We start from the raw sequence: 122,940 nt of genomic DNA on the forward strand, positions 1-122,940 counted from the left end.
ACAAACCAAAACAAAATAGATGTCGTCGATTTTTTTTCAATAGGAAGAGAACTGAAGGTAAAGTCACAGCTCTTGAGAAAGGCTGTGTTGCTGAATGACGCTCGGGTTGTTGTTGACGGGGGGGAGATAGTGGTGAGGAGCAGGGAGAGAGTGAGCGACTCCAGGGTTTTGACGATTGACAGTGAAACCATCCAATCCCGGTGCGGCTGGAGGAGGCGAGTGATCCGTGCGCTTCATGTGGGCGACGTGAGAGGAGGACACGGATCAAAACCGGCTGGTGCGCGTCCCCGACGGGCCAGTGCGCGCCCCCGACGGGCCAGTGCGCGTCCCCGACGGGCCAGTGCGCGTACCCGACGGGCCAACAGCCAGTGCGCGCGGCCGACGGGCCAACCGCCAGTGCGCGCGGCCGACGGGCCAACCGCCAGTGCGCGCGGCCGACGAGCTAACAGTGCGCGCGGCCGACGCCAGCCCCACACAAGAGACAACAAATTGGTGTCAGAAACGGTGCGCGTCACTCTCGAGGTCGCGGGGATTCATCTCAACGGGGAGAGGCGGGAACGGGAGAGGAGAGAGCGAGCGATGGATCGAGCGCGAAGGGCCTTCAGTGGCACGGGGCGCCGCTGACCGACCGAGCCAACGCACAGCTGTGCTTCCCTCCACCCCCTCGACCAGCCCGAGGAAAAGTACATTTTTTTCCTCTGCCCTCTGGCCAAATCAAAACGGATAATCCCATTGAACAAGATAAAATGCGGCGAAGCTGAAAGTTGTGCTGGCATTTAAAATACCGGTGGAAGGGGAGTCGGTCAGCGCTGCGATTGTGTGGTGGAAGATGATGCAGAAGCAGCTGCAACGGGATGAGGTTTACCGTTGGTTCGGCGAGTTAAATTCCTCACAGAGAGTGGATTTCATTTGCGGGTTGCTCGACCTCTGTATCCCTCTGGAGTTGCGTTTTTTGGGCTCCTGTCTGGAGGACTTGGCCAAGAAGGACTACCATTCTCTCAGGGATTCCGAGATTAAAGCGAACAACGTGGCTGACCTAGCCAGCTTGACCAACATGACAGATGAAGTGGTTCGCAGTAAACTCATCGTCTCCTTGGCCTTACTCTGCTCCGATAACAGGGAGGCATCTGGGGTCTTGTACCGCACCCTTACTCACATCGATTCCATCATTAACAACTATGGCCTTCAGCTTCACGACAGGACTGGCGACGAATTCTTGCTCTTGTTTACCATGGCTTCCAACCATCCTTCCTTCACCTTCCATCAGAAGCAGATCTTGAGGCAGGAGCTGTTGGAAATCCAGAGGATTATTGATAGCACTTCCAATAAAGATGCTGTCCCTGTCGCGGCCACATCGATCACTGCAGCCAACTGGGATAGTACTTCAGCAGTCTGCAAGGTGGGTTGCTACACACATACACGCACGGTAATACGTGGTAGAAAAATCTTCATTTCTTCATAAAACTCAATTTCTAATCGCATTGGGACGCCCCAGAGCCTTTATCTCTATCTGCTGAAATTATTTTATAGTTCCAGTAAGATTTACTGTTTTCAGTTGCATACAAGGCAAATAATTTGTAGGCTAACTTATTATTCTTTTTTATATTACTTAAAAAATGCATTATTGTCTTTTTTGGGGGGAATATGCTTTAAAACTTTATTCTCATTTTGGTAAAACTAAATTGTTTGATGAGAGTTTTATTGTCACCTGTCCCAAAACAGAACAATGAAATTCTTACTTGCAGCAGCCTCACAGAGATGTCAACATAGTAGTCTGTAAACACCATAATAAACAACAAAAAAGTTCCATATATATGAAAAAACAAACAAACAATAATAGTGCAGACAAGCAATAATAATGCAAAACAAATAATAACTTTGAAGTGGTTTTCAATAGTTTAATCTTTTCATTGAGATGACATTTGTAAATCGGTATCAGTATCACAGTTTAAAACAATTTTCTATTCAGATGTTGCACCAAGATTCAATTGATGCCACTGTATCTTTTTGATCTACTTCTTGAAGATATCATCCAAAGACATTATGTTTCAATAGTCTTATCACTTTCAACCTCATTACCACCTCTCTTCACTATTGTTGCTGATGTGGTTTGACTACTTGGTAGATATCTGTGCTTGGACAAGCCAAAGCTTTTCCAAGTTAAAGATTGACAATTCAAAATCATTGACTTTAATCTCCACAACACACTTAATTAGCCATTGGTGCCTTTTGGTTCCCTGATTACTGCTTTGGAGCATTTACAAATCTGTATTCCAAATTTGACCACGAACTGAGGTTCTGAATTAATATCCTCACAACGATAACAAACACAATATCACCTCTTTCTACTTCCATTCAGCGAATTTGATGTGGAATATTCATTGCCAATCATGTTATGTCCAGACTTGAGTACCTTGGCCTACACAAATTTGAATTATCCAAAACATTGGGGCCTGCAGTCTCAGTCATGTTTCATCTTGTTCATTTTGTGTTGAATCTTGATTTACCAATAGTTTGTTTTTAACATTTTCCTTGTCATCTTGAGATCGCTGAGTGACCTCGCCCTTTTTCAACTCTGTAACTTTCTCCACTTTGACAACTGTCAAGAACATAGACCCTCTCCCCTTCTCGCCATGATTGGTGATTATGCGTTTAAATTGTCTAAGGTCTGAATTTCCCTCTGTAAATTCCTTCTCTTTTCTACTTCGTTATCATTTAACTTTAATCTTCCTCCTTCCTGATATAGCGTGCCCTTCTTTGTTTTGAGTTACCAGTTTTGTGTCCTATTACATTCCTTTAGTCAGCTTTGGGTTGTTTTGCTGTGTTAAAGAAACTTTACAAATGCAATTACTGTTTACTTTCTTTCAGAATCGTATAGATCATTTTACTCTGGATATTAATTTTATTATCATGTGCAGTGTGGGATAGAATCTTAGTTGTGCTATTCTTTGGACTAAAATTATCCGTTGAGACAAAAAAGAAAAAATGGTTTTACCATGTCATGATTAGATTGACATCATTAATGTGCTTTTATTTAAATTTCTAGTGAATTTAAAGACTAATTTTGAAATCAGAATGGGTGTAAATTAGGCTTGTTTAACACAAATATTATTGGCATTAGTATATGTATTTGGATGTTGTAATATCATTACAATATTCTGACCATTGCAATTCCAGAAATGATTTTGAATGTTGTTTTGTCCGTACTATAGTAGGCAACATTACTTTGTTTAGGAAGGAACTGCAGATACTGATTTACACCAAAGATAGATACAAAAACCGGGAGTAACTCAGCAGGTCAGGCGGCATGGTATCTCTGGAGAAAAGGAATATGTGACGTTACAGGTCGATATCCTTCTTCAGACTGAAGTTACTCCAGTTTTTGTGTCTTACATTACTTTGTTTCTTGCATTTCTGTAGTATAATTTAAAAATTTGCTGCCTTAGTATAGTGCTTATATAGTTAATTTAAGAAAAATCGCGGTTTGAAGAAATAAAATGTAAATGATTGAATCCATGTATCATACAAATATGGTATCCATTTGTATTAAATAAGATCTATAATTAGGTTGTGGCTGTAGATTTTGGCATTGTTGGACTGTCAGAAAATTATCATCTAAATCTGTGAGGAGGCTGAGTCACTTAAAAATAATTTTTAGTTTCCTACTAACAGATCTCTAAACTAAAGTAAAGATCTTGAATAATACAAAATAATAGAATATTCAACACACTACATTGAATGGATTGTATATGTTAATTCTTTACTTATTGTTACACGAGAAAGCCCATTTGGTCCTCTATCCTGATTTCCCCAGTAGCCCTGTACGTTATTCTGTCAATGCTTCCTACAAAAAAGAAGAAGGGTCCTGACCAGAACCGTCACCCATCTATATCCTCCAGGGATGCTGCCTGACCCATTGAGTTACTCCAGCACTTTATATTGTACGCAAGGTTCCAGCATCTGCAGTTCACATGTCAAAACGTTTCCCCTCCATCTTGTTTTGCACCTGCGTACAAGTTTTTTGTGGGATTTAAAAAAAAATTGAAAAGGGCATCAAAAGGAACACTTACAATGCAATTAAATGAAATCTTTTAAAATAAAAATGGTAGGAAATCAATTATTTTGCACAATAGAACAAGGTTGCGGATACCTTGGAGTGGGTGCAGAAAGGTTTATCATTGTGCTGCCAGGATTAGACGATATTTATGTATAATTTATGTTTTGTGTGTCGTGTGAGTCTATAGAAACATAGAAATTAGGTGCAGGAGTAGGCCATTCGGCCCTTCGAGCCTGCACCGCCATTCAATATGATCATGGCTGATCATCCAACTCAGTATCTCGTACCTGCCTTCTCTCCATACCCTCTGATCCCCTTAGCCCCAAGGGCCACATCAAGGGCCACATCTAGAGGAGTTGCTTTACTAATTTGGGAGAATTTCACAGTGGTACTCGGAGAGGATATACTGGAGGGTACATATGCCTTGAGGGTACATATTATGGGCTGAGCTAAAAAATAAAAAAGGAGCAATTGCTCTAATGGGATTACATTATAGACCACCCCATAGTGGGCTTGTAAAAGCAAGATTTCAATTGTACCTGTACATCAACGGTGGTAATCTCTGGATTTCTACCTCTGCCACATGCTAGTGAATGTAGCATCAGGGGGATGGGAAGATGAAGGTGTGGCTGAGGAGTTGGGGCAGGGATTCAGATTTTTGGACCATTGAGATCTCTTCTAGGGCAGAGGTGACCTGTGCAAGAGGGACAAATGGTATCTAAACTGGAGAGACACCAACATCCTTGCATGTAGGTTTGCTGGTGCTATTCAGGAGGGTTTAAACTAGGGAAGTAGGAGGGTGGGAACCAGAGCAGCAGGTCAGCACATGGAAAGATTGATGAGAAAGTGGAGCTTATGACAAGTTAATCTCAAATGAAAGGACAGGTAAAGATAAGTTTGTAAATATGGGGATATTGAAGGACTGGTGTGTGTTTACTTCAATGCAAGGAGTACTGTGGATAAAACTGATGAACGTAGAGCTGGGATCAGTGCTTGGAATTATAATGTTATGACTAGTATGGAAATTTAGTTGCAATAAATGACTAGCAGCTCTGACATGCCTGAATTTTGATGTTTCAGACAAGATGGAGAAAGGGGGTAAAAGAGGTGGAGGAGTTGCTTTACTAATCTGGGAGAATTTCACAGTGGTACTCGGAGAGGATATACTGGAGGGTACATATGCCTTGAGGGTACATATTATGGGCTGAGCTAAAAAATAAAAAAGGAGCAATCGTTCTAATGGGATTACATTCTAGACCACCCCATAGCCAGCAGGATCAGATATGTAGGCAGGTTACAGAGGAATGCAAGAACTAAAGGTTTGTTGTGGTGGGTGACTTTAATTTCCCCCAATCTTAACCATTATGGTTTCCTTAAAAAGTATGTGGATTGTCCAACTCGAGGAGGGACTATACAAAGTATTGAGGAACTAGTCCTGCTAGGTGAGTGGTGTTATGATGGAAGAACATTTTGCAGATAGTGATCACCACTCCTTAGGTTTTAAGATTGGTTTTGAATAGGGACAAAAATTTACTTAATTGGGGTAAGATATTTTACAATGCAATTAGGCAGGAACTAAGGAGGGTAGATTGGGAGAAGTTGTTATTAGGTAAATCCATAGGTGACATGTGGGAGTTATTTAAAGGTCAGCTGATAAAAGTGCAGCATCAGCACGTTCCAGTAAGGAGGGATAAGAACAGCAAGGTAAGGGAACCATGGATGTTGTAAACTTGGTCAGGAAGAAAAAGGAAGCATATGTCAGGTTTAAGAAGGTGGCATCAGATGGGGCTTATGACAAATATAAAGCGAGTAGGAAAGAATGCAAGCAGGCGATTAGAAGGGCCAAAAGAGGCCATGAAATGTTATTGGCGAGTTGGATTAAGGAAAATAGCTAGGCATTCCATATACGTTAAAACCGGAAAGTGATCAAGGAGAAGGTAGAGGATAAAGATAAAGGATAGAGAGAATCTACGTTGCGAGTTGGAAGATGTAGGTGAGGTATTGAATGAATACTTTGCATCTGTATTCACCGAGGAGAGGGACATGGTACAGTGAGATCAGTGTGGAGAATACAAATAAGCTAGGGTGGTTTGAGATCCAAAAGGAAATGATGCTGAGACTCTTGAAGAGCATTAAGGTGGATACGTTCCCAGCGCCTGATGGGATCAATCCCAGGTTGTTGACGGAGGCAAGAGAAGAGATTGTGGGGGCCTTGGCGAGTATCTTTGTTTCTTCTCTTGCCAAGTTCAAGTTCAAGTGAGTTTATTGTCATGTGTTCCTGTATAGGACAATGAAATTCTTGCTTTGCTTAAGCACACAGAAAATAGTAGGCATTTACTACAAAACAGATAAATGTGTCCATATACCATGATATAAATATATACACACATGAATAAATAAATTGATAATGTGCAAATAGCAGAAAGTGGTTATTAATAATCAGAGTTTTGTCCGAGCCAGGTTTAATAGCCTGATGGCTGTGGGGAAGTAGCTATTCCTGAACCTGGTTGTTGCAGTCTTCAGGCTCCTGTACCTTCTACCTGAAGGTAGCAGGGAGATGAGTGTGTGGCCAGGATGGTGTGGGTCTTTGATGATACTGCCAGCCTTTTTGAGGCAGCGACTGCGATAAATCCCCTCGATGGAAGGAAGGTCAGAGCCGATGATGGACTGGACAGTGTTTACTACTTTTTGTAGTCTTTTCCTCTCCAGGGCGCTCAAATTGCGCTCAAATTGCCGAACCAAGCCACGATGCAACCGGTCAGCATGCTCTCTATTGTGCACCTGTAGAAGTTAGAGAGAGTCTTCCTTGACAAACCGACTCTCCGTAATCTTCTCAGGAAGTAGAGGCGCTGAAGAGCTTTTTTGATAATTGCGTTAGTGTTCTTGGACCAGGAAAGATCTTCAGAGATGTGCACGCCCAGGAATTTGAAGTTCTTGACCCTTTCAACCATCGACCCGTTGATATCAATGGGGCTGTGGGTCCCCCTCCTACTCCTTCCAAAGTCCACAATCAGTTCCTTGGTTTTGCTGGTGTTGAGGGCCAGGTTATTGTGCTGGCACCATATGGACAGTTGCTCGATCTCCCTTCTATATTCTGACTCATCCCCATCAGTGATACGCCCCACAATAGTGGTGTCGTCAGCGAACTTGATGATGGAGTTCGCACTGTGGTTGGCTACGCAGTCATGGGTATAGAGTGAGTACAGCAGGGGGCTGAGCACGCAGCCTTGAAGTGCTCCCGTGCTGATTGTTATTGAGGCTGACACATTTCCACCAATACGAACAGACTGTGGTCTGTGGATGAGGAAGTCGAGGATCCAGTTGCAGAGGGATGCGCAGAGACCCAGTTCTGCGAGTTTGGTAACCAGTTTGGAGGGGATGATTGTGTTGAATGCCGAGCTGTAATCGATGAATAACAGCCTGACATATGAGTTTTTGTTGTCCAAGTGGTCCAGTGCGGAGTGGAGGGCCAGCGAGATCGCATCCACCGTTGATCTGTTGTGGTGGTAAGCGAACTGCAGTGGGTCCAGGTTTTTGTCGAGGTAGGATGATTGGAGGAATAGAATAGAATGCCTTTTATTGTCATTCAAACGGCTTGGTTTGAATGAAATTGCATTTCTACAGTCTTAACATTAAAAAAAAAAACCAAGACCCACACTTAACACAATTTACACAAACATCCATCACAGTGAATCTCCAACACCTCCTCACTGTGATGGAAGGCAAAAGTCTTATCTCTTCCCATTGTTCTCCCGCGGTCCAGCAATCCAACTGAAACGTCGAGGTGACTGGGGCTCCCGATGTTAAAGCCCCCGGCGGGCGATGTTAAGTCCCGCAGCCGTTTAACCCGTGCCCGGTGATGTTAGACCCCGCTCCGAGTCCTTTAAACCCCACGATTCCAGCGGGAGAAGTTGCCGTTGTGGGAGCTCCGAACAGCGGTCTCCCACCAGGGACCTGCGAGTTCCCGATGTTCCTCTCCACCGGGCCTGCGGCCAGAGCCTCCGAAGCTCCGGTCGAGTCGCAGCCACGCGCCACCACAGCTCTCCCCGCTTTGGAGTTGGCCAGCTCTGCGATGGCGAGTCTGCAGGCTCCGCGACTGGAGCCCTCAGGTTGGTTCCGCCAGAGGTCGTTGCCGGCTCCACGATGTTAGGCCTAACGACATCGCAAATCGGACAGGGAAACAGTCGTACAGGGAAGAGATTAAACGGTCCCCCCCCCTCCCCCCATGCCCCACATATACACAGCTAAAAAATAATAAAAACTAGAATCAAAAACATAAATTTGACGAGACAAAAATTAAAAAAAAGACAGACTGACTGCAGTCGAGCCGCCGCCGTTAGGCGCCGCCACTGACCACTGGAGGGTGGCTAATGTTCCTTTGTTTAAGAAAGGAAGTAGAGAGAATCCAGGAAACTATAGGCTGGTGAGCCTTGCGTCAGTAGCAGGAAAGCTATTGGAGAGAATTCTTTGAGGTAGGATTTACTCCCATTTGGAAGAGAATGGGCTAGTAAGGGATAGCCAGCACGGCTTTGTACACGGCAGGTCGTGTCTTACTAACTTGATTGAGTTTTAGAGGATGAAGGAGATTGATGATATTGTATGCATGGATTTTAATAAGGCTTTTGATAAGGTCTCTCGTGCTACGCTGATCCAGAAGATTAGGATGTACAAGATTCACAATGACTAGTTTGTATGGATTCAGAACTGTCTTATTCATAGAAGACAGGGGGTTATGGTGGAAGATAAATTTTCTGGCTGGAGATCTGTGTCCAGTGGAGTTCCGGAGGGATTGTATTGGGACCGCTGCTGTTTGTGATATTTATATATGACAAGGATGTAAATGTACATGGGTTGGTGAGCACAGAGAAGAAGGTTGTCAGAAGAAACAGTGGAATATAGACCAGATGCAGAAATAGGTGGAGAAATGGCAAGTGAAATTTAACCTTAGTATGAATGTTGCACGTTGGGAGGTTGTATGTAAGGAGAAAGTATACAGCAAGACCCTTAACAGCATTGATGTGCAGAGGAATCTTAGTGTCCAAGTTCATAGCTTACTAAAGGTGACAGCGCAAGTAGATCGGGTGGTAAAGAACGCAGATGGAGTGCTTGATTATTGAATTTAACAATTTCAAACAATCAGCTTTTCCATCCTTGATTGGAAATGACCATTATTCGTGTAAGATCATCCAGTTTTTCTCTCCACAAATTCTGTTTGAACTACTGGTACTCTCTTTTGTTTCATATTTTTAGCAACTGTGATATTCTACCTCCCACAATGCTCTTCTAATTTTTATTTCCTCACTAATTGCCTTGTTCAACTATTCAATACACAGCTCCAAAAGCATTGTCACCAGTCCTACCATGTATAGTTAAATGAGATGAGTATAAATGTGCAGGAAGGAACTACAGCTGCTGGTTTAAACATGATGATAGACACAAAATGCTGGAGTAACTCAGCGGGACAGGCGGCATCTCTGGAGAGAAGGAATGGGTGATGTTTTGGGCCGAGATCCTACTTCAGACTGCGACGTTTCGGGTGGCAGACTGAAGAAGGGTCGAGACCCGAAACATCACCCATTCATTCTCTCCTTAAAATGGTAAAGCAATACATATTGAGACATTTCAGGAGTATTCATCAGTCTGAAGAAGGGTCTGGACCCGAAATGTCACCCATTCCTTCCATCCAGAGATGCTGCCTGTCCTGCTGAGCTACACCAGCATTTTGAGTCTATCTTTGAGATGTCTAACTTGGTATCATGTTCGGGACAAACATTGTAGGCTGAAGGGCCCTTTCCTGTGCTGTACTGTTCTACATTCTATGTAGGTTAACATTTAACGTTAATGACCCTTCATCATAACTAGTACTACCAGTTTCCAGTACTTGGTCTTCATCCTCTCACAGACAATTTATTTGTTCTCGCTAAGCCTCCCCCCGCCCCCTCTACCCCCCTTGCAATTTAAAACATGCCTTGTTTCTTATTTCACTAGTTCACTAGTTCTGTGGAAGCGTTATTGACTTTAAATGTTAACATCTAGCATGTACAGCACAGGAATGGGCCCTTTGGCCCACAATGTTTGTGCCGAACATGACGTCTAGTGAGACTTATCTCATCTACCTATACATGATCCATATCCCTCTATTCCCTGGTCTTCCATGTGCCCATCTTAAAGCCTCCGAAACGCCACTGTCGTATGCCTCCACTTCCACCCCTGGCGGTACATTCCAGCTCCCACAAATCTGTGTAAAAAAACAAACTTGCTTGCACATTTCCACTAAACGTTCCCCTCTCACATTGTAGTTATGCCCTCTAATGTTGGACTAGTGTTGTAACAGAAACCCTCTAATCCAGGCATCATTCTGATAAACCTCTTCTGCACCCATTCTAAATCCGCCTTCTCATAATGGGGCGACCAGAACCTCATGCAATACTGCTAGCAATGAAGGCAAGCATACCATACGTCTTCATTCACACCCTATCTACTTGTTGTCACTTTTAGTGAGCTATGAACTTGGATTTCAAGATCCGTCTGCACATTAATACTGTCTTGCCTTAAACTATGTACCCTATCCATACATTCAACCTCCGAAAGTGCAACACCACCTGCCATTCTCCGCCCATTACTGCCTGCTGTATCTTCTGACAGCATTTTTCACTGTCTGCAACTCCTCCAATTTTGGTATCATTAGCAATCTTACTCTAGGTCATTTAGAGTCCCTGAGACCCCATGCTATGGTGCATCAGCAAAAAAATGATGCCCAAAGAAAATAAGCCATTAGCAAGGCCAGTGCATGATGGAGATGTAATGACTAAATTAGCAAACTGGTAATCCATAGTCTTCGATTACAATCTTGAAACCTGAGTTCATATTCTATCATGGTAGCTGTGATAAGTAAATTCAGATTAATAAAAATGGAATTTCAATTAAAAAAACAAGATTTTCGATCGTGAATTCACCCCATTGCTGTTAAAACCCACCATTTCTCTAATGTGCTTTATTGAAAGTAAATCTGCTATCCTTTCTCAGTCTGTCCTATAAGTGACCCAGATATATAACAACGTGGTTGACTCTGAAATGGCCCAGCAAGCCAGAGGCAATTAGGAATGGGCACTAAATAATAGTTTAATCATGTTGCCCACCCCTGGTTCTGGACTCTCCCAATATCTGGAACATTTTTCCTGCATCTAGCTTGTCCATTCCCTTAATAATTGTATATGTTTCCATAAGATCTCCTCTCATCCTTCTAAATTCCAGTGAATACAAGCCCAGTCAACCCATTTTTTTCATCGTATGTCAGTCCTGCCATCCTGGGAATTAACATGGTGCACCTAAACTGCGCTCCCTCAATAGCAAGAATGTCCTTCCGCAAATTACGAGACCGAAACTGCGCACAATACTCCAGGTGTGGTCTCACCAGGGCCCTGTACAACTGCAGTAGGACCTCCTTTCTCCTATAATCAAATCCTCTCACAATGATGGCCAAATTACCATTAGCTGTCATGTTTACTTTCAGTGACTGATATACAAGGACACCCAGGTCTTGTTGCACCTCCCCTTCTCCTAATCTGACACCATTCAGATAATAATCTGCCTTGTTCTTGCCACCAAAAGTGGATAACCTCACATTTATCCACATTATACTGTACCTGCCCACTCACCCAACCTATCCGTCACCTTGCAGCCTCATAGCATCCTCCTCGCAGCTCACACTGCCACCCAGCTTTGTGTCATTCGCAAACTTGGAGATGTTACATTTTATTACCTCGACTAAATTGTTAATATATATTGTAAATAGCTGGGGTCCCAGCACTGAGCCTTGCAGCACCCCACTAGTCACTGCCTGCCATTCTGAAAAGGACCCGTTAATTCCTACTCTTTCCTTCCTGTCTGCCAACCAGTTTTCTATCCATGTCAGTACCCTACCCCCAATACCATTTACTGTAATTTTGCAAACTAATCTCTTGTGTGGGACCTTGTCAAAGGCTTTTTGTAAGTCCAGATACACCACATCCACTGGCTCTCCCTTATCCATTCTACTTGTTACATCCTCAAAAAATTCCAGAAGATTAGTCAAGCATGATTTCCCTTTCATAAATCCATACTGACTTTGACCGATCCTGTCACTGCTTTCCAAATGCGCTGCTATTACATCTCTAACAATCAACTCGACCATCTTCCCCACTACTGATGTAAGACTAACTGGTCTATAATTCCCCTTTTTCTCTCTCCCTCCTTTCTTAAAAAGTGTGGTTACATTGGCTACCCTTCAGTCCACAGGAACTGATCCAGAGTCTATGGAACATTGGAAAATGATCACCAATGCATCTACAATTTCTAAGGCCACCTCCTTGAGTACTCTGGAATGCAGACCATCGGGCCCTAGGGATGTATCTGCATTCAGTCACAACAGTTTAACTAACACAATTTCCTGACTAGTGTGGATTCCCTTCAGTTCCTCCCTCCCACTAGATCCTCAGTTCCCTAGTATTTCCAGGAGATTGTTTGTGTCTTCCTTAGTGAAGACAGAACCAAAGTACTTCCATTTCCTCGTTTCCCATTATAAATTCATCTGTTTCTGACTAATCTTTTCCTCTTCACATATCTAAAGAAGCTTTTAAAGTCAATCTTTATATTCCCCGTAAGCTTTCTTTCATGCTCTATTTTTCCCCCTCTTAAGTAACCCCTTTGTCCTCCTCTGAGTTCTAAATTTCTCCCAGTCCTCTGGTTTGCTGCTTCCTCTGGCCTATTTATATTCCTCCGTCCTTGGATTTAACAATATCCATAATTTTCCTCGTTAGCCATGGTTGAGCCGCCTTCCCCATTTTTCTTTTTACGCCAGACATCTTTGCCATTGCATCTCCACCGTCAGCCCTTTAATTATCATTTGCCAGTCTATCCTAGCCAGTTCCAGTCTCATACCATCAAAGTCTCCTTTCTTTAAGTTCAGAACCCTAGTCTCTGAATGAACCGTGTCCATCTTAATGCAGAACGTGTCGCTCTCCATCTTAATGCAAGTAAGATCCTTAACTAATTAAAAAACATCCTCCCATTTGTCTGGCAAATGGGTATAATAAATAACTTTTCTTAGGCAATGGAGGGATATGGATCATGTTGTAGAGAATCCAAACGTCGTGTACAAACGTGGTTTTTATTAAGACATTCTAGGTTTGGTATACACGTGAGTTTGGTACACTCTAACATAAAGTCATTGTTGCTGCTGTTGAGCGAGATTGTTGACACGTGATCTCGAGCTAAGTTTCTGCTGTTGTTGTAGGACATACCCCTAAACCGATGACGTTCTCTTCCTGCCAAACGCAGTCACGTGTACGGGCACCGCATGGCTGCGCGCGGGGCCGGTCCCACTTATTTGGGACTTATAAGCGCAGAGAGGTATGGAGTTGTGCGGGGCCGGTCCAGACATCGCGCGGGGCTCCGAAATTCTTGCAGTGAACGAAATCTTCGCGCACCAACGGCCTGTCACGGAACTGACGGCCAAAGTGGGACAGGCCCAAGACCCTGGCGCGACACTACGTCTCGCCTTCAACAGCTGCAGAAGCAGGCAAACGATTGCTGAACTCTGCCTGGGGCTCACGGCCGTTGCGGTCCGGATCCGCCCCCGCTTCTATTCCCAGAGCGGGGCCAAGACAATTGAAGATGGACACAAAATGCTGGAGTAACTCAGCGGGACTGGCAGCATCTCTGGAGAGAAGCAATGGGTGACGTTTCGGTTCAAGACCCCTCTTTTCTGACTGAAGAAGAGTCTCGACACGAAACATCACCCATTCCCTCTCTCCAGAGATGCTGCCGGTCCCGCTGAGTTACTCCAGCTTTGTATGCATCTTCAAATGACGTCACGCGCTCCAGACGACCGTTTCGGCTCAACGCGACCATGAGGTCGCGTAATTTGCGTGCCAAGGACACGTAAGTGGGACAGGTCCTTAAGAGTGATAAAATATGTCCCTTTTCCAAATAATTATTCAATAGTCCATTTTTGTATGCAGAGTGGACAAGGATATTGTCTAGCTTAAATTGGTCGACTTCATGGTCAGATAGCAACATAACACTCATTATCCGGGATTATAAAAAGGCTACCACTGAAATGTAATCTTTCCTAAAATGTTTATAACATTATCTGCACTTTCTCAAAGGTATTTCTGCCTTTTCAATAATAATTTACAGTGGTGATCCTGGTTAGGCTTATTTTTTCCTCTAAATATGTAAACTAATATAATGGATTATGGAAGGACAATAGTAAAACAATGCTTGGTCTCAGGTGTACCATAGCTATAGATGGTATAATAAACCACAATGATAATGCGGACATTACCCATAAAGTCTTTATTATTTCCTACACATAGGAAAGAGCCAGGCTCTTCAGTTAAATAGAATAATGATTCTTCAATAAGATATGCAGATATATAGTAGGAAGTATAAAACACAAAAGTATAAACTGACTATAAATTATGTAGAATGAGCAGACTAAAGAATGGGAGGGAAGGATAGAATTAAGGAAGAGATATATAAAAATTAAAATAGGAAGTAACTTTGCTCGCTTCCACCCACCACCCCTCTGGCACTACATTTCACTCCCCACCATTCTTCCATATGCTATTCCACCATCTGCACTTTTTTTCTTCATTGTGTATCACTTTTAGCCTTGGGACTATCTCCACTCATCTATCCCCCACCTGACATCTGCCAATGAATGCCTCATCATCTGAATCCACCTATCACTTGCTAGCTCTTGCCCTACCTTGCCTCTACCAGAGGGGAGCTACCTTTCTATTCCTTCACTCTGAAAAAAGATCCCAATCCCAAACAGTGCCTTCCTTTTCCCGTGACAGATGCTACATAACCTGCTGAGTTTCTCCAGCAGTTTACATTTTTGCTCAATATTCCAGCATCTGCAGTCGCTTATGTCTCCTGTCCAGTGGGGTACTTTGGGGATCAGTTTACATTAATGACCCAGAGGACAGAACTGTGTGTAGGGTTTGTAAGTTTGTCAACAATACAGAAATAGTGGAAGGGCATGTTGCGATAAGGAAACTGCAATATAGACAGATTGAGTGACTGGTCAAAAAAACGGGCAAATCGAGTTGAATGTGGAAAAATGGGCAGTCATGCACTTTGGTAAGAGAAATCTGCAAATAGTTGAAGTACAGAGGAGTCTAATGGGCCTGTCCCACTTAGGCGACTGCCAGGGACTAATTTTAATGGAATTCACCTACGACAACCTTCGTCGGCACCAACGCCAACCTAAAAACAGCAAAAATTGTCGCCACTGTTGGCGAAAAATTTTCAGCATGTTGAAACTTTTGCGGAGGTCGCCTGTAGTCGCCCAAAAAATCGCCTAAGTGGGACAGGCACATAAGTGCTGTGGTGCATGAACAACAAGTATTTAAAAAGGCAAACAGCATTTTGACTTTCATGCAATAGTATAGGGTGTGGGTGCTGCATTATATAGTAACATTTGGATGCAGTAACATTGGATGCAGTCCAAGGAAGATTCACCAGACTCATTCCTGGGATAAGAGGGTTATCCTACCAAATCAAACCAAATCAACCTTTATTGTCATCTTGCAAAGCAGCAGTTGTACAGTGCAAAATGAGAAGACATTTCCCAGGGAATACCAGTGCATCACACATAAAACTTAAACATTTCACACATAAATAAAAACAATTCAGTCCCTGATAAAAACACTAGGAATAGTTAAAGCCCTGTCTCACGGTACGAGTTCATTCCAAGAGCTCTCCAGAGTTTGCCCTGATTCGAACTCGCAGATTTACGGTAATTGCCACTCGTCGGTACTCGGGGCTCTCGTGGACATTTTTCAACATGTCCACGAGACATTTTTCAACATTTTCCTTATGGAGAAACCTTACTAAAGTCCATGTTGACAATATCCACTGCCCTGCCGCCAATCAATTCTCTTTGTCGCCTTTTCAAAAAAAAAGATCAGTTACATTCGTTGAATGCGATTTCCTATGCAGAAATCCATGCTGAATGCCACTAATCCATGCTGAATGCCTTGCCTTTTCTAATGCTTAGATCACTCAAAATATTTAAAGTGTAGGTGGATAAATATTTGACAGCTTGAGTAATAAAGGGTATGGTGAAAAGGCACAGAAAAGGATTTGAGGTAGCATTTGTCAGGATCATATTAATTGCAGACCAGGCTTGAAGGACCTACGACCTACTTCTGCTCTCATTTTCTTGTGTTCTTCTGAAATCGTAATCATTATTTGTTTTTGTTCAATTATACATGTTGTGCTTTTTCTTATAACTTTCTGTAGATTTTGTTTTGAAGACATGAAATCTTAATTCCATTTTTCAATATGATTATGTGATCAGAAAATGTTTCTTCAGGTTTTAAGGAAACATAATTGTTTTTCTTTTTAAAGACAGTACACAGAGCTGAAAGTGGTGTGCACTGTTTACAGAATGCATTGCAGAGATCAGCACATTCCTGTGACGAATCCTCCCCAAAACGGTCTTCAGTCAAGCATTCAAAATGTAAGTTGCAATGTGCTAAAATCTTACCTGTGCCAGTTGGAATCCTAATCTAGATAATTGATATATATTAGACAGAAATGTATGTAAATTAAAAATTTTCAAACGGATTAATGGAATTAAGGTATCAAAAAAGAAAATTAATGTGCTGCTTGACCTGCCCGGTAGCGTAATCAGTTTTTTGCTCCATATATCAGCATCTGCACTCTCTTGTGTCGCCAAGGAACATTGCAAAGTGCATTCTCCTGATCTACTCAGTAAAATATGATGTAAATGTTGTTCTAAGTGATGTGGTAATGAAGAATTAATTTGCACATCTTCCATATCCAAATAATAAATATCATCCATACAACTGGCAAAAATAGAATGACAATTAAGTGGCATTTCTGCCCCTTTGTACAGAGCATTTTGAGAACCTGAGGGGGGGGGGGGGGGGGGGGGGGGGGGGGGGGGGGGGGGGCGTTAGGGCGGGGCGCGGAGTCCAGCTGCGGGAGACGTGGCACAAGCGTACTTTGGCTGGGCGCGGGCTTTTAGTCCGCAGCGGCGGGGGGGGACGGGGGGGGCAGGGGCGGCGCCTGGAGGCACGTGGGCCTCGATTGGTGGGAATATGGGCATTGTGACGTCAGCAGCTCAAGCAGCGATTATATTTTTTTAAACAGTGAGTTTTGTGATCAATTTTATTCAAAATCTGGGCAAAGAATTGACTAAGGAGTGGATTTCTGAACTCATAAGATAAATCCCTACTGAAATTGTAAAAATCTCCGCGTTTTTGCGTCTGGTTTTCGAGGAGATGCGTTGCAAAGACAAAATGCCGCGCGCGTGCGTGCGCACGCACACACGCACACACACTCTCTCTTTCTCTCTCAAAATGCCACTACATCTGTAAGATGATGATGTAATTCTGTAAGAATGTAAATGATAGATGTCAGATATCTACTTCTTCCAAAGAACATTGATCTTCTGTTTACTTGAAAACAAAACAAAGAAACTCTTATAGAGAAGCTCAGTTGACTTTTTTCTTTTTTAATTTGATCTTAAATTTGTCCAAAGCTGCTGTAGTACTGAAATGGTCAGCTTGTTATTAGTTCTTGCTGCAGGCCTTGACTTGTTTATATAAGGCTATTTATTAAGTTATAGATGTGAAGTGATTGTTATAATATTTTTGAAAGTACACTCATCTTCATGTGTACTGTTTGTGAATTGGAAGTAATTCATTCATTTCTTTGTATACAAGCCGTTATTTTGGAATATGAGAACTTGCTTTGTGTTAGGTTTGAGAAATGTATCAATGGCCAAAATATTAACAATAACTACCCTGTTTTTTTTTATATCTCGAGTTGCCCTGAGCTTGCCTTCTCACTGATGGGCTTAATTCCAAAGTTTTCTCCTATATATTCTCCTGCTACCCTCAGACCTCTCCAGTATCACTCTCCTCTTCTTAGGCAGTCGTTCGGGCTTGAGCATGACTCACTTCCACTGGTTTTATTCAATTCAATAGTACTTTATTATCACATATACCTAGGTACAGTGAAATTAGCACACATTTTAGTAAAAATATCCCACTATGTAGAGGCAAAATCATACTTAAGTACAAGAATAGGTATAGTAGATTACACTGAGACATTAGTTTAGTTTAGTTTACAGATATGTCATGCAAACAGTCCATTCGGCCCACCGAGTCCCCATTAACCAGAGATTACCTGCACACCAGGGAAGGTTTTTGCAGAAGCATATTAACCTACAAACCTGCACATAGACGTAGACATAGACATACATCTTTGTAATGTGGGAGGAAACCAGAGCACCAGGAAAAAGCCCACACGGTCACAGGGAGAACGTACAAACTCTGTAGAGACAGCACCCAGCATCAGGATCAACCCTGGTGCTCCAAGGCAGCAACTCTACCACTGCGTCACTGTACCGCCCTAAAGTAGTACGCTAGAATAGCTACATTTCTGGCACCAAGTTGTGATATTGCAAGTCAAAGTTGGTAAATATGTAATTTGTAGTTTTTGAGATGGCATTGAGATGGCACAGTTCTGCTCATTCAGCTATATTTCGCACAGTTCTGGATGCTCCGATATATTGTGTGGTGTTTTAGGAAAGGTTTAGAGGGATATCTACCAATCACAGGCAGGCGGGACTATTGTTGATGGGGCATTATGGTCAGCACAGGCAGGTTGGACTGAAGAGTCTGTTTCAGTGCTGTATGACTCCAAGCACTGGAATTGCCCAGATTTATAAGGCTGTGGACCAAGTGCTGGTAAATGGGATATATGTGGGTGGGTACACAAATAACTAAATGCTGCAATCCTGAGCATAAAAAAAAGTGCATGAGCAATTCTGTGGGTCAGGCAGCATCTGTACAGGGAATGGGCAGAGAATATTTCGGGTCATGGCCCTAACTGATTGCAGTTGGCGAGAAAAAGTTGGAAAAGATGGGTGAGGGTGGGACAAAAACTGGAAAGTGATAGGTGGATACAGGTGATGGGAGGGGTGTGCGATTAGCAGATGGGTAGATTAAGTGACAAAGGCTCGAGGTGATAGGACAATAGGGCAAGGAGAGGAAATAAGGCGTGAAGAGATGGTGAAATGTAAACACAATGCTGGAGTAACTCAGCGGGACAGGCAGAGAGAAGGAATGGGTGACATTTCGGGTCGAGACCCTTCTTCCGACTGATGTCAGGGGAGGGGGCAGGACAGAGATAGAATATAGTTGGAGACAGTGAGACTGGTGGGAGAACTGGGTAGGGGGAGGGGGTGGAGAGAGAGGGAAAGCAAGGGCTATTTGAGGTTCGAGAAGCCAATGTTCATATCGCTGGGGTGTAAGCTACCCAAGCGAAATATGAGGCACTGTTCTTCCAATTTGCGCTGGGCCTCACTGACAATGGCGGAGGCCCTGGACAGAAAGGGGAAATGTAAAGTTGGAGGGAAGGATATGAGTGGGAGGGGGTGGGAGAGGCAGGGAATAAAAGGGAAATGTAGGATTCGGGGACAGAACATGAGCAAACAAAGGAGGGATAAATAGGAATGTTACAACATTTTGAGATTTAAAAAATCAAGTCTGTAATTTATCCCATCAGATAAAGCATAAAAATAATTTTAATTTGATACCTAATTCACTTTCATATCTTCAGTATTTAAAAGGTTATGGTCATTTACATACTTGGAAATTAGCATCTTGTTCCCTATTGCTTTTCCAATGACTTAACACAAAAGCGGTGACAGTCAAAAGCCCATAACTTTCTTAAAAATCAAGAGAACTGAATGAAATTTTCAGTTATTATATATTGAAACATTCTGAAACCAATATGAAACATCTTACTTGGATGACCTTAAATTAAAGCATATAATTAGTTAGTTAATCAAAAAGGCTGGCAGCATCATCAAGGACCCTGTACACACATCTCTACAAAGCTGAGGCCACGCGCCAACTCTCGGACACCTCCTCCTACTTACCCTTGGACCATAACCCCACCGACGAGCACCAGGCCACCATATCTAGCACCATCACCGACTTCATCAATTCCCATGCCCTGCCCGACCAAGCTTCCAACCTTCCATCGTTCCCCAGCCCCGCACGGCCCGTTTTTACCTTCTCCCCAAAATCCACAAACCCGGCTCTCCCGGCAGACCCATTGTCTCTGCTTGTTCGTACCCCACCAAACTCATCTCCACATACCTTGATTCCATACTATCCCCCTTGGTCAAATCCCTTCCCTCCTCTTGAACATCAAAAAAAACGAAGGCGCTGATCATGGATTTTAGGAGGGCACATCATCCAAGGACGTACACATCATTGAGGATAAATGGGGATCCTGTGGATAGGGTGAGCTGTTTTAAATATCTGGGAGTCCACATCTCTGAGGATATGACATGGACATCACACGCCGCAGCACTCGTGAGTAAGGCAAGGCAGCGCCTTTACCACCTCAGGCAATTGAGGAAATTCAGAGTGTCTCCGAGGATCCTCCAGTGCTTCTACGCAGCGGCTGTGGAAAGCATCTTGTCCGGAAATATTACCATCTGGTTTGGGAATTGCTCTGCCCAGGACAAGAAGACTGCAGAGAGTAGTGCGTTCGGCCGAACGCACTATGGGAACTTCACGCCCCCCTGCAGGAACTATACATCAGGAGGTGCAACTCCAGAGCCAATAAAATCATGGGAGACCCCTTCCACCCATGCAACGGACTGTTCCAGCTGCTACGGTCAGGCAAACGCCTCCGTTGCCATGCTGTGAGAACGGAGAGGTTGAGAAGGAGTTTCTTCCCAGAGGCCATTCGGACTGTAAATCTCACCAGGGACTAACTTCACTGAACGTTTTTCCTTCCAATATTTAATACATAAAAGAATATGTGTGTGTTTATGATTGTGTTTATAGTTTGTTTGGTTGTTTGTTTGTTTGTCTTTTTACACAAAGTCCGCGAGCATTGCCACTTTTCATTTCACTGCACATCTCGTATGTGACGAATGAATAAACTTGACTTGACTTGAACCACACCATCCTGGCCACACACTCATCTCCCCACTATCTTCAGGTAGAAGGTACAGGAGCCTGAAAACTGCAACGTCCAGGTTCAGGAATAGCTGCCTCCCCACAGCCATCAGGCTATTAAACTCAACTCAAACAAAACTCTGAACATTAATAGCCCATTATCTGTTTATTTGCACTTTATCTGTTTATTTATTCATGTGTGTATATATTTATATAATGGTATATTGGACACATTGATCTGCTCTGTATTCATGCCGACGATATTCTGTTGTGCTGAAGCAAAGTAAGAATTTCATTGTCCTATCTGGGACACATGACAATAAATTCTCTTGAAATGTAGCTAATTACAAAATTGACCGTTGTGACGGAAATAGTAATAAACACTGAGTGCCTTTAACATTCAATAGTGTGATATTCTCAAGATTAGAACTTTAATATTATTATATTATATGCTGTATCTTCTAATCCAATGAAATCGGTGTTTGCCGTGATCGAGAGTGTTGACAACTCGCATGGGGCAGGAGACATGCAGGTGGTATTTGTGAAGTACATTTCAGAATCTTGCTTGATTGAAGTCATTACAGTGGTGAACAGGGAGTCTCAATAGAGTTGATGATTGAGTATACTTCATCCAGTGCCGCCTTGCAGTTGGTTTGAGGTGGTTTATACATTGTTGATAAGAAGGTAGAAGTGAATTCCCTTGGTAGATAAAAGGGATAGCTTTTTATGAACAGGTATTGCAGGTCGGGAGAACAGAATTGAAATAAGATCATCAGATCAGTAGATCAGTGTGCCATGAAACATTGACTTAAAATAGTAAGATTAAACGAGAACTTACCAGTTTGAAGTTTGATCTGTATTTTATGAGGAGTTACGATGAGGGATTACGTGAAGAAGCCTGCCCCAGGACGCATTGCGGCATAACTTCAAAGCAGCGGTGTGGAATCACAGACAGACACGTATTTGAAGTAACATAGTAAAGAATAAAGAGACATCAATTATCAGTTTGATCCATGTAATGAGGGTGGGAGCGGAGGGCACGTAATCCCTCATCGTAACTCCTCATAAAATACAGATCAAACTTCAAACTGGTAAGTTCTCGTTTAATCTTACTATTTTACTTCGGAGTCACGTGAGTGACTTCGTGAAGATTTCAAAGCTCTGTGATTTCAAACCGTGTAATGGCTTATATCACTCGCTGCCGAAGCCTTTGAGGGAGGAAGCGTGTTATCATAATCAACCAATGATTCTGTTTATAGAAAAAACCAATGGTATTTTTACAATAACACTGAAGAATTTTAAATGCTCCCCTTGGCTAATTTGAATATTTGCAGATTGGAATCTTCCTGCAAATAAAAACAGGTTTTGTCAACAGTTTATAATTATTTATTTCTCTGAACGTTTTACCCCCACTATTCTGCTGTAGCCAGGATGTGGTTTACAGGCACGTCCATTCTTTTGCCGTTGACGTGGAAGCTTCTCCTGTGGGATGACAACTTTATACATGTTAGTTTATCCCAGGAGCTTTAACCTGCTTGAGCCATTTCAAAAAAGGCTTGTTACCCGACCACAAGGTGTTTTGTGACCAACCCACAAGGCTTTTCATCTCCCTCGCATAATTAGGTTGTGTCTATGTAAGGTAATAGGGTCTTGGCACATACCGTGTTTTCTGGCGGGTAGCCCGGTTTTATGACTGGATAAGGTGTTCCTGGTCTGGTTTGACCATTCCCTGAACAAATGATAGAGATCTGGTCTGAAGCTGTGAGCATGGTGTCCAGTTGAAAATAGGAGTAGTGACTGGACACTCTGTGCTGCTCCATGTGCCTTTAACATATGTTTTAGTGCATAGAAGGTTCAGGTTTAGGACTCTGGCTGGTGGGATCCCCTGAAGTGTGGTTAACCACTGTGACATCCCATATATAGGTGTACCTAGTCTAGGGGTTTAGAGGTTTAATACCCTTCAAATTTACCACCAGCCAGTGACCCCATGGCCTGTTGTCCTGTAGCTGTTTTGAAAAAGAACAGGCAGGGCAATTCTAGCTGTGTTGATGGCACTGTAGCCGAATCCTTCATCATGATGAAGGTTCTCCAGGAATTCCAGTTCGTAGTACCTGTATCGGATGAGTAGGTTCTCCCTGTATCCTTGCAGTACTTCTCTTGATGCTGGACAAGTGTTGTAGTCCAGTGGATGTTCAAAAGGATGCTGACATGGTGTCGATTATTCAGTATAACAATCCCAGTCCCAGAGGCTTGCGCAGAATCTGCAGCTCAGGAGCTTATTTCTCATGGCACAGTTGATTTGTGCCCGGCTCCGATATTAATAATTCTGGGTACTGGAAAAACACCATCCAAGTTTCAACAGCCATGTCATGGCGTGAAGTGAAACAAGGGCTGCGTAAGTCCGTCAGGTACTATCAAATACCTGAAGCAGAATCCTTTTGTACTGTGCGTTGTTCTCGATTGGTGAGGCAGAAGGGAAAAATACATAAAATTAATTTCACCAATGCAGCGTGAACGCATTTGTCTATCAATATTATAAATACATTCTTGAATGACAACATGACCTATAGGTCAGAAAAGTTAATATATATAGCTGACGATCTTTCTGCTGGAACTATCTGTCCCAGAGAAAATTTTTTAATGAGGATTCCACTGGCCCAGGGTCTGGTTTCCCCCCGCGACATACATAGGACATCCCCGAACACCTGGTGATATAGCGTTAATGCAAATAATCGATATCAGTTTCACATTCCATTTTAATTGTCATTGTCAGTGTACAGTACAGCGACAATGAAATGCATTAATATCTGTTGCATCATATAGCTTAATAGTTTTGTTAACTTTATATGAAAACATCTAATTGATGTAGTCCTTAATATTATGTGACCTGATGTCTGTCACTGTATTTTCCTTACCGCCCAGGTAAGTTGTTGATAGTCAAATACATCTATGGATATACCATTGCCAAATTGGTTTGACCAACTTCTCATATGATACCGACTTTATGCTGCCATATGGTTAATATAGGCCACCTCCATAGTGTAGTCTATTTATACCCATACATGCAAGTGCTTTAAAAACTCATAAAATTCACCCGAACATTTTTTAGATAATTAATGCCCAGTATAAGTGGTAACCCCACCACTGTCTTTCTGATATTACTTCAGTGGGTAACTTCATGAGATGCTCAATGACAACCTATATGTTGTTTTTGATACTAACATCTGAATGATGTAGACAGAAATGGTACCATTTTTTCCCAATTACTCTGTTATTTGTCGAGTAGTTGGTAGTTTGACCATTACTTTGTGCTTGTTTGTGCCAATTCAACTATGTTGTCTCTTGGCATCCTTATAGTTACGTGGACTGAATTAATATGAAAGCCAAGATAGTCCAAGAAAGCGCTCTATATGCTGGTAGGAACCAGACCCACCTACCTCCATGGTTATTGGCGGTTTTGTGTTTTCTGTTTTCTGAGTGCTTTTGTTCTGAGGATGTGCTGGCGACGTTGGGGGGGGCGCATTTTCCAGGGGGTCAGCGGCGGGCCCTGATCTAAAAGATCTTTGGGGATAGTGCGGCCCCAAGCTTTCACCAGTCCCATATTCTAGACATAGACTGGTGGATGCCGTGAGGTGCTGCTGTTAGGGTATCGAAAGTCGTGGTTTGCTCGTCCCTTGGCCTGCCCTCATGATGCCGAAGGTTTTTGATACCTCTTCGATCTCCTTGAGCTTTTTGTTCAGATCTCTCCCAAATAGCAGTGTGTCTGCCTCCGCTGCTGGGCTTTGCTCAAGCCTGCATCTTTGAGATTGAGGGCAGGTGTTGTATTTCCCTTCAGAGATTATTTAGTTCGAATCGTGGTACACCTTAATACCAGCACTTTCTGGTGGCATGTGTTGATCTCGTTATCTCCACAGAACAAGCATAGGCTGTGATAGCTGACATCAGGAGCCTTCGGATCCGCTGTAGCTTGAGTTTTTATGCCCGCATAAGGGCCCCCACAACTTCCAGATTTTGCTGTTTTAGGCTTATTCCCCTTAAGGCCTCATAGTTCTCTGGTGCTGTATATTCTTGTTGGCTGCCATTGTTTTGGCTCCGGCGGTGCTCCAGCCCGTGGGGTTGCTACGAAGCGGTCCATGACACCCAACAGCTGTTCCTGATCCTGCACCTCATGCATACTCCCGATTTTGTCCGCCTGCCCCATTTGCAGACCAGCCCTGCCCTGGTCACCAATGCTAGCCTCCTGCTCCAGCCCGTGGTATGAGGGTAGCAAAGGGCAGTGCCTGAACGACACTATGGAGGAGGTGCCTGTCCTGTCTCGCCGGGAGCGCTGCTGTTCCCGGTGGACCTTCTCCTCCAGGTGCTGCTAAGTGCAGCTCAGGCGGCTGTCTCTCTCTGCTTTGGTAGAGACATGTCCCCCTCCGACGAATCGGAGACGACCGGCCGTTTGGCTTCCTGTCCGCTTTCCCAGTCCGCCGTGTAGGCTCTGGCGAGACTGGCTTGGCTCGGTCTCAGGGATAGCGAAAAACGCTCTGCGAGCGACGCTGCCGCCGGTTGCTGCCCCGCTGGTAGAGTTGGAGCGGGGCAGTTTCTCTTTGTGAGTTTTTTGCGTTGAGTTCCTGAAATCTGTAAAAAAACACAACTGCAAACTCACCTTTCCAATGCCCAAGAGCCGCTCCTGCAGCTCAGGCGGCTGTCTCTCCCCCTCCTGGGTGGAGAGACGTCCCAGTCCGATGTCAGCTCCACCGCCGGGTTTTACACACATCCAGCCCGCTGCTCAGGTGCTAGCGGGCTGGCTCGGTCGCGGTGTCGGGTTTGTGGACCGCCCGCTAAGCGGTCCTACCGCCTGTTGCTGCCCAACGACGTCCTTTCGTCGAGCGGGCAGGTGCAGCATTTCCCCCCGCAAGCCCGCAGCTGATGCTGACGGCTTGGTGCAGAGTCGGGAGCGGGCCGCTGATTAGCGGTCCTTGCTCTCTCTCTCTCTCTGCACTCGGGCTGCTGCTCACCTGCACTCGGGCTGCAGCGCACTCCACGCCAGCACTGCACAGTGGGTCCCCTTACCGGCTCCGCAAATGTCGGAAGCCTCCTCCCGCCCGCCTGCCTGCCTCACCTGGACAGTACTCGAGGGCGAGCGAGGACTGAGGGGAACCCCAACGCAGTGCCAGCGCCGTCTTCCTGCGCTCTCTGGATGTCGCCCCTGTGGAGTGTTACCGGCACCGGCACAGCTCCCATCCATGGTCCGCCGGTGAGTGCGGTCCTTGTTGCATCTTTCCTCCCCTCCCGCGAACGGAAAAAACTCCTCCCGGAGTCCAAGGGGGCCGCTTGCACGCCCTGCGGGGAACAAGCAGACGCAAAGGGGCTGTAACAGTAAAGGTAAGTACTTACCTAAACTTAGATTTTTTCTCGTTTCTTCGGGAGCCCTGACTCCCGGCTGCCGCTTTGCATGCTGAAACGTAATGCCGCAATGCGTCCTGGGGCGGGCTTCTTCACGAAGTCACTCACGTGACTCCGAAGTAAAATCAGATGCCACCACTGTTCCCCTTATCTGAGCAGTCTGCACAGTCCATTAATCATGTGCCAAACATGATGCCTAGTTAAACTAAACTCACCTGCCTGCACATGATCCATATTCCTCTATTCCATGCACTTCCATGCGTCTTAAAGTCACTTAAATGCCACTATCGTATCTGCCTCCTCCACCACCCCGGCAATGCCATTCTAGCCCCTGCTACCCTCTGAGTTAAAAAAAAAATCTTGCCCCGCAAATCTCCTTTAAACTTCCCTCTCTCACCTTGTAGCTATGTGTCTAGTGTTGGACATTTCCTGGGGAAAAAATTCTGACTGTCGATCCTATCTATGCCTCTCTTTTTTTACCCTATCAACTCTCCCCTCAATGTCCAACACCGCCAGAGAAAATAATCAGTCCATCCATCGTCTCCCTGTAGCTAATACCCTCTTAGGGGAGATTATGTGTTCGGCACGGACTAGAAGGGTCGAGATGGCCTGTTTCCGTGCTGTAATTGTTATATGGTTATTATATGGTTATTTCTGCAGCTGGTCTATATCCCACAGTATCTTCTAACAGCCTTCCTCACTGTCTGCAACTCCTCCAATTTTGGTGTCGTCAGCAAACATATTCACTATAGTGACATTTTTATTGCCACTCCATCTTTATTGCCACTGCCATCCATGCTAGTATCTGCCCTCTGATACCATGGGCTCTCATCTTCCTTTGCAACCTTTGCTGCAGCTTATCAAAGGCTTTTTGAAATGTCTGATGTCAAAAAACATACTCAATTCATATGCTATTTCTTTATTTTCTCCATTGTCACTTCTCCATATTGGATATGCATTTGGTGGGGCAGAGCAGACAAAAAACAATGAGTCTGCCAGTGCAGTCCTGCTTGTGGATTTTGGGAAGGAGATGGAAATGGGCAGTAAGGGTAGGGAACCTATAACTTTTGTGGCTGTGGAGGGGAGATTGCCAAAGCTGATGAGATTAGTGATGGTCTGGGAGATGGTGGTCTGGTGTTTGTCAATGGGGTCATGGCCAAGAGGTAGGTATAAGAACGGAGGGCAGCACAATCAGAGGGGGTGAGATTGGAGTGGATAAGGTCAGTGGAAAATTCAAGACGGTTGATGTCTTGACCTGCACTCCACTGAAAATAAAAATGTCCAGAGAGGGTCGAAGGCCAGCAGGGGGAGTACATGAGGAGGGGGAATGTTGGAGATGGGATAAGGTGTAGTCACTCGGAGATGAGGACTCCTTGCCAGGGGAATAAACCCAGAGGCAGAGGTGAAGGAAGAAGATCTCAACATCATGATGGGCTTGAATCTCCTTGAGGTGTGGGTGTTGGGATAAAACCTTAGCCCTCAACCGAGAACAGTACATTTGGCATGGGAGAGGGGGTGGTCGGAGGGGATGGTGAAAACCCGACAGGGTTTGGTTCTTGGGTTAGCCCCAGAGTCTGGGGGAGTGGCGAGGGGTACCATGAAGGCAGGATGGGGGCTCAAGGGGAGGTGGGTATTCAGGGTGGTGTTATACATAGAACATATAACATAGAACAATACAACACAGGTACAGGTCCTTTAACCCACAATGTTTGTGCTGAACATGATGCCAAGTTAAACTGATCTCCTGCTGTACATCTGCCTGCTGTACATGATCATATCCCTCTAGCTCCTGCAATTCCATGTGCCTATCTAAAAGCTTCTTGAACACCACTGTCGGGCCTGACTCCGGTGGTGGGGATAGGGTAGTAGGTCCTGGTGGTGTTGGTAATATGGTACGTATGTGGAAGCACCGGGGTGTGTAGCAGGACCCGAGAGAGTCACTCAAGACACAACAGTTGGAGCTAGCAGCGTCAGTCCCGGCGGCCTGCAAGTGGTCAGGGATGAACTTGCTTGCAGGAGTGATATATTTCTGGTACCAGATGTACCCATAAACAAAGGTTCTCTCATTCACTGCCTTCTTTATGACCTGCAAAGTGAAAATTAGTAACATGTTCCATACTTTGTCAACAATTGGTTATTCACTAGCCAGCCATATTTTCTCCCTGTAAAATACAGAGGCTATCTGAATATTCCCCCGGCTCATACCTAATTACTAATCAAGTGAGACCGCTGTTACATTAGAAACTTGTTACAATGGATGCATGCCTGATGCTCTCTCTGGTTTTATTGGAAAGCTTAGACCTGATGCTCAGACACCAGAAGGGGTGGATGTGTTTTGGAGACCCTGAAGGAAAAGAAAATATACATTTTCTGTCCAGTTCTCACTTACAAATGCTTGGAATTTCAGCAGGGGTTGTTCAGCAAAACATTGTGGTCAATGGCAAGAAGAAATCCAGCTTTCCACTAAATTAACTTTAGCAATCAAAATGCTATGATTTCACTTGTATTTTGTTTTTTTAATTTATCCTGAACTCTCATCCCTTCCCTTAAATATACAATCTCTGGTTTTAGATATCTCCTTTATAAGGAAAAGTTTTGCAATATCCATCCTATCATGCCCCTCCTATCATGCCCCTCTATCTTAGCCTCTGCCTCTCCAAAGGAAACAAACCAACTTATTCAGTGCCTCCTTATAACTGAAATGTCCCATCCCTGATAACCTCCTAGTAAATCTAGAGAAACAAGGAACTGCAGATGCTGGTTTAAAAACAGACACAAAGTGTTGAAGTAACTCAGTGGGTCAGGCAGCATCTCTGGAGAACATAAAACAGACCAGTAAGTACAGGAATGGTCCCTTTGACCCACATTGTTTTCCGCCCCTCTCTCTGTTCCCTACTTCTTACCATACCTCCCTCTGGTTCTGCATTTCATTCTCCCTTTTCTTTCTTATCAGATTCCACAATTTGCTCCCTTTTGGCTTCTCCCCTTACAACATCCAGACTCGGTTGCTATCTCCACCCTACCTCCCTACCTGATTCATCTGTCAATTAATCCCTCTTTATCTAGATTCACCTGTCTCTTGCCAACTCCTGCCACACCCCTTCCCTTCACTTTCTACCTGTTATTTCTCCACTACACTATTAGTCTGAAGAAGGGTCCCAACTTGAAATGTTAGCTGTACACAAACACTGCTTGACACGCTGACTTCTTCCAGGAGTTTGTATTTTACTCGGTGTCATAAAATTGTACCATGACCTCCGTTCTATTACATTCTATGCCCTAGCTAATGAAGACCAGCAAACTGTGTGCCTGCTTCACTACCATATATACTTGTGCTGCCACCTTTAGAAACCTATGGACTTGTACGGCAAGGTGTCTCTGTCTATGTGCAAATTTACTAACTGTTGAATACTTATTACTGTTCCAAAGTTTCATTAATGTAATCGTGCTGTGTTATCTGTAACAAAGAATGTTTCTCAAGTATTGTCTCATTTATTTTCAGTAAACATTGAGAGGATAGATCTGAAAGGATTGCAGCATAAGAAGAATGAGAAAACTGCTGACTATTCCTTTGAGGTAAAGAATTCTATGATTTTCTTCTGTAATGTATGAAAATAAAAATAATTTCTTAGAAAACAAGTAAAACTGCAGATGCTGGAATCTGAAACAAAAACAGAAAAGGCTGAAAGAACTCGGGCAGTCAAGCAACATCTATGGAAATGCAATGGAAGACATTTAAAGCCTGCATGGATGAACTACAAAAATTGTTCATCCCAGTGTGGCAAAAGAATAAATCAGGGAAGGTAGTACATCTGTGGATAACAAGGAAAATCAGGGATAGTATCAAAGCGAAGGATGATGCGTACAAATTAGCCAGAAAAAGCATCATACCGGAGGACTGGGAGAAATTCAGAGACCAGCAGAGGAGGACAAAGGGCTTAATTAGGAAAGGAAAAATAGATTATGAAAGAAAACTGGCAGGGAACATAAAAAACTGACTGCAAAGGTTTTTATAGATATGTGAAAAGAAAGAGATTAGTTAAAACAAATGTAGGTTCCCTGCAGTCAGAAACAGGTGAGTTGATCATGGGGAACAAGGATATGGCGGACCAATTGAATAACTACTTTGGTTCCGTCTTCACTAAGGAAGACATAAATAATTTGCCGGAAATAGCAGGGGACTGCGGGTCAAAGGAGTTGGAGGAATTGAGTGAAATCCAGGTTCGCCGGGAAGTGGTGTTGGGTAAATTGAATGGATTAAAGGCCGATAAATCCCCAGGGCCAGATAGGCTGCATCCCAGAGTACTTAAGGAAGTAGCTCCAGAAATAGTGGATGCATTAGTAATAATCTTTCAAAACTCTTTAGATTCTGGAGTAGTTCCTGAGGATTGGCGGGTAGCAAACGTAACCCCACTTTTTAAGAAGAGAGGGAGAGAGAAAACGGGGAATTACAGACCAGTTAGTCTAACGTCGGTAGTGGGGAAACTGCTAGAGTCGGTTATTAAAGATGGGATAGCAGCACATTTGGAAAGTGGTGAAATCATTGGACAAAGTCAGCATGGATTTACGAAAGGTAAATCATGTCTGACGAATCTTATAGAATTTTTCGAGGATGTAACTAGTAGCGTGGATAGGGGAGAACCAGTGGATGTGGTGTATCTGGACTTCCAGAAGGCTTTCGACAAGGTCCCACATAAGAGATTAGTATACAAACTTAAAGTACAAGGCATTGGGGGTTCAGTATTGATGTGGATAGAGAACTGGCTGGCAAACAGGAAGCAAAGAGTAGGAGTAAACAGGTCCTTTTCACAATGGCAGGCAGTGACTAGTGGGGTACCGCAAGGCTCAGTGCTGGGACCCCAGCTATTTACAATATATATTAATTATCTGGATGAGGGAATTGAAGGCAATATCTCCAAGTTTGCGGATGACACTAAGCTGGGGGGCAGTGTTAGCTGTGAGGAGGATGCTAGGAGACTGCAAGGTGACTTGGATAGGCTGGGTGAGTGGGCAAATGTTTGGCAGATGCAGTATAATGTGGATAAATGTGAGGTTATCCATTTTGGTGGTAAAAACAGGAAAGCAGACTATTATCTAAATGGTGGCCGACTAGGAAAAGGGGAGATGCAGCGAGACCTGGGTGTCATGGTACACCAGTCATTGAAAGTAGGCATGCAGGTGCAGCAGGCAGTGAAGAAAGCAAATGGTATGTTAGCTTTCATAGCAAAAGGATTTCAGTATAGGAGCAGGGAGGTTCTACTGCAGTTGTACAGGGTCTTGGTGAGACCACACCTGGAGTATTGCGTACAGTTTTGGTCTCCAAATCTGAGGAAGGACATTATTGCCATAGAGGGAGTGCAGAGAAGGTTCACCAGACTGATTCCTGGGATGTCAGGACTGTCTTATGAAGAAAGACTGGATAGACTTGGTTTATACTCTCTAGAATTTAGGAGATTGAGAGGGGATCTTATAGAAACTTACAAAATTCTTAAGGGGTTGGACAAGCTAGATGCAGGAAGATTGCTACCGATGTTGGGGAAGTCCAGGACAAGGGGTCACAGCTCAAGGATAAGGGGGAAATCCTTTAAAACCGAGATGAGAATAACTTTTTTCACACAGAGAGTGGTGAATCTCTGGAACTCTCTGCTGCAGAGGGTAGTCGAGGCCAGTTCATTGGCTATATTTAAGAGGGAGTTAGATGTGGCCCTTGTGGCTAAGGGGATCAGAGGGTATGGAGAGAAGGCAGGTACGAGATACTGAGTTGGATGATCAGCCATGATCATATTGAATTGCGGTGCAGGCTCGAAGGGCCGAATGGCCTACTCCTGCACCTAATTTCTATGTTTCTATGAAAGAGATCTTTACTGAGAACTAGGAGAGGAGGGGATGGTTTACAATTTTCATAAACGAGATCTTGAGGGAGGAGTGAGGTGTAGGAAAAAAATCTATATAGATATAGGTTAAGGCAGATCAAGCTTGATTAGTAGGACTGGGTGTTACAATCCCTAAGATTTCACTACAATTGACATTCTTGGGTATGACCACTAGGTGAATTTGCTAACAATCAGACACATCTTCAGTTGTGTACCTCAACATCACTGGGTGTTTCGGCCTTTTATCACAAGACACCCTCAGTTGAGGCAGGCCCACCGCAGGGTGATCAGACCTGGGTGTGTGTCTTATTGTTAGCCTCTAGATGGTCACGTGGCAGCCCAGGCAGCATATTTACTCTTCAGCTACAGCCAGTGACTGCTCCGTTCGGCGGCATTGGCAAGTTATTTTATTGCCCTTCTTTGTGCCTGCCCTTTGACTCCTACTTCCCTCAGGAGCCTTGTGGTCGAACTGGCTACAAAGTCCCTGCACCCACCTACACTGGACACACCCTTACACTCCAACCTCTCTCCTCTGCCTCTGCTGCAATATCAAAGCTTTTTCCTTTCATAGGCCTCGTCCACAGCCTCCTCCCATGGGACCATTAAGGAGTATGAATACATTCTGTTGTGAAGGCGGGTCATGGAAACATGATGAGAAAGGGACATAAGCATAACTACCCAAGCAAAATATGAGGTGCTGCTCCAATTTACGGAGGAGGCCCATTTTAGATATTCACTCCTAACTATGTTCCTAAAAGGAAGGAACATGCATACAATTTTAAGTGCCAAAAAGGGCTATGAAATATCATTGGCCAGACGGATTAAACACAATCCCAAGACTTTTTACACATACATTAAAAACAAAAGAATAACTAGGAGAAGGCAGAATACCTTCTATCAAAGATGAAGAAGAGAATTTATGTTTTGAGTTAGAGGATGTAGGTGAAGTATTAAATGAGTACCTTGTATCTGTATTCACCAAGGAGAAGGACATGGAGGTCAGTTAGATATGTGAAGAATATTGACATGCAAAGGCAGTTTGAGATCAAGAAAGAAGTTGGATTGGGTCTCTTGAAAAGTATTAAGATGGATACATCTACAGGGCTGGTGGGATCTATCCCAGGTTATTGAGAGTGGCAAAAGAGGATATTGCAACATCCATGATAAAGACTAAGCGGAAGCTCAGAGGGGACCGTGCCTTTGCTGTGTCGCCTCCGAGATTGTGGAATGAATTGCCTCTGCACATTAAACAGGCCCCTTCTCTAGCTGTTTTTAAGTCACTCCTGAAGACATATCTATTCTCCGTGGCCTTTGTAGACCAGTGAGGTGTTGAATTGTTTATTAACTTTATTTGCTTGGTTTTGCTGCGTGGTTCGTACTCGTGTTTTATGTATTTTAATTTATTGTTTGGATTTTCGTATGTAATTTATGCGCCTCGTGTTAGTTGTACTGTTGTTCTGCCTGTTTTATGATGTCTTGCTTGTTTTCTTTTTTCTGTACAGCACTTTGGTCAGCTTTGGTTGTTTTTTAAGGTGCTTAACAAATAAAGTTATTATTATTATTATCTTTGTATCCTCTCTTGTCACAAGCAAGGTCCCAGAGAGCATAAAGGTTGGAGTAACTCAGCGGCTCAGACAATATCTGGAGAAAAAGAATATGTGACATTTCGGGTCAAAACCCATCTTCAGACTGAGAGTTATGGGAAAGGGAAACATGAGATATATAGGTGATGGAGAGATATCTCACAGCACAGAAACAGGCCGCAATGTCTGCGCTGATTATGAGGCCAAGACCAAATCTTATGTGCCTGCTCTTGTTTCATATCCTTAAATTCTCTACAAATCCACGTGGCTAGCCACATGTCTCTTCAATACCACTATCGCAGTCTGCCTCCACTACCAACCCCGGCAGCATGCTCCAGACACACCACCCGCTGTGTAGAAAAACTTGCCCTACACATCTACTTTAAACTTTGTTTCTCTCGCCTTAAAGCTATACCCTCTGGTATTTAATATTTCCATCCTGGGGAAAAGGTTCTTGCTGTTTAGTTCTTAAGTGATAGCAGAATTAGGCCATTCGGCCCATCAAAAGTCAACTCCGCCATTCAATCATGGCTGATTTATCTTCCCCTTTCAACCACATTCTCCCCAAAACTTCTGACACCCATACCAATCAAGTATCTATTATATCTCTGCCTCAAAAATGTTGATAGATTGAGGAACTGAGGAGTATGTAGAGATGCTATGGAAGAGGAGTTGAGGCCAAGACTAGCCATGATCATAATAAAAGTAGGGGCAGGCTTGTGGCCTTCCTGTCTTATTTTCTTTTCTTCTTGAGTAGCCGACAGTGGGCATTAAATTAACTGGCGTATAGTTCCCAGCCTTTTATTTTTCTTCCTTTTTTTGAACAAGCGAGTCGTTTTAGTCGTTTTGCAACCTTCTGAAACCCTCCATGAAAGAGTTCTGAGAAATGTCAACCCATTATATCTGCAGCCACGTCCTTTAAAATCCTTGCATTTAAGCCATTTGGTTCTGGCCTTTTGCTGCCTTTACCCCATGAGCAAGTGCTGTAAAAATGCTCAGTTACAGGTGACATAGAACAGATAGTTCTATTACCGCAATACAGGAAGGATGTGGATGCTTTGGAAAGATTTACAGAGAAGGTGTATAGGAATGATGCCTGGAGTAGAAGGATTGAGCTCCAGGGAGATATTGGACAGACTTGGATTATGTTCTCTGGAACGCTGGAGGTTGAGAGGAGACCTGAAAGATGTTAGATAAAGGATGGAAATACTAATTACTAGAGGGTATAGCTTTAAGGTGAGAAGGACAGTTTAAAGGAGATATACAAGGCAAGTTATTTTACACAGAGGGTAGTGGGTGCCTGGAAAGCACTGCCAGGAGTGGTGGTGGAGGCATATATGATGGTGACATTTAAGAAACTTTTAGATGGGCAAATGAATGTGCATGGATATAAATTATGCGCAGGCAGATATGAGTTGGTCTTGGCACCATGTTAGGCACAGACATTGTGGGCTGAACAGCCTGGTGCTATGCTGTACTGTTCTATAAGATTTATATATGCAACACGTTCCACAACTCGCTGACATAAGATTCCCAAAACATCAAGTCATGTGTGCAGCCTTGGTGCAATCGAAAATCTAATTATCAGCGACAAATATCCCAAAATGCTGAAATAACTCTTTCCTTGAACCATGTAGTGAACCTGTTAGTTTTGCTTTCCTGAATGTTAACCAAATTTTCATGTTCAGTAGGTACCTGATGTGTCAGTTATCATGACAACTGCAGTTTAGATTTTACCTGCTTCATGCAACACCAATTGGGAAAAATAGCAATATAACCTCAAGACAGAAAAGAGCCTGGAAAATGCATAACATTAGCAAAGGATACTCAGTAAACCATATGACTGGAACTGATTGAAAAGTGGTTGTAAGAGTTAGGAGAAGAAAATGAAACTCAGGAAAGGTAGAGGCAATAGGTTTTTTATCTTTTTCCCAATTATTCACAATTCTGAGCATGTATTTCAGGTTTTACCTAATTTTTAATCATAGGGAGAGCGAGAGGTGGCCTGTAGGTTAAAATGCTAAATTGAGGTAGGGCAAACATCGAGGGTATGGGAGAAGGTCTCACTCGAGTTGATTGGAGCAGGTTATTTGAGGGGAAAGGAACATCAGCCAAGTGGGATGTTTTTAAAAGTGTGCTGACAAAAGCTCAGGATATGCACATCCCTGATCGAGTGAAGGCAACGCAGGCAAACATAAGGAAGCTTGGCTGACGAGGGAAATTGAGGCATTGGTCAAGAATAAGTAGGATGCATGGGAGAGGAATAGGCAGCTGGGATCAAGTGCATCCCTGGAGGAGTTTCGGGAACTAAGGAGCAAACTAAACAAGGAAATCAGAAGAGCAAAAAGGGGCCAGGAGAAAGCTCTGGCGGATAATATTAGGCACAATCCAAAGAGATTTTATAAATACATAAGGGGGAAAAGGGTTAGAGAGAGGGAGTGGGAATCAAAGTGGTCACCTCTGTGTGGAGCCACAGGAGATGGGCAAGGTCCTCAATGAATATTTCTCCTCTGTATTTACTGAGGAGAAAGACAGGAGAACAGAGAAACTTGGGGCAGTCAATGGCAGTGTCTTGGGGGCAGTCAATGGCAGTGTCTTGAGAGCAGTCAGTGTTACGGTCAGAGGCGCTAAAGGCACTATCATGTACGAAGGTAGATAAATCTCCAGGGCCTGCTCAGATACATCCGAGGACATTGTGGGAAACTAGAGAGAGAATTGCGGGAGCCCTGTTTGAAATTTACGAGTCATCTTTAAATATAGGAGTGGTACCAGAAGACTGGAGGGTGACAAATATTGTGCCTCTATTCAGGAAGGGCTGCAGGGAAAATGCTAGGAACTATAGGCCAGTGAGCTTAACATCTGTAGTTGGAAAGTTACTGGAGAGTATACTGTGAGGTAGGATATACATGCATTTTAATGGGCAAGGGCTGATTAGCGATAGTCAGTATGATTTTGTACGTGGGAGGTCGTGTCTCACAAATCTGATTGCGTTTTTTGAAGACATGACCAAATAGGTTGATGAGGGCAGAGCAGTAGATGTTGTATAGATATAGACTTCAGCAAAGCATTCGACAAGGTTCTGCATGGTAGGCTGCTCAGGAAGGTTAGATCGCCTTAGATCCAAGGAGATAACTGAATGGATAGAAAATTGGCTTCATGGAAGGAAGCAGAGGGTGATGGTGGAAGGTTGCTTCTCAGACTGGAGGCCTGTGATTAGTGGTGTGATTAGGGTTCATTGCTAGGCCCGTTACTGCTCGTCATCAACATCAATGATTTTGATAAGAACACAGATGGCAAGATGATATAGAAGATAGATACAAAAAGCTGGAGTAACTCAGTGGGACAGGTAGCATCTCTGGAGAGCAGGAATGGGTGATGTTTCGGGTCACTCATTGGAGAGGTTGCTTAGGCGTTGATGCTGTATCACTCTATGACTGAAGTCTTGAGGACAGTCTGTATTACGATGCTGGATGGTGGAGCTGCTGGTCAAGAAGGTGCTGGATGTCCTAAAGCATATGAAGCCAAATAAATCTCGCTAGCCTAATCAAAAATATCTGAGCACACAGGGGAAGCGAGAAAAGATATTGCAAGAACCCTGGCTGAGACGTATTAGACACGAGTGAAGTGCCAGATGACAAGACGGTGGTTAATTTTATGCCTCTGTTTAAAAAGGGCTGCAGGGAAAAGCCTAGGAACGATAAATCAGTGAGCCTAATTTCAGTGGTAGACAATAAACTGATTGAGGATAGTCAGCATGGTTTTGGGAGATTGGAAGATTGTGTGTTATGAATCTTTCATCAAAGAAGTAACCAAAAAGGTTTACGAGGGCAAAGCCTTACATGGACTTCAGCAGGGCATTTGAGTAAGTTCTGCATGATAGGCTGCTCCGAACGGTGGCATCACATGGGTTCCAGGGAGAGTTAGCTGACAGGAGAGATAATTGGCATCATGGAAGGTAGCAGATGATAATGGTGGTTAGCTGTTTTACAGACTGGAGGCCTGTGACTAGTGGTGAGCTTCAGGGACCCATTGTTCATGGCTTGTATCAACAATTTGGATGAGAATGTATAAGGCATGTTTAGTAGGTGGGCAGATAACAATAAAATGGGTGGATTTGTAGACAGAAGATCATTCTAAAAGTCACATCAGGATCTTGATCAGCTGGGCAAGTGGACTGGGTAATGGCAAATGGAGTTTAATGCAGATTAAGTATGAGGTGTTGGATTTTGAGAAGTCAAACCAGGTCAGGACATTCACAGTAAATAACCGGGTTCCTGGAGAGTGTTAGCGAGCAGTACAGGTACAGAGTTCCCAGAAAGTGGCACTATAGGTAGATATGGTGGTCAAGAGACTTTCAGTACATCGGCCATCATCAGTCAGCGTATTGAGTATAAACGTTGGTATGTTATATTACAGTTGTGCAACGCTTTGGTGAGGCCATATTTGGAGTATTGTGTTCAGTTTGGGCCATAGTGTTGCCCGCGTTTAGCCCATATCCCTCTAAACAGTTTATATCTATGTGCCTGTCCAAGTATCTTTTAAATGCTGTTATAGTTTCTGCCTCAACTATTGCCTCTGGCAGCTCGTTCCATAGTGAAAATGTTGTCCCTCAGCTTCCTATCTTGTCTCTCTCACTTTAAACATATGTCTGCTTTTTTTTGGTTCCCCTACCCTGGGTAAAGGACTGTATTACACCCTATTTATTTACCCTATCTGTTCCCGTTATGATTTTATAGGCCTCTATAAGATCACTCCTTCGCCTCCTGTGCTCCAAGGAATAAAGTCATTCCTCAACCTCTCCATATAGCTCAGCCCCTCAAGTATTGTCAACATCCTCGTGAATCTTCTCTGCGCTTTTTCCAGCTTAATGACATCCTTCCTATAGCAGGTTAGCCACAACTGAACACAGTCCTCCAAATGTGGCCTCACCAATGTTACAACCTCTATACTCAATACCTTGGCTGATGAAGGGTAACGTACCAAAATCGGCAGTTAATTGTCACTTTGTCGTGGTGGAGAAGCTGGTGTGGTCCTGAGATCCTGAGAGCGATGCCGTCTGGAGCTATGCTCCTGGTAGGGCCCCCCATGGCGGTAAGGTCGAGGGGGAGGTTTCTGACAAAGAGCAATCCAACCAAGACCTCAACGGTGGAACAGGCAGAGGATGATGGCTGACCTTAATGGAGCGTCACAACGGTTGGGAAGGCAGATGAAGGCTGCAGCAGAGAAGGGTCCCCGGACGTCTTGGACTCCATGTCACTGGATATTGACCCAGATCTGTCAAGGACCATGGGGTGGCTGTCTGTGCACCAGTCTCCCCACACACAGGCGTCCTCCATAAGAGGACAGTCGTACTCGTTTCGAGTGACCGCCGATGATGATGATGTCCCAAAAGCCTTTTTAACCACCCTATCTAACTGTGACTCCACTTTCATGGAACTACAATACCATTTGTATTTGAGCACTGTGAAGGTGCTGCCCTTTGATTTCCCAAAATGCGACACTTCGCACTTACAGTATCTGCATTGAACTCCATCAGCCATTCCTCAGCCCACTTGCCCAGCTGATCAAATGCCAACTATAATTTTTGATATCACCCACTTTAGTGCATCTGCAAAGTTACTAATCATGCCTTGTACATTCTCATCCAAATTGTTGATACAAACCAAAAATAACCATGGGCCCAGTACTAATTCCAGAGGCACACCGCCCGTGACAGACCTCCAGTCCAAAAAAACACCCTCTGCTTCCTTCCATGGAGCAGAATTTCAGAGTATCAAATTTGGTAGCTCTTCCTGGATCCCATGGCTCCAGATTCCTAAGCTTCCAGACCAGCCTACCAGGTGAAACATTCTCAAAGGGTTTGCTGAGATCCATATAGACATGGTCCATGGTTTTGCCCACGTCAACCTTTTTGGTTATCTCTTGAAAAACCTCAATCAAATTTGCAAGACACCTAATGTTAGGCTCACTGGTATGCTATTCCTTGCAGCTCTTCCTAAATAGAGACACAACATTAGCCGCCTCCCAGTCGTCCGGTACCTCGCCTGTGTCTAACGATGATTTATATATCTTAGCCAGGGCTCCCGCAATTTATTTTCTGCCTTCCCACAGTATTCTTGGATATACCTGATCAAGTCTGGAAGTGTTATCTAACATCATTTGCCCTAGCCGTCCAGTACCTCTTTGACCATAATACACACTGTTCTCAAGACATCTCCATTAACTATCACAAGCTCCCTAGCCTTTATATTTTTCTCCATGGTAAAAACAGTGGGGAAATACTCATTGAGGACCTTGCCCATCTCCTGCGGCTCCACACTCAGAGGACCTCTTTGATTTCTGACAGGTACTATTTTCTTCCTAGTTACCCTCTTTCCGTTAACGTATTTATAAAATTACTTCGGATTTTCCTGAATATTATCTGCCAGAGCTATCTCTTGCCACTTTTTGCTCTCCTGATTTCCTTCTCATGTATGCTCCACAGTCTCCTAAACTCCCCCAGAGATCCACTTGATCCCAGCTGCCTGCACTGGACCCAGGCCTCCTTTTTCCTGACCAGAGCCTCAATTTCTCTGTCATCCAGGCTTCCTTACTTTCAGCTGCCTTGCCCTTAAGTCTAACTGGAACATGCACGCCTTGAACTCTACCTCGTTTAAAACCATCTGAATTTCCAGACATCCCTTTGCCTACAAACAGCCTACTCCACTTTAGCAAGTTCCTGCCAAATACCATCAAGGTTGGCCTTTTCCCAATTCAGAATTTTAACGTGAGCCTGCCCTGTCTCTATTTTAAAACTTATAGAACTGTGGTCGCTAGTCCCAAAAGGCTAGTCCCACTGACATTACAATCACTTGCCCTTCCCAATTTCCTAAGAGTAGGTAAAGCTTTGCCCTCTCCCTTGTAGGACACTCTACATATTGCCGATGGAAACTTTCCTGAACACATCTGACAAATTCCACCCTGTCTAAGCCTTTAGCACTATGGCAATACAGTCTATATTAAGAAAGTTAAAATCCCCTACTATGACAACACTATCAGTTGTGCAGCTGCCTGCAATCTTCCAGCATATTTGCTCTTCTAATTTCCGTTGACTTTTTGGGAGCTCCACCCATATAGCCTCACTAGACATACAATCAGTAATGTCATCTCGGACTACTGCCATGACATGCTCCTTAAAACAACTCGGCCTCCTTTTTTACCCCCGCCTTTGTCTTGCCTTTAGCATCTGTACCCTGGCATAGTAAGCTGCCAATCCTGTCCCTTAGCAAGGTTTCTGTAATGCCTATAATGTCCCAGTCACACGTACCTATTAATGCTCTTCGTTCATCCACCTTACCCGTCAGGCCTATCGCATATTCATGCCACGCTCCTGCCTATCCTGTCTACTAAACTTTTTTCATCACCTTCCCTACCAACTTACTCTCACCTGCCTCAGTCCTGCATTGGATCCCATCTTGTGCCAATCTAGTTTAAACCTTCCTGAGTAGGAGTCTCAAACCTACCCACCTAGGTTCCCCTCCAGTTCAGGTGCAAGCCGTCCCTCTTGTATAGGTCACCTCTGCCCCAGAAGAGGTGCCAATGGTCGAAAAATCTGAATCCCTGCCCCTTGGACCAACTCTTCAGCCACAAATTCACCTGTCCTATCTTCCTTTTCACTAGGACGTCACTAGGAAGTGGCTCCAGGCGCAATCTGTAAATTATTATCCTCGAGGTTCTACTTTTTAACTATTTGCCTAGCTCTCTGTATTCACTCTGTAGGACCTCATTCCTTTTCCTATTAATGTTCTATCTGCCAACGTGCACAATTACTTCAGGCCGCTCCCCCTTCCCCTTGAGAATATTCTGCGGCTGCTCGGAGATAGCCAGAACCCTGTCTCCATGGGAGGGAGGCAACACACTATTCTAGAATCCCCTGTCTGACCCCTTCTCTAACAAATCTCCAATCTATGGCTCTGACTGTCTTCACCCTCCTTGCAATGCCTCAGATCCAGGCTGGATGCCACAAACCTCACCACTACTGCTCTCCCCTCTCCAGTTATCCTCTCCAACAGTATCCAAAGGGGCATACCTGTTGTCGTGGAACATGGCCACAGGGGATTGTTGCACTCTCTAGTCTCTTTCCTGATGGTCATCCATCTACTTTCTGCCTGTACCAGGCATGACCACTTCTCTGAAACTCCTACCTTTGACTCCTCAGTCTCCCAGATCATCCAGACATCATCCAGCTGTCCTTAAGGCGGCAAGGCAAAATAATGGAAATCACAGGCCAGTTGGTCTGACTTCTGTGGTTGATAACATTTTAGAGTCCATTATTGAAGATGAGATTTCGGGGTACTTGGAGGCACATGACAAAATATGCCAAACTCAGCATTTTTTTGTTCAGGGGAGATCTTGCCTGACAAATCTGTTGGAGATTTTGAAGAAGTAACAAGCAGGATAAACAAAGGAGAGTCTTTGGATGTTGTTTACTTAGATTTTCAGAAAGCCTTTGATAAGGTGCTGCATGTGAGGCTACCAAACAAGATAGGAACCCATGGTATTAGAGGGAAGCTACCAGCATGGATAAAAGATTGGTTGGATGGCAGAAGGCAAAGAGTGGGAATAAAGGAGGCCTTTTCTGGTTGGCTGCTGATGGCTAGTGGTGTTCTTCAGGGGTTGGTGTTGGGTCCGCTACTCTTCACATTATATGTTAATGATCTGGATGATGGAATTTATGTTTTTGTGGCTAAGTTTGTGGATGATACGAAGATATGTAGAGGGGCAGGTAGTGTTGAGGAAGCAGGGAGTCTGCAGGAAGACTTGGACGAGTTAGGTGAGTGGGCAAAGAAGTGGCAGATGGAATACAGTGTATCAAAGTGAACGGTCATGGACATTGGTAGCAGGAATAAAGGGATATTCTTATTTCTAAATGGGGAGAGGATTCAGAAATGGGAAGTTCAAAAGAATAAAAGATGTACAATTAGAATGGAGATGAGGAGGAATTTTTTAGCAGAGGGTGGTGAATCTGTGGAATTCATTGCCACAGATGGCTGTGGAGGTCAAGATGTTAGGTATTTTTAAAGCAGAGATTGATCGTATTGATTAGTAAGGGCGTCCATAGTTATGGGAGGAGGCAAGAGAATGAGAGGGAAAAATGGATCAGCCATGATTAAATGGCAGCGTTCGACTCGATGGGCCACATGGTCTAATTCTGGTCCTATGTTCTTATAATATGTGAGCGTTTTCTTAACAAAGTATACCTTTACAGTCTAGTAATAACTGCAGCATAATGGGCTCCTCCTGAGTTGGCTTGACAGATCCATCCTCGGTGGTAACTACACCAGTTTATTCTAGAGAATAGTCTTTATATTCTCTGTTGAAAGGATATTAATGGATTGCATTATGTTGGCCTTTGTGCTCATAATTATTGTAGTTTTCAAGGTTGTGGAAATAGCAATATGTAAGACTAATGTTGATAAAATTAAATTCTGCCTATATGCTTTTTTGCTGTAGCATTAGTCTGCTGAAATAGGATCTGTATGAATGTTTTAATATTTTAATTTAGAATCCCTGTTAAGTACTGTTTTAGTATTCTCCCAAGCAACTGCAATTGATGGCTTAATTGCTTTGAGGTTTTCAGTATTATAAAATGCACATTTTTTAATTTTGATTTCTAGGTACTGTGGTCGGATTCCTCAGTGACTTTTGTAACCAAGTCTAATCGGGAACTGAAAGAATTTCTTGCAAAGGTAAAAACCGAGAAACTAACGTGTTTAGAAGACAAACTTTTGAAGGTTCAGAGGGAAAAATTAATTGTTTTTATCCTGTGTTTCAAGATTGTTGCAGCAAATTTCTAGTCAAAGCTTTTCAGATTTTCTAATCAAAGCCAATAATTTGAATGGAAATATATTAATGTAAAATTCTTGAATTGATACATTTCTGCTAAACTATATGGGTTAGGATAAAATCCTGAAAGATGTGGGCTACAGTAGACAATAGGTGCAGGAGTAGGCCAGTTGGCCCTTCGAGCCAGCACCACCATTCCCAATCAGTACCCTGTTCCTGCCCTCTCCCCATATCCCCTGACTCCACTATTTTTAAGAGCCCTATGTAGCTCTCTTGAAAGCATCCAGAGAATCTGCCTCCACCGCCCTCTGAGGCAGAGAATTCCACAGACTCACCACTCTCTGTGAGAAAAAGTGTTTCTTTGGCTCCATTCTAAATGGCTTGCTCCTTATTCTTAAACTGTGGCCCCTGGTTCTGGACTCCCCCAACATCGGGAACACGTTTCCTGCCTCTAGCGTGTCCAAACCCTTAACAATCTTATATGTTTCAATAAGATTGCCTCTCATCCTTCTAAAATCCAGAGTGTACAAGCCCAGCTACTCCATTCTCTCAGCATATGACAGTCCCGCCATCCCGGGAATTAACCTTGTAAACCTATGCTGCACTCCCTCAATAGCAAGATTGTCCTTCCATAAATTAGGGGACCAAAACTGCACATGATACTCCAGGTGTGGTCTCACTAGGGCTCTGTACAACTGCAGATTGGGTTAGATTTGAGCCAACCTTTGATTTAAGTATGCCACAATGAGATAAGTGCACTTTGATTTTGTTTTCATGATACTGATGAAGGAAGAAAATCATATGTTTCCAGTATGCAAAGATGTAACATTACTGCTCCTTAATGATCTGCCATTTATGCAAATATAAATAAGCATTTTGTTGGATTTGCCTCTCAGTATGAGTCCATGTTTAAGGTAAAGATCATATTTTATTTAACAACTGCATACATGGTGATTTATTATAGTGAGATTCCAATAAATGTAATTGAAAAATCTATTATGTAAGCAGATTTAGCCCAGAGATGGCTGCAACTGCAATTCACAATTTTGGTATAAGGTGCAAAAAACTCCAAAAATATATATTTAGCAGAAGTTTCAACATGGTTTATTTTGGCATGTAGATTTTGTAAATAGAAAATGTTATTGTGCCAGAATAATTATTGGAATAGATTCCAATTGCATCAAATTCCCATTATATTCTTATGTTGAAAATACATAGAGCTTTAACCGTTGGTCATATAAGATCTTTATCTTTTGGACTAATTTACCCTATATGCTTCAATTGGATTGTTAATTTTATCAACAAAAATTGTAATGACCAAATCACTGGATGGATTTAAGAGAGAGTTAGATAGAGATCGAGGGGCTAGTGGAGTCAAGGGATATGGGGAGAAGGCAGGCACAGGTCATTGATAGGGGACGATCAGCCATGATCACAATGAATGGTGGTGCTGGCTCGAAGGGCGGAATGGCCTCCTCCTGCACCTATTTTCTATGTCTATATTCAACGGAATCATCTTGAATTATAGACACAAAATGCTGGAGTAACTCAGGGGGACAGGCAGCATCTATGGAGATAAGGAATGGGTGATGTTTCGGGTCGAGTCATCACCCATTCCTTCTCTCCAGAGATGCTGCCTGTCCCGTAGAGTTACTCCAGCATTTTGTGTCTACCTTCGATTCAAACCAGCATCTGCAGTTCTTTCCTACACACCTTGAATTATAATCAGATCATATTGTCTGCAGAGGGAAATTTGTTGCTGAGAAAATGTGAAAGAAACTGCTCATTATTTATGTTTGGCACTGGCAAACCTGGAAAGAGTTTCAGAACCGAGAGATCCGGGTCTACCGGTACATGGTTCTCTAAAAGTGGCGAGTTAGGTGGACAGTGTGGTGAAGAAGACGCAAAATGTAAGAAACATACTAAGGGAAGAATGAGGCAACCGTGGCTAACAAAGGAAGTCTGAGATGAGGATTAAGGATGAGGTTTCAGGGTACTTGGAGCTACATGATAAAATAGGCCAAAGTCAGCATGGTTTTGTTAATATGAGATCTTGCCTGACCTATTTGTCGGAATTCGTTTCAGGAAGTAACCAGCAGAGGCATAGAGTCAGTGGATGTTATTTACTTGGATTTTCAGAAGGCCTTTGATAAGTTTCCACATGTGAGGCTGCTAAACATGACAGGAGCTCATGGTATTTAGAGACTAGATACAAGATTGGCTGACTGGTAGAAGGCAAAGAGTGGGAATAAAGGTGGTCTAGAAAAGTAGATAATCCAGAAACCAGAAAGGCTATGGAACCGAAGGTGCCAGAAAATTGGTGCTCAAGCCATAGCATGCCAGGAAGGGGACAGATTCAGGACATCTGGACTTACCTTGTCTGAACATCTGGCGACTGCGGAGGGTTGAGGACCCGACCACAGGGGAAAATGGAGGAGGACTGGCCAATTTTTGTGCCTTCCACCACAGTGATGAATGCTGTGGTGGGTGTTTGTGTTAAATTTTTATTGTGTGTTATTTTTTTATTGTACCGCTGCTGGCAAATTCATTTCACTTGCACTTTATGTGCAAGTGACGAATAAAACATGACTTGACTTGACTTGAAACCACATTGTTTCAGCTTCATGTGCAGCCCAGCATGTTCTTTATTTCCCCACTGGATGGCAGCACTTTGCTCCCATGACCCAAGTCAGGCCTTTGCGTGGTGGCGGCTTTGAACGGTTGAAATGGGCAGAGAAATGGCAAATGGGGTTTAATCCGAGCAAGTGTGAGGTGTTGCACTTTGGGAGGTCAAATGTAAAGGGAAAATAATTAATAGCATGACCCTTAACAGCATTAATGTGCAGAGGGATCTTGGGCATGTCCATAACTCCCTCAAAGTGGCAACACAAGTAGATGTGGTAGAGAAGGCATATGGTGTGCTTGCTTTCATAGGTCAGGGCAATGAGTATAAGAGTCAAGAAGACACAATGCAACTTTGTCAAACTTTGGTTAGGCCTCATTTGGAGTATTACGTGTACTTATGGTTGCCCCATTTCTGGAAGGATATGGAAGCTTTGAAAAAAGTGCAGAGGAGATTATCCAGAATTATGCCTGCAGCAGGGAGCTTTTGCTACAATGAGAGGTTGGACAGACTTGGATTGTTTTTTCTGAAATGCTAGAAATTGCTGGAACACCTGATATAATCTCAGAGTCATGCAGCAGGCCAGATTTAGAATATAGTGTTCAGTTTTGGTCACCCTGTTGTAGGAAAGATGTTGTTAAGCTGGAAAGGGTGCAGGGAAAATTTACAAGGATGTTGCCAGGAATCAAGGGCCTGAGCTAAAGGAAGAGGTTGAGCAGGCTAGGATTTTATACTTGGAGCGCAGGAGGACGACCGGAGGACGTTCTTATAGTGGTGTGTAAAATCATGAGAGGATTAGCTAAAAGAAATGTAGAGGTCTTTTACCCAGAGTACAGGAATCAAGAACCAGAGGACATAGGTTTAAGGGGAGCTGCTATAGGGGGTAAGTCGAGGTAGGCACTATCATAGCGTTTAAAAAACATTTGGACAGCTACATGGGTAGTATAGGTTCAGAGGAATATGAGCCAAATGCAAGCAGGTGGGGGGACTAGTGCAGAGGGGGCAAGTTGGGCTAAAAGGCCTTTTTCCCACTGTATGACTCTAGGACTGTATATGCCATTCCTTAACCCACTTGCCCAATTGATCAAGATCCCACTGTCATTTTTGATAACCATCTTTCCTCTATACAATACCACCCATTTTAGTGTCACCTCACACAAGTATATAAAATTATGAGAGGCATAGATGGAGTAGGCAGTCAGAACTTTTTTCCCAGGATGTTAATTCAAATACCTGAGGACATCACTTTAAGGTCAGAGGGGTAAAGTTTAAAAGTGATGTTTGGGACAAGTTTTTAAAGACCGAAGGTGATGAGTGCCTGGAATGTACTGCATGGGATAGTGGTTGAAGCAGATACATTAGTGGCATTTAAAAGACTGAAATAGGCATATGAATAGGGAAGAATATGGGTTAATGGCAAGTAGATAAGTGATGCATTCATTGTAGATTAACCATATTAATCCATGCCTGTATAATCTCCACTACACATATTATGCATGTCACACATTCACCATATAATCCAGACCACGTTTTGGGCATCATGAGTACTGTACTTTTGTCAGCCTGTTGTTATGCCACGGCAGTTAGTACGTGAGCTGATGTGATGAGCACAGCTATGTGTAACGCTCTCTCTTTATGATCTTAATAAAAGACTAATGGTTCACTCCAGACTTTGTAATGGATCACTTGCAAACATGGTGTCAGAAGTGGGTTACAAACCCACGCCTACACTTGGAGACCAGAAGTCTCCACTTTGGCACCTGCTGGGCCATCATCGCCTGAGCTGCAGGAAGGCAGCCATAATATACATTCCTTAACGGATCCGTTGTGCAAACACAAGGATCCCATGACACGTTTCAATAATGCCAAAGTTGGTGTGAAGATAGACACTAGGGCTCGCTGCAACATCCTTTCCTTATCTGACTTCAGAAAAGTTCACAACAAAGAACGTATCAGGAAAACCAATGCCAAGCTGTACCCATTCGGTGGAGGTGAAGTTCAGCCAGTTGGAAAAGGGGAGCTGCCATGCCACCTGGTGTCCCAGGTCTACAACCTGGATTTTTTTATTGTGCGAGGGGAAGTGCCCCTCCTGCTGGGTATCGATGCCTGCCATGATATGGGTCTGGTCAGCTTTGGTAAAGCTGTGCACCAGCTATCCCCCAACCAGAGTCCTACCCGACAACCACTCTCAGAGTACAAGGACCTTTTTGAAAATAAACTTGGCAAGCTCCCTACCATGTACACTACTATAACTGGTCGTACCAGTTGTTCGTTTTTTCTTCCCCCCCCACCGAATCCCGCACGCAATGAGGGACCGCGTCAAAAACAAACTTTTCAGAATGGAAGCATTGGGCGTGATTGCCCCTGTCAATGACCCACCTGCCTGGGTTTCCACCATGGTCGCAGCTACCGAGAAGAATAAAGGCGAAATCAGGATCTGTATGAACCCAAACGATTTAAACACTGCCATCAAATAATCCAGTCTGCGGTTTGGGCTTCATGAGTACTGTAGTTTTATCACCCTGTCGTTTGCCATGGCAGTTAGTACATGAGCTGATGTGATGAGCGCAGCTGTGTGTTTAACGCTCTCTCTTTATGATCTTAATAAAAGATTAATGGTTCACTCCAGACTTTGTAATGGATCACTCACAAACAATCATGTTCAGCAGCACAGACATTGTAGGACAAAGGGCCTGTTCTTGTGCTGTGCTGTACTATGTCCTATGCTCATGCTGTACAGTTTCATGACTCTTTGGCTCTATCGTGCGCCTGCCCAGTAAGCCTGAAATTGGTTTGCCATGAGGTATATGTAGCAGTTTGCGTCCATGCCAATGAAATTGGAGAAAAAATTGATATTTGGGAATATCTTGAATGGAAACCCTGAAATACGAGACTTTTATACGACAAAATCCTGATCACTTTGCCTTTTTGATCTTGTTTTTGTTCAGCAAACAATCTTTTTCAGGATACCTATATCAGAATAAACTATCCTATTATGTTTGAACAGCGATATCATAAACACAAAATATCTTTTCATATTACAGCTTCCTCAAATGTTCCAGGATGAGAATTTGGAAAGTGTCATTCCCCAAATCAAGGACCTTGATTTTTGCACAGAAGAGAAAACATTTGCTGAACTGGAGCCATATCTCAGGTAAAAGTTTTAATTATGTGATCAGTTAATATTTAAAAAATACAGGATATGATCCTGCAGGGATCTAAAGATTCTGGATTAAAAAACAAAATGGTTGGAATCACATCAGGCAGAATCTGTGGAACAAGAAAGAGTTCCGACACAGTCTTCAACCTGGCAAATAAATGCTATATCTCATTCACACTGTTTGTGCCAAACTTGATGTTAAACTGATCACATATGCCTGTAGATGATCCATATCCCTCTATTCCCTGCACTTCCATGTGTCTATCTTAAAGCCTCTTAAATGCCATTACTGTATCTGCCTTCACCACCACCCCTGGCAAAATGCTCTACGCCCCCACTAATAAAAATAAACTTGCTCCTCACATCTCCATTAAACTTTCCCCCTCTCATCATATAGCTTGCCCTCTAGTGCTGGACATTTCCACCGTTGGGTTTGGGTTCTGACTGTCTATCCTATCTATGCCTCGTATAATTTTATATACTTGTATCAAATCTCCCCTCAACCTCTGACATTCCAGAGAAAGATTCCCAAATTATCCAACCTCTCCCTGAGCTGAAACCCTCAAATCCAGGCAGCGTTCTGTTAAACCTCCTCTGCACCCTCTCCAAAAGCCACCAGATCTGTCCTATAATAGGGCAACCAGAACTGCACATAATACTGCAAATGCAGTCCAACCAAAGACCTGCATCATGACTTCCTGACAAACTCAATGCCCCGGGCAATGAAGGTAAGCACACCATACAATTTCTTTACCTCCCTATCTACTTGTGCTGCCATCTTCAGTGAACTGTGAACTTTTGCTCCATGATCCATGGCACATCAATGCTGTTGAGGATCTTGCCATTAACTTTATGCTCTCCCCTTATTTTCAAACTCCAAAAGTGTGACACATCATACTTGCTTGGGTTAAACTCTACATGCCATTTCTTTGCCCATTTCTACAGCTGATCTATATCCCGCAGTATCTTCTGACAGCCTTCCTCACTGTTTGCAACTACTCCAGTTTGGTGTCATCAGCAACCTTGCTCACCAACTAATCTACATTTACGTCTAGGTCATTGATGTATGTCACAAACAGCAGAAGTTCCAGCACAGATACCCGCGGAATTTCACTGTCACAGGTCTCCAGACAGAATATCTTCCAACCACCACAACCCTCAGACTTTATGAATAACTTGAATACATCTGACCAAGTCATCTTGAACCAAGTTATTAATACAAGACGGAGGGTAATCGTGAATCCCGGATTCCTTAATCTTCTCGATCAGCCTACCATGGGGGACCTTATCAAATGCCTTATTAAAATCTATATGTACAACATCCACCGCCCTACCTTCAAAAATCTCTTCCATAAAAATTCAATCAAGTTAGTAAGATACGACCTCAGGCATAAAATCCATGATGGCTATTCCATATTTGCCCAATCTGTTCCAAATAGGAGTAAATCCTATTCTGAAGAATACTCTCCAATAGTTTCTCTGGCACTGACATTTAAATCTTGTTATTATACAATGTTATCCTCTGATGGCTCATTCTATATATGCACCACTCTCTGAGTGAAAAAGTAGTTATTTTGTTTCCTTTTAAATCTTTCCCCGCTCACCTTAAACCTAGGTCCTTTGGTTCTTGATTCATCACACTGTCAATTTCCCTCATCATTTTATACACCTCTATAAGATAATTCCTTGGCCTCCTGCGCTCCATCCTAGCTTGCCCAATCCTTCCCTATAGCTCAGGCCCTCGACTCTGGGCAACATCCTCAGGACCCTTCTTCTATACTCGATACTCAATGTACCGAAAGCTTTCTTTCCAACCTTATCGACAAGTGTCGCTATTTTCAGGGAATTGTGCACTTGTACTCCTAGATATCCCTGCTCTACAATATTCCACATGGACCTACCATTAAATGTGAAGATCCTGTCCTGGTTTGACTTCCCAAAATGCAACACCTTGCACCTATCTACATTGATCTCCTTTAGCCATCCATAGGAAATGTAATACCTGTCCCTGTACCTCCTCCCTCGCCTCCATCCAGGGACCCCCGAGGTTCACGTGCACCTCTTCCAACCTCAACTGCTGCAACCGGTGTTCCCGATGTGGCCTCCTGTACATCGGCAAGACCAAGCGTAGATTCTGTGACCGTTTCACCGAAGATTTGCTCTCAATCCACCAAGGCCGACTGGCTCTCCCATTCACTAACCATTTTATCTTCCCGTCCCATTCCCACACTGACCTTTCTGTCCTGGAACTCCTCCATTGCCAGAGTGAGGCCGCATACAGACTGGAGGAGCAGCACCTCATATTCTGCTTTGGGTTCTTAAAATCCAACGGAATAAACATTTTATTCTCCAACCTCAAACTAACCCATCCCATATCACCCACCCCCCCTCCCCTGTGTCTCATCTGGACTCTCACCATTTCTCCATCCACCCATGGATTTTAGGAAGACATTTGATGGAGTCCTCCATGGTATGCTGATCTAGAAGATTGAGATGCACAGGATTAGTATTTTTTAGTTTTTATTGTCAAGTGTACCGAGGCACATTGAACAGCTTTTGTTTGCTTGCCAACCAGTCAAAGAAAATATTACATGAATACAATCAAATTATCTACAATGCACAAAAAAAGGATAACGGGTACAACATTTGGTGCAAGGATATAACATTGGAGTCTGATAAAAGATGGTTCAAAGATCTCTCATAAGGCAGATGGGAGGTCAAGACTGCACTCTAGCGGATGAATGGATCGTTTAGTTGCCTGATAACAGCTCCAAAGAAACTCTTTGCAAATCTGGAGGTGTGTGTTTTCAAACTTCTGTACCTCTTGCCTGATGAGAGAGGGGAGAAGAGGGAGTGACAGGGGTAGAACTAGTCCTTCATTCTGCTGGCAGTCTTGCCAAGGCAGCATGAAGTATAGATGGAGTCATTGGAAGAGAGGCTGGTTTGTGTGATAGTCTGGGCTATGTCCACAACTCTATGCATTTACTTGCGGTCTTGGATGGAGTTGTTCCCAAACCAGGCTGTGATGTATCCCAATAAGAGTTTTTAGCCCATTTGCTTCGATGTGGCTGGTCCAGGACAAGCTACTGGTTATATGTATTCCTAGAAATGTGAAGCGTTCGACCATCTCTACTTGGGCACCATCAATGTAGACTTGGGAGCGTGTGACTTCCTGAAGTGAATCACAATCTCCGCTGTCTTGCTGACAGTAATGGTTTAGTCGTATGGAATCAGAACTGGCTTACTGATAGTAAACAGAGGCTAGTGGTAGATGGACAATATTCAGACTGGAAGTTTGACCTGTGTTCTGCAGGGATCTGTGCTAGTACCTCTGCTGTTCTGCAATTATAAAATTTAAAGCATTTATATTGGATTAACTTCAAATTAGTAGTCATATTTTAATGTTTGCAACTTTGTATGTTGTAAGAAGTCTGTTTAAGAAACTTTTTTTCTTTGTATTGGCTGTGTTTTTATTGCTGCAAGAAATTTTTATTAGTGTAAAGATACTTCCCTCTTCCAGGGCTCTTCAGATATGATATCAGTACCAACAGCTGATGATATAAACAAAACAAATGGAATGCTTCATGCTGTAGAAAAACAAAGATGGATTTTCCTATTCAACAATCATGACTTAAATTTAGATGCATATTACTAACTTTTTTTAATGCATGATAGTCAGTTCAATAATTCTTTGTTGACACGTTTACACAGCACAGTGTAATTCTGTTGCACAACCCACAAATGCACAGTCACCATATTTTGGCGCCATTTACAAAGAAAAAGTCCAAAGTCCAGGTCCTGACCACATGTTGGCAGTAGTGGAACGGCCCAGGCTGCTACAGGCCCGCGACCCAACGCCCCTCTCTTCACCCGACTGCCTCTGTGTCCTGAGGGGCACCTCCCTCAGACGATCTCAAAGGCGCTGGAGGCAATACCCGAGTCCCTCTACTACCGGCCCACTCACATGCGTCAGTCTTCACCAACAGTTCCCTTCTTCATTCTTCTGTCTTTGGGGCTTCCGAGATTCCCGTTGTAGGCAGCGGCCCACCGGGTCTTCGTTCTCGGTGGCCGTCCTCGTCTCGGCCAGCCACTGGTATATCATTAAACAGTTGCATTTATAATTAATAAAGATTTACGAGTTATCACCTATGAATACCTAAATGCTGAAGAGTAACATTTTCCTTTGAAATTATGTGATTTAAAAAAAATTCCTGACAGACTCTGGAGTTAGAAACATAGAAATTAGGTGCAGGAGTAGGCCATTCGGCCCTTCGAGCCTGATCATGGCTGATCATCCAACTCAGTATCCCGTACCTGCCTTCTCTCCATACCCTCTGTGTGAAAAAAGTTTTTCTCATCTCGGTTTTAAAGGGATTTCCCCCTTAACCTTAAGCTGTGACCCCTTGTCCTGGACTTCCCCAACATCGGGAACAATCTTCCTGCATCTAGCCTGTCCAACCCCTTAAGAATGTTGTAAGTTTCTATAAGATCCCCTCTCAATCTCCCAAATTCTAGAGAGTATAAACCAAGTCTATCCAGTCTTTCTTCATAAGACAGTCCTGATATCCCAGGAATCAGCCTGGTGAACCTTCTCTGTACTCCCTCTATGGCAATAATGTCCTTCCTCAGATTTGGATACCAAAACTGTACACAATACTCCAGGTGTGGTCTCACCAAGACCCTGTACAACTGCAGTAGAACCTCCCTGCTCCTATACTCAAATCCTTTTGCTATGAAAGCTAACATACCATTCGCTTTCTTCACTACACTGAGTTAAATTACGATTGCATACATTCAGTTGCTCTGACACCTTTTTATGGTTCTGCAAAGATTTATAGATTACAATAACAATTTATATCTTTGTTTTATACTTTACTTACCGTTTGTTTGGCTTTTGAGAGTAAAATTCGCAGTCTACGATCATGGTAGTCTTAATTCGCAAATAGGACCAATATTCAATTTTAAAGATTCTGCTATCTTCTCAGTCTTAGAAGCTAACAATAGAAACTAATTTTAACTGAATATTTCAAAATAAAACCATTCTTGTATTAAGTGAACAATACATTTATTTTGCTGAACTTGTATTTTTGTTAGATACCTGATATCCTTGCCGCCTCATATGATCAAAATTGACCACATACAGAAATTTTTCAGCACTACCACAGTTAATCAGACCAGTCAGCATCTGAGTAAGTAAATTGATTCAATTTGGTTTCTGTTTTTACCTTTCCATTTATGCATTTAGAAGTCAGGCATTTGGTGTTCTAGTAGCACAGATTTCGGAAAATAGTTCTTGATCGTCTGTATATAGGATGCATGTAAGCTAAAAAATTGCCATCCAAGCACAGTGACATGGCAGTGAATCCACGCTTTGATTTCTCGTGTGAACATTTTTTTTTTGCACTTAAAGATGCCTTAACTGGAAGGTTGAGTTGCTATGAGTTGAAATGTGTCCTAACTCAACTGGTCCAATTCTGCAATGTTTTATATTTCTAGAAAGAAATGGAATCATACAGCATGGATAGAGAATTAGGTTGATGGAAAGAAGCAGAGGGTGAAGGTTGTTTATCGGACTGGAGGCCTGTAACTGATGGTGTACCTCGGGGATCAGTGCTGTTTGTGATTTATATGAACAATTTGGATAAGAATGTAGAAGGCATGATTAGTGAGTTTGCAGAATGACACTAAAGTGGATGGTATCGTGGTTATCAGAAATTACAGCAAGATCTTGATCAGTTGGGCAAGTGGGCTGAGGAATGGTTAATGGTGTTTAATGTAGATAATTGCAAGGTGTTGCATTTTGGAAAGTTAAACCTGGGCAAGACCTTCACATTGAATTGCAGGACCCTGGGGAGTGGTGTAGATCAGAAGAATCTAGGAGTGCACGTACATAGATCCTTGAAAATGGCATCATTAGTAGATAGGGGGTTAAGAAGGTGTTCTGTACATTGGCCTTCATCAATCAAGATATTGAGTATAGAAGGTTGGTAGTTATGTCATATTTGTACAAGTCGTTGGTGAGGCAGCATTTGTAGTATTGTGTTTCGTTTTGGTCACCCCACCATAGGAAAAGTGTTGTTAAGATGGAAAGAGTGCCGAGATTTATAAGGATGTTGCCAGAACTTGAGGCCCTAATCTATAGGGACAGGTCAGCCAGCTAGGACTTTATTGCTTGGAGCACAAGAGGATGAGGGGTGATCTTATAATGGTGTATAAGATCAGGAGAGGAATAGATTGGGTAAATGCAGTGTCCTTTACAGAGGATAGGGGAATAAAGAACCAGGGGACATAGGTTGAAGTTGTGAGGTGTAAAATAGGAATCTGAGGAGTAACTTCTTCACACAGAGGGTGGTTGGTATATGGAACAAGCTGCCAGAGGAGATGGTTAAGGCTAAAACAACAGGAAAGGTTCAGAGACACAAGTGTAAATGGGTGATCTTGATCAGCATGGGGAAGTAGGGCCAAAGGTCCTATTTCCGTGCTGTATAACCCTGGCTCTATGGAAGGTAAAGAGTATCCAGGTAATGATAGGACGGTGAGCCTCACATCAGTGGTAGGGAAGCTTTTGGAGAGGATTCTTCGGGATAGAATGTACTCCCATTTGGAACAGAATGGGTTAATTAGGGACAGTCAGCATGGCTTTGTACACAGCAGATGTATCTTAATAACTTGATTGAGGTTTCTAAGCAGGTGACAAAGGTGATTGATGAGGGTAGGGTGGCGGATGACTGCTACCTGGACTTTAGTAAGGCATTTGATAATATCATGTTGCAGCTCTATAAGAGTATGTTTCGGCTACATTTGGAGTATTGCGTGCATTTCTGGTCGCCCTATTACACGAAGGATGTAGAGGCTTTGGAGAGAGTGCAGTGGAGGTTCACCAGAATGCTGCCTGGGTTGGAGCATTTCAACCACAGGAGAGGTTGGATAGACTTGGATTGTTTTCTCTGAAATGTCAGAGGTTGAGGGGAGATTTGGCAGGTATATAAAATTATGAGAACCAGAGATAGGGTAAACAGTCAGAACCTTTTTCCCCAGGGTGGAAATGTCCAACGCTAAAAGGCTCAATATCTATAAGGTGAGAGTGTAATTGAGATGTGTGGAGCAAGTGTTTTACACAGAGAATAGTAAGGGGCTGGTGCACATTGTCTGGGGTGATGGTGGAAGCAGATACAATAGTGACATTTAAGAGGCTTTTAGATAGGCATATGGAAGTGCAAGTAATAGATGGAAATAGATCATGTACAGGCAGATGAGAGCAGTTTAACTTAGCATCATGTGCGGCACAAACATTGTGGGCTGAAAGGTCCATGCCTGTACTGTTCTAAGCTTAACATGCATGGGGTTAATAGTGACATATAGATTCAGAACTGGTTTACTGATAGAAGACAGAGGATTGTGATGGAAGGGCAATATTCAGGCCAAAGATCTGTAACCAGTGGAGATCCGCAGTGACCTCTGCTGGGACTACACCGTTTGGGTCCAAATCTATTACTCCCTGAAAGTGGCAACACATGTAGATAGAGTGGTAAAGAAGGCATGTGATATGCAGGCTTTTTTAGATTGAGGCATTGAGAACAAGAGTCAGGAAATCATGATGCAGCTTTATAGATCTGTAGTGTTGCATGCAGTTCTGATCGCTCCATTACAGGAATGAATTGGAGGCTTTGGAAAAGGTGCAGAGGAGATTGCAAAGAATGATTCCTGGATTAGCCGCAGGGAGAGTTTAGATAGACTAGGATTTTCTTTGGAACTCCTGAAGGTAGTGAGGAGACCTAATAGAAGTATATAAAAGTATGCAAGGCATCGATAGAGTAGACAATCTGATCCTTTTTTCCAGGATGGAAAGATCAAATACTAGAGAGCATAGCTATAAGGTGAGAGGGGCAAAGTTCTAAGGAGATGCAAGGGGAACTTTTTTTTTTACACAGAGGATGGTGATTTCCTGGAGCGTGCTGAAGAATGGCTAATGGAGTTTCATGCAGATAAGTGTGAGGTGTTACATTTTGGGAAGTCAAACCAGGGCAGGAGCTTTACAGTGTGCAGAACAGAGGACCGAGGAGTACATGTACTAACTTCCCTGAAAGTGGTGTCACAGATAGATAGGTGAAGAGAAGACTTTTGGCACACTGGCCTACGTCAATCAGGGAATTGAGAAAAAAGGATGTGCCATTATATTACAGTTCTACAAAACATTGGAGAGCCATTGTTGACATATTTTCAGTTCTCGTCACCCTGCTGGCAGAAAATTGCAGTAACGTTGGAAAGGTTGTAGAGAAGATATCTGAGGATGTTGCCAGAACTCAGGGCATGAGCTATAGTGAGAGGTTGGGCAGGCTTGGACTTTGGGTGCAGGAGGCTGAGGGGTTGATCTTATAGAGGTGTATAAGGCCATGAGGGGGGGGCAGATAGGGCAAATGCTCAGTGTCTTTTTACCAGAGTTGGGAAATCAAGAACCAGGAGTTGTCCCCAACTGGAAACCATGGATGAACCGTGATGAAAAGCCAGGTCTGCTGCATACGTCAACCGATCCAGAGCTGTACAAGAAGGCAGCTATGATCTCCGCAAAGCCATCAATGATGCCAAGAGACAATACCAGGACAAACTTGTCCAGTATAATCACTCGGACACACGGAGAATGTAGCTCCGTCTAAATAAGACAACCGACTGCACAGCGAGGTCTGGCAATATCATTGGTGATAGTGCGACGCTACCTGATGAACTGAATGCTTTGAGCAGAAAACCAACCAAAGGTGACATCTGGCCCTTCAGACTCCAGTGTGCCTCTCCCCAGAGTCGCCGTTGCAAAGGTTAGATCGGCCTTCCTGACGGTAAACCCACAAACAGCAACTGGCCCAGACGGAGTTCCAGGCCGTGTTCTTAGTAGCTGTGTGGACCAGTTAGTGGGAGTATTCACGGATATCTTTAATCTCTGTCTTCCGTTACAAGGTACCCACCTGCTTCAAGAAGACCACCATCATCCCGGTACAGAAGACAAGCAAGAGCTCATGGACTCGTCTCTGCAACTGAATCCTCGGCTTCCTGACCAACAGACTCCAATCAGTGAGGAAAGGGGACAAAATATCCTCTGCGATAATCCGCAACACAAGTGCTCCACAGGGATTCATTCTCAGCCCCCTTCTTTACTCCTTCTACACCTACGACTGTGCAGCCTTGTACAAATCTAATTCAATTTACAAGTTTGCAGACGACACCCCCATTGTGGGTCGGATATCAAATAATGATGAGACAGAGGAAGGAGATAGAGAACCTTGTGTCGAGACAACAACCTTTCTCTCAATGTCAGCAAGGCAAAGGACATAGTGATTGACCAGTTTGCATTGACGGTGCTGAAATAGAGATGGTTGAAGATTTCAACTTAAACTTCATAAATATCACCAGCAATTTTATTGGGGTGTATCACGGCTTGGTTTTGCTCCATCCAAGACTGTAAGGTATTGCAGCAAATTATGGAAACAGCCCAGACCTTCACACAAACCAACTTCCCTTCCATTGACCCCATTTACCGTGCATTCAGAATGTATTCAGACCCCTTCACTTTTTCCCCATTTTGTTATTGTACAGCATTATTCTAAAATGGATTAAATTCTTTCTTTTTTATCATCAATCTACACACAATACCCCAGAATGAAGAAGCGAAAACAGGTGTTTAGAAATTTTTACAATGTAATTAAAAATAAGTAACTGAAATATCACATTTACACAAGTATTCACATCCTTTGCTATGACACCCAAACGTTCATCATGTTTCCATTGATTATCCTTGAGATGTTTCTACAACTTGATTGGAGTCCACCAGTGGTAAATTAAATTGATTGTACATGATTTGGAAAGGCACACACCTGTCTATATATGGTCCCACAGTTGACAGTGCATGTCAGAGCAAAAACCAAGCCATGAAGACGAAGGAATTGTCCGTAGACCTCCGAGACAGGATTGTGTCGAGACACAGATCTGGGGAAGGGTATAAAACAATTTCTGCAGCATTGCAGGTCCCAAAGAGCACAGCGGCCTCCGTCATTCTTAAATGGAAGAACTTTGGAACCACCAGGACTCTTCATAGAGCTGGCCGCCCGGCCAAACTGAGCAATTGGGGGGTGAAGGGCCTTGGTCAGGGAGGTGACCAAGAACCTGATGGTCACTCTAATTGAGCTCCAGAGTTCCTCTGTGGAGATGGGAGAACCTTCCAGAAGGACAACTATATCTGCAGCACTCTACCAATCAGGCCTTTGTGGTAGTGTGGCCAGACGGAAGCCACTCCTGAGTAAAAGGCACATAATAGCCTGAATGCCTAGCGTCACGTCTGGAGAAAACCAGGCACCGCTCATCACCTGGCCAATACCATACCTATGGTGAAGCATGGTGGTGGCAGCATCATGCTGTGGGGATGTCTTTCAGTGGCAGGAACTAGGAGACTGGTCAGGTTCGAAGGAAAGATGAACGGATAAAGTGCAGAGAGATCCTTGATGAAAACCTGCTCCAGAGCGTTCTGGACCTCGGACTGGGGCGAAGGTTCACCTTCCAACAGGACAACGACCCTAAGCACACAACCAAGACAACGCAGGAGTGGCTTCGTGACAAGTCTGTGAAAGTCCTTGAGTGGCCCAGACAGATCCGGGACTTGAACCCGATAGAACATCTCTGGAGGGACCTGTAAAATGGCTGTGCATCGACGCTCCCCATCCAACCTGACACAGCTTGAGAGGATCTGTAGAGAAGAATGGGAGAAATTACCCAAATACAGGTGTGCCAAGCTAGTGGCGTCATCATCGGCGGGCACTCGAAATAAGTATGGCTGTCCTCTTTTCTCCATAGAGTATGACTGTCCTCTCCTCTACTTGTGGGTCTGCAGATGTCTGTAGAGGCCAATCCACGATCCACATACCTTGCTGCAACGTGGGCAGTGGGGACTGGCGGTGGTTGGTAGTCTTCGAGCCCCTTTCACTCTCTCCATACAGTGCTGTCTCTTTGTCTCTGCGACACGGCATAGTTCCATTTCATGATGTGCGGCTCCTTCCTGCACAGATTTCCTCCAGGAGCGCCTGTCCAGTGCAATGTGCTCTCAGTTGCTTGATGTGATGTGGAATTTCTTCAGACTGTTCTTGATGTCCTAGAAGCAGAAACCACCCCCCCCCCCCCCCCCCCCTCCCCCCCACCCCACCCCCTCCCCCACCCCCCCCCCCCCCCCCCCCCCCCCCCCCACCCCCCCCCCCCCCCCCCCCCCCCTCTCCACCCCCCCCCCATTTCATTTGTTCTATCTTTCTGCTGTGAAGGAACAAGTTTATGATTTTTGTGCAATATAATTTCCTGTTTAGGTGCCAATACCATACCAGTGATGTTACACAAAGCTAATACAAGCAATGGTGCAGCTGTAAGGTAAGCATAGATTTGTGCATGGTAGCTGCTGTAGCATAAGTAACCGGCTGATGTGGCTCTAGTAATTTAATATGTCACAATTAATTAAGGATAGTGTTAATTAAGAACACTCGCATATTCATTCTTATATAGCTCATTACAATATTAATGTTGCTTTTGCCAATTAAATTGCCATTTCATAAACTTTTTAAAAAATTGGTGCATGAATAAAAATTGGAATTGTTCTTATTCACGTTTGAAATGTTACCATTGTGCTCCTCAAAATTTAGAAAATTAGAAATCTGTCATTTTTTTGCCATTGCTGTATTCAAATATGTTAAATATTTATGTATAAGTTTGCATTTTACTTTAAAACAACGTTTTTCTTGTACTTAATTACATTGAATTGGTTTTAACTGCAGAAATAGAATAAACATGCTTCATGCAGTTATTTGGATCTTTACTTTTTATACAAAAATATTAAAGGTTCTGTTCATATATTAACATGTTATTGTATTCTTGCTGTTCACCGTCATGGTTTGATACTAGTTTGGCAGTATATTTCAAATTATCTTGGTTATTAGCATGCCACAAAATACTGGAACGTGATTAGATATGTCAGGATTCAAAGTGTGTGTGTATACTTACAGATATCGTTGTGTGTAGGATACAATCATACTGATTTCATGAGCAAATTCTATACTCCAATGTCACTAGTGATTTTTAACTCTGCATTTTTTTTTAGAGATACAGCGCAGAAACAGGCCCTTTGGCACATCCAGTCTGCACCGACCAGCGATCCCTGTACATTAACACTATCCTGCACACAACAGGGACAATATACACATTACCAAGCCAATTTACCTACATATCTGTACATCTTTGGAGTGTGGGAGGAAACCGAAGAACTCGGAGAAAACCCATGCGGTCACAGGGAGAACGTACAAACTCTATACAGACAGCACCCGTAGTCGGGATCCAACCCGGGTCTTCGGCGCTGTAAGGCAACAACTTTGCCACCGTGCCGCCCTATAATCTATAATCTGATCTATTAATTTAAATAAGAACTACAGATGCTGGGTTAAATCGAAGGTACACACAAAATGCTGGAGTAACTCGGCAGGACTCTGAGCCAGTATTTCTGGAGAGATGGAATGGGTGACGTTTTGGATCGAGGAAGAAGGGTCTCGATCCGAAACTTCACCCATTCCTTATCACAAGAGATGTTGCCTATCCCGCTGAGTTACTACAGCATTTTGTGTCTGCCCCATCAACATGTCCCACTTGCCTGCATTTGGCCCATATCCCTCCAAAGTTTTCTTATCCATGTACCTGCCCAAATGTCTTTTAAATGTTGTCATAGTACCTGGCTCAACTGTCTCCTCGGGCAGCTTGTTCCATATACCCACCATCCTCTGTATTTAAAAAGTTGCTATTCAGGTTCCCATTTAATCTTTCCCCTGTCACTTTAAACGTTTGTCCTCTGGTTCTTGATTCTCCTACTCTGGGTACAAGACACTGTGCATTTACCCTACCTATTCCCCACATGACCTTATACACCTTAAAATAATCAGTGCTTATCCTCCTGAGCTCCAAGAAATAAAGTCTTAGCCTACCCAAACTCTTCCTATTACTCAGGCCCTCAACTCCTGGCCTTTTTGATGGCCTTACCAAGGTCGTATCTGAACTTCTTGTAGACCTCTGCATCACCAGACCTGAATGCTGGGATCCGGTCTTCAGAAGAATGCGGATCTCATGGTTCATCCAAGGCTTCTGGTTAGGAAACACTTGGAAGTTTTTGTTGGGTTGTAGTTTCCCCCCTCCCCCCCCCCCCCCCCGCTGACCAGCTCTGTACAGTCCTCACCTCTGTGGGTGCGTTCTTCAATTGCTGCCTGTAGGCAGGAAGAAGCAGCACCGCAGTATGGTCGGATTTACCGAAGTGAGGGCGAGGGATAGAGCGATAGGCATCCTTGATGGTCGTGTAGCAGTGGTCGAGGGTGTTTGGGCCTCTAGTGCTGCAGGAGACATGTTGGTAGAAGTTTTAGGGAGCGATTTCTTCAGGTTGGCTGTATAGAAATCCCCCGCTATGGTGGTAAACGCCTCGGGGTAAGATGTCTGGTGCTTGTTGACCACGGCGTGCAGCTCCCCCAGGGCCAGATGGACAACTTCCTGGGGTGGGATGTAGACCGCGGTCCTTCCCTCTGTCCCTGTCCCTGTCCCTCTCTTAGTCAGAGTTCTGTCCCTCTCAGCCAGGTTTCTGTAATGGCTACAACATCCTAGTCTCACATGCCTATCCATGCCTTAGAACATCTATATATTACTAAAACGCTCATCTTGTCTGTGTGTGTGCGTGCATGTGATTCATGCCCTGAATTATGCCACAATTTACACTACAATTTGTGGACCACCTTACCATTGGCCTGTGTGTGGTGTATCAAGTTTTGTTCAGATTTATGGTAAATTTTACAAGTTATTCACATTTAAAACTTTAAAAAATGTACTTTTTACTTAACTTCTCAGTGTCTAAAATCCAAATCCTTGCTGGCCCTGCCTGCAACAGTGTTGCAATCAAAGGCAGCCAAAATCATCAAAGACCCACACCATCCTGGCCACACATTCATTTTACCATTGGCATCAGGAAGAAGATACAGGAGCCTGAAAACTGTAACGTCCAGATTCAGGGACAGCTTCTTTCCTGCAGACATCAGGCTATTAAACACGACAACAAATAAGCTCTGAACTGCAAAAGACTAGATTATTATTGCACTAAATTTGTTATTTATTTAACTTTTATTTCTCTTCCCCCGTTATGTGCTATGTTTACATATTCACATATTCTGTTGTGCTGCAGCAAGTAAGAATTTAATTGTCCCATCTTGGACACATGACAATAAAACAGTCTTGACTCTTGAACCTCCTCTACACCCTTTCCAAAGCCTCCACATGCGTTCTGTAAGGGGACGATCAGAACTGCACACAATATTCCAAATGTGGCCTAAACACAGTCCTATAAAGCTCCATCTAAATGTCTATAAGGCATGGGGGCAGAATTAAGCCAATCAGCCCATCGGGTATATTACGCTAAATCATGGCTGATCTATTTTCCCTCTCAACTCCATTCTCCTGCTTCTCCCCGTAACCCTTGACGTCATGCCTAATCAAGAACCATCAATCTCTGCCCTAAAAATACCCAATGTCTTGGCTTCTATAGCTGGCTGCATTTATTCCTACTACCATTATGCATAACTGTGCACTTTGATGCATTGTATTTCATCTGTCACTTCTTTGCCCAATCTGTCTTAAGTCCTTCTGTAGACCCCTTGCTTCCTCAACACTACCTGTCCCTCTACCTACTTTCATATTGTCCACAAATTTGGCCACAAAGCCATTAATTTAATCATGCAGATATTTAACATCTGATGTGAAAAGTAGCCGACCCAACATTGACTCCTGCGGAACACAGCCAACCAGAAAAAACGCCCTTTATTCCCACTCTGCCTTCAGCAAGTCAGCCCATCTTCTGACTCTTACCACTCAATACTATGAAGGCAATGAAGAAAATATATTTGTACTTGAAAGATATTAAAAATATCTTTCAAGGCATAAAAATTAACCAGGTACAAGGAATAAAAACTGGTAGCATGATGTGGGGGTAGTGAGTTGGAATTGAACCTGTGACAACAGTCCCTGGCTCTTGTCAACTTCCCCTAAAGTTATTGCCAATCTCAAATTCCACAGCCCACTGTGATGTCAGTCTAAAGGCTCTCAAACCTGGGTCCTTTAAAGGCCTGGGCTGCACATTTGCAGCTAAATGAAAATTGAAATATAACTACTTATTTTAGTAATAATCTATAAAATAATAATCAACAAATCTATGTTTTATTCTGAAATAATTGGCAAGGCTAAGAGCATGTATGTTTAAGGATATTAGCCAGCAGCTGCTGGAGAGCACACATGCTTCGTTAAGTGCAGAAATCTGGAAGCCGCTGTCCAGTTCTATTTCTTAACCTTACTGTATTATGTTCAGTTCTGGGCACCATGTTATAGGAAAGATGTTGTCAAACTGGAAAGGGTACAGAGAAGATTTATGAGGATTAGAGGGTCTAAGCTATAGAGAGAAGTGGAGTAGGCTGGGACTATTCCTTGGAGTGCAGGGGTGATCTTATAGAGGTGTATAAATTAATTATAGGAATAGATCGGGTATATACATAGAGTCCCTAACATAGAGTCTCTTGCCCAGAGTAGGGGAATCAAGGACCAGAAGACCTAGGTTTAAGGGGAAGGGGGAAATATTTAATAGGAATCTGAGGGGTAACATCTTCACACAAAGGGTGGTGGGTGTATGGAACAAGCTGCCAGAGGAGGTAGTCGAGACGGGGACTATCCCAACATTTAAGAAACAGTTAGACAGGTTTGGAGGGATATGGGTCAAACGTGGGCAAGTGGGCCTAGTGTAGCTGAGATGTTAGTGGGTGTGGGCAAGTTGGGCTGGTGGGCCTGTCTCCACACTGTATGACGCTTATCTATTTATTTATTTAATTTACTATTTTGCTCTTCGTCCATAATGTCAATCTAAATTTCAATCTAAACCAATGTGGAGGAAGCCCACGAGAGGAAGATGACCATGTACGAAGAGCTGGTAATAGACTGCCATAAATAGGGCTGGAAGGCAAGGTATATGCTCATCGAGGTTGGCTGCAGAGGTTTTGCAGGGCAATTACTCTACAAAGCCTTGAGTGCACTGGGCATCAAGGGAATGGAGAGGAGAAGAGCCATCAAGAACACCACAGAGGCAGCGGAGAAGGCCTCGGGATGGCTCTGGATCAGGAGAGGAGGTCCATGGGGAGGAGCAAATGCCACCTGAACACAAGTCGTGGTCTGATCAACCACGGCTGGGTCGCTTGGGCGAGGGCGTCTGATGTTGAAAGACCCGAAACACCCAATGACCCCAGGTTACATCACTGATGATGTGTTCAGGAGCATCCATAGTTGTATTTTTATCAATAAATTATATTTAATGATTTATACTTTTTAGTTTGCACCTTGCTGCCTGGGTGAAGATTTTTCAGTTTGATCACAGAGTAGTTGTTGCTTACCGTTCATGCTAGTGTCACAGATCTCCTGTAGAGAGTGTAGCTCGGGATTGCATGTTTTATGACAGCATGCTGCCACTCTAAAGCCTGGCTACAGTCTGCAACTAAAAATGAACAGAGAGCCACAGCATCGAACTTGAATGTGTGGATCAAAATTTACTTCATGGTGATTTCTGGGTGAAAACAAATCTGAAAAAGCATAAGAATAGTTGCCAGTTATCATGAAAACAGACTATGATTTGAGTGTTGATTTTCATGATACTGAGCAGCCCATGCCCTTTTCTGTTTTTCTTTCTCTTGATGAGATATTTAGGGTGAAGATATAGAATTGCAATTGGTTGCATGCATGAGTCATTTATACAATTACATGGGCACACTACCAGGTGATTCTGTTATAAATGTTTGAGGGATATGATTTATCAAATAAAAACTTTGGGGGCGGCGTGGTGGAGCAGTGGTAGAGTTGCTGCCTTACAGCACTTACAGCGCCAAAGACCCAGGTTCGATCCCGACTACGGGTCCTGTTTGTACGAAGTTTGTATGAAGAACAGTGGGTTTTTTCCAAGATCTTCAGTTTCCTCCCACACTCCAAATAAGTACAGGTTTGTAGGTTAATTGGCTTGGTATAAGTGTGAATTGTCCCTACGGTGTGTAGGATACTGTTAATGTGCGGGGATTGCTATTCAATGCGGACTCGGTGGGCCAAAGGGTCTGTTTGCGCGCTGCATTTCAATACTAAACTATACTAAACTTGCTGAATCCATTTTTGTTTCCGTAGGCCAATATGTGGGGTGGCTAGCATCCAGTGTTCCCATACCACACTACAACCATCAGTTTCTGTTTCTCCTTCTTGCCCACACTCAGTCAGTGGATGCTCAGCATCAGTCACTTGTCCTCAACCTGAGAACATCAATCCACAAAATCAAGAACAAATGGGAATTCTTGAATGGCTTAAGAAGTTACGATTACACAAGTATTATCCTGTTTTTAAACAACTCACAATGAATAAGGTAAGTTTCCCCTTTGGTAAAGCTGAAAATTATTAATTGTTTTGGAAGAAAATAATATTTCACTAGACTAAGTGGAACCCGCTGGGTCCCAGCATCACACGGGAAGGCTGGTCACCAATGCAACATTCCACCTCTCCAAGGTACTGGTTTCCAGAGGGCTAGTATAGACATTGTGGGCCGTATGGATGCTTTAGCAGGCATCCAACAGTTGCAACGATTTTAAAAGCCAAGCCAAGGCAAACAATTGGGCTGCAGACACACGACAACCAAAATTCAATTTGTGAACACAAACTTTTAAAAAAGGGCTGCAGCCACTTTACAGCCGCATCAAGGGGACTCACCTTGGAGTAGACGTGCGTTCAGTGTTATTCGCAGCTCAGAGAGCCGTGACCCTCTCGCTTCCTGGGTCTGGCAGAGACTGAGTGGGGCACGACACTTCCTGGTTTTATAGTCCCTCCCCCTGCCACCAGACTTCATCGATTTAAACCAGCATCTGCAGTTCTCTCTTACACCCTGATGGTATGGATATTAAATTCTCCAGTTTTAGGTCCTTTAGTCCTTTGCATCTCTGGCCTCTTTGTCCAACCATCCCCCTATCAATAGCCCCCCCTGACCTGTATCCGCCTATCACTTGCCAGGCCTATTCCACTTATCCTCCAGAAGTTCTATAATCCACTCCAAAAAAACAACCTTCCACCCTCATGCCTTGCCTCATACCATCAAGCTAATTATCTTTCCAATTAGTAAGATCTTTCTGGATCCCATGCAATCTAACCTTTCAGAATAACTTGCCACGTGGAATCTTATCAAGGGTTTTGTTGATGTTCAATGGACTTCATCCACCTGTCTGCCCTCATCTTCAAAAGACTAAATCATTTTTGTGATATCTGCCACCTACATATAAAGCATTGATCAACCTCCATCTTTCCAAATCTATGTATATTTTATCCCTCAGAATCCACTACCACAAATGTCAGGATTACTGACTTTTTGTTCCCAGATTTTACGCTACACTCTTTCTTAAATAAAGATTCTTCATTAGTCACCCACCGATCTTCTGGGACGTCACCTGGCTGGCAATGATGCATATATTTCAACCAGGGTTTTTGCCATTTCTAATTTCCTATTGTGTTCTTGGATACCTGATCAGGCCCTAGACACTTCTCTGCCTTCATATGTTTTAAGCATCTCCTCTACTGTAAGGAGGACTATCCCCAAGACTTCCTTCTTAATTTTCCCAATTTCACTAGTCTTCATGTCTTTCTCTGTGACTAAATGTAGAGGAGATATCTTCATTGAGGACCTTATTCATCTTCTGTGGCTCCAATGTGGGCATCTATGTTTGTTCTTCGAGAGGCACTGTTCTCTCCCCAAGTATTTTTTCCCCTTTAATATACTTTTGATTGAAATTGAATGCAGCATGGAAACATGCCCTTTGGCCCACCAATCCCACGGTGACCATCCATCACCAGTTCACACAGGCTCTATATTATCCCACTTCTGCATCCAGTCCGTACACACTAGAGGTGATTTACAGAGGCCAATTAACCTCTAAATCTGCATATCTCGGATGTGGGAGGAAACCAAAGCTCCCGGAGCAGTCTTAATTATTTCACAATTATGTGCGCAGAACGGCAAGGCATTCATTATTTGAAACATATCTTTCAAGGGCTACAAGCAATCCACCGTGTGGCATTTGGACATTTATAGATTTTCTAAGTGAGGGATGAGCAGTTATACACTGGTGCCACCTGCTGTAAGACCACTAAATTTCCACCCAGAAAATCATATGGATCATAAGAAATTGTGAACATTATTTTTTAATTGCAGTCCATGGGAAGCTTAAAATTGCAATTTCAAATTGTGCAAAATATTAATGGAAACAATTTAGATTTGGTTTTAATTAAGCATTCTAGTTCCACTCACATGACAGTGCAGTCCCTGTGGCTACAACCTACCTGCTGGTTGGCTATTCCATATCCCTCCGAATCTAATATCTGAATGTTGGATACACCCTTGATACACCATTTCCATATTGCCACTTTCTGCCAATCGAAGGAACAGTCTAGGAAGTCTGACTGTAGGACATACTGTAGATGGGCCTGACGTCTGTGAAGCAGAAGAGAGAAGCAATGCCAGCTGACCTCTCAGGTAGACAATGGTGCACTGATCTGTCGTCATGCAGACCATACTATGATCATTTCAGCACCCAGGCGCAAAATAAAGGGAATCAGTACATTTGGACTGAAGGAGATGTGTTCCCTACAGAGTTCTGCCCTCTCCTCTGAATGAGCTCTCAGTGGGATTTTATCAGAAAACATGGTGCAAATTTCTGACCCTACTGAAAAGGGTTGAGTTTACAAATGCCTGTCTCTGTTCAGGCACATTACTGATCTATGGTGTATATAAACGTGAGTTAACTTAAACAGATGTTTTGCAAATTTTAATGAGTGATTTTATTGTGATAATTTACCTTTATACCATAACTGCCAAGGTTAATGGATGACTTTTTTTATTATAGTTTCTCAGTCTTACTGAAGATGATCTGAACAAATTTGAAACACTCACGTTAGGAGCAAAGAAAAAATTGAAGATGCAGTTAGAACTTGAAAAGTAGGTTTATTTTTAATTATGAGTAGTGTGTATTGCCATTGACATTATTCAAAAGGTTTATGATTCACTAATCTACTAATAATAATTTGGCAGTGTATAAATCATTCCCACTTCATTGTGCTATGTAATACTTGTAGATTTGGATGTCACAAAATATTGGTGTACTTTTTACTAGACTGTATGAGACCATGCAAAGTAAGTTTTAAAATTGCTGCTGTTTTCCTGGAAACATGTATAGTGTGACTAGCCATCTCCACAACAGAGGATGCAGAAAAAAAGACAGAATGCAGTCATATCTATGATTTTCAGAAAATGGTGCTCAGGAAGAAAGTTACTTGACTTCATTAACTTGGAAAGGGAATGACATGAATACAATATATTAAGTTCAATGAAAAGGCAAAATTGTTACAAATGTAAACTAAAATTACTTTTACGTTACCATGATTGAACAAAAAATTCTTTAGAAAAGGTGTGTATTGGGTTTAAAAAAGAAAACCCTCAGTCGTTTGTAAAATTGTCGCTTCTTGAATAAGATCGAAACCACATTCAAAGATGTTGGTCTGTTACAATATAAATTGTTCTGGTGTAAATGTTATAACTTCATCGAAAATCATGGTGCTGCAACCCAACTCCCATCCCAAAATGAGAGAAAAAACTATTCTCTTTAATTTTCGTTTAATTAAAGTCTTAACTTAAAATTAAGTTAATTAAAGAGCCCAACAACATGGAAAGAGGCCCTTTGGCACAACTTGCCCATGCTGAGTAAGATGCCCCATCTACACAAGTTCCATCAGCCCACATTTGGCCCATATCCTTCAAAACCTTTTCTATCCATGTACCTGTCCAAGTCCACCTTGTTCCGTTTACTGCGTCCATTCAAATATAACACCTTTAGTTCAGTATTCACCACCCCTCTTCTCATATTGTCGTTCATTTTGCCTGACCTTAGACTTTTTAAACTTTCTGTCCTATTAATTCTTCTGGAGACTTCATTAACTTCCCCTGCACTCCCCTTTAATTTCATCTATACATTTCCAATTTATTGATGCTCCACCAATTTTTTAAAGCACAATCTACAGCCCTACAGTTCACCAGGAAACTGGTCCCAGCAAGGTTCAGGTGGAATCCGTCCCATGTTTCTTCTGACAGCCTTCCTCACTGTCTGTAATTCCTCCAATTTTGGTGTCAGCAATCTTAAGGGCCTGTCCCACTTGCCGATTTTTTTTTTTGGCGACTGCCAGCATCATTGACTGACGTATCAAGTCACTGAAAAATTCGCAGCGTGATGACGTATGAAGCGCTGTGTTTTTCAAGTGTCGGAACATTTTTTTGTCGCCGCTGGATTTTGAAATGTTCAAAATCTTTTGACAACACAGATATGACGCCGGTAGTCGCCGCAAAAATTGTCGTGGGACAGGCCCTTTACTCACCAACCAATCTACATTAACATCTAGGTCATTTATATACATCACAAACAGCAGAGGTCCCAACACAGATCTCTGCGGAACTGGTCAAAGACCTCCAGCCAGAATATCTTATTTCAATCCAACCTTTTGTCTTCAGTCTGATGAAGGGTTTCGGCCCGAAACGTTGCCTATTTCCTTCGCTCCGTAGATGCTGCTGCACCCGCTGAGTTTCTCCAGCATTTTTGTGTACCTTCTGTCTTCTAAGCCAGTTCTAAATCTATATGACCACGTCATCGTGAATCCCGTACATTTCAAACTTTTGGATCAGCCAACTATGATGTACAGTTTCAAAACCCTTACTAAAATCCATGTATACGACATCCACTATCTTCTTAAACAAAGGAACACATTGGCCACTCCAGTTCTCCGCAACTTCGCCTGTGAAGAATCAAAGATTTTTTTCAAGGTCCGTGCAAATGCCCACCCTTACTTCCTCAATAACCTGGGATAGGTTCTGGGGGTTCTTATCCATCTTAATGCTCTTTGACAGCCTCAAACCCATCTCCTTTTTGATCCCAAACTGCCCTAGCATAATTTTATTCTCCACACTGATCTCGCTGTCCTCCAACAACTCCTCCTCAGTGAACACAGATGCAAAGTATGGCCCCTTTTGACCCTTTTGACCCTTCTAATCGTCCACCTGAGTACTTTCCTACTCGCTTTATATTCCTCATCAGCCCTGTCTGATACCACCTTCTTAAACCTGACCTAGATCGCTCTGCTCTCCAACATGCTCTGCCATTCACAATGAAGGTCCTCCCCAAGTATGAATTTACAAAATGCGACACCTCACTTATCTACATTAAACTACATTAACCATTCCTCAGCCCACTTGCCCAATAACCAATTTGACCTATTAACTTGATATACGATACAATATAAGTTTATTTATCCCAGGAGGGAAATTAATCTGCCAACAGTCATAAAACACAAGACACATGAAACATGAAATTAAAGTGACTCGAGGAAAGGATTGGGAATGTGCAAAGATTGGGGAAGGGGGAGGAGTTGTACAATTGTATAAAAGCTTTACTCTCTCTTTATGATCAATGATAGGTTGCATGTCTGGAATTTTATTCCAGTTAGGTCTTAAAAGCAATAATTAATTATTAAGGTTACACAAAAAAGCTGGAGAAACTCAGCGGGTGCAGCAGCATCTATGGAGCGAAGGAAATAGGCAACGTTTCGGGCCGAAACCCAATTAATTATTAATGTTTAGGAAAGAACTGCAGATGCTGGAAAAATCAAAGGTAGACAAAAAAGCTGGAGAAACGTCTGAAGAAGGGTCTCGACCCGAAACGTCGCCTCTTCCTTCCCTCCATAGATGCCGCCTCACAAAATTAATAATTAATGGTGTTTTACAGATTTTAAAGAAATGTTTGTGACTGTGAGAAAGTTTGATATTTTAGTTTAATTTAATATTTATGTTGAACATTTTGCATATAGTAAAATGAGAGATATTCAATATAAAACTAACTTCTACATTTTTTTTGTTTAGGTCTTTTTATTTGTCAGGTTGGCAGTTATTTCCATGCTGTCTTGCTATTGTATTGCTGTATTTGTTCACACTGTGCTTGGAGGAGAGAACATGAATTTAAAACAATCCAAGCACCATTAATTTCAATGCATATTAGCTCTAATACAGTACCATTATTCTCAATGCACAATAGCCTGGAAAACAGGAGCTACTGCTTCAAGATTACCATTTCACCAGAAACTTGTATAACAGTGACCAGTCATACAGAAGTCGCAAAATATTGTCATAGGTTAGAGACACAAGGTAACTGCTGGAAGCTCAAACAAAATACAGAGTACTGGAAGTACCCAGCAGGCCAGGCAGCCAGTATTTTGGATTAGGACCCCTCATTTGCCAGGATTTTCCCCACCCTCACCTTCCATTTGCAGCTTTCTCCCCCCCCCCCGCCCCCCCCCCCCCCCAACTCTTTCTCTGCTACATCGCGACTGCATTGGTGCTGCTTCCTCCACTCGTACAGAACTTGATGATTTCATCAACCTTAGCACTAACTTACACCCTGCCCTTCAATTCACGGACTGTCTCTAATACCTCTCTGTCATTTCTAGAACTCTGTCTCCATCACACAAGGCAGACTACGTACTTACATCTACAACAAACACAGTGACTCCCACAGTTATCTGGGCTACATCTTCCACCCTTCTCCATTTATCCATCTCTGCTACATCTACTCTCAAGTGAGTCTTTGGTTTCCCCCCTGCTGTTGTGGATGGATCCGAAACCCATGTCTCCTCTGTGTCCTGTAGTTCTGCTCTTGCTCTCCCTCCCACCCCCACTATCAAACCCTTTATTTTGTCCACTACCCAACTGCAGTCTGCTATGAAATAGACAGGGATTGGTGGCTTCCATTTGGGAAGTGAAGAGCAAAATCGATTTGTTCAATCTTAGAGATTATTGAAGGTGCTTTTCTGGACGGGAGTTAGGATAGATGTGGGAGGACTGATGGATAGATGCATGAAGTTGATGAACAAGATCTAGGACCTGAGTACAATAACATTTAGGATCTAGATTCAGCAGTCTGCATTTCCATTTAGTTGGCAATGTTCCTGAGGTCCTGGGGAACTAGATTGATGAGGGTATATTCAAAATTCAGAGACATGTAATTTTATTGAATATAATCAGCGGTTTACAATAGATTTGGTTATTGATCTTAAATCTCTTCTTTCTCCTTTTTCTATATTTCAGTAAAACCAGAAGTGGGCTAACTGAATTCCAATTCCAAATTATTTTTTATATATTTGCATCCAATCCTAATAGTTTGAAATTTGCTCACTATATTTTTGTTGTCCATATTTTCACAGTGCATAGAAAATGAATCTTAATGTCTTTAGACTTTATATATTAGACATACAGAGCAGAAACAAAACTTTCGGTCCATGCTGACCAGCGATTACCCTGTACACATTAGCACTATCCTGCACAATAGGGACAGTTTATGATTTTATTGAAGTCCATTAACCTACAAATCAGTATGTCTTTGGAATGTGGGAGGAAAACGGAGAACCCAGAGAAAACCCACACGGTCACAGGGAGAACGTACAAATTCTGTACAGACAGTGCCCGTGGTCAGGATTGAACCCGGGTCTCTTCCACTGCGCCACTATACCGTCCTTAAGAGATACAGCGTGGAAACAGGCCATGCAGCCCACCGAGTGTGCACCGACTTGTGATCACCCCGTGCACTAGCGCAATCCTACACACTAGGGATAAGTTACAATTTACAGAAGCCAATTAACCTAAACACCTGTACATCTTTGGAGTGTGGGAGGAGACCAGAGCACCTGGAGAAAACCAGGTCATTGAATAATTTAAAAAAAATGTTGCTCTATAAGGATAGGTTTGCATTTCCCATCATCTTGTGAGTTCTGTCTCAATGACGTCTACAATGTGAAGAGAGTGGACTTTACAAATATAGGCCCACCAGTATCTCACTTATTTCATAGTGCATGCATTCTACTTCGAACAAAAAAAAACAAGGCGAGATTGCTTTGATTATCTGAAGAAGGGTCCCAAACCTGAAACGTCACTCCATTCCCTTCAAAATGCAGCCTGGCCACTGAGTTCCTCCGTATTTTGATTTTTGCTCAAGATTCCAGTATCTGCAGTCTCTTGTGTCTCTGTTCCTTTTTGGGCATTTCAATGGTTCAATGGTACTTTATTGTCATACATCTAATTAAATTCTTCCTTTAGCATACATTGCAGTAAAGTCATACTGTACATAAGCACAATCTTAAATAAATGCAAAAGTGCAATGATTGTGGTGCAAGAATAGTAGTTTCCACAGAGGCAGTGCACAAAGGGGCATCACCTTTCCATTGCTTTCTTGTGCCCTTCAAGTTCGAGAGTTCTTAAAATAGTGTCCTATCTTGGCCTTAAACGCCCATGGTCTTGGTGTGGCACTGGGTCAGTGTTGTAGGGTATGGCCTGGCCTAGCAATGCTGTCAATGTCCTCTACCGCTGCCCCACCCTTCTGTGCCATGCAGGCCGCATCCAATCTGCTGACTCGGCCTTTGTGGGAACTCCTTCAGAGCCTGATCCAACCAATTCCCCAGCAGCTGCAGAGCCTCCAGCGACACAACCACGGACACCTCGACCCACAAAGCACCTCCCGCAACCATTGCTCAACCCACGTGTGCCGGGGCGTTACCCACAGCCAACCTTGAATCCCAGCTGTCCCCCTGAGGGCACGGTAGAAAACCTCAAAGCCCGCTCACCGACACTGATCCACCCCTCCCTCTGCTGCTACAGCCATCTTGAATGCCACTTGTTTGTAGTGGTGCACTAAACAAACCAAAAGAACATACCCAAATGCCCAGCTCTTCCACAGAACAATGATGAAAGAGCAACAGCAAAAGATATACAAATTTGAGAAATGCAGTTGTCCAATCTGTCATTGTCTAATCTGAAACTCAGAATTTTTGAACTTTCTGGTCATTATTCCAAAATTAAATTTATTGTGATTCACAGAGAGAAATCTGAGAGAAGAAATATTAACAGCGTGGGTCAGTCACCAGTTCCTAGTGCTGGAATTGCAAGGGTGACACCAACAAGTCATTTTGGTCCTATTCATTCCATTCGTTGCAACCCTGCTGCAGGTAATTACCAATCAAGTATTTATGCATTTAATGAAATATTTCAAAATCTGAATTTAATTATTACCAGGATGTTTAGTCTGAAGAAGGGTCTCGACCCGAAACATCACTCCTCTCCAAAGGTGCTGCATGTCCCGCTGAGTTACACCAGCTTTTTTTTTAAATAATATTTTTATTAGAAGCATGTACATATCATAATCAAAACACATTTTGTATATCAATTACATATTGTTAATAGATGAGATTCCAGCTATCAGAGTAATAGGAATCCTCATTTATCAATTATATATTAACTCTGCTTCTATTTGTTTTGTTTTTTTAATACCAGTTACACCAGCTTTTTGTGTCTATCTTCATGTTTAGTTGAGTTTGGTTTAGTTTAGAGATACCGTACAGCATGAAAACACCTCCTTCGGCCGACCGAGTCCCTATCAACCAACAAGCTCCCGTACACTAGTTCTATGTTATCCCACTTTCACATCGTATACACCAGGGGCAATTTACAGAAGCCAATTAACCAAGAACCTGCATCATTGGAATGTGGGAGGAAACCAGAGCACTTGGAAAAAACCCTCACAGTCACAGGGAGAACATACAAACTCCGTTCAGACAACACCTGTAGTCCAGATCGAACCCAGCTCTCTGATGCTGCGCTACTGTGCTGCCCTGTTCTATATTGTTAGCTCATCATGTTTTAAGGAGGAGGTACAGTGCCCTCCATAATGTTTGGGACAAAGACCTATCATTTATTCATTTGCCTCTGTGCTCCACAATTTGAGTTTGTAATAGATGAAGTCATATGTGGTTGCAGTGAACATTGTCAGATTTTATTAAATGCCATTTTTATACATTTACAACTGTTAGAGACATCAGCCAACCCTTAGACTTACCAAAATCAACTGTTTGGAACATCATTAAGAAGAAAGAGAGCGCTGGTGACCTTGCTAATCTCAAAGGGACTGACAGGCAAGGAAGATCTCCACAGCTGATGACAGAAGAATTCTCTCTATAATGAAAAAAAATCCCCAAACACCTGTCTGACGGATCAGAAACACTCTTCAGGGGTCAGGTGTGGATTTGTCAATAACCACTGTCCGCAGTAGACTTCATGAACAGAAATACAAAGGCTACACTGCAAGATGCAAACCACTGGTTAGCCGCAAATAATAGGATGGCCAGGTTACAGTTTGCCAAGAAGTACTTAAAAGGGCAACCACAGTTCTGGAAAAAGGTCTTGAGAACAGATGAGACAAATATTAACATATCAGAGTGATGTCAAGAGCAAAGTGTGGAGGAGAGAAACTGCACAAGATCCAAAGCATACCACTTCATCTGTGAAACACAGTGGTGGGGGTGTTATGGCTTGGACATGTATGGCTGCTGAAGGTTCTGGTTCACATCTCTTTATTGATGATACAACTGCTGATGGTAGTAGCATAATGAAATTTGAAGTATATAGACACATCCTATCTGCTCAAGTTAAAAAAAAATGCCTCAAAACTCTGGCCGGCAGTTCATTCTACAGCAAGACAATGATCCCAAACGTATTGCTAAAGCACCAAAGGAGTTTTTCAAAGCTAAAAAATGGTCAATTCTTGACTGGCCAAGTCAATCACCCAAACTGAACCCAATTGAGCATGCCCCTTATATGCTGAAGAGAGAACTGAAGGGGACTAGCCCCCAAAACAAGCATAAGCTAAAGATGGCTGGAATACAGGCCTGGCAGAGCATCACCAGAGAAGACATCCAGCAACTGGTGATGTCCATGAATCGCAGACTTCACACAGTCATTGCATGTAAAGGATATGCAACAACATACTAAACATGACCACTTTCATTTACATGACATTGCTGTGTCCCAAACATTATGGTGACCTGAAATGGGGGGGGGAACTATCTATAAACACAGCTGTAATTTCTACATGGTGAAACCAAAATGTATAAAAATGGCCTTTATTAAAATCTGACAATGTGCACTTTAATCAATGTGATTTTTTTCTATTACAAATCTCCAATTGTGGAGTACAGAGGCAAATAAATAAATGATGGGTCTTTGTCCCAAACATTATGGAGGGCACTGTACCTGTGGTGGAATGTTTTTTTGTGGTTGCAATGTAATGTGGTGGCTTATACCTAACCTGTCTTGTATGGGTCCACATTCCCTACTGTTTAACTTTGTTCTGCTGCAGTGGATATATAGCTGCTAATATCCAATGTACTTTGAATTATTTATTTTTCCAGTCAAATTAAATTGACAATTAAGATGATTTATGTAGAACATTGAGGTTATTAATGAAGAACATTAAGGTGGATAAGTCCCCATGGCCTGATGAGATCCATCCCAGGTTATTGAGGGAGGTCAGATAGAGGAGCGAGGGCCTTGACCAGCATATTTGTTTCTTATAGAAACATAGGAAATAGGGGCAGGAGGAGGCCATTCGGCCCTTCAAGCCAGTACCACCATTCATTGTGATCATGGCTGATCGTCCCAAATCAATAACCCGTGCCTGCCTTCTCCCCATATCCCTTGATTCCACTAGAGCTCTATCTAACTCTCTCTTAAATCCATCCAGTGATTTGGCCTCCACTGCCCTCTGTGGCAGGGAATTCCACAAATTCACAACTGTCTGGGTGAAAAAGTTTTTCTCACCTGTCTTAAATGACCTCCCCTTTATTCTCAGACTGTGGTCCCTGGTTCTGGACTCGCCCAACATTGGGAACATTTTTCTTGCATCTAGCTTGTCCAGTCCTTTAATAATACTATATGTTTCTATAAGATGCCCCCTCATCCTTTTAAACTCCAGTGAATACAAGCCTAGTCTTTTCAATCTTTCCCCATATGACAGTCCCGCCATCCCAGGGATCAATCTCGTAAACCTACACTGTACTGCCTCAATCACAAGGATGTCCTTCCTCAAATTAGGAGACCAAAACTGTACACAATACACCAGATGTGGTCTTACCAGAGCCCTATACAACTGCAGAAGAACCTCTTTACTCCTATACTGAAATCCTCTTGTTATGAAGGCCAACATTCTATTAGCTTTCTTCACTGCTTGCTGTACCTGCATGCCAACCTTCAGTGACTGGTGTACAAGGACACCAAGGTCTCGCTGCACCTCCCCCTTACCTAACCTAACCCCATTGAGATAATAATCTGCCCCCTTGTTTTTGCTGCAAAAGTGGATAACCTCACATTTATCTATATTATACTGTATCTGCCACGCATCTGCCCACTCACTCAACCTGTCCAGGCCACCCTGCAACCTCCTAACATCCTCTTCATAGTTCACACTGCCACCCAGCTTTGTGTCATCCACAAACTTGCTAGTGTTGCTCCTAATTCCCTTTTCCAAATCATTAATATGGTAAACTGTTGCGGCCCCAACACCAAGTCTTGCGGCACTCCACTCGCCACTGCCTGCCATTCTGAAAAGGACCCGTTCACTCCTACTGAAATGAAAAAAAATGAAATGATTCAATTTATTGTCATTGTCAGTGTACAGTACAGAGACAACGAAATGCATTTTTAGCATCTCCCTTGAAAGGGAGACACAGGGCGTCGCGGTGTGCCCTCTTTGCTTCATGTCTGCCAACCAATTTTCTATCCATGTCAACACCCTACCCCCAATACCATGTGCTCTAATTTTAGTCACCAGTCTCCCACGCGGGACCTTATCAAAGGCTTTCTGAAAGTCTAGATACACTACATCCACTGGCTCCCCTTCATCCATTTTACTTGTCACTTCTTCAAAAAATTCCAGAAGATTAGTCAAGCATGATTTCCCTTTCATAAATCCATGTTGACTTGGACTAATCCTTTTACTGCTATCCAAATGCCCCATTATTACCTCTTTAATAATTGACTCCAGCATCTTTCCCACCACCGAAGTCAGGCTAACTGGTCTGTAATTCCCCCTTTTCTCTCTCGCTCCTTTCTTGAAAAGTGGGATAACATTAGCTATCCTCCAATCCACAGGAACTGATCCTGAATCTATTGAACATTGGAAAATGATCACCAATGCGTCCACTGCTCTCACCAACTAGGGATAGTCAGCATGGCTTTGTATGGGGCAGGACGTGCCCTATTAGGTTGATTGAGGAGGTTGTTAAAATTCGTCAGACTTGATGAGTAGAATAATAATTCAAAGAGTCAAAGATCTTGTTGAACAAACTTGTACTAAGTCACCTAAGCTTGTTTTTGGATTCGCCAGACCAATCGCTTGCTCAACCACAAATCCCAAATCCTTTGCATTAGTTGGGAGGTTTACTTTATTTGTTATATGCATTGCAACCTCATAGTCCTGCTTCCACAATTCCAAAGGCACCTCAGATCAATAGGTTTTAGTATGGTGATAGTAAGGGCAGTAAGGATTGCTTTCCCTCTGGCTTCATTCTGAGCATGTTAATTAACCACCACGTCATGGGTCTGAAACTCCAAGTTAGCTAGGAATCTTGCGTGTTCTACAGGGGTTAGAACTTGTGGTATAGGTTGGCTCTTTTTAGTCTTACTCCTGGTACAGACCACGACTGGGGAGTGGACGCAGGTGTTACTGCAAGAACTGCAAACTTGATATTACCGTAGATTGGGGCTGCATGAATGGGGATGGTTGCTACAGCACATGAGTATTAGTATAGATTTTACTCTCCCATTGATCCAAATCAATCCTCGTAGTCTCTCTCTATCAAACCAAAGTCAACCATTAGATCACACAAGCTGTTGTTCGAGTCCTCTTTAAATTTATAGTGGATCGGTTTGTGGCCTTCAGTCTGTCAAACAATTTATTTCAAAATATTACTGTTGGTTTATAAAACACTGAATGATCCAGGGCAAAAATACATTTGTGATCAGCTAACTGTAAAACCAGCATTTATAATACAGAATATCAATGGCTTTAATCAGCCCAGTTCTAATATGTTGCTATTCAGTACCAATTCATTCTGTCCCTGTATTCGTTTTCATTACCATAATCTTATCTGTCCTACGAGGGAAAGCCTGTCTAAGAGAAATTTGAGCGATCTTGTGAAGTATATCATCAAGCAATGAGTTATTTCATGCCTTCCACAGTACACCTCCACAAAACTCAGTATTTAGAACCACAAAAGTTAATAAAAAATAAAAAAGTGGCAACCTCCCCACCTACGGAAGAATAATATACTCCCGCGGCCAAGCAGTCAAACTGCTGCTTCGAGATGATTGATGTTAACGCCCCCAAACAAATAGTTTCCACACGGTATCACTCTTTGACTCTATGAAAACAGTAGATTTGAAATTAAATGTAAAGCTTTTTTTTTTTTTTTTTTTTTTAATCACTTAACTTAGAATGTCCATCACAATATGTCTACTCATAATTACTGGTCCAATACGTTGCCCAATAAAGTTAAGCATTTCAAAGTAGCACATTTTAAAAGGTGCTACATATCATATTCTTCTTTTCAAGTTCAAGTTCACGTTTATTGTCACTTAACCAACTAAGGTACAGTCAAATTTGAGTTACCTTACAGCCATATTAAGTGAAAAGAACACAATACACACATAAAATTGAACATAAACATCCACCACAGTGGAATCAACATTTCTCACTGTGATGGAAGGCAATAGATTTCAGTCATCTTCCTCTTTGTTCGCCGTGGTCGGGCCATGAACACTCCGCAGTTCGCCGCTGCTGACAGTCCGATGTTCAAGCCCTCTCGTCGGGATTAACGAAACCCGGCAACACTCCGCGCATGGAGCTCCCAAATCGGTTACTTCTTACCGGAGACAGCGGGCTTCACGGTGTTAAAGTCCACAGGCCCCGCGGTCGGAGCACTTATTCGGGCGACACTCGGCAAAGGATCGCCCGCTCTGCGATGGTAAGTCCGCACTGTGCCAGCAGCTTGAAGCTCTGGTCCGGTCTCCAGGAGAGGCCGCACCAATCCAAGTTGTTAGGCCACAAGAAGCGAAACGGAGAAAATCGCAACTCCGTCGAGGTAAGTGACTGAAAACAAGTTTCCCCCTTTTTCCCCCTCCCCCCACATAAACTAACCAAGAAACATTGAAACATACTTTAAAGACATATTTAAAATAATAAAAACAGCGAAGGGACACGACAGACTGTTGGCGAGGCGGCCATTACGGGCTCCACCCGGTGGTCAATATACTCCAAACCATACTTGTGACTTTTATTTTCTGTTTCCTTTCAGAAATCCGGGTGGAGGTAGAACAGCGCCGTCGTACAGCAACAAAAGATAGCGGATCTTCCTCTGAATATTCAAGTTCACCATCAAGTCCCATAGCAATCCAGGGAAGAGAGGAGAGTTCAGATAGTGCAGATGAAAATGACAGAAGTAAGTTTATTAAAGTCATTGCAAAGAATAACAGAAGAAGCAATTCATTATTGATGTTTAGTTTACTTTAGAGATACAGCGCGGAACCAGTTCCTTCGGCCCACCGAGTCCGTGCCAACCAGCTATCCCCGCACACTAACACCACATACACTCGGGACAATTTTACCAAGCCAATTAACCCACACACTTGTACATCTTTGGAGTGTGGGTGGGAGGAAATCGGAGATCCCGGAGAAAACCCATCCAGGTCACGGGGAGAACGTGCAATCTTGATACAGACAGCACCTGTAGTCAGGATTGAATCCGGGTCTCTGGTGCTGTAAGGCAGCAACTCTACCGATGTTGATCCTGATATTGTACAAGGATCTCCCAGACGTTATGTGCCTCAGCTAATAAAGCTAGTATCGCAAATGTCGCCTTCACACTCTTATCTACCTGTGCTGCCATCTTTAAGGATCTTTGGATTTGCACAAGTTTCTTTGTCCTCTGTTCTCCCTCAGGCCTCCCATTGATGGTCTATGCCCTACCATCTCTACTACATATGTAGCAAGACTAAGGTAAAATGTTAGAAAGATGATAGTAGTCCACAAAATGCTTCAGAAAAGTATGGATTCAAATAGAACCAATTGTGTTTTTGCATTGAAGTAATTAAATATCTAGATACATTAGCAATAAAATTGTACAGGACTACGTACCTTTAAAGAAAAAGGACTTTTTCTGAGAATTCTCTCGCATTATAGAATCTATATACTATGTTTAATAAGCCTAATCAAAAACAGCATTACTTGCTGTGTTTTTCATGCAAAGTTGCTGAGTTATCGAAATATTGCAGTATATTTAGAAGCCATTTCCATTAATTAAGTTGTCTATGTGACTCATAAACTCTGCAGACTATTTTTACAAAAGCATTCCGATACAACAAATATACAGCATGCTTCAGCATCATTTACAAGAATCTGCGTGATCTGAGGTCAAGGAGTTATGTGTTTGGACTTGGGTATAAGCAGTCATAGGCATAGAGAGATACAGCATGTGACAGGCCCTTCGGCCCTCCGAGTGCACTTTGACCATTATCCAGTTACACTATCCTAATCAACGTTTTGTCAATTCTCTCTATATTGTCATCAATTCCCCCCAGATTCACCTACTCACCGACACAAAAGGGGCAATTTATAACGGTCAATTAACCTACCAACCAATCTTTGGGATGTAGGAGAAAAGCAGAACATCTGGAGAAACCCTCTCAGTTACACGGATAAAGTGTAAACTCCACATGGACAGAACATGGGTCCCTGACAGTGTAAGGCAGCAACACTACCCGCTGTGCCACCCCTCCAGATATGAATTGTTTACTCTGGAACATTTGCAGGTTGAGGAAAAGCCTGATAGTAGAACTATAAAACTATAAAATATAGAACAGTACAGCACTAGAACAGGCCCTATTTGTGTTGCACATGATGCCCAACTAAACTGATCACATCTGCCTGTACATGATACATATCCCTATTCCCTGTACTTTCATGTTCCTATTTAAAAGCCTCTTTTAATGCCACTATTGTGTATTCAACTCCACCACCACCCCTGGCAATGCATTCCTGGCCCCAACCGCTACTCTGTGTAAAAACTCTTGCCCTGCGCATCTCCATTAAATAGTCCCCCTCTCATTTTGTAGCTGTGCCCTCTAGTGTTGGACACCTTCACCCTGGGGATAAAGGTTCTGGCTATCTACCCTCTCTGTGCCCCTCGTAATTTGAGAGGCATAGATGAGGTAGACAGTCAGAACCATTTTCCCAGGGTGGAAATGTCAAAGACCAGAGGCCATAGCTTTGAGGTGAGAGTGGCAAAGTCGAAAGGAGGTGTATACGGCAAGATTAGACACAGAGAGGTGGATGCCAGGAACACACTGTCAGGTGTGATTGTAAAGGCAAATATGATAATGGAATTTTAAAAGGTTTTCAGGCACATGGATATGCAATAAATAGAGGAATATGGATCACATGCAGGCAGAGGAGATCAGTTTAACGTGGCATCATGTTCGGCATGGACACTTTGGGCAGAAGGGCCCTTTACCCGCTGAGTTTCTCCAGCAATTTTGTGTACCTTCGATCTTCCAGCATCTGCAGTTCCTTCTTGAACCCTTTCCTGTACTGTGTTCTCAATCTAAGTTCCTCCATTTGCTCTGCCTTTACGTTCATAAAACGTAGGATGGTCCACTGACAATCACTGGTAGAAGAATTGATGTGCTTGATATTTGAAGAGCATCTTTCATTTCGGGACAGCATAAAGCTCCTTTGATGTTGAGTGAAATTTAGATTTACTAAAATGATTCCAAGGCTAAGAAGCTTTATCTATAGACTGAAAAAGCTAAAGATAGATAGACACAAAAAGCTGGAGTAACTCAGCGGGTCAGACAGCACCTCTGGAAAAAAGGGAAAGAACGTCAAGCCCCTTCTTCACTCCTATTCCCTTTCTCCAGAGATGCTGAGTTAATCCAGCTTTTTGTGTCAATCTTTGGTTTAAACCAGTATCTGCAGTTCCTTCTTACTGAAGAAAGAAGGAACTGCAGATGCTGGTTTAAACTGAAGATTGACACAAAAAGCTGCTTGAGAATCTGATAGAATCGTAGAGAGATACCTCACGAAAACAGCTCCTCCAACGACTGTGTTTAGTGACCTAACCCTACAATAATGCCATTTTTATTCTATTCTCATTTTCATCAAGATTCTAATATTCACCTACACACTAGGAGCAATTTACAGTAGAGATTTAACCTACCAACCCACATGTTTAACCAGAGGTCTTTTTAAATAAACTGACCCCATCAATTCTCCCTGCAGGGACATTGACATCTATGGTATCCATTAGTTAGATATGGGAGAGAGAATTTCAAAATAACAGGAGACGTAACATTAAAGATGACTCTGGGGAAAGACAAAGATGAAAGGTTACAGTCACATTGAACAATGGTGATTTAGTTAATCTCCACAAGTAACCATTGTGTCATGAATATAAAAATGCTGTAGGCGCTATGACTCTTTGAAACATTTTGGGTTCTCTCAGAGTGTTTCCGCAGAGTTAATAAACCGACTTGTACAATACAAGAGTTTAGGACATTTTAGTAGATGGTGCAAATGTCCAAGCAATCCTAAGAAACAGTGGTAAATTAAAAGAATATTAAGCTTTCTATCGAGAGTTGTCAAATAGGAGCTGAAAAAATCTCATGACCAAGCCATTCAGTGCCCTCCATAATGTTTGGGACAAAGACCCATCATTTATTTATTTGCCTATGCCTTTGAGATTTGTCATAGAAAAAAATCAAGTGGTTAAAGTGCACATTGTCAGATTTTAATAAAGGCCATTTTTGTAGATTTTGGTTTCACCATGTAGAAATTACAGCAGTGTTTATACATATACAGAGTCCCACCATTTCATGGCACCATAATGTTTGGGACACAGCAATATCAAGTAAATGAAAGTAGTCATGTAATTCCAGTCCTAATCTTCGCCCCGTAGTCTGGTTCAGTCAAACATCGAATACAAGCACTGGTAATCAACTCTCTTTATTATCTAACACCAATACGATACCTAATACAAAACCTTGAGTCCGATTCTTGTCTCTACTCGTTTAAGCCCTTCAGCCTCATGCGAATAGAACAACTCCAGCACATCAGCACAGTACCAAAATTAAACAATTTGGGCAAGGCCCCTCCCCCCTTCAGTTCTCTCTTCAGCATATAAAAGGCATGCTCAATTAGGTTCAAATCGGATGATTGACTTGGCCACACAAGAATTGACCATTTTTTAGCTTTGAAAAGTTCCTTGTTGCTTTAAGGGCCTGTTCCACTGTACGAGGTAATTCAAGAGTTCTCCCGAGTTTCCCCTGATTCGAACTCGGAGAATTACGGTAATAGCCGTTCGTAGGTACTCGCGGCTCTCGTGGACATTTTTCAACATGTTGAAAAATCTTCACAAGTCTTCACGAGCTTACCGCGTTTCCCAAGTACCTGCCGTTAACATTACGAGCCGCTAAGAGACATCCCGAGCTCCGACGTACCCGGCACGTACATTCTACGTGCTTTCCACGAGTTTTAATTTTTATTTTTTAAACTCGGGAGAGCTCTTGAATTACCTCGTACAGTGGGGCAGGCCCTTTAGCAATATATTTGGGATCATTGTCTTGCTGTAGAATGAACTGCCGGCCAATGAGTTTTGAGGCATTTGTTTGACGAGCAGATAGGATGTGTCTATCCACTTCAGAATTCATTATGCTACTACCATCAGCAGTTGTATCATCAATGAAGATAAGTGAGCCAGTACCTTCAGCAGCCATACATGCCCAGGCCATAACAACCCCACCACTGTGTTTCACAGATGAGGTGGTATGCTTTGGATCTTGGGCAGTTCCTTGTCGCCTCCATACTTTGGTCTTGCCATCACTCTGATATAAGTTAAACTTGGTCTCTTCTGTTCACAAGAACTTTTTCCAGAACTGTGGTTGCTCTTATAAGTACTTGGCAAACTATAACCTGGCCGATATTTATGGATAACCAGTGGTTTGTATCTTGCAGTGTAGCCTCTGTATTTCTGTACATTAAATCTTCTGCGGATAGTGGTCATTGACAAATCCACACCTGACTCCTGAAGAGTGTTTCTGATCTGTCGGACAGGTGTTTGGGTTTTTTTCTTTATTATAGAGAGAATTCTTCTGTCATCAGCTGTGGAGGTCTTCCTTGGCCTGCCAGTCCCTTCGCGATTTGTAAGCTCACCAGTGCTCTCTTTCTTCTTAATGATGTTCCAAACAGTTGATTTTGGTAAGCCTAAGGTTTGGCTGATGTCTCTAACAGTTTTATTCTTGTTTCTCAGTCTCATCTTCTTTATCTTTCATTGGCACAATTTGGTCCTCGTGTTGATAAACACCAGTAAAAAATTCCAAAGTTGATGAAAAGACTGGAGGAAAGACTAGAAACATGGAAACATAGAAAATAGGTGCAGGAGGAGGCCATTCGGCCCTCGAGCCAGCACCGCCATTCATTGTGATCATGGCTGATCGCCCCCTATCAATAACCCGTGCCTGCCATCTCCCCATATCCCTTGACTCCACTAGCCCCTAGAGCTCTATCTAGCTCTCTCTTAAATCCATCCAGTGACTTGGCCTCCACTGCCCTCTGTGGCAGGGAATTCAATAAATAGGAATAGAGAGCTCACTAGGTGCTGTGACCTATCTTATACCTGCATTAAGGAGGCAATTAAACACACCTGAGCAATTACAGACACCTGTGAAGCCATGTGTCCCAAACATTATGGTGCCCTGAAATAGGGGGACTATGTACAAACACAGCTGTAATTTCTACATGGTAAAACCAAAATGGATAAAAAATGGCCTTTAATAAAATCTGACATTGTGCGCTTTAACCACATGTGATTTTTTTTCCATTACTAATCTCAAATTATGGAGTACAGAGGCAAATAAATAAATGACGGGTCTTTGTCCCAAACATTATGGAGGGCACTGTATCTTGTATGCACCGGTGAGACCATAATTGATTACTGCATGCATTTCTAATAACCATATAACCATATAACAATTACAGCACGGAAACAGGCCATCTCGGCCCTACAAGTCCGTGCCGAACAACTTTTTTTCCCTTAGTCCCACCTGCCTGCACTCATACCATAACCCTCCATTCCCTTCTCATCCATATGCCTATCCAATGGATTTTTAAATGATACCAATGAACCTGCCTCCACCACTTCCACTGGAAGCTCATTCCACACCGCTACCACTTTCTGAGTAAAGAAGTTCCCCCTCATATTACCCCTAAACTTCTGTCCCTTAATTCTGAAGTCATGTCCTCTTGTTTGAATCTTCCCTATTCTCAAAGTGAAAAGCTTGTCCACATTAACTCTGTCTATCCCTCTCATCATTTGAAAGACCTCTATCAAGTCCCCCCTTAACCTTCTGCGCTCCAGAGAATAAAGACCTAACTTATTCAACCTATCTCTGTAACTTAATTGTTGAAACCCAGGCAACATTCTAGTAAATCTCCTCTGTGCTCTCTCTACTTTGTTGACAAAATTTTATCTATTTTAGTTTGTGAAATGCAACCAAATAACAAGATGTTCATTTGCTATTGTCAATGTTGTATTTACAGTGGGAAAAATACATTATCCACAAGCGAGAAAACACAATGTTATCGTTTCAACTACTTGAATGTGTTTCGAAATATTTAAGCTGAAAACTATTGATCAAAACAGACAATATTTTAAGACTCAATTCATGGAGAACTTAAATTTAGTATTTTAATTATTAATGATTAAATTGGTTACTAATTCATATAACTACTCTTGCAGGTGCAGAGACTGTTTTGGATATTCAAATTAGGGAGAAACCAGCGATGTTATCAAGTCAACTGAGCAACCTGAACACTGGGCCATGGAGGCCCACAGCACAAGTCTCTCCAGTACAAAATGAAACTGGATTAGCCCATCCAAGTCATGTATCTTCAGCCATTTCCACAGTGCAGATGATGCCAGTGATTTCTTCAAACATTGCCCCCAGCCGAATGCTGAATTCAGTACGCAAGTCAGAAAGAAGTAGCTTTGATATAAAGCCAATAACAGGCATATCTTCTCCAATCCACACAAGTCAAACTGTTGACCTTGGAAGCAAACTTCACGAAGGACCTACCAATAGCATCAAAGTGGAAAAAAAGTTTGGCTCTCTTGGAGCTATGGTTATAGATGTAATGCCAACTTCTCCAGTTCAAGCTTCCCAAAGATCAACAATTGTGTCAGAAAATAATGGGATTTCATCCAATGTGGTCAATTTTGGAATTAGGACTAAAGATGGACCTCCTTCCTCCATGGATAATCCATCCAAAACAACTCCATTATCAGCACTGAGAATGGACACCTGTCCTTCCACTCCTGCACCATGTAACTCTGCATACAACATTTCTCAGTCGCAGATGAAACTTCTGGTCTCTTCCCCCATTCCTACAGAACCATTGTTGGTGGGACAGACTGCCTATAATAGTGTTGTACAAGTGAAAAGCGTCTCACCTGCTGTAATAAGTTCAAGAACAGTTCCTTATTCAGCAAACACCAAAGTTGCCTTTTCAACAATTCAGTGTTCACCTGTAACCTCCATTTCTGGCACTTTCTGCACGAACACCAATAATGCACCTGCCAATAGCCACACCTCGGTGTCCTTCACAAACGTTGCAAGTATGCCAAATTGTCCTATCTCTAGTTCCAGTCCGACTCTCTCCTCTGTGGCTAAAAACAGTTACATTAACAGCAATAATGGTAATGGAGGCTCAGGAATAAATGTCCCATTGCAACAGCAACAGCAAACTGGGTGCAACGTGTGTAGTTCATGTGGCTGCAGCGGAAACTGCGGCTCCAATCCTTTGACAATTAACTATGCTAATTACTTCCAAAGCCCATTTTCAGGGCATTCAGTGCTAACTTTTCCAATTTTTCCATTCAATCCTTTATGTAACAATGGTTACATCAGCACCCAATATAATAATAATACTGCTTTCCCCTATCCCATTGTTCCAACCCCTGGCTACAATACTGCAATAACTCCCGATTCCATCATTAGTGGACCATCAAACTTTGTCATGCCTCCCATGCAGAATTTCCTGGGTGGTACAACTGCAGTATATCAGACACAACACATACTAGGAAGCACAAATGGATCTGGATATAAAAAGAATGGACATATTTCATGCTACAACTGTGGGGCTAATGGGCATCGAGCTCAGGACTGCAAACAGCCAGCAATGGATTCCAATCAGCAAGGTAACATATTCAACTTTTAATAGAAATACAGTCAATTGGGCCCCTTCTTGTCAGAACGACTTCATGCTGAAGTGAATGTAAATATTTACGGTGGAATGAAGGCTTAAAGAAACTCGATTAGTTTACATATTATTAAAAGCATGAGCTACGTGAAGCTTTCAGATATCTGAAACACCATGGTACAAAGCATCTACTGGTGTATTTTATTTAAAGTTTTAACTTACCTTTTAAAGGTGATTACATTTCTATATTGTATATTTTCAGTGTACCTCATGCAATTGGGCAATTAGTTTAATCAAGATATATCAAATTTCAACATCATTTTAAATGAGGAAAATGCATGAAATTCTGTTCTTTACTATCATTGTTAATTCTCCACACACTGTTCAGCTGGAGCAATATATTAGTTATAATTCTCTAAGCAAAACTTTCATTTACAGAGAATTCTAGCATCAAAAACAATAGTTTCATTAAACAGTTTTAAATGGGGTTAATTCTAGGGACAGTTGTCTATTACACGCAACATCAAATTTAGACTGTGGGCCGAGCATCGAAAATGTGTCTAGAATTTATTTTTCGTGACCCGTCTGGGAACTACTTGAAATTTTGCACAGATTTAGATAACATATAATTGCGAAGGAAGTCATAACTCGTCGGTGCCAAAAGTTGCACATTAACTAATTAGAAAATGAGATCGAAAAATTAAGCGCCATCTAGTGTTCAATGCTCATATTACTCCATGGGGAGGCTAATTCCGTTCTGCTGTCTATTTAAACTATATATTATACCATACTAGACTAAGTGGGACCCGTTGGGTCCCAGCTTCATACGGGAGGGCTGGTCCCCCAACGCAACATTACACTTTTGCACCAATTCCAATATTGCTGGGGGGGGGGGGGGGGGGCTTTCTGGAGTGCTAGCATGGTGTGGGCCGAAGGGACTGGTTTCCAGAGGGCTAGTATGGACATTGTGGGCCAAGTAGATTCTTGGGTTGGCAGCTCAGTCACAGACCACACACACACTCACTGATTCACACACCATATATATGACAGTAAACTTTCTTGAATACTCACACAGCTGAGCGTGGCTTCTCCACTTTTGGGCTTCCGCAGTCGGTGGCACTTCCGCAATCAGCGTGACCTCTGCACTTACCGGAAATTACGCAATCCGCGCGACCTGTCCACTAAGCTGATGTCATGAAATGAGCGGGACTTTTAAATCAAACACAGCCGGATCTAATAAAGCATTTATTCCTTCCAAACACAGTCGAGCCTAATAAAGCATTGCAGTTTCAAGCACAGGCAGGGCAGCAGGTCAAACAACTCGTGGCATTGTCATTAAGGGCTAACAAATAATTTATTGCAAGTAAATTGCATACTCACAGTTCAGTTGATTCATAGCTTAGAATGAGAGTCTTGGCCTCTCCCTCGCGATCTTGCAGAGTGACTGAGTCACGTCCGGGCATCCAGGGTTTTATACTCCTGCCCCCCCCCCCCCCCCTCAGGACCTGCTAAGAGGAGGACAGTGAGTAAGATGGCCAAAAAATCAGCGATATTTGGTAGCATTTTTTCTAAAATCAATATACAGCGCAGACAGGAAGTGGTCAAATGACACTTTTAATTATATACTCGGCCAAGTGCAGAACCGTTGGGTCTGTTCCCCCAACGTGCGGTTGCGATGGGAGGAGGCGGCTTGAGGCGTCTCACACACACACTAACCAACCTCTCACACACGCAAGCGCACACACATTAACCACCCCTCACACACATACACACCTACACCCCCATTAATATTATATTAATATTATTAATTCACTCCTTTTACCCCATGCCCTGCCCTATCCATTCACACATAGCCCCCAATTCGCAGGCACAGAGAGGGAGACGGAGGCACAGAGAGAGAGAGAGAGACTCGGAGGCACAGAGAGAGGGACACGGAGGCACAGAGAGAGAGATACGGAGGCACAGAGAGAGGGACACGGAGGCACAGAGAGAGAGATACGGAGGCACAGAGAGAGGGACACGGAGGCACAGAGAGAGGGACACGGAGGCACAGAGAGAGGGACACGGAGGCACAGAGAGAGGGACACGGAGGCACAGAGAGAGTGACACGGAGGCACAGAGAGAGAGACACGGAGGCACAGAGAGAGGGACACGGAGGCACAGAGAGAGGGACACGGAGGCACAGAGAGAGGGACACGGAGGCACAGAGAGAGGGACACGGAGGCACAGAGAGAGGGAGGCACAGAGAGGGACACGGAGGCACAGAGAGAGGGACACGGAGGCACAGAGAGAGGGACACGGAGGCACAGAGAGAGGGACACGGAGGCACACAGAGAGTGACACAGAGGCACAGAGAGAGGGACACAGAGGCACACACAGAGAGGGTCACACAGAGGGACACAGAGGCACACACAGAGAGGGTCACACAGAGGCACACACAGAGAGGGTCACGGAGGCACACAGAGAGGGGACACACAGAGAGGGGCACAGAAAGGGACACGGACGCAGGAGAGCTTCCTGCCTTTTGTAGCTGGGGTTTCCGATTTACGGCGTCTTTTGAGCAGGTGACCCTGCTGGTGCGAGCGGAGCAGGCGATCAAAAGCAGCAGAGGGCCGGCCGATCGAGAGAGGGGGGGGGGGGATAGGGTGGAGTGGGCGGGCGGGCGGGCTTGATCCTGGGTGAGCCTGCGGGCCGCCAGCGAGGACGGCGAAAAGCAGCAGGGGGACTAGCCGATCTGTGGCTTCCGCCAGCGTGACAAAGCCAGGCCGGGGGGGGAGTGGGGGGGGACACGTGGAGGAGTGCCGTGCGGCAGCGGCCGTTATCGTAGTGCGGGGCACGCGATGAGAAGGTGGCCAGCGGGAGGCAAAAAAATGACTGAGTGAGGGGGTGGGGATTTGAAACTGTGATGACAGCATCTGCTTTGAATGGAGAGCGGGTGGCGGTGCTGCTAGCGCAAGGGCATTGTGACATCCGCAGCTGCTGATTTAAAGAAAAGAGTACGTTTTGTGTAGGATTTTATTAAAAATGTGTACAGAAAAATGACTAAATTTAATGAGGAGTGGATTTGCAAATGTAAAAGTAAAATCGCTAGCGAAATGGTAAAAATCTCGCCGTTTATGCATCTGGTTTTCGCGGAGTAACGAATCAAAGGCAAAATCAAAGGGAAAATTTCAAAGGCAAAATGACATACACACACACACACACACACACAGTTTTAAATGTATATAGATATGATTATCATATGACGTGAATTTGACTGTAATTATATATAATTATCTATTTATCTCTATACTTATAAAGCTCTAATCTTGGATGTGTATTTATTTGTGTGATGTTCGTGTTGGATTTGCATCTTCTCGAAAACACGACGCGCTAACAGTGAAATTTTTACATATTCCGACAGAGATTTACGCTGTGAAATCACCTTATCTGAAAATTTCATGCTTCATTTCCCGAGTTATTTATGAAAATGTTAAAAAATTTCAAATAACATAGAAAATAAACTAGCTGTTGACGTCACAATGGGTCTGCTCGCGCGACCTGTACGCACTGTTTTCCACGCGCAGCCGGCTCGCCCATCAGGCTCCTCTGCTCCTTTCCCCCCTCTCTCTCTCCTCTCCCCCCTCCCCTCCTCCCCCCCTCTTCCTCCTCCTCTCCCCTCTCCTCCCCCCCCCCTCTCTCCCCTCTACTCTCTCTCCCCCTCCTCTCTCTCCCGCTTTTCTCTCTCCCTTCCCCTCCTCTCTCTCCCGCTCCCCCTTCTGCTTGTTATTTATCATTTTTATTTAACAGTTCATATCATAATTTTACAAAGATAAATCAATTGTAAAACAAAATTATCAGCAAGGTTAGCATTACCTTTATTCCTTCGAAACCTTGCTATTGTTTTGATGTAATTAGGAGGCAGTCCGCCAGAGTGTTCGCTGCCTAGTTACCATGAAACAAAGTGCGTGATTGGTCAATTGGCGTCCGACGCAACGTCAAACATGCATTGATTGGGCAATTACTACTCAGAAAATTATTACTCGGAAAGCTTAAACGAAAAAGCACCTCGGCCAACAGCTTTAATAATAAACGTATTTAAATTATCTTTCCGCAATCCGCAATGGTTCCTGATCAGCAATTTCCAGAGTGATCAGGATGTTGCACAACTCTGGGAATTCCAAGTGGATGCCTTTACAGAATCTTTCATTTACAACACTGCAGGGCTGGATGATCTGGGTATAAAGAAAGTAAAAGAAGCATCTACTTTCTGCCTTACGTAGTTTAAACTGTACTGAAACACAAATGAAGTGTTTTTAAAGTATAGTGACAGTGGTAATGCATCCAGTGGGCTGCAAACTGCAGCAGAATCGGTAGTAAGGAAGGTAAATGCAATGCTAACATTTATTTCAAGAGGACTAGAATCCAAAAACGGGTGTAATGCTGAGGCTTTATGAGGCACTGGTCAGACCACATTTGGAGTATTGTGAGCAAATTTGGGCCCCATATCTGAGGAAGGATGTGCTGGTGCTAGAGAGAGTCCAGACAAGGATAACAAGAATGACCCCCGGAATTAGTGCGTTAACATATGATGAACGTTTGACGGCACTGGGCCTCTACTCGCTGGAGTTTAGAAAGATGAGAGGGTACCTCATTTAAACTTACCAAATAGTGAAAGGCCTGGACAGGGTGGATGTGGAGACGATGTTTGCACTAGTGGGAGAATTTAGGACTGGAAATCATAGCCTCGGAATAAAAGGGTGTTTCTTTAGGAAGAATGGCGCAGCGGTAGTGTTGCTGCCTTACAACGCTTTCAGCGCTGGAGACCCGGGTTCAATCCAGACTACAGGTGCTGTCTATACAGAGTTTGTACGTTCTCCCCGTGACTGCATGAGTTTTCTCCAAGATCTTCGGTTTCCTCCCATACTCCAAAGACGTACAGGTTTGTAGGTTAATTGGCCTGGTATAAATGTAAAAATTGTCCCTAGTGTGTGTGTGTGTAGGGTAGTGTTAACATGCGGGGATCGCTGGTCGGCGCAAACTCGCTGGGCCAAAGGACCTGTTTACGCGCTGTATCTCTAAACTAAACTAAACTAAGATGAGGAAGAATTTCTTTAATCAGGGTGGTGAATCTGTGGAATTCATTGCCCCAGAACGCTGTGGAAGCCAAGACAAAGGCAGAGATAGAAAGATTCTTGATTAGTATGGGTATCAGGGGTTATGGAGAGAATGCAGGAGAATGGGGCTGAGAGGCGAAGATAGTTCAGCCATGATTGAATGGCAGAGGAGACTTGATGGGTACAATGGCCTAATTCTTCTCCTATCACTCATGAACCTGTGCATTGAGATAATGACTGGTTAATTAGTTCCTTCATGGTGTTGATTAGGAGGGGAACGCATGGTGATTGAATACTTTCCAGGATGTCAGAAGGAAATTCCCCCTCTCATTGGAAATAGAGATACATTAAATTAAGGTCCTGATGTTTGTAAGCGCTATCGTTCCCCACGTATGCACAATTTGACTTGTGACATTGAATCATGGAGATACTTGGAGTAGCTGAAATGGTGTCAAATCTCACACAGTGCAATTCAGGCAATCAATTCAATTCAGTCCATGTCAGTTTGATTCAGTGTCACAAATACTGGAGTCAATTATAAAAGATGTAATAGCCACACATTTGGATAGCAGTAACAGGATAGGTCCGAGTCAGCATGGATTTATGAAAGGGAAATCATGCCTGACTAATCTTCTGGAATTTTATGAAGATGGAACTAGGAAAATGGACAAGGGAGAGCCAGTGGATGTAGTGTATCTGGACTTTCAGAAAGCATTTGATAAGGTCCCACATAGGAGATTAGTGGGCAAAATTAGACCATATGGTATTAGGGGTAGAGTGCTGACATGGAATGAAAATTGGTTGGCAGATAGGAAACAAAGAGTAGGGATTAACGGGTCCCTTTCAGAATGGCAGGCAGTGACTAGTGGGGTACCGCAAGGCTCGGTGCTGGGACTGCAGCTATTTACAATATACATCAATGATTTGGATGAAGGGATTCAGTAACATTAGCAAATTTGCAGATGACACAAAGCTGGGTGGCAGTGTGAACTGTGAGGAGGATGCTATGAGAATGCAGGGTGACTTGGACAGGTTGGGGGAGTGGGCAGATGTATGGCAGATGAAGTTTAATGCGGATAAATGTGAGCTTATCCACTTTGGTAGCAAAAACAGGAAGGCAGATTACTATCTAAATGACGTCAAGTTGGGAAAAGGGGAAGTACAACGGGTTCTGGGGGGTCCTTGTTCATCAGTCTATGAAAGTTATGCCCCTGTCCCACTTAGGAAACCTCAATGGAAACCTCTGGAGACTTTGCGCCCCAAGGTTTCCGTGCAGTTCCCGGAGGTTGCAGGTGGTTGCCGGAGGTTGCAGGTAGGGAGACTGACAAAAACCTCCGGGAACCACGCGGAAACCTTGGGTGGGGCGCGGTCTCCAGAGGTTTCCGTTCAGGTTTCCTAAGTGGGACAGGGGCATAAATGCATGCAGGTACAGCAGGCAGTGAAGAAAGCGAATGGCATGTTGGCCTTTATAACAAGAGGAGTCGAATATAGGAGCAAAGAGGTCCTTCTACAGTTGTACAGAGCCCTAGTGAGACCACACCTGGAGTATTGTGTGCAGTTTTAGACCCCTAATTTGAGGAAGGACATTCTTGCTATTGAGGGAGTGCAACGTAGGTTTACAAGGTTTTAATTCTCGGGATGGCGGGACTGACATATGCTGAGAGAATGGAGTGGCTGGGCTTGTACACTCTGGAGTTTAGAAGGATGAGAGGGGATCTCATTGAAACATATAAGATTGTTAAGGGTTTGGACAAGCTAGAGGCAGGAACATGTTCCCGATCTTGGGGGGGTCCAAAACCAGGGGCCACAGTTTAAGAATAAGAAGTAAGCCATTTAGAACGGGGATGAGGAAACGCATCCAAGCGGGTGCAGAGCATCAGCAGCGGGCGCAGCGCTGAATTACCATTGCGGAGCCGGGCATCCTTGTCGAGGATCGTCAGTGTTGAAGCTCCGTTCAGCAGGGCCAGCTGACTTTAACACCGTGGAGCTGTGGTCTGCGGAGCTTCTAGCCGTGGGTGCAGCGCTGACTTTAACATCACGGAGGCCTGGGATCTTTTGCCGAGGATTGCCAGTGTTGGAGCTCCGCCCAGCTCAGCCTGTGGATTTCCACAGCCACGGTCTCCAGTAAGAAGCGGCCGATTCAGAAACTCCAAACCGCAGAGTGTGTTCCGATCCGTTCCTACGGCGGAGTTTCGATCATCCCGGCTAGAGGGCCTGTACATCGGGCCGTACGTAGCGGCGACTGCGGAAGGTTCTAGACCCGAAGGTTCTAGACCCAGTGAACAAAGAGGAAGATGACTGTACTTTATTGCCTTCCATCACAGTGAGAAACGTTGATTCCACTGCGGTGGATGTTTATGTTAAATTAAATTGTGTATTGTGGTCTTTTTATTCGTATGGCTGCACGGTAACACAAATTTTACTGTACCAATTGGTGCATGTGGCAATAAATGTCAACTTGAACTTGAGTCTCATTACACTCAATGAGTGACTCAACATGGAGTATCCAAGATCACAATCACTTTTTCCACAATATCACAATAACTTAATGAGGTGAAGGATACTATATTTTAGTTTGTCCATTCTAAATAACAGCTCTTACTCAACCTTTTGATAAAATCGACCAGGATAAAATGGCAAAATATTCAAATATCAAATAATAGTGCTTACTCAACTCTCAGCAGACCAGGAGCAGGTGGAAATGACAAAACAAACACGATGTCTTTGCCAGGGGACACTGGAAGAGGAAAATATGTAGTTGGGAGGACTAATTCCCACAAGTCTAGAAACAATGCTCCAATTATACATATTCCCGAATCACTGAATCTGGAGATTGTGTACAATGTGTGGTCCCTGAAATCTGGCACCTGCTGCAAAAAGAATCAGACCAAGCACCCCCCATGATTGCACAATCCTTTGTTGGGAAGAGAAAGGTCACAATGACCATGAACTTCATTACTGGCTAGATGATTACATTTGGTGGCTGCAATGCAATGCAAGTTGTAGCATACAGGGGAGGGGATCTCATCTTCTCTCTGGGTAGCCAGCAACAGGGAGTGCAGACACATTACTTGTCTGAATTAGATTAAGAGGTCTAGTTGTGAACCTGCAGTTCAGAGAGACTCCCAGTGTACCTACACAGTAAATTGTCAATAGACAATAAGTGCAGGAGTAGGCCATTCGGCCCTTCGAGCCAGCACCGCCATTCAATGTGATCATGGCTGATCATCCCCAATCAGTACCCCATTCCTGCCTTCTCCCCATATCCCCTGACTCCGCTATCTTTAAGAGCCCTATCTAGCTCTCTCTAGAACTGGCCTCCACCGCCTTCTGAGACAGAGTATTCCACAGACTCACAATTCTCTGTGAGAAAAAGTGTTTCCTCGTCTCCATTCTAAATGGTTTACCTCCTTATTCTTAAACTGTGGCCCCTGGTTCTGGACTCCCCCAACATCGGGAACATGTTTCCTGTCCAAACCATAACAATTTTATATGTTTCAATAAGATCCCCTCTCATCCTAATCTCCAGAGTGTACAACCCCAGCTGCTCCATTCTCTCAGCATATGACAGTCCCGCCATCCCGGGAATTAACCTTGTAAACCTACGTTGCACTCCCTCAATAGGCCAACATGCCATTCGCTTTCTTCACTGCCTGCTGTACCTGCTTGCTTACTTTCATAGACTGATGAACAAGGACCCCCAGATCCCGTTGTACTTCCCCTTTTCCCAACTTGACGCCATTTAGATAGTAATCTGCCTTCTGGTTTTTGATAACAAAGTCCCCACTCCCCGAACCTGTCCAAGTAACTCTGCATTCTCATAGCATCCTCCTGACAGTTCACACTGCCACCCAGCTTCGTGTCATCTGCAAATTTGCTAATGTTACTTTGAATCCCTTCATCCAAATAATTGATGTATATCGTAAATAGCTGCGGTCCCAGCATAGAGCCTTGTGGTACCCCACTACTCACTGCCTGCCATTCTGAAAGGGACCCGTTAATCCCTACTCTTAGTTTCCTGTCTGCCAACCAATTTTCTATCCATGTCAGCACTACCCCCAATACCATGTGCCCTCATTTTGCCTGCTAATCTCCTATGTGGGATCTTATCAAATGCTTTCTGAAAGTTCAGGTATACTACATCCACTGGCTCTCCCTTGTCCATTTTCCTAGTTACATCCTCAAAAAATACCAGAAGATTAGTCAAGCATGATTTCCCCTTCGTAAATCCATGCTGACTCGGACCGATCCTGTTACTGCTCTCCAAATGAGTGGCTATTTCATTTTATATAATTGACTCCAGCATCTTCCCAACCACCAATGTCAGACTAACTGGTCTATAATTCCTTGTTTTCTCTCTCCCGCCTTTCTTAAAAAGCGAGTCAAGGGGTGGAAGTTAGTGGAGTGTCTAACACTAAGGAGAAGGTGCTTGCAAAGCTGACAGGTCTGAAGATGGTTTGCACCTGGACCAGATAGACTGCACCCCAGGGTTCTTATAAGAGGTAGCTTTAGAGATTGTGGAGGCATTAGTTGTGATCTTTCAAGAATCACTAGAGTCAGGAGTTGTTACAGACGATTGGAAAATTGCAAATATTACTCTGCTGTTCAAGAAGGGAGCATAAGAACGCAAGAAGCATAAGAGTGCGAACTATAGGCCGGTTAACCTGACTTCAGTTGGTAATTAAAATATTTATAATATTAATATAAAGTCCATTATAAAAGGTGAGGTTTCTGACTAATTAGAAGCAAATGATAAAATAGGCTGAAGTCAGCATGGTTTTGTGAAAGGGAGATCTTGCCTGATGAACCTATTGGAATTATTTGAGGAAGTAAATAGCAGGATAGTCAAAGGAGAGTCAATAGATGCAGTTTACCTGAATTTTCAGGCCTTTGATAAGGTGCCGCAAGTGAGGCTGCTAGAGAAGATGAGAGCCCGTGGTATCAGTGGAAAGATACTAACATTGATAGCTGGATGACAGAAGGCCAATAAAGGTGTTTTTTTTCTGTTTGGCTGCCAGTGACTAGCGGCGTTCCGCAGAGGTCGGTACTGGGGCCGCTATTCTTTACGTTGTATATTAATGATTTGGATGAGAGAACCCACTGAGTTGCTCCAACACTTTTAATCTTTTTCCCTAATTAGGCCATTCTCTTCTCAATGCGAGAAAATCCTATCCCAAAGAATCCTATCCAATATGTACCCTAACACTACCACTAATTTCCTGGATTCCCACTGCTGCCCTTCTTAATCAAAGGAACAACATTGGCTATTCTCCAGTCCTCATAGAGGTGTACAAAATATCTCCTTGAGGTATACATAATATCTTTGAGATGTGATCAAAATCATGAGATGAATAGATCGGAGTAGGGGAATCGAGATGAAGAGGACATAGGTTTAAGGTGAGAGGAGACAAATTTAATAGGAACCTAAGAGATAACGGTTTCACACAAAGGGTGGTGGGTGTATGGAATGAGCTGCTGGAGGAGGTAGTTGAGGCAGGTACTATTGCAATATTTAAAAAACATTTAAAGCCCGGTCCCACGGTACGAGTTCATTCCAAGAGTTCTCCCAAGTTTGCCATGAATCTCAAACAGTAAATGCGCCAACACTAATCCCTTTTGTACAATACAGAGATTTCAATTTATGAAAAATCTATTAAACTGAATCCCTGCCTGCTTAAATGTGAAAAACCACATTATATAATTGTTTCCCTTGTCTGGCAAATTTTATTCCTGAACCAGCATTGCTAAAGTTCAATGTCTTTGCCTTTTTTGGGAACATGTACAGTGAACATTTTTGGGAACATTGACACGTACAGTTCAAACATTTATTTGGCTATTATTCTGGGTGGGAGCAGAGATCTAATAGGAGTTGTTTGATGGAGACAAGATTTACAATTTTTCAGAATGGACCAGGTTTTAATAACTTTATACAGCAATAATTGATATTACTGGCTTATTATTATCATATGTACTGTGATTATTTTATTCAAGAGAGAGTTAGATAGAGCTCTTAGGGCTAACAGAATATGGGTAGAAAGCAGGAACGGGGTACTGATTTTGGATGATCAGCAATGATCATATTGAATGGCAGCGCTGGCTCGAAGGGCCGATTGGCCTACACCTGCACCTATTGTCTGTTTCTATGAGATGCAGGGAAAAGCTTTTATTCAGAGAAGTCAACTTTATTTGTCACATACACATACAAGATGTGCAGTGAAATGAAAGTGGCAATGCCTGCGGATTGTGCAAAAACAACAAAACAGAACATAACAGAACCAGTATTTACATTTTAGAAAAATAAAAAGACACAGCACAACAGTAAATTAGTCCCTGGTGAGATAAGAGTTCACAGTCCTGATGGCCTGTGGGAAGAAACTCAGTCTCATCCTCTTTGTTTTCGCGGAGGCGCTTGCCTGACCGTGGCCGTGGCAGCTGGAACAGTCCGTTGCTGGGGTGGTGGGGGTCCTTCAATATCTTGCTGGCTCAAGATCTGCACCTCCTGGTGTATAGGTCATGCAGGAGGGGTGAGTGTAGTTCCCATAGTGTGTTTGGCCGAATGCACTACTCTCTGCAGAGCCTTCCTAATCTGGGCAGAGCTGTTCCCAAACCAGATTGTGATGTCAAATCAATTCAGATAATACTGCATATGAATGCAATCAAACCATACACAAGTACAACGGGTAGAGCAAAGAGAAAAATACAAGAGTGCAGAACATAGTTTTTTAAGCATTGTCGCATTAGTTCTAGAGAAAAGTCCAATGTCTGCAATGAGGTAGGTCAGAAGATTGAGACTACTCCTTAGCTTTTGGGAGGACTATTCAGAAGTATGATTAGTAAAGGATGATTGCATTTCCCCTCTCAACAAATGAAGATTACTCACCTCGTTATATTTATTTTTGAAATGTGATTTATGCATCCAATAAATATGGTAATGTATGTATGTAAAAGTAGAAATGAGCTGAATAGCACATTGATTATTATGATTGCCAAGCTGTTGTTTTAGATATTCAAAATCCAAATATTTGAATTTTGCTTTAGTTGTTTCGGAAAATAAATTCATAATACGTTTTAATCTGTATTTTAAATTATCTTTCAGGTACTTTTAGACTGAAGTATGCACCTCCATCTGAAAGAATGGATTCAGCAGACTAATAGTCGGAAATGCACATTGATATGAATCACAGTGTGCCATTGAGTAAAATAATAGCAGGTACAAGGGAAGATTCAAAGATGTTCAATGGATATCTTGTCCTGCAAAATTAATTTCCCGCTTTTTTTTAAATCCAAAGGTGCTTTTTAAAAATATCTTATATGTGGGTATAAACTACACTGTGCATGCACTAGCTGTAAATATAAGTATGATGGAATTTTAAAAAGTAATGACAAATGGGAATCAGTGTGTTTAGCAAATATTGTGCACTGATATTGCACAAGGAAAGTTAACTGTTACATAACTATGGCTGTTTCTAGGAACTAAAACCTAACAGAGAAATCTTCAAGAGCACCAATTTTTCTTTTGATAGCCAATACTGTACAGCTTCATAGGAATATGAAAAATAAAGCTGTGTTGGCTATTGGAGATGGGTTGAGGGAGCAGGGGCGATGAGTGACGAGAAAAGCAAAGAACTCTGTTTCAAATTATTCATAGTTATATTTACAATGCAATAATGATGGAGCATGGCAGTCAGCAAAACATTCTCATCTGATCATCGAGAGAGAAGACATTTGAAAGAAGAATGTTGAAAGCACAGAAGAACTCTTCAGTCTCCTGGAAGTTGCCGAACATAAATGTGACAGGGTTGGAAACTTGTATCTGTTTTTGTAAGGTTCTTTAACTTGTATATTTTTAATAGAGAGACCTGTACATGTAAAATGATACAAAAATATTTTTTGTAAAATTAGTTGTTTTGTAGAATTATGGTGTCAAGTTCTCCTGAATCAATTTGTCATGTTTACAAGTGTTTGTACCTGTGTGTGTGTGTGTGCGTGCGTGCGTGTGTGCGTGCGAGAGGCATGCATGCGTGCAGCATGTATGTTAGTCAGTCACAACTGATGTAGAAGAATCTTTACATATGTTAACATTATGAGAATATTGAATTGGTTTTGCAATTTATAGTTTTAATGAACTTACATAACACACTAAATCAGCAAAATCAGTTGACTCTTTTGTATGAGAAGGTACTTGTCATTTTGTCATCATCTGGTATACAAGAGTTGGTGTTTTGCTATCACCCATACAAAGGAAATGTTGGTCCATCCAGATAAAAGTTCCAAAAATGTTGCTTCAATCAGAAATAAGTCCAAGTACTTTTCCATCCCAGATTTGTAAATACAGATCTGTATGAGTTGGAAGCAGAAGATGTTATTTACAGTGGCTCATTCTCTTGTCTCTACGCAAATGAGAAGCTCTCCACAGAATTAAACATACACTGCAGTACTGCATGTGATTAAATACATTTTGAAAAAACAGCATGTTAAGATGTTTGATGCAACAAATAGTATTTATGCTTTATAGGGAGAACTTGGAGTTTTAACATTTGAAGCTATATTTGTTCCTATGTATTATTATATTGCTCAACCCATAAGAAGTCAATATAGGAATAAAGTTAGAATTATTGATTTGCACCGTTATTACTTTCCTTAAATAACTTGAAATCAAGAGTTAGTTTCTAACTAAATATGATTACAGTATTATGGGTTTGCATTCTACAATATAATGTTTGTGATCGAATAGTTCTGGGTAAGTTTATTGGTGCACCCATCACTTTTTACTAGAGATAGCAAGAGCATTATTTGAAAGCTAATGCACTGGAAGTGACTTTTAAGTAAAAACCCTGCTCATTATCAACAGTCCTAATTATTGGTTAATACAATTTTATTTTGGTCATGTCTGTGATTCCAAGGCTTAGTAAATCATTTTCAAGTGTGAACCTTCATATTAAATGATTCCAGTATAACACTTCTGAAGTCAGAACATAATTTCAAAGGATAATTATAGTTCTAACAATATGTAACTTGATATTTCCAAATTCCCTTGAATTTATTACCATCTGTAACAATCCTCCCATCAAGTTTTTTAAAGACCAAAGTTGTATATCTCTCAAACGCTTTGGATATTCCATATTAAAAATCAAATGATTTGATTCGACCAACAACTCTTTGAACCCTGATATTTGGAAACATTTTATTGACTGAAGATCCTTTCTACCACCAATCTTTTTATTGAAATAGCACACTGGAAAATGTATGATTGTACATCATAATGTTATACTTCAGCGATGCTAGGTACAGCTTCCCATTTATAATGTTTAACATTTAGAACATTTCCACTGTATATCAGTATTAGGCCATCTGTGATAACCAGATATTATAGCATAGTAGTAATGAATGATCAAGACACCCATATCAATGGGAAACAAATTGTAATTTGTAGGACCATTGTAAAAATATGTGAATATCATCCACCTATAAAATTGAAATAAGAGCCTAAAAAAGTTTTGCACTGGCCTTAAACAATGGACAATATAGGTTGATGTGAATCTGATACAATTCTCATAAAGTAATGATAGACATTGATGAACAAAGTTTGTAACCACCATTTACACAATTAAGAATGGATGATATTAAATACAGGTATCTGCAGACATTATGAAATATTTGGTCTAATCATGTGAGTTTATGTAAACTTTTATGAAGTAAGAAAGTTTAATTCTTTCCTCACTGAATTATTTTTGTCATTTGGGAATATCCAGTGAGAATAATGTTTATTCATTTCTGAAGGGTTGAGCAACACAATTAGAAATGTTATTGGTATCAGAGAAATCAGCATCAACGGAAAAAAGGATGTTGCTTCAGGATTAAGCCCAGATGAGAAATTAATTTGTGTTATCTCTCAATGTTTTTACACATAATGAACAAAGATCTATTAGCATAGTTCCAATCTACAGGAAAATTCATCAACAGGGCAGAGTTGTAAATTACATTGGAAATTATTCTCCAGAGCCGGAGATAGATTTTTTAAATCTATTTTCGATGTGATGGCATTATAGGTCATTTGTTGGGTTCATTTGTCACACCATGAAATACCACCATTATGAACAAGCACAAGTTGCAAGCTAGTCATATTTCTGCTTTTCATATCACAAAACACAATAGAATCAAGAGCACTGAACAGACGTCCTTTGATTATTAATTGAAAGTGAGAGTGATATTTCCTCCTGGTCATTGCTGTCCATATATGCCTCCTTTCTTGTCTCTGTTTCTCTCTGTCCCCTCTCGAGCTGAGAAAAAGATAACTTTTCATACTCCCATTGGCCTCATAATTAAAAGCCATAATGATCATAGGAAACTTAGTTTCATTCCCAGTCTCTGCTGAATGAACAATTTAAGTCATTGATGTCAAGATGTTTTTAGGAATGGATGGGAAATGTGATATGCCAGGTTCAGTCTTCACCTCTGATTTCTATTTTATGGTTCCTGCTGGTAGGAGTTTGGATGCATAATGAGAATGGTATTATATCTTATATCTGGTATATCTAATACCATAATGGTATTCTATCTGTATAGCTCCCATCTGCTTACCTGTGAGAATTCATCATTTGACTAAAAGCTCTAACTCTATTCCTACAAGACTTGCACTCTGAAATTTGTCCTCAAATTAAAGACAATGATGCAGAATTTCAGAAAATAGTTCAATATGTAGATGCTACATGTGCGAGTTTAATGTTACGAAAAGAGGATGTCTTTTTCCCCTCGGTGCATCTGGAGAGATGAGAGAAAACAGGAGATGTTTAGGGAAAATGTATCACTTACGTACAAGTAGATTCTCAAGATCGAATTGCAAATTCTTCAAAAAAGGAAAGGATCCTGAAAAATGAATGTATTTTTTGTCTTTTGCAATCTTTGACAATCTCCTTGTCATGTCTGATCACTTCCAGCCTTTCGCTGCTGATTAGGTCCCCATCCTTATCCGAGTTGTGTTTTATTTCTTTGTCGTACTTTCTTTGGTTCAATATCTTTTTTTGAAGAATTGTTCTTTTATTTCATGAAATTTAGGTAGCGATTTGGAGAATTATGGATACCTGATAATGATTGTGAAGGCATCACTCTCACTCGAGGTTTTAAATGGTGATTGTCACTTGAAACTTTAGATGAAGTCAGTATATTCAAATATTTCTGACAATCTGCAGCCTTTACAATGTATACTGTGGAGTTGCAAATACCTTTTTTTCCTTTTTGATTTACTTTTGCCAGTTGGTGTCCATTGTGCCATACATTTAATGTGTGATCATATGAGTATTAAAGTTTGTGACATCTTCTAAGTTTATCATGTGATAATTTACGTTTGATTACCAAACTAATAACATAATGCATTGAGAACTTAATAACTTGTTCTGGCGATCTTATCTTCTCCATCATTAAACACGTGTATTGCATTCTATATAAAAATGATCAGAATTGTTAAACTGAAATGCTCCAATTTTCTGTTTACCACAGTTTCCTTGTTTATTTTGAAGGTTTAGCATTGACATAAAATTCATAATAGAAACAGTGTTCACTGCAGAAGTAATTTTTTCAGTCGATGCCGATTTACAATATCTGCCTCTTTTTAATTACTTGAATCTTCAATACTATACACAATCACTTTGAGTTGTTCACTTTATGTATGCCTGTATCTTAATATCTCTCTTGTAATTCCATAGAAACAGTAGATAGGTTATGTTACAGACGAGGTTCATAATTAGAATTACAGTAGACTCAGTGGGGTAGAACTTCAGCTTGACACCTGGGTGTAAAGATCAATTTGGCACAAAAACAGCCCCATTTCATTTGCAACTGAATTGCTGTTTCACATATGGGCAACAATCAAATTCTACTAGATAATGTCTTTACCTTCAGTAGATTTCAGAAACTGTAGCAAATCCAGAAAATGTTGCATTGTGCATTTATGACATAGCAAACAAGAAAACACAACATGATAGACTTTATATTTTAAAATATACAATATACATTCATGTATTTTATGATCACTAAACTGCAATGACATCCTGGGCTAATATTTCTTGCATTCTGTGCAGATGATTGGTTCAAACTTAACCTAGCAAAAAGGGCTGAAGAAGGGTCTCGACCCGAACCGTCACTTATTCCTTTGTTCCATAGATGCTGCCTCATCCGCTGAGTTTCTCCAGCATTTTTGTCTTTAGCAAAAAATATAATTAGTTTACGTTTTAATTCTACAGGAGCTACTCCACTTTTGATGTCTGCAATATGCACAAACTGCTTGTTTTGTTCAATGCCTTGCAGAGATACAGCCATTTTCTTACAACTAAGGAGCAAATGTGTTGAGGCATAGTGTGGGATATTGCACTGCTCTCATAACTTTAGTTTATCTAAAATCTCAAGAATGGATTTGGAACCTAATCTTTGAAGTTCGCATCCTACTAAACCAGGCAAAATATGTTTCCATTCTTCAAAAAAATAGCATCCTAAGCGAAATTGTGAAATGCCAATGAAAGTTGGAATGAGAATGTCCAAAGGTAATTTTGTTTGACACATTTATTGGTATTTTTCCAGGCCAACTTCAAACTCATTGCCCAGGAGTAAAATGTCAATATGGTAATTCACTGCATTATCTACTTCTTCACAACTTTCCTATTTACACTAGAAACAGGTTGACCATCAGATCAAGTTGAGTTTATTATCACTTGCACAACGCACAGGTACAATGAAAATCTTGGTTGCAGCAAAATCGCAGGCATCGACACACAAATTGTAAATTATATAAATACTGTAAGACAGTAAAAAGAAAAAAGACAAAAAAACCAAGACATTAGTGCAAAGCAATCCCATAGCAGCAAGAGGTGGTCTATAGTGTTCCGTGGTCAAGGTGGGATTACCATTTGTGGGTTGTTTCAAGAACCTGAACCTTGTGGTGTGCGACCTCAGGCATCCAGCAAGTAGCTGCAAGAATCTTTGCCATTCGCAAACTATTTGCAAACCAGGTGTGGTCTCACTAGGGTCCTATACTTAAGAACACCAAACACAATATTTCAGAGTCGACATTCTACCAAAAGACCTGAGAATCAATTGAAAATGTATATTAGGCTACATCAGCATGCCAGATGCTTTATTTTCCACACTGTGCCCCTATCATCAGATCACCAAGCGAAATGTAATCATGATGTCGCTGCTGTCTGCAGGGTTGGGAGAAAGGAGTTGGAGATTTAATGGTGGAATAGGGACAAGGAGTGATTGACTATAGAGGCTTTAAAAAAAAAAGCTGCTTGTCTTTGGGCTTTGCAGAACCTCATGCAGACCAGGCCGTAATAAAAGGGTTCCGCACATTTTGGAATGGAACTAGTGCCTGCACAAATGAACTACCAACTATCCCACTGATAAATTGGTCTGCTCTACCACAGAAATACGTACCAATTTCCAGCAGAATTTCCTTTTGTGAGCTCCATATAATATCCAGGTTAGACCATTGCTTCGAAATTCATTCTTGTCAACTTTAGTGAAACTTCATTTTGAAAGCAGAGGTTGGGAGGGGGCTGAGAAATGGCAGATGGAATACGGCTTAGCAAAACGTGGAGTCATGTCTATATTACTAAAAGTCTGATCTTGACTGCTTTTGGCCCACTGTGCTGCGATTTCTGAGAGAACGCCGCCACCTACGGCCGTCATTTTTGGCCACCTCGCTCAGAGCCCCCCTCCGCCTTCCGGGACCAGAGGACTTTTCCCATCGATGAAAAATCAGAGAGATATTAATGTTTTAAAAAAAATTAGCCATTCTCTCTACTGCCACTGCTGGAGGGAGGGTGATGGACTATAAATCCAGGAAGTGGTGTGCCTCACTCAGTCTCTGCAAGATGGAGGAAGACAGATGGTCACGTCTCTCTGAGTTCTGAGCACATGTCTAATCAACTGTGAGTCCCCTTAATGTGATTTGAAAATGAAAATATGGTTGGGTTGAAGTAAAAATGCACTGCTAATGGTTGTTTGGGTTGAAGTAAAAATGCACTGCAAATGGTTGTTTGGGTTGAAGTAAAATGCACTGCTAATGGTTGTTTGGGTTGAAGTAAAAATGCACTGCTAATGGTTGTTTGGGTTGAAGTAAAAATGCACTGCAAATGGTTGTTTGGGTTGAAGTAAAAATGCACTGCTAATGGTTGTTTGGGGTGAAGTAAAAATGCACTGCAAATGGTTGTTTGGGTTGAAGTAGAAATGCACTGCAAATGGTTATTTGGGTTGAAGTGAAAATGCACTGCAAATGGTTGTTTGGGCGGGTTTTGAGTTGAAGTGAAAAGGCACTGCAAATGGTTGTTTGGGCGGATTTTGGGTTGAAGTGAAAAGGTACTGCAAAGGGTTGTTTGTCTAAATTTGACAACGTCCTGTTTGCACTATATTGATTTTAGGTAAAACGCTACCACTTACGGCTGTGATTTTTGCCCATCTTACTCAGTCTCCCTCCGCTGATCAGGTGCAGAGGATTCTTCTCGTCAATGAAAAATAAAAGTGTTATTAGTGTTTAAAAAATGTTGAGACTCTCTCTCCTGTCAATCATGCCATGAAGGCCACACCTTTTCCAGTGGAAGGAGGAGGGATTTGGGTGTGGCTCAGTCTCTGTACGATGCGGGAGGGAGAGGTCACAACTCTGAGTTGTGAATCAACTGAACACATCAACTGAATGTCTACTGAACTGTGAGTGTGTTTTGTGTGGTTTTATGGTGGTTTAACCTTGCTTGAAATGGTATGAAATTGCATTTGAATGTGGTGGCCTTGCACCGTGCTCGAAGCGGTAAGAAACGGCACTTAAATTTGGTGGCCTTGCACCTTGCTTTTAATGGAATTTCAATGAATAGCCGTGAGTCGACTGCCAGCCCACCAGCCGTGAGTGAGCTGCCAGCACATCAGGCTTGAGGGACTGAGCTGCCACCCCAAGAATCCATTTGGCCCACAATGTGCATACTGGCCCTCTGGAGACCAGTAATCCCTGCAGCCAACAACACCCATACCAGCTCTCCAGAAAGCCCCCCTCCCCCCCCACTGAGTCCCACTTAGTCTAGTATTTTATAAATGGGGAGAGAAATCAGAGGTGCAAAGGTACTTGGGAGTGCTGGTGCAGGATTCCCATTAAGTTCATTTGCAAGTTGAATTGGTAGGAAGGAAGGCAAATGCATTTATTTCGAGGGGGCTACACTACAAAAACAGGTATGTAATCCTGAGGTTTTATAAGGCACTGGTCAGATTGCATTTGGAGTATTGTGAACAATTTTGGGCCCTATATCTGGGGAGGATTTGTAGGCATTAGAGAGGTCCAGAGGCGGTATTACGAAAAAGGTCCCAGGAATGATTGGGTTAACATATGAGCGTTTGAAGGCACTGGGCCTGTACTTGCTGGAATTTAGAAGGGTAGACAATAGGAGTAGGCCATTTGAGCCAGCACTGCCATTCAATGTGATCATGGCTGATCATCCACAATCAGTACCCCGTTCCTGCCTTCTACCCATATCCCCTGAATCCGCTATCTTTAAGAGCCCTATCTAGCTCTCTTGAAAGTATCCAGAGAACTGGCCACCACCGCCCTCTGAGGCAGAGAATTCCACAGACTCACAACTCTATATGAAAAACTGTTTCCTCATCTCCGTTCTAAATGGCCTACCCCTTATTCTTTTTCTGGACTCCCTCAACATCAGGAACAAGCCCAGCCACTCCATTCTCTCACCATATGACAGTCCCGCCATCCCTGGGAATTAACCTTGTGAACCTACGCCGCACCCTCAATAGCAAGAATGTCCTTCCTCAAATTTGTGGACCAAAACTGCACACAGTACTCCAGGTGTGGTCTCCCTAGGGTCCTATACATCTGCAGAAGGACCTCTTTGCTCCTATACACAACTCCTCTTGTTATGACAGCTAACATGCCATTCACTTTCTTCACTGCCGGCTCTACCTCCATCCTTACTTTCGACTGATGAACAAGGACCCCCAGATCCCGTTGTACTTCCCCTTTTCAACACAGTTTAGATAATAATCTGCCTTCCTGTTTTTGCCACCAAAGTGGATAACCTCACATTTATTCACATTAAACTGCATCTGCCCACTCATCCAACCTGTCCAAGTCACCCTGCATTCTCATAGCATCCTCCTCACAGTTCACACTGCCACCCAGCTTTGTGTCATCTGCAAATTTGCTAATGTTTCTTTGAATCCATTCATCTAAATCATTGATGTGTATTGTAAATAGTTGCAGTCCCAGCTCCAAGCCTTGCGGTATCCCACTAGTCGCTGCCTGCCATTCTGAACCCGTTAATCTCTACTCTTTGTTTCCTGCCTGCCAACCAATTTTCTATCCATGTCAGCACTCTACTCCCAATACCATGTGCCCTAATTTTTCCCACTAATCTCCTATGTGGGACCTTATCAATGGGGATGTGGGGGGACCTCATTGAAACTTGCCGAATAGTGAAAGGCTTGGATAGAGTGGATGTGGAGAGGATGTTTCCACTAGTGGGAGAGTCTAGAACCAGGGCCACCGCCTCAGCATAAAAGGATGTACCTTTATAAAGGAGACTCTGAAGAAGAGTCTCGACCCGAGACGTCACCCATTCCTTTTCTCCAGAGATGCTGCCTGTCCCGCTGAGTTACTCCAGCTTTTTGCGTCTACCTGAGAAAGAATTTCTGTAGTCATAGATACAAGATACATTTATTTGTCACATGTACCAATTGGTACAGTGAAATGTGTAGTCGCCATACAAATAACAAAGAGCACAGGACACGATAGGTTTTTTTTAACGCAGGCATCCCCAGACAGCGCGATCAAATTCCCACAGTGAGGGAAGGCTCCAAAATTTCAATCCTCCTCCTCAGTTGTCCTCCCATGGTCAGGGGGGCTCCCGAACCCCCCCCTCTCGCCGCTCCGTCCCACTCGCCGGGGTGATGGAAGTCCGACGTCGGGACTGGAGGACATCCTGAGCGGCTTGCACATCCGAAAACGACCACCACCTACCGGAGTCCACTGCTCCCGAAGTCTGCAGGCTGCGCTGGGCGGAGATGCAACGCTGGCAGCCCTCGGCAAAGGGCCCCAGGACTCCGCGATGTTGAAGACAGCGCCAACCGCGCGGGAAGCTCGCCAAACCACAGCTCAGCGATGTTGGAGCAGCGGCCCAACGCTCCAGAGCTCCAAACAGCGATCCAGGTGGGTATTGCCCGCTCCATGGTGAATCCAGTGCTGCGCCGCCGCTGCTGAAGCTCTGGTCCGGTCCCCGGCAGGAAAGGCCGCTCCAATCCAGGTGGTAGGCTGCGTGGGGGGTGAGGATGCGACTCGGAGAATAGTCGCGTCCCTGCCAGGAAGCGACTGGGAAATAGTTTCCCCCTTACCCTACCCCCCTCCCCCACATAGAAAAGTTAAAGATTCCCCAAAACAAACTTTAAAACTGACTAAAAATAAAAAAAGATTGAAAAATAAACAGACGTGGCGCCCCTAGGGTGTTGAATCGGTGGAACTCATTGCCACAGACAGCTATGGAAGCCAAGTCAATGGATATTTTTAAGGTGGAGATTGACAGATTCTTGATTAGTAAGGTTGTCAGGGGTTATAGGGTGAAGTCAGGAGACTGAGGTTGAAAGGGAAATTATAGATCAGCCATGATTGAATGGCGGAGTAGTTTTGATGGGCCGAATGGCCTTATTCTGCTCCATGAACTTATGAGAAGAATATGCAGTCATAGCATATTAAATGCTACCAATGGAGGATGAATTTCTAGGCATGATGTTTAGCTCCACTTTATTCTAGGAGACAGCCAATATTTATTTCGTTTAAAAGAAGTTAATTCTCAGAACCCAAAGTCCATAATTTAGTTAGTTTACATTGTCGCTTGTGCCAAGGTACAGTGATAAGCTCTGGTTACATGCTACCCTGTCAAAGAAAAGACGATACATTATTAAAATCAAACCATTCTCAGGATAAAGTGTACAACATTTATTGCAAAATAAATTCCAATAAAGTCTGATTAAAGATAGTTCAAAGTTCTCCAATAAGGTGGATGGGAGGTCAGGACTATACTCAAGCCGGTGAGAAGATGGTCTTGTGGCCTGAACAGCTCCCTGAATCTGGAAGTATATGGTTTCATACTTCTGTACCTCTTGCCTGAAGAGAAATGGGAGAAGAGAGAGTAACCTGATCTTTCCTTATGCTGGTGGCCTTGCCGAGGCGTGTGAAGTGTACATGGAGCCAATGGAAGGAAGGTTGGTTTGCGTGATGGTCTTGGCTACGTCCACAACCCTTGTGGTCTTGGATGGAGCTGTTCCCAAACCATGCTTAGGTGCATTCCTATAAAATACTTTCTACAGCACATGTTGGAGAGGGTTGTTGGGGATGTGCAGAACTTCTTAATTCTTCCAAGGAAGTGGAGACATTCTTGGCCATGGCTTCAATATAGCTGGTCCCGGATAATTTGCTGGTGAAAGTTATTTCAAAGCTTTTGAACATCTTTACTTCGGCACCACCAATGTTTACAGGGGTGTGTGTACTGCTTAACTTCCTGAAGTCTATCACAGTCTCCTTTGTCTTGCTGACTTTGAGGTAGAGGTTGGTGCCCTGACACCAGGTTACAAGGTTCTCAATTCCCTTCCTGTACTCCGTCTCATCATTATTTGATATCCAGCCCACTGTGCTGGTGTCGTCTGCAAACTTGTAAATTGAGTTGGGTTGGTATTTGGCTGCAGTGTCATGAGTGTATAAGGAGAGTAGTTGGAGTATAAGGAGTACAATACCCTTTTGGACATCGACTGAATTGGTAAAAGACTTTTTATTAGTCCTATAAATTAATAAAATATTTTTGGGCAACTTCACAACTGAGTTGTATTAAGTTATTTGCTTTTTGTATAACTATTTGACGTAAACAATTGTAGTAAATTGACATAATTTAAGAAATATACTGGACACTGAACGGAATGTTATCATAAAAATGAAAAAATGCTGAAAATACTGGGCAGTTCAAGCTGCATCAAGCTGGAGAGATAAACGGAATGATGGCCTTTTATCAGAACTGGGATAAGTGAGAAGATATTAAGTCGTAGAGAAGGGAGAAGATGAAGAGAACAAAATTACTAATTTCTTAAATTGCTGTCTATTTGCAAAATTATTTGTGTAGTTCTATACATTACTAAACACACATGCTGGAGTAAATCAGTGGGTTACGCAGCAAACTGAAAAAGGGCCCAACCCAAAATGTTGCCTATCCATGTCCTCCAGAGATGCTGACTCACCCGCTGAGTTACTCAAGGTTAGAGTATCTGAGCTTCCTTGTGTCTACCCTTCAAATTTATTTTAGATTATTTTTCACTTCAAATTCATTTTAGATTATTTTTGTTCAGTGCTTAGTATAATTATATGGTTTCAAGATTTGGTTTAACCCAGTTCTATATTCTCCTCAACAATCCCTTTGCGGTTGCACTTTCTGTACCTGTCAGAATGGTTAGCCTGTGACATTTTCATATTTGCAATCATAGGTCCAATAGGACCATTTAACATGCGTTGTTACGCAGGGTAAATAAGCTGGTCTTTCTTCCCCTTTTCAACTCATTGCTTCCATACTCAACCCCTTGCCTAGATTCAATGATCCACTAAACAGCCAATTTAAAAAAAAGCTGATACATGGCTAAGAAAAAATTTAATCAGCACCTTGGAAATTGATGTAAAATTGCACAAGGGTTTTTTAAACTATCAAATTAGGAGAACTGTAGTTGGACTAATATTTATTGAAATATGTTATTTTGGAAGCTTGTTATTAATTAATCATCAATGTTATAAACAAATGAGTTCCAACACTTTTGTATCATGTTTACTTTTGCGATTATTCTTTTGGAATGAAAAGAAATCAAGAATTAATACACAATATGACTGTTTTATGATTTACATGTAGAAGGTTAAGCTTAATACTGAAAAAATTACAATACACATTTATTGAGTTAGAGTTCTTAACTCTCATTAGTGATGTATCGTTTTCTCTGTGTGCTTGTGCATAATGCCAATTGTGTAAAACCCTGTTTCCCATTTTGGAATGTGTGGTTGTTAAATATCCATAGAAAAAATTGAAATGTGATTAAGATTGAGTAATACAACCTGTAGTTCAATTATGATAAAAGGCCAATACTTGAATTGAGGAAAACATTTTCATATGTTGTACACCAGGAAATATTATGGGATACTTTTTCAGTTAAAATATAGAGAAATGTATCTTGTATTTGACATCATGTTGTATAATTATATATTGTCGTCCAATTGCTATATTTGCAATCTGCAATTGATAAAGCACTCTTTTATCACTGATTTAACAATGTTTATTTCAGTTTTTGTAGTATGCACAACACCGCATGTTATTCAATTTCATGTTACTCGGTTATTTAGTCTGAAGCAGGGTCGCGATACAAAAATCAGCTATCTATTTTCTTCAGAGATGCTGCCTGACCTGCTGTTACTCCAGCACTTTGTGTCCTTTCCTGCATTAACCAGCATCTGAAGTTCTTTGTTTCTATGTTCTTACCTAGTTTCCCATTGAGTAATAAGATTCCAGATGTTCTAAATTCTGTAACAAATTCTGTAAGTCTCGACTCCATTTCTCACCAATGTCTCTATTTCTCACCAATTTTATTAGCAGAGGATGCTATGTGATTTATTCAATCAGTCCCTGTTTACAGTGTATTCATATACAGTTTATGTTTTCATAGTGAAATAAATATGCCAATTACATTTGAATCTGTTTCTCTTTTAATGAACGATTATTGAACGAGTACATGAATAATTATATCTGATACTTTCCTTTGAGAATCTCAAAATGTAATCACCAATGTTGTCTGTTGGTACATCTAAATTTAAAATAATTGGTGTACCTGTTCATTCAAATATTTAAAGGGCTGTCCCACGTAGACGATTTTCCAGCGGACTGCCTGCGCCTGTCAAGTTGGCGGCACTCACTTTAAAAATGGGGAACTGGAATGGCGACTGTCAGAGTGGAGAACGGAGAATGAACACACACACACACACACACACACACACACACACACACACACACACACACACACACACACACACACACACACACACACACACACACACACCTCACATGGTGCAAAGCCAAGGTGATACAGCCACACACCGCGATGAACGGGAAGATTGTTGCTGTAAATAGACGGCTAAAGCACAGAGTACGGGAGAGTCCTTTAAAAGGGGGGGGGGGGGGGGGGAGGAGTGGAGTGGAGACACCTTTTTAGAAGTCAGAGATACACGGCTGTGAAGCTTGGAGGACATTTAGCATTACCGGTCGGTTATCCTTGGTTCTGAAAACTACTGCTTACCTTTTTTTCCCCTCAATGAGCCAATGAAATTCGCCGGTCAACACTGGCTTCAACCTACGAGAACCTTTGACCTCCTGACAACCCACTAGGACCTCCTGGTGACCCACGTACGGCACGAGAATTCTCGCTACTCTCCATGGCAGCTTCATTCTAGTCACCGCCAATTTTCAACATGTTCCCAGAATGCGGGAACTCCTCACGACTATGAAGGCGACTACCCAGCAATCACCCGCATGTATAAACACTGCATGTGGCGACTGGAGAGTCTCCTGCAGTCGCCTAAGTGGGACAGGCCCATAAGGGGTAACTTTTCCACACAAAGGGTGGTGGATGTATGGAACAAGCTGCCAGGGATGGTAGTTGAGGCAGGGACTATCCCAATATTTTAGTAACAGTTAGACAGGTACATGGATAGAACAGGTTTGGAGGTATAGTGCCCTCCATAATGTTTGGGACAAAGACCCATCATTTATTTATTTGCCTCTGTACTCCAAAATTTGAGATTTGTAATAGAAAAATCACATGTGCACATTGTCAGATTTTAATAATTTTGGTTTTACCATGTAGAAATTACTGCTGTGTTTATACATAGCCCCCCCCCCCCATTTCTGGGCACCATAATGTTTGGGACACAGCAATGTAAATTAAACTAGTCATGTTTAGCATTTTGTTGCATATCCTTTGCATGCAATGACTGCTTGAAGTCTGCGATTCATGGAGCACATAGACCTACCCAAGTTGACAGCTACAAGACCTGCATTCTAGGGAATGGTTGACCTACTTACCTCACACCATGCACGAGCTATGTTACAGTGAAGGGGAAGTTCACTTACTCACCTCTTTGTGAGGATGATCCAGAGTTGATGTCCATGGCCAGTCTACAGGAGACCACATGTGGACAGAACCTGGGGCAGTCAGTCTTCCATCGTACTGCCAGTGATAACGACCTAGCACCATCATTCGATGACCTGAGGTTTCTCCTGATTATGGATGACCAATGTTACCAAGATAACTCAAATAGCTGGGTCGCACCTCAGCCGTTTCTGCCACCCAGGCAGCGTTTGCCCAATAATCGAGAGTACGCTAACAACAGACTCGCCTCTCTCCGGCGAATATTGGAAAAACGACCACAGATGAAGGCGCACTACTTGGAGTTCATGGATAAAATGCAGAAGTAGCCCCACCACTCAGAGTTGATCAAGAGTGCTGGTATCTTCCCTCATTCGGAGTCTACCATCCCAGAAAGCAAGATCAAATTTGTGTGGTGTTTGACTCCAGCCCACCATTTGAGGGGGTTTTGTTGAATGACGTGCTGCTCAAAGGGCACGATCTCAACTAAAGCTTACTAGGAGTCCTCATGAGATTCAGGAAGGAATCAGTGGGAGTCATCGCTGACATTCAGCACATGTTCCACTGTTTCGTCGTGAGAGAAGACCATTGAGATTTTCTACGCTTCCTGTGGTATCGTAACACCAATCCAGAGAGTGACATCATCGACTACAGGCGACTCCGGTAGGCGGCGCGGCTCTGGCCAGCAGCCTGTCCGCGTTTTTATTATTTTTTTGTCTGACTGTTTTCCTGAGTTTTTTTCAGGACTGTCTTGGAAGTGTGTGTGGGGGGCGGGGGGTGGGGTGGGGGGGGGGGGGGACTCTTTTTGAATCTCTCCCTGAGACTGAGAGGGGATCTTTTCTCGTCGGGTCTTACAGGTGTCTTTGAGGCCGCAACGAGGAGCGTCCTCCAACAGGAAGAAGCCGGGGACTCAGGTGCCGACTCACCGTTGCCGTCGCGGAGCTGGGGAGTCCGGAGCGGGTGGGCGGTGGAGGAGCGCTGCTGCTGCCGCCTTTGCTGCCGAGAGTCGGAGGCTGCTGCTGCGGGTCAGAGAGGCGCCGGGAGCCCACTCTCCCTGGAGGGAGATTTCTCTGGGCACCTGCAACGGCGACTTCTCCCGCCCGAGTTGCGGGGCGAAGATTTGGAGCGGGAGCCTACATCACTGGCCCTTGCGGCTAAGGGGATCAGCGGGTTTGCGAGAGACCGGCAGCTCTAACACCAAGACCCGGTGTGCGACCTCGCACCACCCGGCGTGGCTTTAATGGCCGCGGACAATCGCCATCGCCAGCCGGGGGCTTTGACTTTGACTCTGACATCGGGGGGGGGGAGAGTGCAGTGGAGAGATGAGTTTATTTAGCCTCTGTCACAGCGTTGTGATGGATGTTTATTTTAACTGTAATTAGGTTGTGTCTTGGGTCTATTTGTGTGTAAAGTATGGCTGCAGAAACGGCATTTCGTTTGGACCTCCAGGGGTCCAAATGACAATTTGGGCAACTCTTGACTCTTGACTCTTGAGGATGCGCGTGCATGTTTTTGGCAACAGTCGCCACACACTGTCTCCGAAGATCTGCTAAGGAGGAAGAAACAACCTATGGCAATGACGCTCGTCATTCCCTACAGAATCAGAAGCCATCAGTGTCCCCAATCGTGCCCAGGAGATGCTCGCAGTATCCAACCTCAGGCTGCGTAAGGTTGTATCGAACAGAGCTGCAGTCTTTGAATCATTTCCTCCTGAAGATCGAGGGAAAGACATCAAAGATCTAAACCTGTTCGCAGATGACTTCACTCTTCAGCGAAGTCTTGGTATGTCCTGGAATATCGCTGCAGATATGTTCCAGTGCTCTGGAGAAGAAGCCCTATACACGCAGAGGTGTGTTATCAACAGTTAACAGTCTTTATGACACATTCGGTTTCCTTGCTCCTGTCACCATACAAGGCAGGTTGTTACTCAGGGACCTCTCCAAGCAGGCTAATGATTGGGATTCTCCTTTCCCCCAAGACATGGAGGCGGAGTGGATCAAGTGGAGGGACTTGCTCCAGGATCTACAGAAGCTACAGATTCCACGCCCCTACACCAGATTCTCAAAGTTGAGCATGCTGCAGAAGGAGCTTTGTCTGTTCTCAGACGCATCAGTCAAGGCCACTGCCGCAGTTGCCTATCTGAGGGTCACCACCGAAAACAAAATAACAGAGGTGGGCTTCATCTTTGGCAAAGCAAAGCTGGCAACCCAGCCAGAGCTCACTATTCCAAGACAGGAATTGTGTGCAGCAGTCCTGGCTGTCAAAATCGCAGTTGATTGTGAGGAAATATATAAATAGAACCGCTCGGATAGTGACTTTTGTATAAGCTAGGTAATTTGCGAAAGAAAAGCTTAAGGCTTTCCTGAACAGAAATAAAGTGCAAACAGACACATACACACAGGCAAAGATGAATCAAAACATGGAGGCCTGAACCTGAACCTGCTTAGTTTAGTTTACGGCTTTGAGGCAATTATAGCACTGGAGGAAATTGTATTTGATACGACTTTGTGTTGGAGAATGGATAGCTGAATAGGGGCCTCTTCTTAGGCCAGACGTCATCTGCTCTTTTCTTTATGGACATTCTTAAGCTGTGAGGTTTGTGCTGAGTTTGAGATATAGTTCAGGGCTGAGAGATAATAGGCCCTGTAGTTAGCCTTGGTTATGTTGAAATAGGATGTATGTGAAGAGGAGTAGTTGCTTTGAGAAGAAAATAATTAGATTGATGGAGTTGTTTATAGAAAGTCGAAGCAGATGGAATTCTGACGTAATGGTCTGAGTTCTACCTTGGACCTTGTAAGGACCTTGAGTTCTGCCTGGTACATGAGGTTGGAAATCCTGCTTCCCGATAACAGGAAAGGCCTTGTAGAGAGATTGGAAATACAGCTCCCAGAGATAGCAGGAAAAGGGGAGGCTGTAAGTTAAGAATGAAGCTGTATCCTGGAACCAAACACTTATTAACTAAGTTGACAGATTTACGACCCATGTATGCTTGGATGGGCGATGTGCGTTTTGAACTTAGAAACTGTAATTCAGCAAATTTATATAATTAATGTTTTAAAGGCATAGGTAAAAGTATTTCAAACTGTGAAATTGTAGTAAAACAAATTATGAAATGTATTGTCTTAGTAGGAAGGTAAACTTTAGACATACAAAATTATTTAGATTTATAAAAATATCTTTCTTCTTGGTATGGGAAGTGTGTATGACTTGTGTGATCATTGTATGTATCGTATATTTTGAGGAGTGGTCTTTGATAAGTGAGCCTACTGGGGGTTTGATGTGTTGAAATAAAATAATTCTGAAACAAAGTTATAAAGCTATACCACAGGCAAACGGAGGTTGTAAAGAGGCCAGGGAAGGGGATCATGTGACTGATGTTGTAAATCACCAGAAGGACTCAGATGATTGGTTACTAGCTTATCATACCCTCTGTATCTGAAATGTCTAATACCTATATAAATGCCATGAGTTTCTATCAAAGTTACTCCTCTCTGGACCTGCCCCAGAGCATCAGCTCTGTGTAGGAAGGTTCAAGAGACTAGTCTCAGCTGAATAAAGAATTGATTTCAACAGCAACAAGTGTTTGACTCAAGTTGACTTTAGATTGACAGAAGAACTCAGTTTAACAATTGTGAAGGAGATGGACTTGTCATTTGACAACATCACCTACCACACGGACAGCAAAGTAGTGCTGGGGTACTTCTGTAACCGGTCAAGGGGGTTTTACACATACGTCCACAACTGTGTCCAACGTATCCATCAGTTTTCGTCATCTCATCAGTGGAGGTGTGTTCCCACGGATGACATCCCAGCTGACCCCAGATCACAGTCCGTCCCAGAAGCTCTATTCTGCACTACCACCTGGATGTCAGGACCATCGTTTCTCAAGAGACCACGTACCTGCAATGTTTTACCTCAAGAGACCTTGGAGGTTGCGGAGCCAGATCTAGATAGTGAGATCCGTCCTCTTGCAACTAACACGACACAGGTCCTTACTGTGCTGAACCCCTCAAGAAATGAGTGGCCCATGGCAATCATCTCAAAGACTTTTCCAAGTCAGGATGGTAAGGTTCGGAGAGTGGAAGTCAGATTCTTCAAGGATGGAGGCCAGAAGCTCCACGTCCGCCCAATCACCAAAGTGGGTCTCCTCCTGTCTCCCGAGGACTCTGGGGGTTAAATGGGAGATTTGCATGGGGTCTGGGAGACCCCAGGCGGGCAGTGAACTAGACTGTATTTTGTTTACATGCATTAATGCCACCTGCTGGAAATTCTGGTACAGCAGCTTTAAGTTACGTTTCCTGTTATACAGGAAGTTATCATAAACCAGGAAGTCCAGCTCAGAGAGGGTACCACCAAAGATCTTATAGCGAAGCAAGATGGGTTACTCTCATGCAAACGTGTAGTACGCTCATGGGCGGATTCATGGGCGATTTTATGACTCATTTTAGCAACCATCTTGTTCCGCCATCTTGTTCCACCATCTTGCTCCGCCATCTTGCTCCGCCATCTTGCTTCCGGCCAAAGATTGGATCCGCAGCGGGGAGAGGGAGAGGGAGAGGGAGTGTGGGGCCAGGGGAGAGGGAGAGGGAGTGTGGGGTCCGGGGCAGCGGGAGAGGGAGTGCCCGGGACAGCAGGAGAGGGAGTGTGGGGCCCGGGACAGCGGGAGAGGGAGTGAGGGGCCAGGGGAGAGGGGGAGGGGTTGTGGGGCCAGGGGAGAGGGAGAGGGAGTGTGGGGCCAGGGGAGAGGGAGTGTGGGGCCCGGGACAGCGGGAGAGGGAGTGTGCGGCCTGGGGCAGCGGGAGAGGGGATAAGGCCTAGTGTGTGTGAAGTTGCGGGGAGGTTTACAATGTTTCTTATTTACAATGTTTCTTATTTAATGTCCCGTGTCTAGTCTGAAATAAAGTTAATTATTGGATCAGAATATAATTGTGTGTGTTATATGATTATATACATTTATATAATTTTCATGTATGTGTGTTTATAAACATTTTATTCTTTAACAAGAATTAACAGAATTATGAACTAACAGAATTATGAACCTAACCCTATATCACACACAAAAAGTCCCCCCTGTCAATCACCCTGCGAGTCGGGTCGATTCCGGTTACTACAAAATCAACTCAAACACTGCTTGTGAACCATTTAAAAAGAAATGATTTAAAAAACATTAAAAAAGACAATTACCAGAATCAAATTTTATTCTTGACAAGAAGAATGAACTGACAGATTTATGAATCTAACCCACACAAACTGTTGCCCCGCAACATTGATTACACTGCGAGTCGGGTCGGGTCAGGCTCAGGTTGCTAAAATGGGCGTGGAAAAATGCCCAGGATCCCCTCCATAGCGTACTACACGTCAGCCCATTGCATTTCGCAGGAGCAGCCCATCTTGCTCTGCTATAAGATCTTTGGGTACCACATGGTTTTAGACAGTGTAATCCACAGTGTGTAATCCATAGCCATCCTTTCCCACAGAGATTGTTAGATGCAATGTCTGTAAGTAACTATGTTTGTTAATATCATCTTTATGTGTTATAAACGTTATTGAGCAGGATTGTTATTATTAACACAGTTAAGAATATTTCATGTACCCTGGCTGCTTTCTCACGTGACAGCACTGTATTTGGCGATGGCATCATAGTTAATGTTCCTATACTAAATGTATAACATAACTAAACACTATACCGTTTCTTTTTCTGCTTGTATGTTACAGTTTCACAGCTGAATACAGTAAAGCATCAATGACATCTCATGTCCACGGATCTTTATTAGATTAATTGTTTAACTTGCTAGATA

General features: G+C 42.9%; 1 protein-coding gene across 1 annotated transcript; it reads left to right on the forward strand.

The window, feature by feature from the left end:
- The first annotated feature begins 449 nt into the window (after window positions 1-449).
- zcchc14 (zinc finger, CCHC domain containing 14) lies at window positions 450-107,957 on the forward strand. Its single transcript, XM_055649064.1, has 13 exons — window positions 450-1,399; window positions 16,460-16,571; window positions 29,957-30,030; window positions 43,567-43,638; window positions 49,403-49,512; window positions 54,613-54,707; window positions 60,855-60,915; window positions 66,766-66,997; window positions 69,519-69,610; window positions 75,578-75,705; window positions 81,886-82,029; window positions 88,381-89,838; window positions 102,033-107,957. Exons 1-13 carry the CDS (start codon window positions 830-832, stop codon window positions 102,086-102,088), a joined length of 3,204 nt encoding a protein of 1,067 aa, XP_055505039.1. The 5' UTR covers window positions 450-829; the 3' UTR covers window positions 102,089-107,957.
- Window positions 107,958-122,940: the final 14,983 nt, after the last annotated feature.

This window comes from Leucoraja erinacea, chromosome 17 (assembly GCF_028641065.1).
Source record: "Leucoraja erinacea ecotype New England chromosome 17, Leri_hhj_1, whole genome shotgun sequence".
In the NCBI taxonomy this organism is placed as follows: domain Eukaryota; kingdom Metazoa; phylum Chordata; class Chondrichthyes; order Rajiformes; family Rajidae; genus Leucoraja; species Leucoraja erinaceus.

Bases quoted from the DNA above. Each gene is read 5' to 3' on its own strand.
- zcchc14 (XM_055649064.1), top strand. From the start codon at position 830: ATGATGCAGAAGCAGCTGCAACGGGATGAGGTTTACCGTTGGTTCGGC. The intron at 16,572-29,956 runs GTAAGTTGCAAT...ATTTATTTTCAG, and splicing joins TTCAGTCAAGCATTCAAAAT to TAAACATTGAGAGGATAGAT. The intron at 43,639-49,402 runs GTAAAAACCGAG...TTCATATTACAG, and splicing joins TGAAAGAATTTCTTGCAAAG to CTTCCTCAAATGTTCCAGGA.